Source organism: Catharus ustulatus, chromosome 3 (assembly GCF_009819885.2).
Source record: "Catharus ustulatus isolate bCatUst1 chromosome 3, bCatUst1.pri.v2, whole genome shotgun sequence".
In the NCBI taxonomy this organism is placed as follows: Eukaryota; Metazoa; Chordata; class Aves; order Passeriformes; family Turdidae; genus Catharus; species Catharus ustulatus.
This window is the reverse complement of record NC_046223.1, coordinates 92567541-92699606: the sequence shown is the minus strand read 5'-3', so window position 1 is coordinate 92699606 and position 132066 is coordinate 92567541. Positions and strand designations below refer to the sequence as shown.

At 39.5% G+C, this 132066-nt stretch overlaps 1 protein-coding gene across 1 annotated transcript; it reads left to right on the top strand.

The window, feature by feature from the left end:
* Positions 1 to 27929: 27929 nt before the first annotated feature.
* On the top strand, positions 27930 to 131558 carry PRIM2 (DNA primase subunit 2). Its single transcript, XM_033056711.1, has 13 exons — positions 27930 to 28150; positions 28871 to 28974; positions 29277 to 29356; positions 36331 to 36451; positions 54875 to 54970; positions 55807 to 55944; positions 88076 to 88143; positions 95738 to 95810; positions 96765 to 96950; positions 117488 to 117614; positions 118447 to 118529; positions 125095 to 125163; positions 130054 to 131558. The coding sequence occupies exons 1-13, from the start codon at positions 27997 to 27999 to the stop codon at positions 130279 to 130281; spliced, it is 1527 nt and encodes a 508-aa protein (XP_032912602.1). The 5' UTR covers positions 27930 to 27996; the 3' UTR covers positions 130282 to 131558.
* Positions 131559 to 132066: the final 508 nt, after the last annotated feature.

Below are 132066 nucleotides of genomic sequence, written 5' to 3'. Positions count from 1 at the left end.
TGTAAAATCCCAGCAATTCAATGAGGCTAAACCATTCCAGCATGTCTTATGGATGTATTGAGAGCAATCCAGGAAACTGTTCTTTCCACGGCCCACAAAGGAAAGAGACGAATTAAAGAACTGATATATTAATGAATTTCAAGGATTTAGCTTATATGTAATTTGATTACTTGTGATGAGATCAGCTAGCAGTGTGACTTGTTGTGCAACTAAAACTTTTTACCTCTTTTAAATTTGTCTAAATTAACATTCCAGTTACTGGATCTTACTACATTTTTCAGAGACTGTCACCTCTTCTTGGATGTCTTTTCCATTTGCAGATAACAGTATGCACATAATCTATGAAATTTCTCTTCAGCAAACTAAATATGCCAAACCCCTTAAAACATCCACCACAATGTTAACTTTTCAGCATCCCTTTCTGTGGCACACCTTTGAACATTGAAGTACATTGGTGTTGTAAAGAGAGACACGAAATTAGCAAGCAAATCTTAGTGTTACAGTATTAGCTATACAGAGATGAGACGACTTCCTCCCTTCTAGTTTGTCTTCCCCTTAAGACCCCCAAAAGATCATGTTAATCCCTCTTGCCATAGCATTTTATCAAGGTTTCCTATTCAGGCAGTTTTCTGTACATTCTCCTGTGGTTGCTTCCAAGGCATTTTTTAACATGAGGATGTAGCCTGTATTTTTTTTTCCCCAGATACACCACAGTTGCTAGCTACAAATGGAATTATTTTGTTTGACAAACAAGGCAAATCAATGGATCTCTAACAGGAAAGTACTGCCAATAAAATCTCTGTTAACAGCAAGCTTTACACGACTATTATATATGTTTGATTAATCAATAGAAATGTTAAATATTCTCTCACAGAGAGTCACTGGCAGTCGCATTGCTGCTGAAGGTAGTTGATGACAACTGTCTTAATGATGATAAGAATGCTAAGACAGTCATATATTTTTATCAATAACTAATTCCTATATTAAATTTTTGTGGGATATATAGGTCCTTCTGAAGTATTTTGGAAAACACAGTGCTTGCTATGGTGAAGCAAACTATTGGATTATTTTTACTTTATTTTCAGGGAATGTTGTTGTTTGGAACATTACATCTGAATTTCCAGAGTCTGGAGCCAATAGAAGTAAGTTTCAAGTTCATGGTGATACATATAGGTGCCAGAGTTTGCCTAAAACCGTATAAGAGAGGCTATTTAAGTTTTAGATATATTGAGGACTTACAGCTTGCCTGGAAGTTAGTGGAACTGAAGAATCTAAGAAACATAGAAAACTTTACCTGGATATGTAGTGACATGCACACACACTTTTTTTATGTACACGCACACACACATGTATATATATATATATATTTATGTACCTTACAAGTGTGTGTGTTGGGGATGAGATCAAATGCAAAGAAAAATCTGTAAAAAAGTAAATATACTGGCAATGGGAAGCCCACTGATGCAGTGTTAGAGTGTTGAGCTCAGCAGTGTTACAAACAAGGGTTTGAAATCCCTTAAAAAATCTTGGGCAGGGGTATGAGCAAAAGTCAGATTTAATATTAAGGGACAAAACATGACAAATTCATGGGCAAGATTCACTCTACTACTTGCAGGACAGTTAAGGCACAACAAGGGAAAACAAGTGACAACAATACCAAACAAAATCCAGGCATTCAAAACAGAAATAAACCAAGAGCTGTCTAGGGATGTTTGTTTGTGTGTTTAGGTGCATGTGACAAAAGACAGTGAGGCCAAGGATAAAAAGGAATACAGCCTAAAACCTTAACAGCACTCAAACTTAACAGTACTTTAACTTAACTAATACCTTAAGCCTAACGATTTGACATTGGGAAAACACTTAATTATACTGAACTTATAACTTAATGTATAACTTAACTTTAACAATCTAACAGAGGAATAACACTTAACAGCATTTAACCTAACTTGTAACTTCAAAATTATACTTAGCAAGTCAGCAGTGCAACACTTAATTTAGGTTATAACTTATGTTTAACAATTTAGCAAAAGGACAACACATAGCAGTTTTTAAGTAAGTTTATAATTTAACCTAACATACAGGCCTAACTTACTTAAGTCCAAGGTACTTAAACATCTAAGAAAGCAGCATTTCTCTCGGATTTGCTATAGGATATGTGCACACAGGAAAAGTGAATGCAAGCAAGTAGCTATGAAAAATTCCCCTTGGAGGCCAGTGAAACGCTCACTTTGCATGCCTCTGAGGGTGAAGGGTTGGGCCTTGAGGAGTGAGGATATTGGCCCAGGACACATTGATTTTTGGTGATCCTCCAAGTATAGCTAACCTGAGGGCTTGAGATGCATTCCGCCAGAGGGAGATTGTGGTTGCAGCCCACAGCTCCTGGAGAGCCCTAAGGGTCTCTATGTGGGCCATAGGCTGTTCATGGGGTCACAAGAGAGTGAGCTTTAGTCATAACAGTGTTTCATTCTGGCCACAGTTTGGGTCAGCACTTTCTTTGTCAGTGTGAGAACAGGAATGTTATGCCATTTGGGCAAGAAAAATATTTTCCAAGGCTGGTCAAAAGGAAAACAGGAGCTCATTAGTCAACAGCAGTTCCTGGGAGCAAGACAGTGTCCTTGATAAGCTTGGGAAGAGGCCAAAGCCTAAAAAGCATTTCTCAGATCACACTGGAGCCTGGAAGGGAAGAGGGGGGAACACACCACCACATACAGATACTGGGTTTTTTTCTCTCCTTCTTGTGTATCCCTTTTATTGCCATTTGAGCTCCCTTTTATTTAATTTTGTTACAGTCACCTTCTGATTGGTCCCCAGGGCCTCTGCTAATTTTGTAACACACAAAACCTGTCTCAAGCATTCCATGCATGTGATTGTTTTTAATCACAGTAAGACACAATCAAACGGTGGATTTCCCACCCAGATAGTTTTTTCACAGCATCCTCAGCAAACACACAAATTAGCAGGGCCTTTAGGGTTGATATTCTCTTGTTCTGATCTTGGGTGAGATGCCAGGTGTTTGGCACCATTCCCACAGTGTACATACGTTGACTTTAAAAAATTTATGAAAGTGTGGTTTTTTTACTTCTGTGTATTTTGTGAATAAAAATTTTGACAGCATTTCTGGGAAGACTTAAGCAGATAAAATAGAAATAAGGAAGGTGACAATCCTGTGAAATGAGAAAATTCCAATTAACTGTTTCCTTGAAACTGTGAAATGCCTAATAGAGGAGGAGGGAAGAAATAGCAGCAGCAATCATTACTGGGATGAAATGAATCTGCTGTTCAACAGGAGGTCTAAGAATATCAGAGGAAAGAAGACAAGCACTTTCAGTGCTCTAGTTGTGAGAACTTGTTATGAAAACATATCTAATTAATTTAAACAAAGCTACCCAGGCCATGAAGTTTTTCTTGCTTCCAGTGTCATCTGTAAGCACTCTCCAGACTTTGTGCAGAACTGTATTTTAATCTTTATGTGAAACTTGAGAAAAATGTTTTTGTGAAGTGTGAGACCTTCCTAATGTTAAACCAGTTCCATTCAGGAAGTGGAATCACCAGAATGCAGTAGACTATAGTTAAGATTGTACTCAGAGGCAGTTACGGCTTTTTCAAAGGGAGTAATTAGATTCTTTTGTTCATAGATACACTATCATTAAACATTTTGTTTCCCCCATGTTTTTCATGTTCACTTTTGAGTCACTGAAGGCTTTATAGGAAATAAATGATTTGAGAAATATCTTGTGTGACTTTATCTATTTTGTGGTTCAATCTTTACAGACAGTAAGATGCACTTACCAATGTAATAGCAGTTGAAACTTGCAGTGTCAGGAATCAGAAAAAGAAAACATATGCATGTGGATCCCTGTAGCTAGGCAGGTAATATATTTGCCTGGTTGCCATGTTTGTATTACTTGAGAAATTTTTCAGGCACTAGAATAATGAATAATTGTCACATTAGTAAAAGTGGAAAAATCAGTTTTATGTACAATGAGTCATGTCCAAACTATTGCTGAATTAAGTTAATGTCTTATGTAAGACTGATGTAACTTTATTTTAAACATACTCTATTAGATAGAAGGTGTGATTTTACTGTATTGAGTGGTCAACATCTCTGTATCTTTATTTCTGAAGCATGAGCTCTCCACAGTACAAGTCTTGCATTCTGATGGCCATCTTTGCAGGCACTTGCTGATGGAAAGCATTTTAAATGTGGAACACCACATTATGGACATTTATCCCAGACACTTTTGTAAGTAAATAACCAAAACCTAACAGAATCTGTTCTATGAAAATAGAACCTTTCTTACTACCCTCTTCACATAAACATCAATTAAACTCTTTAAGTATAAATTAAGATGGCAGAAAAAGATGCTGTCCAAGAGTGAAGCTGGATATTTTGCATTAGAGTAATCAGAAAACTCTCAGGCCTAATTGTCAAGAAAACCATCACAAGGATAATAGATGAATTTGCTTTGAAATCTAGAGAGTTTTCCTTTCATTCTCATGGAATTAAACTGAATAAATCTGCTGCAAACAAAACCTTGTATTTTATTTAAGTACAGACAAATAAGTGCCAAGTTTTTTACCTTGCTGAGTAACAAAACAATGTTAAACTGTTGATATTTTTATATAAGGCTACAGTTCCTTCACTCTATTCTTCCTCCTTTCTTCTTTCCCTCTCTCCCTCACTTGTGGCTGCCAGTATAAAAGTCCTTTCTGGGCTCTGCCTCAGCACTTTCTAGTGAAGATCTGATTTTCTCAGAAATTTGCTTACAACTATTCTTTAGAACACTGGAATCTGGAGCTGGAGTGTCTTAATTCCTATGAGGACAGCAACTTTAAGTCACAATTAAACAGTTCTTCCCCCATGCTGTGTGGCCTGACCAAAGCACACTCCATACAATCTTACTTCTGAGCCTCTCCTGGGGGATGAGGATGAAGTGGCCTCCCTGGATTATGTTGTCTGGTTGGAACTTCTGGAGCAGGGAAAAGCAACATGGGGCGCTTCTTGATACTTTGCTTGGAAAACTGAAGCATGTATTTGTTTGGGAAGCAGAGCAGAGAGAGAGGAGCTAGAGAACATGTCTTGTCATGGAGTTCAGTCAAATGCATTGCCAGATAGTTGGGGTATGCCTTTACTAAGCCTCCAATTAATTAAGGCAAACTTGTTTGGGACTAAAAGTGCAGACTGTAACAACTGAAAAAATGCAAAAGTATGCGAAGTTGTTAATTATACTATAAAAATAACACAAAACTTGTTTTCTGAGATTTTACTTAGCATTTTAATCAAGAATGGCTAAAATTTTCATATCCTCTGTGAAGGAGTCAGATATTAATAGAAAAATAATAATTTAGTAATAGAGTAATAAATATACAATCCTGAGAGAAGTGATGAGTCTTTCCATGCCTACATAGCAATTTCTATTGTTCTCAACGTATGATGTACTATACCTTAAAATTCTATAGGCTTGATTTAAATTACTGCTGAAAAGAGTAGCAATTATGAGTTGTTTGATTAAAGAAGTTGATTTGTACATTCCAGTAGCTGCTTACTCCATAGTGCTGTGGTTTTATACATTTGCCTTCTAATAACTGCAGATTTCTTTAGAATTTTTGTGTTTGTGTTTGTACAACGCGATGAGTTTGCAGGGAAATTTATGTGTATTGAAGTTGCTGTATATGTTTAATAATAAATGATTTTTCATAAGGAAATAATTTGCTGTGGGAATTAATTAATTAAGACATAATTTGGTCAAACCTTCTCTCTGCCCAAGTAATCTGAGTTGTATTTTTACCAATATGCTGGGAGGACACACAGGAGGAATAAAAGATACAAGTTAAATCAGTCACAAGAGGAATGTGAACTAGATATCAGTTTTCCAAACTATAACTCAAAGCACTGGGCAAGTAAGCATTAGGAACTGCCAAGATGCTGCCTCATGCTTTGTGTGAGGTTGGAAGGTCACCAGATGATGACTGCTGGGGCACATGGTGCTCACTGTTCTTGTCTTACCGTCCCTGGGGACAGACAGCTCATATAACATGATGACAAGAGTGGGCTGTGGTGTGAGAACTTAACTCTTCACCCTTTTCACCCTTGCACTATGTAAGTTTCTGTAACATTTTATGTTTCTTTATCACCTGACTGTATCACCATATTCTGTATAAGGTGCCATGCCCGTTGCTGCTCCTTGGTTTCTAATTTGCCCTGGTTATGCTGCCCATGAAGTTGGCAGAGTTACAGCTATTCAGGGTGGGTTGAGGACCATCAACATCCCATAGAGTGGTGTGGATGGGTAGAGTTTGGCATCACAGACCTTAGTTTTTAAATAATTTTACAGTCCTCAAAGTAAAGAAAACATATATGCAGACAGGTAATTAGAATACAAGGTCTGTGCTATTATGTGCCATTATAATATTTGGTCTACTCCCTTCTTGGAAGTGCACATTCAAAAAAACCCTCATAAACATGTTCAGAGAGCTAGATGTAGTGAGTTCAGACCCTATCCAGCTGCCATATGACTGGAATCCAAGTTTTCCCTGGTCTAGGGTTAAATGCTCAAAAATTTGATCTTTATACAAAAGATCTCTTAAGGCAGTTGATATTTTCAATCCTGCATAAATTATGACAGGTTAAAATAGGAATTAGGTTTTGTGCCTAAAGCCATTAAAATAGACCCATACAAGAGAAAATGTTTTAGGTACACCTCTCTCCTTGTAATTTGGATTTACCTGGTTAAAAAATCACACTGTGATAGCTGCTGCCCATCTGGACTGGGGGTGTTGCTTTCAGTGTAGTTCTGGATCATCTAATATATAAGATATAGGTAATCATTTAATATATAAGATTAAGATAAAAGACTAAAGTTTGTTTGTGACCATGATCTTAGAAAAGTTTGGACAGAAAAAGATGAAAGATGAAGGCCCAAGAGAAACCTTGCAGCATATTCAGCCCCACACAGCTGCTTACTCATGCCCTACCAGTGAGATGGGGGAAAGAATCAAAAGAATAAAAGTGAAAAAACTCATGAGTTGAGATAGAGACAGTTTAACAAGGAAGGCAAAAGCCCCATACATAAGCAAAGCAAAACAAGGAATTAATTGTTTACTTCCCATGGACAGCCAGGTGTCCAGCCATCTCCAGGAAAGGAGGTGTGACTTGGGAAGACAGATGTCCAGATGACCCAGAATGTCCCCCCTTCCTCCTTCTTCCCCCAGCTTTTTATGCTGAGCATGACATCATATGGTGTGGACTATCCCTTTGGTTGGTGGGGGTCAGCTATCCCAGCTGTTCCATCCCAGGCCCTAGTACACACCCAGGCTCTTGCTGGCAGGGCAGTAGGAGAAGTAAAAAACGCCTGTTCTGCAAGTGCTGCTCAGCAACAGCAAAAAACTTCCCAGGTTATCAACCCTGTGTTCAGCAGAAATCCAAAATGCAACCCCATATTAGCTACTGTGAAAAAAATCTATCCTAGCCAAAACCAGGACAGCACATTACTGTAAATCCCAGGAGAGATCACCAGGTATTTTCCAAAATGCCTGTTGGAGTCAGCTATGTAACTTAAACTTTCAAAGGAAAATAGACATTGATAAAATTGATGTCAGCTAAAATGTCCCTGAAAATAGGAGGAAATTACTGCATAGCTGTCCCCTGCAAGGCACAGTAACCAGGCAGAGCACTGCAGCTTGCCTTGCAAAAGAAGGTTGTCTATAGCTCCTGTCAGCAGAGTGATTGACTTTCCCTGCCAGTGGTTCTGTTGAAATTGATACAGCTCACACTTCACTTCTGACCTGCACTGTGAATCTTTGAACTCCTGCTAAATAAGCAGACTATGGCTTCAGAGGTAACAGTAACTAATATGTGGAAACCCACCGCTGACTGACTTTAAAAAGTAATTTGGGCTGAAAAAAATAGTCCCACTCAGATACCAGTTAGCTTATAAATTGTATTTAACCAAGCATATAGTTATTTTGCTAGATTAGAGATAATATTTCTTTGGTTTGAAAATGTGAAGGGTTGTACATGCAGCTATTATCAGATCCAAATTCCAAGTCTATTCCTCTTAACAGTACTGTTCATTTGGCTGCAGGACCATCCATCCTGTCTCTTCCTGTGTGCTCCAGGTAAGGCGTAACAGGCGAGCAGGAACCCAACAAGGGCCATTCTCTATCAAAACACAAGCATATCATCTTCTCCAGGTTATTAACTCCACTGGACCAGTCCACATTGCAGTAAGTAAATCCTGAACCCATACTTTAGTATTTCTGAGAAAATTTGGTTGTTTAGAATTCAAAGAGAAAAATTATAAAAGATAGGAGATAACTGTGAGTCAAGTAAGGGGCATAAAATGTTTAACACATAAAGAGCTTTATTTAATCTCACTTGAGGTGGTTCCAAGCATGGAAAAACATCTGTAGCTTCTGTGAAACATATGCTGGGGCATTATCTGTTTTTATGTGTGATGGAACACCTAAAACAGAGAAGGCATGGCAAAAATGGCGAACAGCATCACGAGCTGTTTCTTCTGCAAATGCTGATGCAACCATTGCATGAGAGAAAGTATCAATCATAACATGGACATACTTAAAACTACCAAACTCAGGTATTTTTGTAACATCATTTTGCCATTCTTGTAAAGGAAGTAAACCTCTGGATTTGGTCCCATAATATTGAGAAATGTGAGTCATGTGACAATCAGAGCAAGAGAACATTGCTTCAGTATGTGACAAGTTAAATTGTTGTAGTGCCTGAGCACCTTGGATAAGGCTTGTGCCACAAACTGCTGGCAAATGGAGAATTTTTCATTCCTTGAGGTAGCACCTTCCATTGATATCTTTTGTTAAGTTCAGCATGATTTAAAGGAGGCACAGTAAAAGCAAGTTTTTCCTTATGTTGATCAGCCAGTGGACTAGTAAAAGAGCAATCTTTTAAATTAATGACAATTATTTTCCATCCCTGTGGGATCATTGTGGGTGTCAGAAGGCCTGGTTTTAAAGCTGTTGTTGTCATTACAGCATTTATTTGCTGTAAATAATGCAAAAGTCTCAATTTTCCAGATTTCTTTTTTATCACAAAACCAGAGGTATTCCATGAGCTGAAGGATTCTTCAATATATTCAGCTTGCAGCTGATCTGCTATTAGTTCTTGCAGAGCAGTAAGCTTTTCAGTAGTGAGGGGCCACTGGTCTATTCAGACAGGTTTATTGTGGACACTGTTCGTGGCCTAGGAAATTTTCAGCCAAGATTTTCTCAGGCTGTGAAAAGTACACAGTTCTAGTTTCTCTTAGATAGCTAAAACCTTCCCAGGCTGTCTTGGATACACAGCTCTGGGCTGTGGACATTTCCCAGGCAGATAAGGAAGAAACACAGATTAGACACCTGTTGTTTTTCATGCAAGTGTTCTGTGAGTATTTGACAGAGGTTGTTTTCCTATTCCGTCCAATAACTTTCTGTTCTACCTGAGCTTTGCAAATCACACTATAAAAATGTCTGGGTTTTGTTCAATAAGTGGCCTCTTCTCTGGATGTAGCCCTGTGTTGCTATTGCTTTCCCTTGCGTTTATCTGTTAACCATGTGAAGGCTACAACTGGACATTTAAGCCCCTGCATCACAGTAGCCCCTGTTAAAAATCCATAGGGATTTTGACACCCCATTGGGATAAACAATCTCGTCCCCATAAATTAGATGGGACATTGGCAACATAAGGCCTGATGTTAGCTTGTTGGCAATCAGAATTTTTTACATTAATCATAATGGCAGACAGACCACCTATTGTTGAGGCACCCAACCCAATAATTCTGAAACCTCTGTGAATGAGAGGTCATGATTGAGGCCAGTAGAGTTATGAAATTGTGGTTACATCTGCTCCAGTGTCAAGCAAACCTTTTGTTGTTACGGTTTCTGGATGATGTCCCTTGGCTGTAATGATGCATTTTTTTCCCAGACATTGATCTGGTGCTCTCCTATAGATCCAAGATGTCCTGTGTCACAACTTTGGTTCACTGCATTTGGAACATAACTTACAAAGGGCACAAGTTTAGCAATACAAGTTCCCTTTTGAATAGTAACAGGGAGTTCACTAACTGACACCATAGCATTAATTTGTCCTAAATTATCATCATCAATAATCTCAAAATGTACATGGATACCATAAATAGTACTACTGGATCTCCCTACTAGAACCGCACCAATCCCTGTCCCATGGGACCATAGGCATTGAGAGGCACCTTACATACTTGCTTTGTCAGAAGAGTTGCTGTGTCAGCGGTGGGTATATCAATGCCCTGCAGAGCTCCTGAGTATTGATAACAAATGGATAGCTTTGCAGTGCCTGCAGGGCTTGTGGCTGTTGGGGTATTTGTGTCCTCATGCCCCTTTGCGCTCCTCCTCCAGTTTCCCTGCAAACGTTGTCCACTTAGATGGTATTTAGATTTGCATTGCTTAGCATAATGTCCAGGTTTACTACAGTGATTGCCATTAAAATTACTGCCTGGATTAATTTTAATTGCTATTTTCTGCTCACCATTTTGTTTGTACTGTGCCTTTAAATGCCCTTGTTGTGCACAGTTAAAACATTTGGGTGAAGGCTTTAGGACTGCTGCAAGATCAGCCTTTTCATGCTTTTCTGTCCCAACTTTTGAGCAAGCAGTTACAGTATCAACTAATGAGGCATCCCCTGGCTAGGCTTCAATAATTTTCCAACAGTCCTCATTTACATTATCTCTAGCTAATTGTTTACACAAAATTTGCCACAAATTTTCACCATATACTTGTTTCTCAATAGCTGCAGCAACCTTTTCCACAAATTGCAAAAAAGGTTCCTTGTTACCTGGTTGTATAGTAACATATCTCTGTTTCGGGGCTGCCATTTCCATCATTTTAATTAAAGTGCTCATACCTGTTTGTTGAGCCTGTGCCAAAATTAAAGGGTCCCACCTCGCCTGTAAATCCAGGTTAGTAAAAGGTCCAATACTCAGTAAAGGATCAACTCCCACAGCATGACGAGGGTCCTGCTGGAGCAGTTGCATGTTCCCTAAAACCGTTCACTCTGCTAATTGCCTCCAGGTATTTTGACATACACCATATTGTACCAGTTGAAACAGAATTGTAGCAAGACACATAATACCATAAGGAGCAAGTACATTGGCATTAATAACATGAATTAATTGTGTTACTTCTGGAGAATTAATACCAAGTTTAGCCACCTTTGCTTGGAGGTCTTGCACCCTCCATGAAAAAGCTTGATGACTATCATTTTACCCTGAATTAGGGACCGCTTTAAAAACAGGAAAAGCCATAACATCATCACAAGTAACATTCATATCAACACTCTGCATATCAGTCATTTTTGGTGGACCTATTTTTCCTAACAAATCCCAATTCCCCACCTCAGCTGCTTTCTTTTTTACATGCTCCCAAAACTGTAGAGGTTGTCAAGTGGTTACAGTTGCTTGACAGGGAGGTAAAGTCCACGGGATAGCAGGCTTAGATGTATTGCGGGGTTTGTGACAAACAGATTAATGCTCCAGTTCAGGTTTTCTTATCACTGGCATTTCATCATTCTTGCTATTGCTATTGGGCAAGGGAGGATACAGCTTTGACAGTTTTGTTTGCTCATGCAGTTCGGAGGGGAGCAGTGGGGCAGACAGCCCTGCTTGTTTCTTTTTTTAAAGTCATTTCAGCTAACTGCGGCACAGGAGTGATATATTTCAACTTGGTACCTAATTCAGCTAACTGCTGCACAAGGGAAGGGTACACAGGCTTAACATAGTCTTTTGGAGACAAGTATTGAGAGGCATTATCAGCTTGTTGTTTGTTCCCTGCAACAGCAGATCCCTGGGGAGCCTCCGTAGAAGCAGCTCCAGCCAGCTCTACTTTAGAGAGGGGCTTATCATCGAGCAGGACCTTGGCTCTCTATTGTTCCCTGTTACGTAGCTTCAATTTTTTGCTCTGATTCTCTTTCCATCTGCTCTCTCTTGTCCTGCTCTGTTTTCTATTTTTTTTAAAGTCTCATAAAGGAACCTCCAAGTAGTAGCCAAGTCTGTGGCTGCTTTGTCCCCATTTGATACCACGTCCCACAGTCTTTCTCCAATCTTTTTCCATGCTCTAACACTAAAAGCAATACTTGCATCAGTCTCAAAATCTTGTGACTTTGCCCACAACAACATATTACAAGGGGTATAATCCCTTCAATGTCTCCAATTGCCAGCCATGTCGGGGTCACCAGATGTTGCTGTTGGGATGGACAAGACACACATAGCAACAGGTAAAATGGCTCCTTTATTATGGCCACATGTTTATGCATTCTTTATACATTCTTTATACATTCTTTATACATTCTTTAACACAGTGCATACTTCATTCATTGGTTATGATAACACCGCTCATCGTGTTCATTGGTACAAAGCAGTCAGCATCACTGTTTTTGGGCAGGCTTTTTACAAGAATTTTACAAACAGATAATAGTCCTGTTTTTCTGACTGCAGGTGTCTGTTGTTTGTCTCTGTTCTCTCGGTTCCCATGTGAATGACCTTGTCTTCTTCTTCCCTTAACAGGTAAACATGAATCTTATAAATTTCTTCTGCTGTCAGCTCACCCCTCTGGCTCAGAGACCAGCCATCAGCCCCCTCCACAAAGTACTCCACCAAACTTGAGGAGAATTTTTAGCAGGTACCTTTGTACATAATTGTTATGTGTGAATCGCTGTAAATACCTTACAGCAAGTGTAGTGTGAATGTTGCTATCTCTGATTTGTAGTCCAGCTACTGCTATTATTATTGTAATTATGGATTATTGTTAATCCTATTGTATCATTCATTGTTAAGTTAGTCAATTATTAAGGGTTGTTAAACCCTTTAGATATGACCTGCTCACCTGTTGAGGTGAAGTTTTGACTCAATCACACCTAGGCTCCATCAGGAGTTTAGAAAGTAAGGGGTCAACTCTGAGGCATGTGTCTCAGTGGGACATCTCCCTTACCCCCTTGCCCTTTTGTGACCCTGGTCTCCGTGCAAATTGATCCTAATACAATTTTCCTTTGTGTACTTCATCTGTGTAATAAGTAATAGAGTGAAACTTGCCACCAAGTTTTAAGTCATGCTTTTGCAGATTTATATGATGCATGATTTTGCTAATATATTTGATTCTTTAGGTGATCTAAACCACTCATTCACATCAGCTAACTGTGATTTCAAGCTGTGTCTATGTAATGCCATTTCTTTGCAGTCCATCTGCAGAGAACTTCATATGTACACTGAATAAAAGCAGGGGTGGGCATCCATTTTAAATCTGTCTACCTCTGTACTCAACAGAAGGAGGGAGGACTCCTAGAGAGTGATTCATCCTGGGATGGTGTAAGTATTAAAAATACACTGGAGATCTCTTGCTTTCTCAGACCATTCTCTCTCTGCAGTAAACAATGAGACAGCCAAGTAAATTAGTTTAAATTAGACTTAGCCTTTAGGTGGTTAAATTGACTGAGTGAATGTAATTAGCAACAATATTCTGCTGAGGAAATTCTCGTTACTAATGCAAAAAAAAATTAATGCAAAAAGATGACCTCTTGAAATATTATCCTGCTGACTGCTTTGTCAGTGTAACTGAACAAAAATGCTTGTAAAAACAAAACAGACATGGCTGTGGGTTATCTACTCAATAAACTGTACACACACATTGCAACTAGTGACCTATGGTGAATCTGCTAAAAATGCCAAGGGTCAAATAGCTGCAGTATAAGCAAATGGAGTAGTAGGAATTGGCTGGTTTTAAAGAGACTAAAACAGCATATTGAAAAAGATTTGCTTCAATCAGGTATCTGCAACACAGACCCATAATGTGCAATTTCTCCCAGTTTACATAGTCATCACCACTGTTTTATACAACACGTAATTCATGCATTTGATTTTTCAATAAGGACTGAGGTTAAGTGCAGTAGGTTTCAGCAATAAGAGCACATCTGTTGTTGTGGGCCCTATTTTGAGTTGGACTGCTTGGGCATGTTGTCCATGACCCCATGAAAAGCAAGACATGTCCAGTTTACAGGTATTAAGCAAATACTTACTGGCTCACAAAGTGAGCTTGGATTTAATGACCTCTGAGGTTAAGGATATAGTCATTCTGCAGATATGGTATCCAAGGCTGTTGTTGCTCAGTCAGGCATCTGTCACGATGGGGAGGGCTGGCTATCCCATGGCTCCCTGCAATGGATGACCAGGGCTGCTGAGCTGCCAGCTACCACCATCTCCACTGACATTCATGGCACTGGTGACATGACCAGAAGCTCCTGAATAATCTCTGGGCCAAGGAGCCTTCCTTTCTGTTTTAATTTACAATTATATACCTTCTTGAGCCAGTGTTTTCCCTCTTGAATCCTTGAGCTCCTAATAATCCTGGCACACCATACCTAGAATATTTATTTTCCTTGTCTCTGTATGGACTCACAGCTCATTTTCTGCAGTCTGAGCAGAGTCTGTGCAGCTGTGGTGTCAGAGGATCCTTGGTGCAGAGACTGCTAAAGCCCTGGGGATGGGGGAATATGCAGCAGAGTAGAGAAAGAAGGAGACAAGCTTCACTAAACAGGATATATGTTATTGACGTGATGGAAGAGAGTGAATTTGGAAAGGGCATAAGATGCCATTCTTCAGGGCATGAACCAGCTAAACAGTAAATTGGGGAAGAATCTGTCCTGTTATATCATTTCTTCCATGACTGCTTACCTCATGGGTTTTGTGGAAATTTCCTTTGCAGCATCTGGAACCAATCACTGTCAAAACCAGATCACATGCAGGAGGTTCTTGGGCTGCTCCTGCATTTGCAGCTTCTGCACTTTGTGCAGATGCAGGTGTCTGTATGAAAAGACAGCCCACCTGTGCTCTGCATTGCCCTGATGTTAGTGAGCAGACAGGGGTAGAAAATGATTGTAAAGGATGGATCAATCAATGTCTATTAATCTTTTTTGTCAATTCATTCAGTATTTCATTGCTCAGCATTACAGATGGAAAACAACCCCCTTTTTCTTCATTTGTAGAAGGATATCTATCTGTTTCCATATTTATGTCACATTCTTATATAACTGATGTCCTTGGTGATGATGGCAATGAAAGAATATTGGCACTTTAATCCAATGTCCTAGTTAGGGGGTATGGTGGTCCTCTTGCTTACTTGAGATTTATTTCTGTACCAAGGCTCTGTCTCAAGACTGGTTATCAGTCTCCTTAGCATTGGTAGGAGTTATTTTTTATCTTTTCTATTTATTATATTGACTTTGCCTTTAAAGCTTGTCTCTCTTGCATTTGAAAAATAGGCAAAACTGATTTCTCTCCTAAAACATCACATAACTCAAACATTATTTGATAGAAAACTGTCAAGAGGACATGTTTTTGTTACTTAGAAAAAGGACTCAGTCATTAAATAATTTCCTTCATGTGTGAATTTGTAGTAGTTAAAGCTGCTTTCAAGGTAAAATAATTACAATGATGGAAAAATGTTGCTTATGAGAATGGAGTTAACCCTGGCTCAAATCCAGAGAACTCCCTCATTTCTCATTTAGAGTTTCAAAACCATTTGATTATCTTTATTTTTATGTGACTTCTCACTTTCCTCTTTGCCTCACTACAATCACAAGATACTATTTATTATTTTTATATTAATATAATTGTAATGAAAGAAATGCCTTTGTGAAAATCAGGAAATACTTTTGCTATGAAACCTGGAAAATTCTAGGCTAACACATACAAGTGGTGCTAAGAACTAAAATTCCTTTTTCCTAAATCTCCTAAAATTTCTAAATTTTCTATTTCCTTGAGCACCACCTTCAGATCAGCAGCATATGTGCTATTCTGAGACAGCTGGGACATCTGGATATCTTGGATGAAACTGCTGAAGAGTTGTGGATAGGCAAATTAAGGAAATTAGGAGGATAAACTGTTCAGAAGTTCTATAGAACTGAATTCTGATAGTTATAACTCTTAAGGACCTTATAGTAAACTATCTTCTCTAAGAGAAAAAAGGAAACTGAGAAAGAAATATATGACAAGAAGTCTCATTTTTCATCAGAAACAGTGTGCTGTAATTTGCAAGACAGGCACCATATTAGCTTACCAGCAATGTCCTTATTCCATGTGACATTTTGTGGTGAAGACAGGGACTCACTATTTGAGTGGCAAATGCTGTTTGTGTGGCTGATCTCTGCTGGCTGCCTTTGCAGACTGTAGTGGATACAACAGCAGCAGCAGAATTTTGTTTGAGTTGGCAGCTGGTAATGGTGAATTTCAATTAATATAGATAGATAAACATCTTGGAGATGGTAAGCATTCAATATGCCTTAAAATTGATAGCTGAGATAGAAGAAAGAGACCTAGATGTATGTTCACCCAGGGGAAAGACAGCTGAAATGATCTGTCACTTTTGATAGCCACCACTTAACTAAGCAGTGTCCAGGCTATGCTGACATTTACTGTCATCTTCAGCTGGAAAAGGAGGAACTAGGAAACACAAATGGGGAAGAGGCTGTGTATGAAATGGAGCAGAGGACTGTAGGCAAGCTAGGGGAAAAAATATGGTGATCCATAAAAAGCCAAACTGTATGTGTTCTCCTAAATATAGAATAAAAGCTGTAAGTTTAATGGTATAGAGAGTTTAGGAATTATGCCAGGTCTCAGATGCATCATGGAGATCTTCTTTATCCAGTGACCTGCTCCTGCAGACTGAGTGGGTCACTCTGTATTCCCATCTGGAACAAAGCTACTTAGAAATCCAGCTCTCTACCCTCCAGCAGACACTGCTGGCTTTATAGCTACATAGAGCTGGAATGAATAGTCTTGAAACATCTGTGTAGAGTAATGTGGACAGAGAGGAAAGGGTAACATATCTTTTCTCCTCTGTTTTTAGTTTATTTAAATTCCCAAGTCAGTCTAGAACCCCAGAAACAGTGTTATAAGTACCTGTAACAAATACAAAACACTACCTTGTCAGGTTTGCTTTCCTGAAATTTTGGGCTACTTATCTACAATTTTAATTGGAAGGAATAAGCCAAAAACTGAGATGAGAAATTAGTCACCTACATCAGATTTTAATATGAGCTGAAACTCTTTTAGATATACTGCTGGCAAAATTTCAGCCTGAATGAGTGTTGCCTGAAAATGTTCTTCCAGCTGACTGTCAAAGACTTTTTCTGTTTTAAATGAGACTAAGTGTTTGATAGATTTCCCCGCCCCGCCTCCCCCAATTTCAATCCTGACTTTTTTGGTGGCACCTGTAGTACTGTTGTTTTCATCCTGGCCTCTGTATTGTTTATAGTCCAAAATTGTAATAGCTTGTCTGTACTATTTCTTTTGTTTTAAAAATTCATTTTCATGAATCATATGTAAAACATGAAAAATACTTAATTATGTTTCAAAACTTTCAGGAACTATTAAAGTGTAAAGGAATCAAAATATGTACATGATTCCCAGTTGGGTCTTTTCCTTCAATCTTGGCAACAAAATTAGGTAACAAATATCCCCTGTAACACTGAGGTTCCTTAGAAGTAACTCTTATTAGTATGGCAAAAAAAAAAAAAACCAACATTTTTTTAAAACCTAATTTAATAAAATCTACTTAAATTTAGTTTCATATTCTCTAAAGACATTTAAATGGCATTTTCCTCAGAATTATGTATTGTCCAAAGGTTAGAGCTTCAATGTTTGGGATGTTGATGAAGCAAGCCTCATAACACAGTAATCAAAATAACACCAATCAGAAACTGATTTGTGTTTCTTAAGTTCCAACCACTGTAAATGCATGCAATAAGAAACGGCAAAGCTTTGCCTCTCAGGGTCAGGATGCAGATCTTTTGCAATATTAGTCACAGACCCGATTGCATATCAAACTATTTTTGGTGCATTTTGTGCTATTGATGCCACACCATCTTTCAGACACGCTGGTTTGTGCTTAGGTAATGAATTGCTTCTCCAAGAGCACAGCTCTTGCATGCCACTGCAATACTAAAAGATCATTTGCTGCCTTTATACAAATGTTCTCAGCCAAAAAATGTATCCAGTATATATAAAATCTATTTTTTAAGCCAGTGTCAGATAGTTGAAGAAATCTGAGTGACTCAGCTCTAGTCAGGCTTAAGTAGTAAGCACAGCTGGACTCCAGACACTGACTCACTCTCCAATTACCACTACCCAGATTTTTTCCAACAGGCTCTTTTCTCCCAATAAATCTCCCAGCTTCCTATGATGTGCTGTTGGGCTGAGATCATGTCAATGTAGACAGAAAAAACTAAATCTATGTTTACATTCATAGGGAGGAAAGTAAGGCAAGAAATTTGAAACTAACTAGCACCAATAAAAGCAAAAGAAGAACTGTAAAATATACATAAAACTTTGGAATGTCCTTGTACAGATGGAAAAATTCTGCCTCTGTGTTTATGGGCCTGCCCACTACAAGCCTTCTGTTGCAAACAGGAGAGGAAAGCAATTTATGCTTAAGAAAGACTGCTCTTACTTCAAAGCAACAGGATCAGTTTTAATTGTACGTGTCCATACAGTGGATGAATTCTATGACCTGTTGTATACAGGAAATGAAAATATACTTCCTTATGGCTATAATGCCTAGTTAAAATTAAATCATAGAGCATATTCTACTTTTTCTAATTGCATGGCCTTTCTGTACACCATGAGTAAGGAACTTACAGTCAACCTCTCATCGGTAGAGCACAATTTAAAATAGACAGTTGTTACTGATGGAAAATGATCTGTCAATCACAATAACAACATAGAAATTGTACTGTTGAATTTCCAGAGCCATATACTTTTGAAGTAGTTTGTACAGATATCCAAAGATACTAAGCAACTGCCTTCTCAGTCCTATGCAGCATGGAAAAGATAATATCCCAAAGTAAAGCTGTGGCTTACAAATGGGCTAGTACAGAGCTCCAACAACCAAACCAAATTGATATATAAATTTGGTTGGTTTGGCAAAATCTCAGCATTTTTTTTTAGTTTGTTTGAAGATCAAAAATGTCAGGAAGAATGAGTTCTGGATATTTTCTTTGGCTACTAGTGAAAACTCATCAATATTCAGGCCTTGAACTTCGAAGAGTCTTTCATAGCAACCTTAAAAAAAGAAGTTAGTGAATCCAACTTTAGTTTACTGAGGGAGACGGAAAGCATATGAGGGAATGCAGATATTTTTATACCAGACTCAGGAAAATGCTCAATAAAAATCACTGAAGCAAAACATTATGAAGAAGGATAAATGCAATGGGAAATCAAGCTAGTCTTTTGCATCCAACACCAATAATTTGTAAGGGGAAATGCATTTTCAATTATCTAAAATGTTATTACCCACTCCCTCTTCTTTTTACACATGACATAACTGAATGTTCAGAAAACATTTTTTGTCTGATGTGTTCCTTTGAATTTCAGTATTGTCAGGAGACAGCATCAGGAAGGAGTTGCTGTTGCCTACTTGGCCTATGCCTACATTTGGAGGGGCAGAATGCTGGGAGATGGGAGGTCTGCTTCTCTTTTCTGGATACTGTAAACTCCTTGGATGGCAAAGCTGAGGTGGAGCTGTAATGAAGAACAAAGTCTAGATCACTTCAAATGCTGAAGGTGAGTGCCTGGAGATCCAGAATCAGCAGGATACTAAGTGTGATGCTGGTGAAAAGAAGTGTGGGAAGAAACAGGATTGGCTGTGGGGCTTTGAGGAAGGGCAAGAAGTGAACTGTGGTGGTGTGGTCCAGGACACCAAGCTGTTGGAGTTACTCTGACTTCTGTTCTACTGCTGCCTGAAAACGAGTGATGCCTACACATATTTGGAACTGGGTGATCTGGGCAGTTAGTAACCCAAGTGCTGCATATGCAGAAGACAGAGCAGGGAAAGGAAATGTGGGGTAACACACACAGACACACACAGATGAGACCAGAGTAGAAATGAGCATCATGAGTTCCTGGGGCCCAGAAACCATCAGAGTAGACTGAGTTGTGCCAAGTGAACTTGAATGGCAAATGAGGTGGCTTAGGATCTAAGGATGGCAGTGTAACCTACATATTTCTGAGGACACCTGTGTCTGTCTTTTTGAGACTGCCTGCTCTGTACTCCCCTCCTACAGCTTGGGCTTTCCCAGTGCCCTGTGTAGAGTGCGTAGGCTGCTAGGGGTATACAAAGCAAAAACCAAGATGTCCTTGGCCCTGTAGATAAATGAATGCTCTTGTCTGTTCCTTGAGAATATCATCGTTCCCTTCTGCAAGGTGATGGGATTAGCTGGTGCTGGATGAGAAGGTGCAACATCACATGTACTCAACACTCAGTATATAATTACACAGCTGCCATAATTTTTACCCATATTTAACTGTACACAGTTCATTGAGAGGGCAAAACTACAGGCACTTAAGAGTGTAATACCATCCACGTACCCATATAAGTTATGTGTCCCTAAAATTAAATATGTATAAAGAGAATGTAGCCCCTATTGAAAATATTTATAACACTATCTGCTACTATATGCATAAATACTACCTAAAAAGCATACCAGCTGGATTCATTTAGATACATTGTGATCCACCCTTGCTCTTTAACTGTTACCAGATTTGTTTAAAAAATTCTAGGTCTTCTATATATCTAATAAAATTGTATTTTTTAGAGCAACATGTTGTTAATAGCTGTGCAACTGATAAACTTGGTTTTCTAATTGGACATTTAAACATAACCCTTGTACTTAGTGTGGCTATATTGTAGGCAATTTTAATGGTTATTCAAAAGCTATTAGGATGAATTTCAGCTTTTAAAATTTGTTATGCAAATGCGCCATGTAGTTTTCAAAATAACAATGTGTGTACCAGATTTTTGCATATTCATGTAGGTGAGCTGAAGAAAGATTGACAAGATACTGATGCCGATAGTTATTCCAGCTCTGTAGTCTGAAAATAAATCAACAGTTTTATCAGCAAGCCCCGAATTTTAAGGAGCAGTAGGAACTGATTTCCCCAGTGCTGGTGGATGGGGTTGGAGTTTTATATTCTACTTCTGGTTTTATATTCTGCTTCTGGTGAAATCAGTGCAGTTTTAGAAAATACTTAATGGGGAGAGGAGCCTTAATTGGAACCTTTCCTAGTCAGTTTTGCTTTCTTAGCTCAAGTTCCACAGAGTTCCAGACAAAAGAAATTACAGTGCATAATAAAAGTAACACACAGGCAAAATATTATGAACTAAGACAAAGTAATATATTTAGTTTACAGTATGAAGGTGCTCAAGAACTGACTGGTACAGTAGTTTCACGAATACAAGCCGCACGGATTATAAGCCGCACCCCCGGTGCCTCGACAATGTTGCTGTCTTTGTCAATAGATAAGCCGCACCCCGAATATTAGCCGCACTTTCGTTCGTAGCGAGAATCCGTGCGCAGCTTTCACAAATTGGCCAATTAGTAACAGGATCGCGGCATAGCGGGCTTTACTGGCTCGGGGCGGGGCCAGGAAGGCTTGGCCCGCTCATGGTGGCTGACGGGGCCGGGTGGCCCAGCTCAGCGCCACGGCTCGGCGGGGCTGGCCGGGTGGTACTGCCGCCGTCGCCGGGCTCGCTGGCCCCCCTCTCCCGTCAGCACCGCCCCGCTGCCGCGTTCCCTAGCCCCGCCGGCGGGCTCGCCGGCCGCGGCGCGCCGCGTTCCCTAGCCCCGCCGGCGGGCTCGCCGGCCGCGGCGCGCCGCGTTCCCTAGCCCCGCCGGCGGGCTCGCCGGCCACCCCCTCCCGTCTGCACCACCGCCGCGTTTCCTCGCCCTGGCCGGCACTGCAGGCCCCCGCACCGCCAGGCTCCCCCACGCTGCTGGCCCCGATTCTGCTGGGCTTCCCCCGCTGCCAGGCAGCCCCACCCGTCGGCCTTCCTGCTTCTGCCATGCTCCCCTGCACTGCTAGCCCCAGTTCTCCCGGGCTCCCCCGCCCTGCTGGCTCAGGCTCTGCCGCCCGCCCCCCACACTGCTGGCCCCGCCTCTGCCAGGCTTTCCCACCTCAGCCGGGGCCGGCCGGGCTCCAGCTTGGCTTGGGGCTGCCGCGGGCTCTCACTTCCGTGTTGGCAGCTTTTAGAATTTTGTCAATGTATTAGCCGCCCCAGAATATTGGCCGCACTTCCGGGTTTCCACCAAACTTTTGGTCAAATTGGTGCGGCTTGTATTCGTGAAATTACTGTATTTTGTTAATGATCTTTGTCTCATATGTCTTGCTTAGGCAACTCTCAGTTAATCGGAATTTTGCTTACATAGGGAATGTAAGTCATGTCTAACTCCTTATGCTGGTATCTATTCCTAATGGGGAAGAGGACCTTGTATTACATGCAAGGAAGACTTTGTTCCCCTAACTTGCAAAAATACTTAAGTTTTCACTCCTGTGCATCACTCATATTTGAAAGAATACCACAAACCCCAAACCCAGAAAACAAGCAAGTAAAAAAGCCAAACAAATTTGAGGTAAACAAAAGGAAAACAATCAGCTATGTAAACACATGCATTTAGGCAGTCTAGATGTCCTTTTGGAGGCCTGCAGGACACCTACCTCATTTCCAAGTATTCTTGGGAAAACTATTCTTTCTAAAATAAGATCTTAAAAGCTAAGTGCAAATTAGGCAGAATAAATCCCACCCCGATGTTTATTTTGGCAGCTCTCATTTGTAATGGTAGAAGTGCTCTGAGTAAATCTAATATGAACATTTATTAGCACTTGGAACATGGCTGGCTGCTTACAATTAGGTTTGAATTTTGCAGACTGTTGTACAAAGTGGCTGAGTATGTGAACACTCAGTATGTGTCAGGACTGAAAAGGACATTTTTTTCACCACCAAGTCATAGGCTTAAAACAAGAGGTCTTCCAGGCTAAATCTGTACTATACAATACCCCTAATTAAACATCAAAAAGATTGAACAAAATCCTTCAACTGCAGTGGGTTTCTTTTAATGGAGACAGAATAATATTTAAAATTTTTCAGACAATAAGAGATTTTTCTTGTAAAAATACTTCAGACTTTTTAAAAAATATTATTCTGAATCCTGACAAATAATTCTCTATCTGATTGAAAAAAAAGTTAAAAATCCTAGGTATATAGCTATGTCTAGTTCTTATCTTGGATAGTGATACTTGTGGGGTTAATGAAGTCTTTCAATTACCTACAGATTACTTGATAAGAAAGCATCCTACTCTTCTTTGTTATACAGGTAGAAATTTGATTATTCTCAGGAGAGTATTAGAAATGTAGTAAATCTTAAATGTTACGTGTAACAAAAGCATTTTCTTACTAGAAATTAGTTTAGTGGTAATAAAAATCCAAGAAAAGAAGACATCAGTATCCCTTCAAACAGACAGACTTTCTAAAACTTCTTTGTGTTTTTCAGAAGCTCACAATTTCAATATGATAAAGACAAACATTCTAGGAAGAAGATCCTTATGCAGCAAATAAAATTAAGTCTAGAAATGAATTCTACTTTTTTTTTGGTCCTGATTCTGGACAGTTCAGACTTCCCTTGTCTGTCTGGAGATGATGGAGCAGTGGCTGAGCTCAAGCTGTATTCATGCTGATCAGCCTGCATGTTTGTGTTAATTGTCTTGTTGCTGCTGCTCCACACAGAAACAAGACAGAGTTGTGCTTTTCATTTCCATGGTAGAAATTTGAATCTTTCTCTCTTTTCTTTACTCAGGCTCTAATTTCTCAAATATGTGAGTGCATCTTATCTTCAACCCCTCTCTTTAACATTGATTCAATGCTCAAAAGTTACCAGAGGAAAACTGACTAGAGAAAAAACAAGTCAACTCCACCTCTCCCCCAAGCCCCAGCATGGCAAGCAAAATTATTTCAAGTACATGGAGCATCTTGTAAGGAAATACAAGGATAACATCATTTTGGAAAAAGCCTAGTGCAGAGACAGGGCAGATTTTGCCTCTATATGTACCCTGAAAAATTATGCAAAGGGATCAAAAATGGGATATATAACAGAAGAAAGATACAATGAATGTATTTGTTACAGCAGCCTAAACATACTGAAGAAGATGCATGCAGAGAGGCAGAAGTGAATGACAGACCTGCCTGTCAGGATAAATTTAAGAAGATTGTGAATATATATACAGATTTTCTCTACCTCTGAAATAGAGTCTTGGATAGGTATTTGGGGGATAAATCTAGGATTCATAAGCCCTATTTAAGTGGAGCCAGAGAGATTGAGTGTCACAAGGGATGTGACCATTTTTATTCTCCACTTAAATAAATTGAGAGCATATTCCAGCTAAAGCAGCCCTCTGAAAACCTCTCTTCACTGCATGATTCATGCTTTACTCACTTCAGATCCTGCAGGAATGTAAAGGCCAGCTCAGAACATTTAACCTGCTATTTATAGTAAGCACAGAGGCATCTGTGCATTGTAGTCAGAACTAAAATCCCGGTATAACCTGGATGTCAAACATCTAAAGAAGTGATAAAAAACAAGGAGAACTGCAAAACAGAATAAAATAAATAGGAATTGGGCTACAAATTACACAAATAGACTACAAGAAAATATTTCTGAAAAGGTCAGATCAGTACAAGAATAGAGTTAGACAAGGGGAGAATGTGTAAGTAAATATTTGGGGAAAAAAAAAAGTTAAAAAATATTTTAAGAAGAACATTTTAAGAGGTGAAAAGACCAAAACTCCAAGATATTAATACAATATATTTGAAGACAGAATTACATGAGAAGTCAATCAGGCTGATGATACATACGCTAAAATTATCAATTAACAATAAGAGCTGAAAGGCAGCTGGAAGATGGGAAGGGACATTTTGTGCTAATCACTGCCTTCCATAGAGATCCAAACATCCCAGACATGAGGGATGAATGGGGTTTGAAAGACAGACTACATATCAGCATCATCATATTTACCCTTCTATTAGCAGATGTAGTTAAGCAAATAGAGAACAACTGGGCTCTGGTAGATTAGCATTATGCACTCTGCTAGTTAATATAACAAAAGTGGGAATAGCAACTGTGCAACAATACATATTTAATGCAAATAAGTATTTTGTGTGTGTGTGTGTGTGTGTCTGACAGGCAGCTGTAACGAGCACAAAAATGCAGTTAAAATGCAAAAAGTAAATTTATTGCATTACCTTGCTAATGGGAAGGTCCCAAGGCAACAGCCTGGCAGAGACACGAGCAGGAAGGCAGGCACTCTTAGGCAGGCCTGCTGTTTGCACCAATTTATCAAGGGTCTGTGCACTTGTAGTTTACCAACATGCTGTAATCTCCTCTGGGCTTTTTTTATGATATCTGGGCTTTGACCCTCTCTTTTCCAAAACCAGGAAGCTTAAGCATGTCTTTGAGAGTGCCTCCAAGTCTCTCAAAACGCTTACATTACCTCTACACAGAAATGCTTCTCAAAACAGGGTATAAACAGCACTAGACATAATACAGGCCTCTCCTCAGTGTTATTCTCCAGGCCTTGACATTCCCAGCTTCAAGGTCACTTGAATGAATCTACCATCCTCATCCTCCTCCTCATTGCCATACTTCTGCTTTTAACCCTTTCCTCCCAACAGTACATTAATTTAGTAGCAGAACGGTTTGGGGTATGCTGAATTGGACTGTGTTTGCATGGGATAATGGGGACAGCTGGACATCCGAGCATATGGATGTTGCTGTAAAACATTTGTGAGGTGGGTTATTACAACATCAATAGTTCTCTTAAAAATACTTTAAAAATCAGACACCAGTGGCAATGTTACTATAGGAGTACTGAAAATATATTTAGAAAAAAGCAACCAAAATATAGTGAGAAATATTACCATCTGTAGGTTTCAATAGGTGCATCAATAAGAAAGTCTGAATTTTGAAATCTGGGAGGGGTTTACCCCAAGGTGAAAAATTTTCACTTGTCTATTTTATTTTCCCAATAAAATTATTTTTGTCTGAAAGAGTAAGGTCTTGCCTTGTAAGTTTTATTTAAGTGTAGTAGTGTAGTAATTAAGTCCAGTAATATAGATGTCAGTATTGATTCTTAATTTCTGCTGAAGTAATTTTATTTATGACTTATTGCAATGCTGTTAGTATCAGCAGTTAACTGAAATAAAAAAACCCCAAACAAACAGGGTAGATCACCTAATTACAGACAATTTGGGGATAAATATTCAGCAAGAAAGGGAAAAAAACACCTGGAAGTTAAGCAAATGAAAGAAAATAACAGATGTAGACATAGCTGCTGAACTGTCAAAAACTAGCAGGATGTGGCTCAGCAGAATTAGTAATGGACAGCAAACTGCGAAATACGGTTTCCAAAGGTGTGGTGCTGCCTATGTGTCAAAACCTAAAACATCAGTAGAAATTTAATTAAATTATAATGAAAAGCATCGCTGTTTTCTGCTGTGCTCCTCAGCACTGTCACACTTCTCCCCCTCCAGTCCAGGCTGGGTACAGCACTCCAAGCAAACGTGGGAACTTCTGCCCTGGGTGGTGCTCTGTAAGATCTCCCGGGTATTAACACACGGGTCAAAGGCAAAAGCTCTGCCTTCCTGCAAATATTTGGAGCATTTTGGCAGATGTACTCCTTAGTCCTAAGGAACTCGGGCTGCAGCCAGGTGGTGAAGGGAAGGGAAGAAACTGCCTGGGATGAGCAGTGCCTATTTGAAAAAAACGCCGTTGCTTCAGGTTAAAGTTTTTAAATATACCAACAGCATTCAATGCCGGCTCCCAGGGCAGCGTTTGCTGAAGCTGCGCTCAGGTCACTCGGGACTGTCCCAGGGGCTGCCCACGAACACAGGACTAGTGTGATCCATGATCCTTTCCTTGCTCTTGAGAACTTGCCAGCCTAAACTACTGATTTTCCTCACCTGGTTCTGATTTCCCACCCTTTTACACTCCGAACTTCTTGCAAGATCGTTATTCAACCTTTCGGGGAGGGGGAAATCAGCAAGTAAGCGGCATTTTGGGGCAGGGCTATAAAACGTAACTCAGCTGCAGAAAAATGGGCAGCACAGCGGCAAAAATAGCAAATTCTGCAGTTCTCTTGGAAAAGTGACAAAATTATAAAATTGTAGAACAAGGGAGAAGGTGGCAGTACCGGAAGCGGCCGTGCCAGGGGTGAACACCTCTCCACATCTCCTGGCTCGAGCCGGGACCGCCATGCCGGGTGTGGGCACTGCCAGCACCGCCCCGCCCGTGCCGGGACCGCCATGCCGGGTGTGGGCACTGCCAGCACAGCCCCGCCCGTGCCGGGTCCGCCATGCCGGGTGTGGGCACTGCCAGCACAGCCCCGCCCGTGCCGGGACCGCCATGCCGGGTGTGGGCACTGCCAGCACAGCCCCGCCCGTGCCGGGCCCGCCATGGCGGGTATGGGCACTGCCAGCACAGCCCCGCCTGTGCCGGGTTCGCCATGCTGGGTGTGGGCATTGCCAGCACAGCCCCGCCCGTGCCGGGTTCGCCATGCTGGGTGTGGGCATTGCCAGCACAGCCCCGCCCGTGCCGGGTCCGCCATGCTGGGTGTGGGCATTGCCAGCACAGCCCCGCCCGTGCCGGGTCCGCCATGCTGGGTGTGGGCACTGCCAGCACAGCCCCGCCTGTGCCGGGCCCACCACGGCGGGTGTGGGCATTGCCTGTGCCGGGAATGCCATGCTGGTTGTGGGCACCTGCGTGTGTCGGGAATGCCATGGCGACTGTGGGCATTGCCTGTGCCGGGACCGGCATGGCGGGTGTGAGCATTGACAGCACCGCCCCGCCCGTGCCGGGCCCGCCATGCTGGGTGTGGGCACCTGCCTGTGCCTGGAGCCGCCATGCCGGCTGTGGGCCCGGCCAACATGTCCCCGCCCACATGGCTGCAGCAGCCAATAGCCGCAGGAGGCGCGGCCCTGTGCGGAAGTAGGCGGGGCCGGCAGAGCGCGGGAAGCCGGGGCGCGGGGCCGGGCGGGCTCAGGCCGGGGTCCTGTCGGGTCGCGTCGGGCGGAGCGGCGGGAGCGGGGCTCGGGCGGTCGGGACGGGTCAGGGCCAGAGGCAGCCCCGGGGTAAGGCAGATGGAGTTCTCCAGCCGAGCGAGGCTGAAACATGCGCGGCTAGCTGGAGACCGGCGGGAGCAGTACCCTCACAGCTTGCAGTTTTACCTGGAGCCCCCTATGGAGAGCATCTCCCTGGTGGAGTTTGAGAGCTTTGCCGTGGACCGCCTGAAGCGTGAGTAGCGTCTCTCTCTCTCCCGCCTTCCACGTTCCTCCTCCTTCCTCCCCTCTTTCCCTTCTTCCTGCCGTCCCTTCTGTCTCTCGATGCTGTGAATCCTCCCTGTCACGGCTGTGTGTGTTTCTGGCAGGCCTAGATGCTCTGCTGCTCTGACATAACCGGGAGCCGAGCTGGCTGCTCCTGCTGCTGCCAGCTCCCGGCAAAGGAAACTCTTTGCTGAGGGCTTTTCGGAGAGCTGAGACGGATTTCACAAGGAGCATTTATCGTAGTTGTCGGGATTGTGTAGTTTTGATTTACACGGGGCGTTTTTATGAGCGCGTTTCACATTCTATAGCTGTTGTGCCGTATTTGATGTCCCAGTACTGCATTTCAGGTCGTTGTGGCTGGCAGCCAGGGCTTCTCCTGAAGTCCTGGAAACTGCAGGACCCAGGTTTCCATTAGAGTTGAAACCGATGTTCTGAGACTGATCCATCAGAGTTAGCTGTCTCTTTTCCTTGTTGGCACTGTGGATCCCAGAATGGGGCCAGCTGTTCAGGACTCACGGGCCACACTTTATCCTCCGTATTTCTCACCCTTTTGCTCCTCATACCGCTAAAAGCAATTCCTGTGGCCTTACTCCAGTTTGTGCTTTTCCCAAGCTGTCATACACTTCTGTACATACATACACTTCATTTCAGCGTGTTGTCTCTAACGTGGGCCTTTTCTTTTTTTGCCCAGTGCTTAAAGTAATTGAAAATCTCGGTGTGAGCCATGTAAGAGGTACTGATGTATACAAATCTAAGCTGGAGTCTGAGCTCCGGAAACTGAAATTTCCCTACAGAGTAAGTAAAGATCAAGACATGGAACCCTCTTGCATTTTATTTTCTTTATACCATTCAAGAATAATGAATAAAAGTAGAGGTGATGAAATGCTATTTCTAAAACTACAGTTCTGTCCTTTTGTCAGAGGTGTAGTTTTTCTTTGAAGGTATATAATTATTTCTTTAGAGTAACCCCCTTCTTCAATAAGTTGGCATTTATTGTCTAAAAGATGACTGTTAATATACTGTTGAACAGCGTTGGTAAATTGACTGAATTTTTAATCTGGGAGAGACTTTCTCTGAAATAATAATTTGTTCTATAGGCTTTGGCTGAGGATGATTATGAGGCAAGAAGAAAAGATCATATCTCTCATTTCATACTACGCCTTGCCTACTGCCAGTCGTAAGTACTTTTTGGATTATGCTGTACTCTTACTAATTTTAAATGTTTGCAGATACTGCAGTGCTTTGTTATAGACATTACAGATGCTTTAGAGTTGCACAGTACTAAAGAGGAAGGTAGGCTCAAAAAGGATTTTTTGCTAGGAATCTGATTTCATCTATGATGAAAAGAGATATGTGGAATGAATGAATGTCTGGATTTTGTAATAATTAAAAAATTTACAAACTTGGTTTTTAAACACATACACTTGATTTGAGGCTCTTGGTAGCTTTTTTTTTTAGAATGAAAGCACATCAGTATTAACTGTTTGTTAGGCATTTGCAGTGATTGATAACAAAGTTTAACTTCTGTATATGCTAACTGTTGATAACTGACCAAAGACCTGACTATAAATAGGTTTTATATTACTGTATAGAAAGCACTGTTTACGACTGACTAAAAATACCATCTGAATCTGAGGTTTCATCTACTGCTTCTGTTTCTTTGTCCATATTCATTGCTGTGGCTGGTTGCAATGCAATTTTTTTCTCATATGAAATTTCAGGCAAAAAGCTGATCCCATCAGATGCATTCTTTTTGTTTCCCTGTAGATTTTGAATGAAATTAGAGGTTGTCAGTGCTTCATGTCTGTAAGAAGTTTTGTTATACATTTGTCTGACCTCTTTATTCCTTATCACTGCAGTCTTTTTAGAATTAAAACTGGCAGATATGAAGTGTATTGGTGCTTAAGGCTGCAATACAGTTCATTTTAACTTACTGTGATAGAATGCATGTTATGGTACTGTATAGCTGACATGACTAAAGTGCTGCTGTGGATACGGATTTGTAAGCAAAAACAGGGAGGGTGAGTAGGAGGGACTGTGGTCTAAGCCAGGATGTGTAGCTGGAATGGATGGGGCTTTTCTTTGAAATAGCTGTGGATTCCTGCTGCAGGACATCTGATCAGAGTCGGAAGTAGCAAAGGCCTCAAAAACCTGCTTCCAGATGGATGAAACCTCACTGTGACAGTCTCTGGGTGACTTGTAAACACCGTGAAATCTTGCAGATCATTCACATCCCATCCTGTTGTCCTTTCAAAAGACATCTGGGCTGTGGTGAAGACAGTTCGTCAATGTGTGTGATCAATGAGCCTGCTAGATCCATGGTGCATGTGCAATGGAACAGGTTGTGGATGTGGATATCAATACCAGCCTTCACTGCAATGGCTCTGATACTGTAGCTCAAAATCCTGAAGGAAGGGAGCAGATTGAATAACAGAATTGCAACTGAGATCCCTTCTGTGTTCTACAAGTATAATTTGTGATTGTGAATAGCAAGTAATATTGCCTTCCTTCTATTGCCCATGTTTGTTGTGTTTTATAAACTCCCTAATCATACTTGTCCTGCTGATTTTCACAAGACAATATCTTGACGTACATGTATTGTAAGTTTACCAAAACCCCCTAAAAGGTAGTATCCTCAAGTAGTCTGGGGTACAAAAGGCCCCTGAAAATATAGTGGTTTGTATTAGAGGCATTTTGAATAATCAACTTGGCTTGATTCCAAATAAACATTTAGTTATTATTTAGACAATTACTTTATTTAGTATAAGGTGAGATGCTTTGAGGGTGTTGGTAGTTGATGAAAATTCTTCTCTCGTGGAAGGTGGGAATTTGACTGAAGTTCTTGCTTAGTAAATAAATTGGAGATGCTGTTCAAACTCTGTGTTTCAGGGAAGTATCTTAAAAATTAGACTATAGGCAGGGCAGAAGTGGGCAGCTTGTTGAAGGTGAACTGCTGTGCAGAAATGAAAACAAGCTATTTTGGGCCACAGAATCAGGAGGAAAGAGCCTGGCTTTATAATCTAGGGGAAAAGACAGAGGGAGGAGGGGTTTTGGACAGAGCTCTGGGACACCCTTTAGACAATTTGCAGGTGCCATTTTGGGTTCATGTTTGTACATTTATATGTACTTGCTGCATTTTGATAAAGCAACTTTTAGTTAGTTTCTACCTGTACTTTGAAAAGGTGGATTTAGTGCTTACTAATCACATGGAAAATAGCATTCCAAGAACTATGAGGTGAGCCTGTACCCAGTGTTCTCTATTCTCTCTTGGAATGCAACTGCTTTGGGAATATTTCTATTATCTGCAACTGGCAAGTTCCCAAGATGAAACTGGGAGGCAAATAGAATATACTGTACTTCAAGTTTTTGTCATACTAGGTCAGAAAAATAACCTTGGCACAAATCATTAGGTTAATTGTAGAAAGTTGTTAAAGTAGGAATGATTGAAAAAAATACACTTAAATAGACATAACTGCAAAATGGGTTGAATTCAGTTCCTGAGGCAGCTGTGTTTATATTTTCCTGTGATAGTGCTTTTTCAGTTTTTAGTTGGCCAACAGTGCCATCCAGGGGATAAAAGTTTATATTGATTTTTCTTTTCTAGTCTATCAGTCCTCACTTGTAAATTGGATTGTTTGGATTTGGTTTTTATGTGGTCTGAAGTGACCAGCTCCACCATTCTGGTCAGTTAAATTTGTAAAGTACTCGTCATCCCTTGACTTTACTTCTTCTTCTGAAATCCAAGATTTTAAAGCTTATTCCTGTATGATAGGCTATTTGCAGTCTCAAGAGAACAGTCGCATCCGTACCCTTCTTTGACATCTCTTCTAATGTCACTTAGATCTGTCAAGACCAGGAAATAACATAAACTTGTTTCATCTGCTTTCATGGCAGGTGCAGATGTAAAGGTAATTTTATTTGCATGTGTGCATTTTTGCTTTTGTCTACTGCATCTCTCATCACTTCAGCAAATCAGCTAAGAAGAACCTTGAAAGTCACAGGAGCATAATTTTCATTTTACTTTCTTAAGATGGAAGAAATAAATTTTACCTCTGCTCTGACAACAAAACTCTTTCATCTAGGAAACTTTCAAACATACTTTTGTGCCTTTTAAAAGTTTTTTTGTGTTTAATTTCTGTCTGTGTCACATAACAGGGACATAAATTCTATTTCAAACTTTGCAAGGCCTGTGCACTACTCCCTGACATTTTATCTATATATACAGTAATTTCACGACCATAAGGTGCACCCGACTGTAAGGCGCACCCCTGGGAGTCAGCAACTTTCACAACTTTGTAGATCATATAAGGCGCACCGGACTATAAGGCGCACTTTTTTTTTGCAGCGAGGAGCTGCGCGGTGTGCAACAAAGTAACGAATTACTGGCAGGTGCTCAATTTGCAAACATTTTTCAAAGATCGGTGTAGCCTTTAAACGCAGCCCCAGGTGCCCTCCCTGTGCAGCGGGCCCTGGCACTCCCGCCCGGCGCCGGCTGGCACGGCTCACGGCTCCTGCCGCGTGGCCGCGTAGCGTCCCGGCTTTCCCCTGGCTGGTGGCAGTGCCGCTTTTTCGGCGCTTTCCTGGGGCGCTGTCTTGTCGCTCCTCGGCGCTTTCCCGCGGCGCTTCTTGGCGCTTCCCCGTGGCCGCGCTGCTTCCCCCTGCTTCTCCCCGACCGGTGGCCACGCCGGTTCCCGGTTTCCCCCGCCCGGTGACCACGGCTCCCGTGGTTCCCGACTCCCCCCAGCACGGCCGCAGCTCCCGTGGGTCCCGGCTCAGCTCACAGATTGCACTTCCGAGTTTGCAAATTTCCGAACTTTGTCCATCAGATAAGGCACACTGGACTATAAGGCGCACTTCCGGGTTCGGGGGAAAATTTTAGTCAAAAGGATGCACCTTGCAGTCGTGAAATTACTGTAAATTAGACTTCTCTGCTGAAGTTGCTGCCTCTTTATGTTGAGTAGAATTTCCTTTTCTGTGTTATCTGTACCCATGCTCCCCTTGCTGTCTAGTCTTTAAAATTTAAACTCTGAGTAATCCATTGGTGTTGGTTGCCTAGTAAAGCAGTGATCTGGCCCACGCGCAGTTTTCATAAATCAGTGTTAAGTTGTTGGAACTCTTGTATTAATTGTGGAATGTGAGTCTTAAATTCCAGACAAGCATTTGCATGCCTTTCCTAAAGTACTTCAACCTTCGTGCTTCCTAACAAGTACAGTAGTTTCACGAATACAAGCCGCACGGATTATAAGCCGCACCCCCGGTGCCTCGACAATGTTGCTGTCTTTGTCAATAGATAAGCCGCACCCCGAATATTAGCCGCACTTTCGTTCGTCGCGAGAATCCGTGCGCAGCTTTCACAAATTGGCCAATTAGTAACAGGATCGCGGCATAGCGGGCTTTACTGGCTCGGGGCGGGGCCAGGAAGGCTCGGCCCGCTCATGGTTGCTGACGGGGCCGGGTGGCCCAGCTCAGCGCCACGGCTCGGCGGGGCTGGCCGGGTGGTGCTGCCGCCGCCGCCGGGCTCGCTGGCCCCCCTCTCCCGTCAGCACCGCCCCGCTGCCGCGTTCGCTCGCCCGGCTGGCAGGGCTGCCGCCGCCGGGCTCGCCGCTCGCCCCGCTGCCGCTTTCGCTCGCCCCGCTGCCGCTTTCGCTCGCCCCGCTGCCGCTTTCCCTTGCCCTGCGCCGCGCCTCGCGAGCGCCGCGCCCGCCCCGTGCCGCGCCCGCCCCGCGCCGCTTTCGCGAGCGGCGCTTTCGCTCGCCGAGCGGCGCTTTCGCGAGCGCCGCTTTCGCTCGCCCCGCCGGCAGGGCTGCCGCCGCCGCCACCAGGCTCGCCGGCCGCCCCCTCCCGTCTGCACCGCCGCCGCGTTTCCTCGCCCTGGCCGGCACTGCAGGCCCCCGCACCGCCGGGCTCCCCCACGCTGCTGGCCCCGATTCTGCTGGGCTTCCCCCGCTGCCAGGCAGCCCCACCCGCCGGCCTTCCTGCTTCTGCCATGCTCCCCTGCACTGCTAGCCCCAGTTCTCCCGGGCTCCCCCGCCCTGCTGGCTCAGGCTCTGCCGCCCGCCCCCCGCACCGCTGGCCCCGCCTCTGCCAGGCTTTCCCACCTCTGCCGGGGCCGGCCGGGCTCCAGCTTGGCTTGGGGCTGCCGCGGGCTCTCACTTCCGTGTTGGCAGCTTTTAGAATTTTGTTAATAGATTAGCCGCCCCGGAATATTAGCCGCACTTCCGGGTTTCCACCAAAATTTTGGTCAAATTGGTGCGGCTTGTATTCGTGAAATTACTGTATGCTGATTTTCCTACCCCTCTGTGGGGTGAAGAGTATTTCTGTTCCAACCACAGCCCTTCGAGTGCTGTTCCCTATATGAGACTGTTTTTTATATTATTTTTATAGTTGGGAATCTATGAACTGGTTTAAACTATTGAGTAATCTGCACTCCAGGAAGTTAAGTGGCAAAAAATGGGGAGATATTCTTAACATCTGCACTTAATGACCTGCAACTCTCTCAGCTTCAGCTGCAGATTGGTTAGTTATCTAATTAAAGGGATGTTGCTTTTAGTTAAGCTTGGGGTTTTGATAATAAGTGTTATTAGTTGTATGAGTTTGAGAAAAAATGTTACAATTCTTTTTCATGTGAATAATGTGTATAAAATATGGTTTGACTTTAGAAGTGATGTAAACAATGCCCTGATGATGATCCTAGAAAAGCCAGTTTAAAAGTTTTCACTGGGCATATGCAGTGGTGTGAGGTAAGCTTGGCAGGTATTTCGTCAGCTGTAGGAAGAATCCACATAGGTGTGTGTATAAGAGATAAAGTAGTATTTTCTTGTTATGGTAACTTAAGTGGGTAGGTGGGATTGCAGCCTCTGATCTGCTTTGCTGAAGGAAAGGAACAACAGGCTGGCTGGTCTCCAAAGCAATTATATATAATTGTGCTTGTGGTTTGTTTGGTTTTTTTTATGTGTGTGTCTGTGGTGGTGTTGTTTTGTTTGGTTCCCCCCAGAGAAAAGCAAATGCACTGTAATTAAGGGAAATGGAAAAAAAAAAGTTACATCCTAGGATTTAACTGCAGTCCAGGATGGCCACAGAAGAACTGCAACAGATCAGTCATTAAAGCATTCACTTCCATTTAAGTTGCACTGATTATTATTACATACCAAGCACTCAGACTGCCCACAGGACTTTATTTTACAGAGCACCTTAACAGCCTTTCAGTTTGGCTGTTTCATGTAATTATTACTTTTCCTCAAACCATATTTCAAGCAGAGGTTTTGTCCACAAAACCATAAAACAGCTCTGTTGTGATTCACATGTCCCCTATGGGAAAAGATGCATAAATAGTGTAAAGAGAACATATAAGACTGCAGTATTTCTGTGCTCTGTGAATTCCAATGGCAGTGGCCCACAGGGTAGCTCTCAGGGGACGGTTTAGGAGAGTGCCCTGTGATAGTGAGATACAGCATCATCTGTGTTCTGTGTTTGCACATGCAGGGTGGCTTTTGTTACTGGCACTCTGGTACCTACTTGCTGTAGCTTTGAGTAATGTGCTGATGCCTGGGAATCTGAGCACTAGGATGTGAAGAGTTCCATGAGTGCTTAGAGTACTTCTATTGGCTTCAACTTGTATTGTTGTATTTTGTGTTCTGACTCCTGTCCCCATTTTCCTGTTTGTTCTTCTACTTGTTCCTGTGCAGTTGCTAAACACCTTTTTCTCTTTTGTCAAGAGTTAGGTGTTCTATTTTTGTTCCTCACCCAACTTCATTGCCATCTATTTTCCCTTTGCCTGTTTCCAGGCTATTTGTTCCCTAGGAATAGAGTGTACTGTTCTCACGTTTCTGAGATGCATGCATATTTCTTCAGCTAGAGATACACCAATATTGTGCCATGTTGTAGAAAAAACTGTCCTTTAAATACCAAGGGAGAATGTTACCTACAATTGAGTGTTTTTGTCCAAACAAGTAAAAAATATTGTCTCTCCACAAATCTTTTCTGATTGATTGTGCATAACTGAGGGTTTCCTGCCTTCTCTTCCAGGCTTCTCATTGTGTGGGTCACATGCCAAAGTCAGCATTACTGTTGTGTTCATTAGATTTGCAGTCAAGTTTTCAAGCAAAAAAATAATGTATATTCAGAAATTATTTTTAAATATTTTTTTTGCAGTGAGGATCTCCGGCGTTGGTTTCTTCAACAAGAAATGGATCTCTTCCGATATCGCTTCAATGAACTAACTGAAAGTTTAATGCAGAAATTCCTGGAACATGCTAATTTGTCATTTGAAGCTGTAAGTATGTTACTTTCTGGATTTGTTGCACATGTCTGTTTTTTAAAATTCTCATTAAGATAGTTTTTGCAATTGTGTTTAGAAAATAGAAAGTGCAGTAATGATTTTAAAAAACCCTAACCACACAGAACTTCTAAAGTTGGGGAATAGTGTGTGTGAGGATTAAGTGATGTAATTTTGTGCTACAACAAGAGAAGCTCAGTCTGCTTCAGTCTACAAACACAGCTGAAAAAATGTATAATTACACAGGTAAGTTAACAATGTTTACTAAAGCTGGTAAGTGTTTTTGAATCAAAATTTCAGGGGGATCAGATCATAGGCCACAGAATGGTTTGAGTTGGAAGGGACCTTAAATATCATCTAGTTCCAACTCCCTGCTGTGACCAGGGACACTTGCAAGTAGACCAGGTTGCTCAGAGTCCCATCCAGCCTTGCCTTGAACACTTCCAGCAGTGGGACATCCATGACTCGTCTGGACAGCTTATTCTAGGACATCACTACCCTCACAGTAAAGAATTTTTTCCTTGTCTAAACTTACTTCTACCCTGAATCTACTCTTCTTCAGTTTGAAGCCATTCCCTGTTGTCCTGTCACCACATGGCCCTTGTGAAGTCCCTCTCCATCTTGTAGGCTCCCTTCAAGTATTCGAAGCCACAGTTAGGTCACCCCAAAGCCTTCTCTTTTCCAGGCTGAACAATTGCAGTTCTCCCAACCTTTCCTAATACAAGAGATGTTCTGTCCCTCTGATCATCTTGGTGTCCCTCCTCTGGACTCACACCAAAAGTCCATGTCCTTCCTTTGCTGAGGACCCCAGAGCTTGATGCAGCACTGCAGGTGGGGTCTCACCAGAGTGAAGCAGAGGGGCAGGATCACAGAACGGTTAGGGTTGGAAGGCACCTCTGGAAATCATCCAGTCCAGTCACCCTGCCAAGGCAGGGTCACCTAGAGCAGGTTGCACAGGACTGCATCCAGGTGAGTTTTGAATGTCTCCAGAGAGGGAGACTTCACAACCTCTCTGGGCAGCCTGTTCCAGTGGTCTGCAGCCCTCAGCATTAACAAGTTCTTCCTCATGTTGAGTTGAAACTTCCTGTGTTTTAGTTTATGGCCATCAATCCCATCTCTCCTCTTGTTGGCCACTCTGCTTTGGATGCAGCCCAGGATACAGTTGGATTTCTGGGCTATGAGTGTACAAGGCTGGTTCATTTCCAGCCTCTCATCCACCAGCACCCCAAGCCCTTCTGGGCGGGGCTGCTCTCCATCTGTTCCTCTCCCAGCCTGGACTGATACCAGGGATTGCCCTGACCCAGATGCAGAACCTTGCACTTGTTAAACTGCATGAGATTCCCCTGGACCACTTCTTGAGCTTGTCCAGGTCCCTCTGGATGCCATCATGTCCTTCAGGTGTGTCAGCAGCACCACTCAGCTCAGTGTCATCTGCAGACTTGTTGAGGGGACACTTGATCCGTTCACCTCTGTCAGTAATGAAGATATTAAATAACTGGTCCCAATACAGGGACACCACTTGTCACTCATGTGCATCAGGACTTTGAACCATTGATCACTACCTTTTGGATGTAGATGTCCAGCCAATTCCTAATCCATCTAATGGCTTTCCCATTGCATCCATGTTTCTCCCGTTTGGAGATAAGGATGTTGTGGGGACTGTGTCAAAGCTTTACAGGAATGCAGATAAATGGCATCTCTAGTCCCTCCCTTGTCTGCTGTTGTAGTCACTCCATCATAGAAGGTCACTAGTTTGGTCAGGCAGGACTTGCTCTTGGTGAAACCATGCTGGCTGTCCCAAATCACCTTCCTGTTATCCATGTGCCTTAGCACCCATTCTAGGAGGATCTGTTCCATGATTTTCAGGCACAGAGGTGGGGCTAACTGATTGGCAGTTCACAGGGTTTTTGCTAAGCTTTTTAAAGATGGGTACAATGCTTACCTTTTTCTGTTCGCCTGGGACTTCTGACTGACATGACTTTTCAAATATCATGGGGAGTAGCTTGGCAACTACACGAACCAAGTCTCTCAGGACTCTGGGATGCATCTTATCAGGTCTCTGGTTTGTGTTTTTCAGATAAGAGCATAGTTTGTGTTCTTCAGATAAGGTCTTACCTGGCCATCTGGGCAAAATAACAGTGATGTTAAAATTACCTTGCTTTTATGGTGAATTATGTGATGGTTCACCCGAAATGTTTCAGTAATAACAAGAGCAATCGCTGAGTTTGATTCTTATGTGAATTGTATGTACAGTCTGTTCTCATCACATTATTGACTCCAGTTGAAAAATAATTGTGGTTAAAATGTTTTTAGTCATAAACTTTGCTCTAGAACCTTTGAAATCTACTAACCACTTTTAAGATGTGGTTTCTTGCTATAGAAACTGGAGCAAACTACAGTGACCTGGGGACTTTGTGCATTGTTCCATTGTGAACACTGACATCTGGAAAACTATGTGGAAATGAAAAATAAGTGCTTATGGTAGCTGTTGAGGATGTACTTAAAATTTAATAATCTAAGTATGAAAATCCTGTACTGATTGCTCAAAAATGTAACTTTCTGTGTTATTGTCTCCATGGGGACATATGGTTACATGTTTGTGTATGCTAAAAACATTTTGACTCTTCTTGTTTGTGCTTATTATAGAGCTACTGGAGCTATGGGTGTATAACCAAGACTGTGTTTTAGCTTAAATAAGACAAAAGTAACAGCTGGTGTTAAATACAGCAGTTACAAATTGTGGCTAAGGATTTATTTATAGTTTTAAGAGAAATGATGTACAGCTAAATAGGTTACATTGTAATTTAGATTTTATACGTGCACATACATGTAAATGATCCTATTTTCTTTTAACAGACCATTTGATTTTTGTCTGTTAAGTATGTGCTATGGAGAATGCAGAATATAAGTTGTCCTAAATTCTGTAAATGCTCTTATTCCACAGTTGCTATTTTCTCATTATAACTTAGGTTCAAAACTTTCCCTTTTGACTTAAACACATTCTGTTTCTTTTGATCAAAAATCTTGAAGTGCAAAGTTGTTTAGAAAAACAACTGTTGTTGTTGTTTTAGGGCTACTGGCAAGAGTGCCTGCTGTTATATACGTGTGATATATATGTTTTGTTTGTCTCAGTGGATTAAAAGAAAATGTCTATTGCAGTGTCTGTATTAATGATTTTAACTGCAACTATGAACTGTTTTGTTGGGAAACTCCAGCTTTGTCTGTAGCTGTCATTGTGAACTTGAGTGGATAAAAATTAACATGCAATCATCACTCCACTGAGAAAGCCTTTCACTTAAAATACTGCCTATTAGAATAGCTTAAATATTCTAAGATATGTAGCTGAGGTATGTTATATGTTGCTGGACTGAAATATTTGGCATCAGTGCATGTAGGTAAAACAGGATTTGTGAAGTGTTAAGAGTAACAGAGGCTTTCCTGTGTCTTTGAGAGAGTATTAGAAATGGCATTCCCTGGTTCAACAGACCTTTTAGTGAAAAGTGTGTTTGTGGAGCTGTATTTTTGTTGCTTATTCCCCAGCTTCATATTCTCCTGTCACAGTTTCAGCATTCGAGCTTGTAAGAATAAATTAATGTTTGCAGGTTGCTGGAAATAGCTAGGAGTATGGCTTGGTTCTGTGCTACTGAATGTGCCTTCAATATGTCAAAATGATTAAGAAGGTATTACTTTCTTATTCCTGTTGAGGCAAAAAAGCATACAGTAATTTCACGAATACAAGCCGCACCAATTTGACCAAAATTTTGGTGGAAACCCGGAAGTGCGGCCAATATTCCGGGGCGGCAAATACATTAACAAAATTCTAAAAGCTGCCAACAACACGGAAGTGAGAGCCCGCGGCAGCCCCAAGCCAAGCTGGAGCCCGGCCGGCCCCGGCAGAGGTGGGAAAGCCTGGCAGAGGCGGGGCCAGCAGTGTGGGGGGCGGGCGGCAGAGCCTGAGCCAGCAGGGCGGGGCAGGGGGGCGGCAGAACCGGGTCAGTAGGGCGGGGGAGCCTGGGAGAACTGGGGCTAGCAGTGCAGGGGAGCATGGCAGAAGCAGGAAGGCTGGCGGGTGGGGCTGCCTGGCAGCGGGGGAAGCCCAGCAGAATCGGGGCCAGCAGCGTGGGGGAGCCCGGTGGTGCGGGGGCCTGCAGTGCCGGCCAGGGCGAGGAAACGCGGCGGCGGTGCAGACGGGAGGGGGCGGCCGGCGAGCCCGGTGGCGGCGACGGCAGCCCGCCGGCAGGGCTAGGGAACGCGGCGCGGCCGGCGAGCCGGGCGGCGGCAGGCCGCCGGCAGGGCTAGGGAACATGGCGCGGCGCGGCCGGCGAGCCGGGCGGCGGCAGGCCGCCGGCAGGGCTAGGGAACACGGTGCGACCGGCGAGCCGGGCGGCGGCAGCCCGCCGGCAGGGCTAGGGAACGCGACGCGGCCGGCGAGCCGGGCGGCGGCGGCGGCAGCCCGCCGGCAGGGCTAGGGAACGCGGCGCGGCCGGCGAGCCGGGCGGCGGCAGCCCGCCGGCAGGGCTAGCGAACGCAGCAGCGGGGCGGTGCTGACGGGAGAGGGGGGCCAGCGAACCCGGCGGCGGCGGCAGCACCACCCGGCCAGCCCCGCCGAGCCGTGGCGCTGAGCTGGGCCACCCGGCCCCATCGGCAACCATGAGCGGGCCGAGCCTTCCTGGCCCCGCCCCGAGCCAGTAAAGCCCGCTATGCCGCGATCCTGTTACTAATTGGCCAATTTGTGAAAGCTGCGCACGGATTCTCGCGACGAACGAAAGTGCGGCTAATATTCGGGGTGCGGCTTATCTATTGACAAAGACAGCAACATTGTCGAGGCACCGGAAGTGCGGCTTATAATCCGTGCGGCTTGTATTCGTGAAACTACTGTAATTTCATTGAAAATCTACTTTCCTGCTTCTACTTTCACCCATGCTTCCAATTCTTGTGGGAATTTAGGCAAAACTAATCCTTCCTTGCACTACCATGTATAAAACATTTTAATATTAGTAATGAATTCTGTATGTATTTGAAACAGGTCTAAGTGCTTTGGAGCTATGTAGAGGCCACTACAAGAGTAAGACTGCTCTAAATGCAGTATTGTTTTTCTCAGTGTTCTATTGGTAAAAGGAAACACTTCCTTTGGAAAGGAAATTGGGTTGAACTATTCTACTCATGCTTCCCTGTTAGAAGTTACAATGTTTTCATGCTTTATTGTGCATAACACAAGACAGAAATCAGACTTTGTGCTCTACCTGTTAGAATAAGAGATGGTCTTCAGAAAAAGGAAGTAAGTTCTGATGTTACAATCCTTTTTCCTATATGACTAAGTGGATAGAAATTCAGTTAGGGAACTTTCAATTGCTTATGATGCACTAAGAAACTCTTGGTTAAATGTCTTTAATGAGAAAAGAGGTGCCTTGCATTTTCTAGATAATGGTTCTGGTTTCAGAACTGTAATCTGAGAAGGGCCAGAACTGCTAAAGCTTGACCTTGGAGTAGTCTGGCATAGCAATGTTAACAATTTTAAGAACCACTGTCAGAAGTGATTCTCAGTATTTATTAAAAAAAAACCAAACCAACTCTTTTGTGGGGAGGAAGAATAAATGGATTGTCTTGTTCAGCTTTGTCACAGTTGTCATCATTTAGAGCACCAACAAAGTGAACCTAAAATTGAGAATTCAGTAACTGTCACCTCTCACCTTGTTCTTACTCGCTTACATGCAAGAGAAAGTGATATTTACATATATATTTTGCAGGGGTTTTGCAGACTGATTTCTGTGATTTTGTGAATTGTGTGTGATTAAGAATTATTGCTTTATAGAATCCAGAAATCATGAATCCCACTAATGGATAATACTTGAGAAGTTAAAATCTTTGAATACTTAATAAAAAGATCTTAATTAGGAAATTTTGGAAAGAGCGAAGTTGTTAACAACTGGAAGAAAAAAATTCCAGGTTTCCAAAGCTTTTTTTATGATGGTCAGCTGTGGAGGGTTTGATATAATAGTAGTTCTCATCTCCTGGTTAAAGAAATTTTTAATCAAAGAACAAGAGCTTTCTGTAATTAAAAATAAAAATGGAATTTAAGGAAAACTAATGTATTAAATTTTTAATAGGATTTCTTATGTCTAGTGGCTGACATTTGTATTGTTGATGGAGCAAAATTCGTGGCACAGTGTTTATTACAGCTAGTAAATGCATGCTCTGAGGAGTTTTCCCTGCTTATAAAGATGCCCTTCGCTTGAAAAAGCAAGGCTGTAAACTTGGTGATACTCAAGGTGAACGTGATGGCTTCAGTATGATCAATGTCTGCACATGCATAGGATTATTACAATTCAAAGTTTTTATGATGTTTTTGAAACTATGCATCTCTACATTTAATATAAATTGTCACAGTCATGGAAATTTGAAGGTTATGTAAGTTGTTCCTTATCCAGTGCCAGCTTTGTAAAAACTATCTTAACTTAGTCCATCTTTAGTATTCTGTAAGAAGCCTCTGGGACCTGGATTTCTTGGCAGGGAGTGGGGGAAAGCTTGATTTGAGTTTGTATTTGAGATACTTTTTAAAGTACAGTAGTTTCACGAATACAAGCCGCACGGATTATAAGCCGCACTTCCGGTGCCTCAACAATGTTGCTGTCTTTGTCAATAGATAAGCCGCACCCCGAATATTAGCCGCACTTTCGTTCGTCGCGAGAATCCGTGCGCAGCTTTCACAAATTGGCCAATTAGTAACGGGATCGCGGCATAGCGGGCTTTACTGGCTCGGGGCGGGGCCAGGAAGGCTCGGCCCGCTCATGGTTGCCGACGGGGCCGGGTAGCCCAGCTCAGCGCCACGGCTCGGCTGGGCTGGCCGGGTGGTGCTGCCGATGCCGCCGGGCTCGCTGGCCCCCCTCTCCCGTCAGCACCGCCCTGCTGCCGCGTTCGCTAGCCCTGCCGGCGGGCTGCCGCCGCCCGGCTCGCCGGCCGCGCCGCGTTCCCTAGCCCTGCCGGTGGCCTGCCGCCGCCCGGCTCGCTGGCCGTGCCGCGTTCCCTAGCCCTGCTGGCGGCCTGCCGCCGCCCGGCTCGGCGGCCGCGCCACGTTCCCTAGCCCTGCCGGCGGGCTGCTGCCGCCCGGCTCGGCGGCCGCGCCGCGTTCCCTAGCCCTGCTGGCGGCCTGCCGCCGCCGCCGCCCGGCTCGCTGGCCGCGCCGTGTTCCCTAGCCCTGCCGGCGGCCTGCCGCCGCCCGGCTCGGCGGCCGCGCCGCGTTCCCTAGCCCTGCCGGCGGGCTGCCGCCGCCCAGCTCGGCGGCCGCGCCGCGTTCCCTAGCCCTGCCGGCGGCCTGCCGCCGCCTGGCTCGCTGGCCGCGCCGCGTTCCCTAGCCCTGCCGGCGGGCCAGCCACTGCCGCCGCTGGCAGGCATGCCGGCCGCCTCGCCGCTGCGTTCACGTACTCGCCCTGCTGGCGGGCCAGCCGCCGCCGCCGCTGCCAGGCTTGCCGGCCGCCCCCTCCCGTCTGCACCGCCGCCGCGTTTCCTCGCCCTGGCCGGCACTGCAGGCCCCCGCACCGCTGGGCTCCCCCACGCTGCTGGCCCCGATTCTGCTGGGCTTCCCCCGCTGCCAGGCAGCCCCACCCGCCGGCCTTCCTGCTTCTGCCATGCTCCCCTGCACTGCTAGCCCCAGTTCTCCCGGGCTCCCCCGCCCTGCTGGCCCGGGCTCTGCCGCCCCCCCTGCCCCGCCCTGCTGGCTCAGGCTCTGCCGCCCGCCCCCACACTGCTGGCACCGCCTCTGCCAGGCTTTCCCACCTCAGCCGGGGCCGGCCGGGCTCCAGCTTGGCTTGGGGCTGCCGCGGGCTCTCACTTCCGTGTTGGCAGCTTTTAGAATTTTGTTAATGTATTAGCTGCCCTGGAATATTAGCCGCACTGCCGGGTTTCCACCAAAATTTTGGTCAAATTGGTGCGGCTTGTATTCGTGAAATTACTGTACTAACATTTAGATTGCATTTTAATCGCTTGTAGGAATAGCTTTGGCCAGTCGCTTCTCTGACAAGTGTGGGAGATGCCTGCACTGGTGCTGCCCAGCTAGAGGAAGATTGCTTTGGTGCTCAAAATTTGACAGTACTTTGAAATATTGTTGTTTATACCTACCAATTTATGCTAGTATGAGCAAGATGTAGAGTGCATGATATTGAATAAAATGTCAAGAAAGGCTGAAGGTAAAAGGAAAGCAAGAACAAATCTGTGCTTTAAGAGTATTTTTCTCTGATACATCAATTAGTTTTGTATCCCAGCAAAAGGTGACTAATGGAATGGTTCTGAAGGTATTTCAGAATGTTTTTAGTCTGTTCTATACTTTAAATATTAAAAAAAGGAAAGATAAAGGTGTTTAAGGGGCAGTACTCCCATCATCCAGACAAATAGGGAAGCTTTTTATGTATGGCATGTAATTTTCAGCACTCAAGGCATATTAAATAATCCCTATGCGAAGTCAGTCACGTAGGGAGCATCGGAAATCTTTAAGCAGCACTCAAGAGGAGTAAATGCTGACATTTAAGGTGACAGAGCCCATCAAAGAGAATATGCAAACACAGGTGTGCTGTTGAGATTTGCATCAATTTAGGAGATTAAAGTATTAAAATATTACTGTAAATGAGTAATTGCATCAATGATGCCTGACAGTTTCTGACAGTAAAAGGCACTAACAGATTTAAAGATATTTAAAGGGAAATTTGTGAATATTTAAAATATTATAGTCATTGGAGAAAATATTTTAATCTCAAAGTAAGTTGTTCAGGATATGAAGGAATTATGTAAAATAAATGGTTTTACAGGTAAGTGATACTTGGGCTTTAACTACAAAGCTCTTCTTGGCATGGTCAGAAGTATCTGCTTTGAAGCCCTCCGTCTGAGTTTCAACCTTTTGTCTGCTTTGTCATGCATAGTTTTAAGTCTGCAAGACCTGCCACTTGTTTTAAGACATCAAATGGAAGATTTGTCCTTTTAGCACCTGCAGCTGTAGGTCTGTGATAGATCTTGTGCTAATTTGGAATGTCTAAGGAACTTCTGGGTCCATTCCACTTGGTTCTTTTGAAAACTTGCCACAAAACCTGTTCACCTTAGCCAGTCACACTTTCTCTCCCTGGGGATGGTTTTAGGGTCTCTTCTGTTCAGGTGGACAAAATGTTCTATGGTTACTTTCAAAGTGCTCTGTGTGTGGGGGGGTTTGTTTTGTTCTGTTTTGGATTTTTTCCCTTCCACACTTTAAACAGTATTTTGAAGATGACAGCAGTTCCATTTGCCTTGTCTGTGAAAAAGTCACAGCTTTGCTTGCAAAGTTCCCTGCTTCTGTGTATTGAAGTCTCACAGTGGTACTCATCATTCTGCTGCTTTAATTTCCTTTTATTTTTTTCTTTTTCCTTTCACTTTTTAGTTTTTGAAAATAATGTCAAACCTAACATATTTCTTCTTGTTCTGTCCACTAGTTAAAAAAGGTAGGGCTTTTTTTCCTGTTTGTTTGTTTTTTCCCTCTCTTTGTATTTGCCTTCTATCTGTCATTATACTTTCTTGTTTCTTCTTTAAGGTTTTCTTTGTGTGGTGTTTTGTCATTTCTGTGAGTGTCCTTTGCCATTTTTTACAGGTTTCAATTTTAGGTCAGATTTTCTTCTCTGATCCCATTCTCTAGAACTGTTGCAGTGACCCCAGCCTCATGGCATTTTAGTGTGTGAATTCCTGTTTTAATATAAAGAGTAGGAACTGAAGTATTAAATTTTACTTTGATTGTGGAACTTGGGTTAAGACATCTTTCTATTTTGAGTTCAGTTCTTCCATGCATGGGTTTTCCAATGGGTTTTGAACCCAGGTTATAGAAGATTCAGTGCAACTGTTTGGTCATTTGCATGTGAAAGTGTCATTTGGTGACTTCAAAGGTATTTGACACAACATGACATCTGCTTTTTTTAATGCCTCTGAGGTCTGTACACTGGGATAAAGACTGTGAAATTAGCTTAACACAGTTGGGTTTTTTTGACGTGGGTGGATTGCTGCTTGTCTCATGTTTGTTCTTAAGTACTATTGGATGCTTTGATTTGTTGCTGTACCTTTCCAGGAATTTAACTTACATATCGGGATTAGGACTGGAGTAGAATGTAAAATTTAATTCCGAATGTATTGTTTGGTGTTATTCTGGTCATCATTTTGACTGTCCCGGTTTCCTTATCTTCACACTGTTAGTACCTCTGTGCTTCCAGAAGAAATGCAATTAATAGTCATTATGATATTGTAATCTGTGTTGTAAGGATGTTATATAATTGGATTTATATTTCCTGCAATGCTTCTGTTCACTATTCTCTTTCTGCATTGTGCAAAAGAAATACACTTCTAAGCATAGTATATTTCATCTTGAATACATCTTTATTGCTGTTTTCATTCCACAGAGCAGAAAAAAAAATCATGCTTAAATTGAACTTCTTACCTCTGAATAGCCTCTTGAAATCTAAAAAATATTATGACCTTTTAAATGACTTCTAGTTTCGAAGCCTTATTTTCTGAGTAACAGACAGTTATTGCAGAATCAGATGTCCTAATTTTTAGATGCTGTTATAAAGCACATTATTTTAATGAATGCCTTGGGTCATGGTAATGGGGAAGGAATGGCAGATGGGAATAGTCAGCTGGGGGAGCTAAAGATCTTCAGTGCATCTGCAGGCATTTGAGAGGCAGGAATAAGAACTGCAAAATAAAATGGAAAGACCAGAATGCATTAGTGATGGAATTTTTTTCACAGTAGCTCTTTGATGCAGTTGAAGTGCTCTTTTAGCTGCTTTAAGCAGTAGAAATTAAACTTCTTTAATTTCCATTTTTATGATCAGAGTGGTCCTATGAGAGACTTTCTGATATCACTATTATGCTTTCTTCAAAAACATTTATCTTGGTAGTGGGGCAGTTGTATAAATATGTATATATGTAGTTCAGCTTCTTGAAAAAATGCTTTATGGCTGCCTTTATTTGGTACAGGAGATCCTAAAGTCAGATGTGGATTAATGACAATTTGACACTGATTTGTGTCCCTATTAAGGACAGATACGTTTGAAAGAATACTCTATATTATGTCTGGCCACTAAATGGCTGTGGCTATAATTACCCATTTTGGAACAGGGGTCTAATCCAGAATGTTCCTCTGATAGGGTTTATGGCTTTTCATTTCAGAGGCATCAAATGATATTTCTTCCTTTCCCAGTCAGATTGGGGAAAACTAGAAACTGCCTGGAGTTTATATTACTTTGTGGAAACTTATGCCAAGCTAAGACAGTAACTATGCAAGTAGGCTATGGTTTGCATTTGCTAAGGAAATGGTTCTGAATGATATCTTACTTTTCCGCTACTTAAATTTTGTATCTGTCGTTTTGCTCAAAAACCAGTGATGTTTATCTCTAAGTGGACAGCAAAGGTCATAAGTGATGCATACCTAGGTGGGAAATGTGCCTTACTGCCAAGAATATGTTTTCTGTCATTTAACTCCATGCTCAGAGTCATAACAGAAACAAAATAGTATGTGGAAAAGTGTAGGAGTAGGGTGGTTTTTAAAGTGCTAGAATTTGTTAAATAAGACAGTGAAAACATGTAGTTAGTGCTTTGAAAAATGTAGTGAGTTATTCTCATTGAAAAGTAATTGGGTTGATTGCCAAGCAGCCTGGGTATTCTAGTGAGCTAACATTTTGAGGGATGGGCAGCTAGGATGAGGTTTGATTTAAAATATTTAAGCTTAAAATGAGTGGTAATGTTCTCTCAAAGACTTTTAAAATGAAGCTTGATTTTTAAATTTTTCTTTTTTCTTTGTGCACTAGCAGGATTTATGAGAGGCTTTTTATTTACTCTTCTCTAATGGATCCTTGAGCTGTAAGCATTACTTTGTTATTAGTTATAGAGAAAACTGCTGCATTTTGCTGCAGCAATTCTAGTTGCATTATTTATTTGCATATAAGGTGTCGAGGATATTCTATGAAATTGTAGAATTGAGTTATAGATGTGATTAAAGAATATATAACTACTGGGGATGTCCTTGTTCACCTTCATAAACATAATGAACAACAGTTTGTAAATGATGCAAAATGCTAATTAAAAGTTTTAATTTGGCAATCATCTCGGTTTGATTAGAAGCAGATGCTAATTATCTGCAGAACTCTAAATGGACCCTTAGAAGGTCTTTCTTATTGCTTAAAATTGATTTGTGGAAGGAAAGTCAAGCTACACCACAAAACGTACGGTTACTTAGGTCCCTTTAGAGCACCGGGGCACTATGATTCTTACTAAATGGCTTTGTGTATTACTTTGTTTGAGTTAAATGGGAACTTTACAGTCCACTGTAAGGCTGAATCATTCTGTACTACGTACTATACATGTTCTTTCTGGATGAAGGATATTCTCTAACTGCTTTGAAAAAGTTACGTGCTTTGAAATAAAAATTGCAGAAAAGGCTGCAGTAAGGATATGATGAATAAAAACATTCTTCCTCGTCATGTTTGGAATACAGTCTGAATCCTGAGACAGATGTTCTGCTGAAACTCTGGATTTCTAAAGTAAAATTGAAATGGCAGCTGTGCCAAAAATGTAGTGGAAAACAGGATCTTGTACACCAGGCTCTTCAGCTCAAGGTAGAAGAAGTGGAAAGGGGACCAACACTACTTGTGTGATAATGTGCTCTAGCAGGTCATACTTGACTGCTATTTATCTAAAGGCTTGGGAAAGGTGAAAAAATAGCAAATCCTAACCTCATCCTTGTAGATTTTCAGTTCTTAGCAGTTGGTAATTTTGGATTCTTGGGAGAAACTTAGTAAAGACAAGCAGAAAGGTGTCATGAAGTGTCTCCTCTTTTTTTTCTATAAATACTTTAGACATTCTTTTGGGGAATGAGAAAAAGAGAAAATTGGGAAATCAATAGTGTATTTTAAAAAATGATACCCATATTTTGTACAAGAAGGAGTTTTTTTTTTCAATAATCAAGGTGTTAAGTTCTTTTGTAGTGGTTAAAGTTAATAATGTTTGAAAAATTAATTTTTTTTTTACATAGCAGTAGCTTTGGAGATGTTTATATTGTTCCTTAATACAGCAGCATAAAGGCTGATAGAATGGTTTCTGCTAGATGTAATTAATCTGCAAGTAGAATTTACTAGCTGCTGTTTTGGACATAAGCTTCAGAAAATGGTCTGCCAACTTTGAAGCACTCTTCCTGGCTAATCCTGTGATTGAATCTAGACAAACATTTGTGAACAAGTTTCTTTAAAATTGCATCTGATGTTACTGTCCTGATTTATAAATGAAATAAAACTGTTTGATATATTTATTAGAAGTGTCTTCTGTTAGCTCTTTAGTAATGTGTAACTCTTAACATATATGTGGTAGTCTTTTTAGGTAATTCTGTAATAATTGTTTTGTTCAGCTTTCCTTTAGATGGGTATAGGGATATGTTTGTCAGGAGACTGAACCTGTACACTGAGTTTATCTGTGATTATGGTAACTGTGAATTAGCTGCGTAGTGATGCTGATCATAAAATATTCTTCCTGTGCCCATTCTTGACTCTCAAAAATGCCCAAACAATATTTCAATTGATGGATAAGAGTAGATAATAATTTCAAGTGCTACCTTTTATATTTTTAGGTATGCCAGTGGTCTGAACTTGAGATAAAATATGAAGCTGTAGTACTTCAGAAGATAAAATTTTCTTCCTAATTACTTTGTGCTTGGCCAAAATGAAATTGATAATCATGAGGTTTGTGAATGACGGATTTACGAGCCTCTGAAATGTTTTCTTTAAGACTCTTCATCCTTTTAATTGGTAGGGGAGCTGGGAATGGTGTCCTTTGCTAATCAGTTTGCTAGTATTCATTAACTGGCTGATTACACTTTAAATTTATATTCTCAAATTTAGTGGTATCTAGGTTAATACTTTGGTATTCTAGTGCTAGCTTAGTTTGTAGTGTGATGTGTGGCAATGGAGAAGATTGTTTAGGAAATTATTGTTTTTTCTGTTTCATGCCTAGAGTTGCAGTTTAGCAAAGTATAGATTGATACCACTTGTTTTTGGGAAGGGTGTTGTGCCACTTGAGTACCAGGTGCTCTGTGACTAAAAGCAAATTTTAGGAAGTTCACTTTCTAAGGACACCAGTGGCATGTTCACATGAATACCTGAAGCTGAGTCTTGGAAAAGGAAAGGATTTGTGCATGGAGTTCTTGTTCCTTACTGGGAGACTTAGAAACAGTAAAACTAAGTAGTTGGAGATACATAGAAGTATAATGTGTGCATGCATCTTTATCTCTTCATTAAAACAGAGTAGGGATATCAGATTTGTTTTGAAGTTTTTGGACTACCTCAGTGTCTGTGTTTGTTTAACCAAACCCTGCATATTAAATTATTCATATTTTAATCTAAATTTATGTGTCTTTGTGTTTCCAGGACAGTTTTATGTTTAAAAGTCAATGAACAAACTGCACTTAGAAAGCAAGAAAACTAGAAATAATGCAACTTGTCCTGAGTAGTTGTTTCTTTCCCTTCCTCTTTTTCTATCTTTATTTTTCCTAAATCTCAGAAATTTACAATGAATTGTTGAATTGTTTCAAGCTATGCTACCTGACCCATGCTACTGAAAAGAGAAGATCCTTTTCCTGGTGTTCTTTGCTTGTGCAAAGCCAAGTCTGACATAGTGATAAGCAGCTTACTAAACTGGCTACAAATGAACAAGGCAAAACTAATGAATTGTTTTCTGTGAGATGAGTTTGATCAGTTCTGTATGGAAGGTCAGATGATCACCAGGTGAGACCTTCAGAAGAATTCTATATATATATTTTTTTTTTTAATATTTTGGGCAACAGAGTGGTTTATCTGGTGAAGATCACTGAGTTCTGTCAGAATTTAAGCAGCGTATTTATCTTTCCAATCTTGGTTAGAATCCTAAAAGCTGTATTTAATTGTATCTAATTTTTTAATGATTACTGGAATGTGTTTTTGCAGGTGCTATTTTAGGATGAAATTATTAAATATACAAACTGTAGTGCTCTTATTTAAATAATTAAAAGTCAGTAAAGTCAGTAAATAATTAAAAACAACAGTAAAAAAGAAGCTTTTCTAGGTTCTGTGAACCAAGAAGAACTGAGATACATGTTTCATGGTGCTCTGGATGCAGTTAGGCATGGCCTAACTGAAAGCTTGATTTAGACTACAAGTAGTGTATTTCTTTGCATTGCACCTTCAGTCAACGTGACATGAAAATGATGAAATCATTAATGCTAGTGGAAGGTTATTTTTTTCGTTCCAGTCTTTAGGGAAGCCAATTTTATTTTCAAATGCATTCTGGAGTCATTTCCCAGCTTTAGTTAGGGACTAGGATTATCCTTGTTTCTTCTTTCTCTTACTCTCTATTAACTGAAAACATGAAGTCAAGGCGAATTGGGTGAAAAGGCAAGGAGCAAAGTGTTTGTGGGACTGCTGGATGTTTGCCTAACCTATAAGATACTTGAGCCTATAAGAAGTAAATTATTTTACAGCTTTATGAATATTATTTATATAATGAATAGTGCTTTGCAATAATATTTGTGTTTAAAAATTATAATTTCTGATAAAACTATTTTTGGTTACACTGTCCACAGTCTTATCTAAATCTTCAGTCATGGCCCATTAACCAGTTTTTTGTGAGGGTCCACCAGGATCACTTTTACCTCAACAATGTTATTGTTTGCTAGTGACATGCAAGAATGACTGTCACTACAGACGTACAAAATTGATATGGTCAAAATACTAATGAAGAGGGATGTAGAAAACTTGTGAAGTTTGGAATAAATCCCCCTTGAAATAAAGTGTAATATTGAAAAAAAAAAAAAAGGTTTTGCTGATGAAATTGAACCTAATTTGTTTTGGAAGAACAAATAAAGAAGGAATCCTTGCCTTTCTCTCTTCTTGTTCTTTTCCCAGTATTGCAGGTCTGTCTGTAAAACAGTTTCTGAACTCCTTTAATAGCTCTCCGGAAAAAAACTCCACTCTCTCCTTGGCTTGTTTTGATGGAGTTATTTTTAGCAAGATATCCTAGAAGAAATAATGGAATTGTAACTACCATTGCTCTACAATGTGTGGTACTGTTTTTATTTGGTCAGGGTTTGGAATTGAACCATAGTATGACATGGTGGACACGCTCTCTGAAGGAAATTCTGCTAAGAATGCATAAAACTGTAACATTTGAAAATGAAAGCCACTATTTTGGAGTTAAAATGAAAACTTAAAACTCTGTAGGTGAAAGGCAGGCTTGCAGGCTGATGCAATGACTTAGATTTATACTTGGACAAGAAATAGATCATCTGTAAGAATAATGGAGTTTTGGTACCACTGTGGGAAATTTGTATATAGTTTCAGTGTCATGTTTGAAAACTAGGAATTTTTCAAAGCATAACAAGAACAAGGTTGTTAATGAGAATATTTTATAGAAAATATTTTCTTGTTTAATTTACAGAAACACATTTAATTGTTTTGATGCAGCTACTTTGTTAAAGAAGAATGCTTTCTTTACAGGCTGCTGAGCTTTACATTTTTACATGTAAAAATATAATGCTGTTGTGTATTTCCTCTCTCTTCAAAGCTACATTCTTCTGCCTTGCTGGCATATTTATTATTATTTTTTAAAGCTGGTTTTCCTGAGAGAGTACTACAGATTACATCAAGTTGCAGACAGGGTAACCATAAGCCTTCTCAATATTACTGCCTTGGCTATTTCATATGCATATATCAAATCACTGTTTTTCACTAAGCTACTCCTCCAGGTAAAATGAATGGTCCTTCCAAGAGAAGTGCTTTATTTTGTTTTGTTTTCTTGGGTTTTTCAATTGTGAAGGAAAAAAGTTTTGTTCAAATGCCTATTTAACTGCATATCAGTGTTGGTCAACAAATGAGATATTCTGCCCCATTCAGAGAATAAAACTGCTTAGTTTTATTCCCCTTCCCTGGAGAGGAAAGACATTGAGTGACTTTCTCTTGCATTTGAAGTCTGCACATCTATTGCATGTGATGGCCTGGGCTTGGTTCCTTGGACCAGTCTCTAAAAACTGCCTTGGCTGCAGCCTTGTATCAGCTCACTGCAGGTATTGGAGCACACATCTGGTTTATGGGGAGCACTGTCACACAGTGTGTTATGCTTTGGGGGAACTTCTATCCATCTATGTTTTGAGAAGGTATTCTGCCTGCCTTAACATTTTAATTCCTTTCCGTCAGGGACTATTCCCATTATATTTCATCAAAAGTATGTTATGCAAGTGTGCAGTTTTGGGTACCACAATATAAGAAATATATAAAGTTATTAGAGTGTCCAAAGGAGGACCATGAGGATGATGAAGGGCATGGAGGGGAAGCTGTGTGAAGAGCAACTGAGGTCACTTGGTCTGTTCAGCCTGGAGGAGACCTCACTGCAGTTACAGCTTCTTGTGAGGGGAAGAGAAGGGACAGGCTCTGATCTCTGCTCTGTGCTGACAGTGACAGGACCTGAGGGAATGGCATAGAGTTGTGCTGGGAGGTGTAGGTTGGATATTAGAAAAAGGTTCTTCCCCCAGAAGGTGTTGGGGCACTGGAGCAGCTCCCCAGGGCAGTGGTCACGGCACCAAGCCTGACAGAGCTCAAGAAGTGTTTGGACAATGCTCTTGGGAACATGGGGTGACTCTTGGGGTGTCCTGTGTGCTGCCAGGAGTTGGACTTCATGATGCTCATGGATTCCTTCAACTCAGCATATTCTGTGATTCTATGATATGCGTTTATGTATATGCATTGTATAAGTTTTTTTAATTAGGAAATGTAACATTGTGATTTTAAAGTACTTCAAGTTGTTAAATTAGAGCGCTGCTGCTTTACTTACTTGTTTCAAGAGCTGCAAAAACACTAACACTTGGAGGACAATAAAGATACCATTGTTCTCACTCCTTAGAAAAAGGAAAGTTAAATTCCTGAATATAAGATTAGATATAGTTTTGTTAATTCTGTATTTAAAAATGAACTGAAAACGTTCTTTTTGTTAAAATCTGATGAAATTAAGTCCTTACTAACTGCCATTTGTTCATCTTGCTTGGTTTTAATGTGTATCTAGAGACAAGCAAAGATTGTCATAAGTTGTATTTTTGAGAAGTTGACTTTTTAAAAGTGTGTTTTACAGTTCTTGTTAATGCTTAAAATTGTTGTAGATAAAAATCTGGCCTCTACTTGAGAGGGAAGGTTGCTTAACACTGTTGACCACTAGTGTTTTGCTGCTTTCTGCTTAATTATTTGTGATCAATTGCTGAACATATAGCTCTTTCTCTCTTTTCAACTAAACTGATAATATTATAGATTAAGTAATATTTTAGCTCAAACTAATAAAATAAAAAAGCTAATAAAATAAAAATATCCTAAAGTATTTTAAACCAGTTTTACAACAATTTCTTGATTTTAGATTGGTGAAGACCTGAAAAATGAATTGGCTAATGAGCTGAGTACATCAACCCCTGGCTTCAATCTGACTAAAGTAAAAGAACAAATGTTCTTTAAGGTGAGTAAAAATTGCTGAGTCCCACAGATCTTCATGGTCTCAGTTAAAATGCAAAGTTACTAATTCTAAGTTTATCTAATAGTTACAGTAAATCTAATTATCGAAAAGACTAATGAGAGTTCCTCTGCTTCATGTGAGTATTAGGGTGGAGGGAGGGACTGGGAAAATGAAGGAAGCTTTGAACTACTTACAAGGTCTGTCGTCTTCTGCCATCCTTTACTTTTGCCACAAAAAATGATCTTAAGTTTCAGTGTTTCCCAGACAAATTACTTAATTTACCTGTCTGTCAGATTGTTCATGATAGAGACATTCTCAAACATCTATTGCTGAAATTAGATTTGGTCTGATTGTATTAGTCAGAAATTTGTTTTGCAAGAGAGCAAGGGGAGAGGGAAAAAATTGTAATGACTCACTGATTATTTGGAGTAAAGTTGGTTGGGTTCCAGATCTGTTTGTAAAACCTTTTGTATTGTAGCTTACGTGAATCAAATATTTTCAGATATTTGAAACAGAAATCCATTTTCAAATATCAAATCAGTAAGTGATGCAAAGCTACATAATTGGATCAATACTTGTAGACACAAACTTTGAATCTTTGAACTTATTTTGCCTAGTTGCCTGATTTTCTGTAAGCAAGCATATTTTCTCACCAAAATAATGATTAGCTATTCCTAAGTCAGCATTTAATTTCACAGTCTTTGAGTTTTGCCCGGAGACAGTGTTTAGAGACAGAAAAAGACTTAAAGCTTTACTGGTTCATCTTGAATCTTAGGGCTGTAAACATTGTTGCTGTGTTATTTTGCTATTCCACAATGTGGGTTTTTCTTCTTTCTCAGGTTGGACTTGCGGATGCAGTGGATTTATTTAGAGCCAGAAAAGTATTTATTAAAGATGGCTTTGCCTATGTGCCATTTAAGGAGATTGATGTGATTGTTTTGAATAACTATAGAACAAAATTGTCTAAAGCACTGGCGGTAAGTCAGATAAAGTCTGATTTTTATAACTCTTGTATTGTTTGGTGACACTCTTGGACAATAGCCTTTTTGGGTTTTAAATTTATATCTGGATAATACCAGAAACCTCACTAGAAGTACTGGCAGTATTAAAAAATGTTCATTGTGAGCTCAGTTAATTCCAAATGATATTTAGCATATAATGTGCATTCTAAAGAAATTTGTGCTAGAGGATTTTAGAAATTGTTTCTCACAGAGGTAGTAACATGGCCTTTCAATTCAACATGTTACCCCTATGCACACAACTGTTTTTTCTACTCATATCTATCTTTTCTCCCACAACATTTTGCAACAGTTTTTTCTTGGAACAAGTAAAATAGTTGTGGGTTTTTACTGTGTTTTGTTGATAGGAACTGAGATTAGCTCACTTGGTTAGAGCATGGTGCTAATAATGCCGAGGTCATGATTTCTGTCTCTATACAGGTCACCCACTTAAGAATTTGGCTTGGTAGTCCTTGTGGATCCTTTTTAACGCTGAATATTCTATGAACTCAAATAAGGATAAGCTAGAATATGTCAGGCAAAGATAAAGTTTCTGTTGTATGAACATTTGAGTTATCTAGTTAGGACATCTGTGGTAAACACTGTGTATCAATGTCATTCTGTTAGTAATTTGGTGATCAGCTCAGGAATTGCTTGTTTTACAATATGAGACTCTTCACAGGGTTTGAAAGTGAGTGATCATGTCTAATGCACAAAATTTTAGTCTTAGAAAAATGCAGCATTGAATAACATGAAAGCAGTTATGATTGCTTTTTAAAAATGTTTTCAAAGCCTTGTATTGCTGTTACATTAATGCCAAGGTTGACCACAAACATTTAGTAAACAGTGGGAAGCAAAAATGCATTTCTTTAGCAAATTAGAAAATTAGCATACTGCAGTCTTATAAATTTTGAATATAACTGGAGTCTGTGGAATTATTTAATATACAGTGAAAACTGTGATTGTCTTATGTGAGCATTGTCTTAGGTGAGCATTTGTGTTAGAACTCTTGAACAGAACTGCAGCTAGAGATGTCTGTATTTGAGTTGATGCATAATGTTTTTGCTGATAACTCTTGTGTGGGATTTAAAAAGAAAGAACGTATTCTACAGAATTGCAGCTAAATATGCAGGTTATCTGCATCTATTCAAAATACTTTCAAGAAGCTTTGGGAACTTCTGAAATTTACATCTTGTGTCAATAGCTGAGAAGTCTGAAAAACAGTAAGGACTGCAATGAGGAGGCCCTGACTTAGTTTAAGAAATCTGAGAACCCACACACTATTTTACGTATTACAGTAATTTCATGACTATAAGGCGCAACCTTTTGACTAAAATTTTGGCCCAAACCCGGAAGTGTGCCTTATAGTCCGGTGTGCCTTATGGTCATGAAATTACTGTATTCATTTCACCCGGATTGCTTTCTTAAAGCCAATAGCTGCTTTATAGGAAAGAAGTACTTCTTTATGTTGTGCTTTGTAGTCATGGTTTAGAAATTTGAACACTCATGACCTAAGAGAACTATCTTCTACAGAGTTGCTGCATTTGAAGTTTTTGAGGTGCTTCAACTTAGCATTAGTCTTGTAATATATAAACTTTGTTTATTCAAGTTCACCATCTTGGTAAGGGATATAAGATTTGTGATTTCTGTCCTATTTTCCAAAGCTTTTAATTGATCTTGGGGGGGGTTGATTACTAATTTAGTTTGAGGAACTGTATTTAGTAAACTGTTTCAGCTAATTTTAGCCAGCACAGTGTACTGCTTAGAGATGCTAGGGATGTTATTGAGTCTTTGGAAATGAAGGCCAAAGTTCCAGCATGTTTTATAGAAGTCAGTCTAATGTTAACTCTGTTATACTAGAGGTTTAATTGAAGTCTGATACTTGGTAGCTGGATACTTATTGTAGTTTTCACTGGAACAGAACTATAAACATCAATTACATTTCAGTGAAATTGTAAGAATACACTTTTAAAGAAAGGATTGTGTATATGTAAGTCCAGAGGATAATCTTAACAATTTTCCTCAGCCATATCTGGACTGAAGAGGCAGAAGTTATGACACAATAGCACAATTCAAGTATTGTTTGGGAAAAGCAGTTATTGAAACACTATTTGATCAAGGCCCAAGTTCTGCAAGCACAGCTGGTTTAGCTGCGTTTTTGTACAACATGTACACAATAAAAGTTGTACACAACTTTTTTGTGTCTGCTGCAAGGGAGAAATCAGCCAGAAGAAGTGTGTTTCATTTCAGGCACTCTTATGATATAGAGGTCTTCATGACTTTGCACAGAAGTTGTGCATCATGGCCAGACTTAATTAAGAGCTAATAAAGCCTTGAACAACATAATCTGTTTTGTTATTTAATTTGTCTCTTAATGAACATATATGATAACATTACCACTTTGGTAAGAGTTACTTGTATGTTCTTTTGGGAGTATGTTTTAGTGGTTTTGCAGCATTTGGGTGTTGACACTTTGTTCTCAGCACTTTCTAGTGGACAATCCTTGTATTAGAATTTGAGAATTAAAGACTGTAATGGTGTGATAATCTGAATTAGGCTTGAATGCAATTTCTAAAGAAGAGGTTTGTAAAATTAGGTTAAAAATTGTACCTTCTGTTAGATATTGACTTCAGTGGGTCAAAAATTATCTGGATGGCCAGATCCCAACTGTGGTGGTGAATGGGGCCACACCCAGTTAGTGTCTGGTCATTAGTAGTGTTCCCCAGGGCTCAGTATTGGGCCCAGTCCTGTTTACTGATGATTTAGATGAGGGAATCGAGTGTACTCTCACAAAATTCATGAATGGCATCCAGTTGAGTTGAAGTGTGATCTGCTGGAATGGGGGAGGGCTCTGCAGATCTGGATCTGGACAGACTGGATAGATGGGTGGAGATGAGTGGTATGAGGTTCAACAAAGCCAGGTGCTGGATCCTACACTTAGATCACAACACCCCCAGGCAGTGCCACAGGCTGTGGTAACAGAGGCTGGAAAGCTGCCCAGCAGAAAATCCCTGGGGGTGCTGGTTGACAGCTGGCTGAACATGAGCCAGTGTGTGCCCAGGTGGCCAGGAAGGCCAGTGACATCCTGGCCTGTGTCAGCAATAGTGTGGCCAGCAGGAGCAGGGCAGGGATTGTCCCCCTGTGCTCAGCACTGCAGAGGCCACACCTCGAGTGCAGTGTCCAGTTCTGGCCCCTCACTGTGAGAAAGACACTGAGGGGCTGGAGGGAGTCCAGGGAAGGGCAGAGGAGCTGGGGAAGGGTCTGGAGCACAAGTCCTGTGCTGCAAGTCAGTGGCTGAAGGAGCTGGGGTTGTTTAACCCGAAGAAACGGAAGCTCAGGGGAACCCTTACCGTTCTCTACAACTGCCTGAAAGGAGGTTGTAGCAAGGTTGGTCTCTGCTTCCAGACAATTTGTGACAGGAGAAGACATAGCCTCAAGCTGCACCAGGGGAGGTTCAGGTTGGATAGCAGGAGGAATTTCTTCACTGAAGGGGTGATTAGATATTGGAGGGGGCTACCCAGAGAGGTTGTGGAGTCACTGTCCCTGGAGGTATTTAAGGAAAGACTGAACATGGCATTTGGTGCCATGGTGTGTTTGATGAGGTGGTCTTTGGTCATAGGTTAGACTTGATCATCTCGCAGGTCTTTTGTAATGTAATTGATTCTGTGACTTCAGGCAATACTTCTTTTGACAGTCTGCTGTATACTTGAAACAGACAAAATACCCTGGTTATAGATATTGGAGAGATGGTTTTTCAAGCATGTAGTTTCTTACAGCTCTCATTAGTGGCACAATTTTTCAATGTTAAAGCACTGTAGTTTTCCAGTATGGGTTGTTTGTGCAGTATTATTGATTATTTGTACTTGATCCATGTTTTGCTTCATGGAGCTTATTTGGTGCTACTCAAAGTAGTCACATGCACACATTTTTGGAAGGAGTTATGCCTACACAGGAGGGATATTATGGCGAAGGCCTGCCCTGTCTTTTCCAAGGTGCTCTGAAATTGTACATCTTATGGGAATGTGCTTGTGGTAAAGATGCTCCTCCTAGGTCTCCAAAGCATTGAATAATTTGGGTGGTTGCCTAGCCTTTTTACATTGCTCACTACACTGCAGATGTTTGTCACCATCCTGCATGTTAGAGTGATTCTAGTTGGGGTTGTAAGGGAGGAATAGAATGAGAGTGAATTGATGTGTTGACACTGAGCTTTGAAAGAACAGTAAATAATTCATAGCACTGACTTTTTTAAAGTTTTGTGTTGACACTGGCAGAAATTCAGTCAGTTATTCTTTAATCACTTACTAGTCAAGCCCATGAAGCATTCAGATGTTCTCTTTTATCATTTAAAAACAAGTTTGCCATTCCAACTGTGGCTGTTTCTTGAGGCTTTATAATAAGAGGAGTTGATATTAGTCAAGCCTTCTTGGCGGTTCCAAGTACAACTGACGATGTTAATTTTATGTGCAAAATCAATACTGCAAAGGCCTTCTTTATTCTTTGACCCGTTTGATAGTAAATAATTTCCTTCTGCCATTAATGATGATGAAACTGTAGAAAGCTTAAACATTTTCTGTAACACGTGAACTGTAGTGTCAGCTCAACAATTGTCATATAATGTAACACAATTTAAATTCATAGAAGTTTCCTTAATGTTTTATTCATGAGGGTTTTACTGTGTTTACACTAACATACAAAATTATGCATCTCATATTTAAGAAAAGTAGTTTTAAATTTTGATTTAAAAAAAAAATCAGAAGATCAGCTTAGTATCACGTCTCAGATCCATAGACCCATATCAGAGTTGTATTGGACTCAATACTGCACAAAAGAGGATTGCTCCAGAGAAATCTGAAGTGGGACAAAAGGGGGAGAGGATAGAAGAAGCAGCTGACACAGGATGGAAGGAGAAACCCATGCTGAAGCAGGTGGAGAGTTCCTGGAGGAACCACAGTCTGTGGAGAAGCCATGCTTAAGCATTTTTGTTTTCCTGAAGGACTGCATCCCATGGGAGAAAGCCTATGCCAGAGCAGGGGGAATTGTGAGCAGGCAGGAGTTGTGGAGAGGAGCTGTCCTGGACTGATGACGGCTGCCCCTGGTGTCCACCCCTGCTGCCCTGGCTGGAGGTGTGGGAATCTCAGGTGAAGGAGCACAGTGCAGCTGACGAGAGAGGGAAGCAAAGGCATTGTCTTGTTTGTCTTTGCTCACCATAACCTGAGTCTAATTGACAGTAAATTGCATTTATTTCCCTATGTTGAGTCTGTTTTGCTTGCAGTGGCAATTCATCAATCTCCCTGTCTTTATCAGCATCTCTGTTGGAATTTGACCCTTAGGTTGGGGTGAATTAGTTCTGCTGAGGTTGGATGCTGGAGGAAAGGAGGCACAGCACTCTGGTTCCAGCTCACACAGCCATGTTAGCTTCTGGGTTTCCTGGGCTGTTTCTCTCAAACAGCACCCTGATAAATTCAAGATGTGTGGATCCTAGATACTGAAAAACCTGACTCTGACTGGGATGCATCCCAGTAGTGTTTGAATCAAATAGATTGAATCTTTCTCATTTTACCTTAATGAACACAACATTCAGAAAATACTTTGTCCTAAAGTTTTACTGTTTTTTTGAACAATATATTTTAAAACCATAAGCTGATGCTTGAGAATGTGTAAATACTCCTGCTGTGTGAGTGCTTTTGTGATGTGTTGAAGAGTTTATTTTATAAAGACTTGTAATTATCTGTGCTTGCATAACTGAGCCATAGATTTATCATACTTGTTTTTAAATACTGCCCCTGTTTTTGCCTAGCAATTGGAGTAATAACTTGGCTGCTCTTTGAATTACTGCAAAAAAGTTGCTTTTGTGAAACCTCTTTTTCAGAACATAATATAAGATCTTACTGTTTGCAAATGAAAATATAACTTAGAAATAGCAGTAATTGGTGCCATAAGAAGTTGATTCCAGTATTAATACATACAGACTTTTGATAGTGTTTTTCTTCCTAATTTAATACCAGTATTTTTTTACTTTGAATTATTATCTTGTGTAATTTGAAAAAAAGTCTACAAATAATATTGTTGGGTTTTGAGGACTTGCTGCAAAAGGAAGACCTCGCTGGTGTTTTCTAGTTTTGTGTACAGTCATTTCACAATTACAAGCCACACTGACTATAAACCGCATCGCTGGGTGTTGGCAAACATTTCGTTCTTTGTCCATACACAAGCTGCACCCAATTATAAGCCGCTCTGTCGTTCGCAGCGAGGACCCGCGTGCAACAAAGTTACCAAATAGTAACAGAATTGCGGCATGGCGGGGTTTACTGGCTTGGCTCGGGCTGTGAGGGCTCAGGGCTGCCGACAGGGCTGGGTGGCCCAGCTCGGTGCTGCTGCTCGGCGGGGCCGCTCGGGGCCGGCTGCTGCCGCCGCTGGGCTCGGTCACCCCAGCCCGGCACTGCGCCGTGGTGGCAGGGGGACACGGAGCCCGCTGGCACCCGCGGCAGTGGTGGGAGGTGGGGATGGAGCCCACTGGCACCCACGGTGGCGGCATGCGGGGACGGGAGCCCCCTGCCTCCCCCTGGGCCGTGGGGCCAGCAGGAGAGAGCTCCCCCCCCTTCCCCACCCCCTGGTGCTGCCTACATGGAGCCAGGCTCCACCTGCTGCGCAACACAGTAACTAATTTTTAACAATTGTGTAAATGCCGGGTTTTACTGGCAGGTACTTGACTTGGCAGTTTGCACTGACTCGGTTTGCACTTCTGGGATTGGAAATGTCAGAAAATTATTCACATATTAGCCACTCCTGAGTGTAAGGCGCATTTCCAGTGTGGGAGCAAAATTTTAGTCAAAACGGTGTGGCTTGTAATCGTGAAATTACTGTATTTTTTCTTGGTTCCTTTCCTGAGATGGCATGTAACATTTTAAACAGTTAAAAATGGGAATCACTTAAGTAAGTTGCATTACTAATATTTGTAATGATTTATCTTTTAAAATGAAACTTTAGTCAAATAAATATACTGTTGTGGTTGACTTGGGCTATAGGTACAAATAATCTCCTAATTCAGAAAAGTATGAGAGTATACATAGCACCATCTGTGAAACATTTTCTTCATAAAACACCTACATTTTTAAGCAATGGAGCAGAAGGCTTTATGTGGTGGCATTAATGTTGAGAAAGTATGATTGATGATGGTCTTGTCACTTGAAATTCATTTCAGGTGTTGTGTTCCCAGTGTTAACTTGAAGTAATTCACTGTAACATAAATGGATGATTTTTATAATGTGCATATACAAGGTTAGTAAGGTAATAACTTAGGCAGTGTAAGGTAAAACGTGATTACTGTGGCTTTGTCCTCTGAATCTCTCAGGTAAAGTTTGCACTGAGAATTTTGCAGAGAAGCAGCTCATCTTCATTTCTGAGTGTTGCAAGGTCATTGTCTAAGGCACAGGTCAACTGAATAAAATGGTGATATTTTGAGTGGGAGAAGTGATATTCAGGGAAATTATTTTGAGAGTGTGTGTGTGTGTCAAGAGAATACTGAAGCTTGTATGTGGACTTGTTACTGGACTTTCCTTTGTGGCTTTTTTTGGCTGCTGTCCCATTGCTGTCTGTTTTCTAAAATAGATCCTTCAGTGTTTTATCTCCTCTACCAATAAAGTATGTGTGTTCCTTCCAGAGACCACCTAGATTGCTAGCATAAAGTAATTATGTATAATGTTAGGGGGCTAAATGAAATTTGACTGTATGCAGTATTTTTTTGTTCAATTTCTTCTCTTGCCTTCTTGCATCTTTCATACAGAGTATAAGAGTTTAAGTACAAAACTTGCTGCATAAACTATTGCTGTGGTTTCTACATAGTCCTGTCTGCTTCAATTTGTATAAAAATCCTTCAATCTTCAAATCCACATTGATATTTCATGATAGTCAAGCTAACAAAACAAGATTTGCGGTATTTGAAGCATGTGGAACTTACTTGCCTAAGTTGTTCCCAAATTTCTGAAAAAAATTGCAATTGAATATATTAGTTGCAAGTACAGTTTTATTTCTATGTTGTGTGGTAGATGTGATAACCTGAAAAATTGTAGTTAGTATGACACCTATTAAATGTCATTTTTTAATATTCTGGTAACAGTAATTTGTGAATGATGCACTTTAGTCAGTGAGAAAGACCTGTACTGGCATATGCAGTTGGTGAGTAAACAAAAGTCTGTATCTCGGGATGACACTGTTATGAATTTGCATGTTTCTTGATTATTTCTTATGATGGCCTGTGACCCACAGCCATTTGCTATGTGATGGCTGTAGCAATATCTATCTGGAGTTAATTTCATCCACTGTACCCTGGCTTAGCAAGTTTTTGGAGCAGGCAAAAAAAAATGGGTTGAATGACTAAAAATTTTGATGACTGCCTCTCCTGTTACATGATTTTTTTTTTTCACCCATTTTGCAATAAAATATGGGGAATGGTTGTTCTCCTTAGTAAAGTGTTACGTTGTCCTAAGCCAAGGAATGTACATTCCACATGTGACATTAACATGTTCATTGCCATTCCTGCTAATGATAAAGATCGGCTGACCTTTGGAGAAGGGCTAAATCTTAAAGCCTTTTTTCAGTCAGAAGGAAAAATGGAAAATGACTGTCAGTAGATCAAAATCAAACATGAAATAAATTGAACAGCTGGTAGTCATATCAGGTCTTGGCAGATTAACATACAGAATCTTTTTAGAGGTTGGAGCACTCCTTTAAGCTGTGTGTGTCAGAGTGAAGTATGCACAAGTTTTATCTCAGCAATGCCTTTTCCAAGATGTGTTTAAAAGAAATACTACTGTAAAACTAATTTTAAAAAACCCTGCAGATTTTACTGATTGCACAACTCAAGTGTTTTGAACCCTTAAGAAAAACGTAGCAATATGCTTTTTGAACTTACTGAATATTTATTTTCAGACTTTTAAATATAGATGAAGTGAATGTTTTTAGAAATGCTTGTCATTTTCAGTGCTGCTGCAGCTAATTTCTGGGTGGCCTCATTGTATGACTTTCTATTTTACTGCAGTTTCCCAAAGGATATTTCATCTGTTAATGTATTACTTCAATTAATTGCTAATTTATACACCTGTGTTACAGAGGAAGTGGAATTCTTTTGTAGTTCTTGTAAATGAAGATTATTTGTCAAGTAATTTCACGATTATAAGACACACTGAGTATAAGCCTCACTTCTGAGTGCCAGCAACTTTTCATTCTTTGTCCATACATAAGCCGCACCTGATTATAAGCCGCACGTTACAATACAGAGTGTGATAAAAGGTATCTATTCTGTCACTATCTGTTGAGGGTGGGGGAAGCGATCCTTATCTCTGTGGGAGATATTCTGCTAATGGGCCATCCACTGAAACCAGGCAGGGCATTGTTCTTTATCTTTTCACAACCCATCCTTCCTCCAACAAGTCATTTTCTGCTAATGGCCATTGAGTCCCACTGTGTGACTGATAAAATTACTGCATCCCATTGGAAGTTGCTCCAACCAGGGGGAAGAGCCCAACATTTCTTACCAAGATAAAAACAGAGGTTTTGGGACACTAAGGTAGCCCCTTTCTCCACTGGACTCCAGAGGGAAGCTGGATTTTCTCCACATCACCACTGGACCTCCGGAGGGAAACTGCAGGAACAGGGAAACCTTGTACAGGAGCACTGCTTCAACTGAATCACATCTGTCACTGCAGGAGGATGCAGTCACCATGTAATGGGACTGCTCCCAACACCCTGTCTGACAGGGTGACTTTGTCAAGGTTTGGAGTTTGTTTCTTTGTAGTACTGTATTTCTATTTTAATTTCCCTAGAAAAGAACTGTTATTCCTAATTTCCATATTTTTGCCTGAGAGCCCCTTGATTTCAAAATTATAATAATTTGGAGGGAGGGGGTTTACATTCTCCATTTTAAAGAAAACTCCTGCCTTTCTCAGCAGACACCTGTCCTCCAAACTAAAACAGCAACTTTTCATTCTTTGTCCGTATATAAACCGCACCTGATTATAAGCCACACTTTGGGTTCGGACCAAAATGGTGCGGCTTATAATCGTGAAATTACTGTAACTTTTTCCTCATAATAGGAAAGCAGGATATGTTTCAGAGGCAATATGTTTGGACAGAATTTTTACAATAAAATCACACCATGATGTCTTATGGACGGTCTGTACAGGCCATCATTAGAATTGTTGGAGTGCTGTCTTCCTGAAATGTTAGAAATATGATTTAATTAGGCTGAAGATATGAGCTGGAGTAGTTGAACTTGGCTATAGTCACAGTGGATCTGTTGATGAACCCTGCCCCCTTCGCTTCCCAGCTGTGGCTGCATTTTGCACCTCTGGCTTGAAAAGAAGCAGGTCCCTGCTTGGATAATGACTTGTCTCCAGGAAAGCATCAGGTGCCTCTGCATTGCCTGTGCTCTGCTGCCAGTCTCCCACTGGATCATCACTTTCCTTTTAGTGGCCATCCACTTACCTGCCTCAGGAGTGTGCTGCTGTGTTGACTGCAGCACACTGTTTTGACTGCAGGGATGTGTTAAAACAGGATAATCAGTGTCTTAGGCTGAACTGTTTCAGGATGATTGGTTGATTTGGGGTTTCTTTGGATTGGATTTCCTGTTGGATTATTCCATAGATCCTACATATGAGTTGTGTATGTTTGGTAGCGTCAACATACATAAGTGTTTTATATCATCGCATTGGTCTGATGATATCTGTGTGAGGGAGGAGGCAGAAGAGTACTGTAATATGGATATTTTGTTGTAAAAATGGATTTCGGAAGGTGGTGATGTATTTGGAAATCTCTATGTGAAATTTTGTAAAATCTTGCATGTGCTCTGTAGATTTTTGCAGGGACACTGAATTATCTGTCCAGTGTCTGAGTTGTAGAAAGGCAGAAAATAAGGTGAAGTATCAGGGAAAAACAGACCAATGAAGATACTCAGTTTCAATTTACATGTGGCTCATAAAAGGTCCTTTTAGCTATAATGTTTATCTGTATTTATGTAAACAAATTTCTTTTCATGTAAATACTAGTATTTCTCTGTAAGGATTGATGTTTTGTTTAAATAATCTGTATTCTTGAACAAATATCAGAAAGCAAAGGTCTTTTTATTACCATCTGTCACAAGTTAAGCAAAATGATATGGTTTATTAATGACTGCAGCTTTTGTTGTATTTGTACACATGAAAAAAATGGATTAAATTTGGATGTACTGCTTAGAGCTTTTTAAGTCACACAAAAACCCATGAGCTTTCCCTGTTATTTTGGTAGTTACAATGGCAAAGTGAGGTGAGGGTTGTTCTGTTATTGGATTTCTTAATCCCAAACATTATTTATGCTTCGTTTTACTCTTTTTGATTTATAGACAGTAAAAATAAAGTTAAAAAGTGTGGAAATCCCAACACACTGTCCCTCCACCCTCTTTCTTTAAAACTGAAGTGTGAATCAGGAGAGTCTTCTTTGGGGATGGTGGAAATGTAGAATTACTTTTTTTTCAATGTGAGTAGAATGCCACCAAGTTGTCAAAGTGAATGAATAAAACTATTAATCACTTCTTAGTCAAGATGACAGGCTTTTAAAGTAATTTTTGGAAGAGTTGAGTCTTCCAGGTGCTATGGTAGTATGCTAGGCATGTGACACCCTTCGTTGACAGAAAGCAAATATCTGTTTTTCAATAAAAGTTGATGATAGCTCATATTGCATGAGCAAGTAAATAAATATAATAGGAGGATGTAAATGAAAAAAAAAGCTATGAATTAATTTAGGATATATTTAAATTTAAAATGAGTCTTCTATCTGTCACACACAATACATTTTGCTGTGTTAGATATTTTAGTAAGTGCAATTTCAAAGGCAAATTACACTATTTCTTTTGAAATACGATTCTAAACTTTACTGAAATTCTTTATCTATACTGTTGCTACTGAAAAAATGACAATCTTGGGGTAAATCTGCTTTTAAATTTGGTATGTTCTCTGATGTCTAAGAAACAAAAGACTTTGGAGAGCAGGCATCTTGATGCCTGTAATTACCTTTTCTTCCTTCCTTCTCAGTCCTTTTACTGCTCATAGTACAAATAGTCAATTTTAGACCAACCAGTTTTAAATAGCAAATCAGTTGGACTTTGGATCTTAAGTTATTTCAGGAGGACTGAAGAGGGGAGTGTAGTGGATCATCTGATGATGCTTTGTAAAAATTTTGGCTGAGGAATAATCCCTGGTTTTCATTATTAATGCCTTTTCTAGTGGAAAACTATTAGACACTTGTATTCATCTATGTATTTTTCTTATGTCACAGGATAATGCTGTTAGAGCCTGCAATAAGAACAGAAATTATTGAAATGATAGTAATTAGAGAGGTAATAATAAAAAATTTTTCCAAACTGCGTGTTTTTCAAACCATCACTGTGTTTAGATCTGTGACTTTGGGAATTTATAATGGTTCCAAGACAATGGGTAATCCTTATGAAATGAAGTCCTCAGCCTAGTACTCAGCTCTTAAGAGACTTGGATTTTTTCAGGCATGGATGTGGGATACTTGAATGCAGTTGGTGCAAGGGCATGTGTGTAAACCTGTGCTCTGCTGCAGAGGGATTAAGTAGTAGACGTGGAGTAGTGGAGAATGAAAGCTCCCGTCCTGCTCGGCGCAGGGTGCTCTGCCAGCACTGCTGGCAGATCTGTGCAGAAGCTGTGTGAGGGTCATTGTGAGCACTTCTTTCAGGTGGGCAACTTTTCCCCTGGCATGAATGCTATTATGAGCAGGAGAAGAATATGAGATACTTGAAAAAAAGAAATCCATTTTATCTTCTTTCATAAAGTCCTTTGCCTTTGTGACTGTGTACAGAAGCCATGGAGGACCTCTCAGGAAAAGAAGCAGTTTTCGGGTGTGTTGTTGGTTTTTTAAAAGATTTTTAAGACATGGTTCACCACAGAAAGGTAACACTTTGTATAGCAAATAGTAACATAATCTCATCTGACAAGTGATTACTCTAAGCTCAGGATTAGTTCTTCAACTTTTTTCCTTATATTTTTTTTTCTGAATGTTGGGGATCACTGTTGAAATCTTAAGTCACAGTCACCAAGACTTTCCCTGGACACTAATGTGTTTTCCTTCAGCCACTTAAATAGCATGGCAGAAGCAGCGACAATGGGATTATGTGATACAGTTGCTCAAACTTTTAGTAAAAATGTTGCAGTTTAGATTGAGTATAGTTCACATCTCAGCAAACAGTAGGCTCAGTGTATGCCAGCAAAGCGCCATGGCAGCAGAGAAGGTCAGCGGTACCTTGGCTGTATCGGCAGAAGTGGAGTACGTAGGTACAGATAACTAATTCCCCCTTTACTTTACACTTAATAAATCACACATAGAATATTATGTCCAGGGGGGCTCTCAGCACAAGAAAAATGTTGATGAACTGGAGCAAGTTTTGTGAAATTCTACCCTCTGTGTTCTCTGCCTGTCTTTACTGCTGACGTTGAACCTACTGCTTACCAGATTTTCAGCTCTTTTTCCATAAGAGCAGTTCTCCAGTGAGTTTGCCATCATCCTGTACCATTCTGTCATAGGTGCAGGACTTCTCGGTTGTGCTTGGTGAATTTCAATTACAGTTAGTCACCTAAATCTCTCCTGCAGCCAAGGAATATGGGTGGCACAACACAAGCTCAGGCAGCATACGCCTTGTAGCACAGTCCAGCCTTGGCTGACTCAAGTTTACTGTAAATGAAATCCTTAGCTGCTTGCATTTTACAGCGAGCAATGAGCTGGTTAGCATCACTCCAGCCTTCCAACAGCTTTTCAGCCATGTCATTTAACCTGGACTATAAAGCTGCAGCTTCGATACAGGGATCCAGTATCAAAAGTCTTGTCAAAACCAGGGCAAGTGACATCTGCTATTCCTTACTCACAGGTGTACGTATTTTTGTAACAGAAGGCAGCTGTGTTGGTTAAAAAGAAGTAAATTATTAAGTGTGTTTCAAGAATACTAAGCTCTGTGATTTTCACAGTCTAAAGTGAGACTGCTTGGCCTGTTGTTCCCTGGTAATCCTTATTGCTCCATCAGAAGATGGATGGAGGACTTGCCTTTAAGTCATCAGGAGCCTCTCCTGATTAGTGTAGCCTCCAGCAATAACTTCATTCATAACTTCAGCTCTCAGTCCCCTCAGGTACATCCTGTCAGGTTTCACAGACTTGCATCAGAGGACATTTCTTGGTAGATCTCTTACTGAATCCTTTTTGACTACTTGGTAGTTTTTTGCTTCCTTAAATAATCTTTATAAGGTGTAAATGTCTGGAAATTTATCAGTAAAGATGAGCGAAAAATGTGAAGGTTAGAATTGCTCTCAAACTTGCACTGGTCCCTAATTTGTGGCATTACTCTTAGAAGCTAAAATACTTAAGATCTAATTTCTGTTTACTTTTGGAAATTTGGAAAGTCAATATGTAATACTCCTTTTTGTTTACTATGTCCTGTCACTTAGCAAACATAATTAAACTGTGCACTTTTAATATTACATGGAAATGCTATAGCAATTATATTTCAGTGACTGCATAATTGGACTAAAAAGTTTCCTGTATTTGCAGGATTCAAAAGGCAAAGCTTGGGAATTTCAAAATACTTTTGGGTAATTCTGTCAGTTTTCAAGTTAGTTTTTTTTCATCTCCTGAAGTCTTTATTCAGCTCTTTAAAGTGAGCTCTGTGAATGCACTGTTTTCTTTGTTGGGCTCAAATTTAAGGAAACTTTTGGAAAAGGAAGCTCAGGCAAAATACTAAAAATGAAGTTCTTTGTAGAATTTTCTCTCCAGGTTGCTGCAGTTCCACAGTTTACATCTTGCGGTCTGGTTGGACCTTTTACCGAGCATGGAGTTAGGAGTAGCTTTCCCAGTTCCGTGTTTTTGTGAGCCGACTCTATAAACTACGGTGGCAGGTTGGGCTGTGGCAGCACAGGGTGATGGGGTGAGGCCTGGGAGCCTGCCCCGGGCCGCGTCTGGGCAAGGCTGAGCCTTCCCTGAGCCGGGTCTGGGTAGCTGAGCCCGCCCCCGGGCCGGGTCTGGGCAAGGCTGAGCCTTCCCTGAGCCGGGTCTGGGCAGCTGAGCCCGCCCGGCGCTTTCCCTGCGGGCCGAGGCCGTGGCTGCACTGCCGGGCACGGCCGGCGGAGGGCGCTGCGGCAGCGCCGGACGGGCGCGCTGGGACGGCACTCCTGGATGAAGTGTTTGGGATCTGCGGATCGCTCTTTTACGTCTGGTGCAGTCAAAGTTTGCAGTGCCTTAGGTAATATTTTGTTTTGTCCATAATGTTATAGAGGTTAATCTCTCAGTCATTCGATTTAATTCCATAAAATTTAGCATCAACTAAACCAAGTATCTGACTATGAATGAGCAATTATATTTTTCTTATTAATTATTGTTGATTGCACACACATTGATTTCTGTGGTCAATTCCTTGCTCTTATGTTTTTTCCCTAGTGTTTTTGTTAATTTTCTTCCTGATGTTTTTGTATTCTTACTAAATGGACATATATTACTTTTTAAAATAATCTACATTAAAAACTTTTTGTTGTCTTTAAAAGATGAATGGTTCTTTCTCTCTGAATATTTTTTACCAACTAGTGTTGATCCTGAAAAATAATGCTATCTGGATTTACCAAAAAAAGCAGAAAACTGTTACTTATTAACTGGCTACTCATTTGTTTTGAAAACTGCTTATGTTTGCCTGACTCTTCAACTTTCTGAAGTCATTGCTTGAGCATTTTCCCTCAAGTCTTCTATAACCTGAAATACTGCAGATGTATCATCATGAGTGAACAGCTGGCTGTAAAAGTCATCCTATATTTAGAGCTTTGTTTTTTGCCTCAGTGTGGTTATATACATCACACCTAACCTTAATATGACAGTATTCTCGTTTAAGATCTGTGTTTGATCTTTTCCTGCAAATATTGTGAATGTTGAATCTCTGTAGATACTGTTTTACCAGCTGGATATTTAGAGCATTGTCCTTCATTCAGTATTGTAAGAAGAGCACAGCCTGTTCCTGGTGTTCTGAACCCACAGTGGCACAGGGGTTCAGTCACAGATTTTTATTCTTGTCAGCACTCCTATGGAATTGCATGTCAGGTTCCTTGTAGGACATATTCCAGGTTTTAGCTAATATCTCAAGGTCATGTCTTAAACTTCTCAAGGAGAGGATGTAGCACCTTACAATTTCTCCCAGATTTGTGTTCTATCTGGACTCTCTTCATTTTCAAATCTAGCGTACGTTGAGTTGTGTGTTTTCTGTCTGGCAACAAATCCAACTCTTCAACAAACTTAAAAAAACCAAACCAGAATTCTGCTACAATAAACAGGCTACAATAAAAGTAATTAAACAAACCGTGTTACTCTTTGTTGAGCCTTAAAAAACAGTTATGCTAGGTGGTAACTGTGCAGCTTACTGCATAGATAACAGAATTAGTGACATGTGGTCTATTACTTTCCACAGCTTCTCTGTGTTACAACACACTATGACTGGGAAGTAGATAAAAGCAGCAACAGAATACCATGTTGACATGATGATTTTATCCTTAGGACTTGTGGTGGTATCTCTAGTGAAAGCTGTGCATGCTTAGCAGGCAAGTACCTTCTGAAAGTCATTCTACATATTATGGCTTTTCTGCATGTGAACTTAAATATAGTACAAACATAGTTCAGATTTGCTTCTGCTTAAGCTCACATCTACCTGCTTTAAATTACAATATAAATTTAGGTTGTCTCACACATCAGGAACAAGCTGAAACCCTGTTACTGTCTATGTTCTAGCTGGTAAACCAATGAAGAAATAGAGGCTTGAGTGAAAAACTGTATCAGTTTGGAATGCTTCTGCAGTTGTCTGCTCTTGCAGCAAGATATAGCAATAAAATAGCTTTGAAAAATATTTGACACATTTTCTGACATAATTTGTCTGTAAGCACTGATTCTTATATAGCTCAGTTTTACTGTTTTCCTCCTGTAACAACATTTCCTCCTGCAGTTTGCCATGGTCCTTCTCAAAAGAATAAAAGTAATAAGAAGCATAGTACTTCCTGAGTAGCAGAGATGTGATTTTATAAATCCTAATGCTGTTAGTGGTATCTTTGTGTTAAAAATTCTTTTCTATGTTTTCTTGGACTTGCAATTTTAAGCCTTGTTTGTGAAGTTTCAGTCAGAATAGCAATGCCGTATACACTTGTGCACTGTGTTAAATTAAAAATACAGTTTAATCAACTCTTATGGTCTGGTTATGCAGATCATACGACCAGTAGACCCCCAAGTGTTTAGTAACAGGCATCTGTGTAAAAAACCACAGATAGCTGAAGATTCTTTGAGCACTTGTAAAGATTTTTTCATGCCTCTTGCTGACCATGGACCCATGAAACTGCAGGTCTCTAATGAAGAAGGGCAGTGCCAGGTATACTTACTTGTCTTTTTAGAAAGATTTTATTTATCTGCAAGATGAAGTAAAAGATCTTTGGTATACAAAGTGATTCTAAACCAACCTTAGAACTGCAGTGCATGAATTGAAACAGGTGTTCTAAGTTTCTGAAGCTAGTCCTAATAAATTACATTTTTCCTACAAAAAAAGTTAATTGCTATTTGTTGGTGTATCTTACAGTGCATTTAAATGATTGAGTAATTAATGGTGTTTTTAATGTATATGTATATATACACAAATATAATATTTTAATTATAGGTTTTATTATTTAAAACTTGAATAAAACAAATACGTAAATTTAGGGAAATAAAGTAGGTCAAGCAGTGTAATCAGCGAATTTAATACAATGTTAAAGTAGAAGATCAGTGTCACTGCTGTGGTCAGTCATTATGGAGAAAACATATTCACTTAGTGTTCGACTAGTGAAGTTCTGGATGTGTCTTTCCTAAAGCAAAGTTTACCTCATTAATGAACAATGGTGTTGGCTTATTTTACCTTTTCAAGTTACCCATCAATCCTGAATACTTTTCTCAAAGAAGGGTGAGGATTTACTCAGTCGTTGTTATATCAACTAAGTCATTAGAAATTCTCAGGAACATTTAAGGAAGATTAAATCCAACCAGACTATTTCAAATGATTTTCCAATCTAGTTATTTCTGTGATTCTGTGAACTTAAAGTTTATGAAGTTTTGATAGAGATTTCTGGGGGGGATTTTTGGTGCATAATAGACTGTTACTTAGTAACAGTACTTTTGTTTTAAGTGGAGGGGTTTTGGTTTGGTTGGTTTTTTGGTGAGTGTGTTTAAGTGTGCTTAATTAAGCATCCTATTTTAAACATCTTTGCTATGTTTTTGGTTCAAAAAGAATTTGAGATGATTTTAGGATTTGAAATGAAATATTTGAGTTAAGCAATGATATTTTATGGAGACTGTCTTTGTTTTTATTTTAATTTTTTTTTAATCCAAACTTGGCTGTTCAGCTTATATAACTTGTGTTGTATCACCTCTTTCTACCCAGAAGCCTTGATTGAATTCTATGACTTTTCTTGCATGTTGCTTTTGATCTTTCTGATCTCTTTTGGTCTCTTTGATGCTTGTTTGCATGGTGCAAGGTTGGCATGTCTTACTATCCAGTTGTATTTCCATAGTCGTGATATTCTTGAAAAATACTGATTTGGCCCAGGGTAGCTTGACAAAGTTGAAAAGTGCTTTAGCAATTGTGAACTCAAGAGCAAGGCAGACTGGTTTGGTGAAAATTGTGATCCTTGTCTTTATTCAAGCTTCAGACTGTCTCAGGCAAACAAAATTATATAGTCCATGCACACATTGCCTTCTTCATCTGGAGTACTTTATAGATGTGACATTCACTGAAGAACAACTGAAGTGGCAGTGGATGTCAGAGACAGAGCTGAAGTGTCTCTTTCTGAAAATAAGTGTTATTTGGCCTTACCTGGCAGAAAACCACCTCTTGCTGGATCTTACAAAAGAGTTGGTCATCTTTAATACTGCTTCACAGGGAGTAAGTTTTCTGTATGTTTTGTTTATATAGAGATTATTTAGTTGAAAAAGATAGTAAAAGATAAATTAATTGGCTAGTTAAAAACAAAAAATACAATTGAAAAACCTGCATGACAGTTTAGTATGTCTTTGAGAGCATACAGTTAAGAATATTGCAATCTCTTAAAATACTGCCTGCTGGTTTTGATTTACTCTCTTCATTTTCCTTTCACCCTATACCACTTGGTAGGACTGGGTAATGAATTGGGGAATACAGGACTGAAATTGAACCTGGGAAGAAGAGGATGGTCACAGCAAGGTTGTGTTTTGGTGTTCTGTCTTTGTTTCTCACCACCCAAATCTGTTTTTGTCAATACACGAGCTTTTCCCCCTGCTGAGTCTGTTTTGCCCATAATGGTAATTGATAAGTAATCCATGGACTTGTAGATCTATTTTTCCCCACTTCCAGTTGAGGAGGGGAAGTATGTGAATGGCTGGGTGGGAGTTTGGCCCTCAACCAAGCTTTTCTTTGAAGAAAAGAGAGTTATGTCAAACAAATCTCTTGTCAAGCTGTGACTGGTACTGTAGACTGAACAGGGCACTCCCAGCAAGGGTCAGGTCTTGACTGGTGGCTTGGCCTCCATTCATAGTGGTTCCCTCTCGGGCTCAGCCTTTTGCAGTGTTGAATGTTCATGGGTGAGTCACCTCCTTATATTCAGAGCTATTATTTTTTATTTATTTGTTGCATTCTAATTTAGACCCTTGTATAAGCTCTCAGTGGCCTCCTTGGTGTTCCCTTTGACCTTCTTTATATCTAAAGCCCTCCTGGCTGTTGTTACCTGAGGTGCTGTCATTGCATTTTGGCCCAAATGCAAGAATTTGGTCCAAAGCTCTTATGAGTTCATCCATTCTTCTTGTTTTTGTCCTACCCATACCTAAACCATTAGAACAAGGCAGATGTTGTTTTTCGGGCGAACTTGCACCGGTCATCTGTGCTTTCATCATTTTACCAGTGTAAACTGGTATCATATAAAGAGCTAGAATTGGACAAATGTAGTCAAATTCTGATTTTCTGAGTGACACTTCCCAGCACACTTGGACAATACAGAGTTGTTTCTACCACTTCTTGAAGGCATTAGGGACGGAAAGTTTGAATAAAGGAAAATAAGGATGTTTTGTTGCATGTGTTCTTCTGTTTTGGCTTAGCGAATTGACCTTAAAGAAAAGAGATAATATTTTAGACAAATAATTTCTCATTTAATTTTGCTTTCTAAAGCAATGTTGTATATAGGCTAAGGAGTGACTGTGATTGCTCTCGTATTTTGTGGAAATTGTTTTCTGCTTGTCCTTTTTCCTAACCTCTACCATTATCCCTTGTATGAGAGATAATGGAAGAATTATCTTTTTATGTTTATTAGATGAAAACAATATGACTTTCCCAACCTTGGTAATCTTACTGTCCCAGATGGCTTTTCTCCTGCTTGAGTATTCTGTACCAGCTTAGTCATGGTACAGTCTCAAGTTGTGTGAAAAGAAGCTAATTTTGTTATGCAAAATGGACAATGGCTTTCGCATGATTTTCAGTAACCATTAGAGAAAATGTTATAAAAAGCAAAATTAAAGAACGTGCAGGTTTGGAATATATGTTTTATGGTCATAAGGATGATGCAATATGCTGAGTGCTGTAGGAAGTGTGGTTAGTAGGACTTGCCAACACTGTTTCAAGAAATGAGAAAATAGCTAATGGATTAATGTAAAATAGTTGTCACTTTAATGAGGGCTTTGGAGCCATTTTTATGCCCAACGGTTATGCCAAGCCCAATCTGCAAAAGAATTAGTAAACTGACTCTCATTGGTAAGTGATTTTAAATTTTTTATTTACTGTTGCTGTGTTGATGAACTACCCAGAACATGACTGATATGGTATGTATTTGGATCTAGTAACTTTTAATTTTGTAGACCTTGTTCTTTTTATAGTATATTTAACAATGGCTTTGCTGAACTATGAAGAAAGTAGCTTTTACTGTACTTTATGTACACTTTCTCTACATGGGTTATTTTTTGTTATGAGAGTGTGCAGCAGGTAATTGTGAGCAGCTTAGAGATCCTTTAGGGCTTTATAATTACTCAGCAGCCATGGCGAAACAGATTTGATGCTAACAGCAAGAGTTCCTTGGCTAATATAAATACTTGAACTACTGATTATAGCCTCTGATCCTCTGCCAGTAGTAATTACATCCTCTGTTTCTCTGCCCTGAGGGTGCTGAACTGCTGGAACTTAGGAGAAACCAAACTTCTGCAGTCTGGTGCCAGACACTTGACCAGCACCATTGTATATTTTCATGACTCCCAATGGATCATAAACTGTGGTTTGAAGAATGTTAGAATGATACAAGAATACAGAGGATATTTGGTAACAGGTTTTAGTTAACAATATGTTCTTGCTTCTGAAAGTTCAAAGACTAATGTTTGGAGAGTACATTCTTCATAAAAACTCTTTTTTAGTACTTCCTGTATTTGAAGGTATTACTGTAAAGTAGCTTACCTTATCTTCTGAAATGCACTTGCAATACCTGATTTAGTGTTTATTTGGGTTGATTTTCCTTTGCACATTCATCTGGATTCAAACAACTTATATCTTTCAATCCTGCACTTTTGATTGCTGTACTCCATAGTCTTTTGGTGCCTGTTTTTGTGTGTGTGGAGTTTGTGGGGTGGCCAACCGTGTCTGTACAGTCTCTGTGTGTGTGTGTGTGTGTATGAGTAGTACGTAGTCAGCCTGACTGGGTCAGGGGCTGGGAAGGAGAACTTCCCTGGGGCTTGAAGCCACCAGCTTCAGCTTCACTTTGACAGCTTGCTGTGTGCATTTCTGCTGTGAAAGGCACTGAGCCATAGATCTTCATAAGGGCCAAATGGAGGTCCTACTTCCATAGTTAAGTTGAGGCAGCAATATTTATGTTGTATAAATAAGTTGCTTTTTTGAAGGCTTGGTTTTCTGCTTCATGAAATTTACTCCTGGGGGAAGTGTTCTTATGTCAGAGAGTATTTGTTTATTCAGAAGTATTTGTAGTAATTAAAAATACAAATAACAACAACAAAAAAGATAGAAACATTGCATGTTGTTGGAGTTGATAGTAGTTTTCCTTGATACAAATGTCCTTTTCTGTTTTGGAAGGAAAATACTTAACCATCAACTCTTATTCATGTCTGAGAAGTGTCATTGCTGTTACTGGCAGTTGAGTGTTGAGATGAAGTAAAATGTTGGAAAATGATGATAAGTAGGCTCAGATTAATGTTAGGTTTTAGCCATATGAAATTTGAGTATCTGTCATGTTTTTAGCTCTTACACACTAAAGATAAGAATGTAATCACTGGTACTTGAATATGTGGGAAATGGGGGCTTAAAACTCTATCAAAGGCTGGCAAGATTTGATTTTACTTCTTAATAAAAGAGAATCAAGTTGTAAAATATGCAAAAATGAGCAGAAGTGTTCCATATACCTTTTTACTTTTAAAATATGCATATTTTTCTAAGTTTTAGCAACAAAACAATTATTTTCAAGCAGTACCACATACTGAGAGAATAAAACAATTGAAATTCAAATGCTACCCTCTGAGTTTTGAAATTAAGAGATTGGTGTCATGCAGGCTGTTGGAATTCCTAAGGATTATTTAAACTTATTTGAAATTGTATAGTAAATTTGTCAAGGGAAAAAAGCAAATATATGGAGATTTTAGAAGCTCATTAAACTCACAGAAATGTTTTGCAATAGCTTTTTTTCCCCCCTAGGTGTTAGTGTCTCTATCTTACTGTTTAAGGGCTGAATAAGAGCACAGCCTTGATAAGTGTCAACTTCAGTAAGTAATCCTGGTCTCTAAGAAAAAGTGATTTTAAGATCTTTTGTTAATAATTTTTCCTTGAAGAAAATGTTTCCAAAACATCCCTTCATTTCATCCTCTTGAAAAAGGACTTGCCAGTCTTGTTAGAATTTGTTACGAAAATCATGAGTAATTTTAAAAATTTCTCTACAATGAAGATGAAAATGTGGACTTTGAAGGCTGCTTAGAGAATGGAAGCTCTTATATGCAGAACAGGAAGGCTTAGTAGCTCAGAAATATTTGGTACTGTATTATGAGCTATATTATGCATTTAGTTTTCTGCAGTTATCCAGGGAGATTGCAGAGTCTCCATTCTCAGAGATATTGTCTTGGGTTACAGTACAGGGTGTGATAAAAGGTATCTATTCTGTCACCATCTGTTGAGGGTGGGGGCAGTGATCCTTATCTCCTTGGGAGATATTCTGCTAATGGGCCATCCATTAAAACCAGGCAGGGCATTGTTCTTTATCTTTTCACAACCCATCCTTCCTCCAGCGAGTCATTTTCTGCTAATGGCCCATTGAGTCCCACTGTGGGACTGATAAAATTACTTCATCCCATTGGAAGTTGCTCCAGCCAGGGGGAAGAGCCCAATATTTCTTACCAAGATAAAACAGAGATTTTGGGACACTAAGGCAGCCCCTTCTCCACTGGACTCCAGAGGGAAGCTGGATTTTCTCCACATCACCACTGGACCTTTAGAGGGAAACTGCACCTTCTACAGGAGCACTGCTCCAACTGAATCACATCTGTCACTGCAGGAGGATGCAGCCACCATTTAATGGGACTGCTACCAACACCCTGCCTGACAGGGTGTCAGGTTGTACTCTGACTTTGTCAGGGTTTGGAGTTTGTTTCTTTGTAGTATTGTATTTCTATTTTAATTTCCCTAGAAAAGAACTGTTATTCCTAATTCCCATATCTTTGCCTGAGAGCTGTTTGATTTCAAAATCATAATAATTTGGAGGGAGGGGGTTTACATTCTCCATTTCAAAGAGAAGTTCCCGCCTTTCTTAGCAGACACCTGTCCTCCAAACTAGGACAGATATTCAAGCCCTGCTTGGACTGTTCCGGTCAAACACCTGTAGCTGACCCTGCTTGATCTGAGGGAGTGGACCAGATGATCTTCAGAGCTGCACTCAAACCTCAGCCACTTTGTGAATCACAATTGTTGAAAACCAAATACGCAATACAGAATACAGACAGTGTTTCTTGATCTTCAAATCTCCTGTGTTTCAGTTTGTTGTCCACATTTCCTCTGGTCCTGGCACTGGTCACCCATGGAAAGGGCCTGGCTCTGTCATTTTTGCACCCTCCCTTCAGGTATTTTTATGCATTGATGGAATCCTCCTTGCTGAACAATTCCAGCTCTCCCAGTCTTTCCTCATAACAGATGCTCCAGTCCTTTAATCTTTGTGACCTTTGTGGTCTTTCTCTGGTATGTCCATCTCTCTTGTAGAGGGGAGCCTAAAACCTGGACAGATAATCGATTCCCAGTAGTGAAATCCTGTTACTAATAAAATCTAAATATCTCTTCTGATGTTCTGTAATAAAAATGATTTATAGTAACTGATTTTTATATAGTAGCGGACATTTATTTTCTGTAGTGCATAGGGCTTTAGTAATAGGGTTTCTAAAGATAAAATACGTAATAATTTTTACTTGAAGATTTTTATGAAGGCCTACATTGATGAAGCCCTGTAGTAGTAATGATAACTATGGAAAATGAACTTTTAATCAAGTGTATTGAACGGGTCCATAGAGAGTTGTTTCTTCTCTTTTTGTCTATGTAGTCTTCAGCATCAGGGAACTTTTGCTAGTATAGTTGTTCTTAAAGCAGTTTTGGAGCACAGTGCTGATGAAGTTTGTGATGGGAAACACCATGGTTTGTGACAGTGACTTTGAAGGTCTTTAAATAATAATCTTTCATACATTCTAACCAATTGCTTCTTGTGTGATATTGGCTAGTAACTCCTACTAATAAGAGATTTTATGAAGAGTTTTTTGTGTTCTTAATTTTCCTTTCATGAATCATGTGCATGGGGCAGGATGTGTGTGTGTGAAACTTTAAAATCATAACATTAAGACTTTGGAGGAATCAGTGCTGAGTTACCTTCTCCCACTTCAGTAATGCTCCATGCATGCAAGTTAATTAAAACATCATTGTGTAGTTGAACTGAGGAATGCATTCCAGGTTACTTTGGAGTACTGGAATCACCATTTAGTCTGTGAATCTGGGAGAAGGACTGGAAAAACAACAAACTGTTCATAAATAATACCAGAAGAAGAAACAAAAGATCTTCATGCAGCCAAAGAATAGTAAGCAGTAATGAAGAGATGAAGAACTGTTTGCATGAATCAGAAGTTCGTAGTGAAATAAAGTGAAATAAAAGATGTTATCTCACTTTCCTTGCTTGCTGTGAAGGCAAGTGTTCCAGTACACTGTTTATTTAGTTTAAAAATAACTAGGTATCTGGAACTTGATACAAAAAAAAGAACCGAGGACTGAATTAGCAGTTGAAAAAGCTCTCTGTAAAGGCCCAGCCACTGGTGAAGTAGTTGATAAAATCACTGAAGAACCTTCACAACTATGGGAAGCAGTATTATTTAACAGAAGATTTGGATTTTGCTGACAAAGGTAGCTTCTTAAATGTCTTCTTCAATCTACATATACAACCTGAAACACACTATGCACTATTGTAAGAAAGATGGAATCAATAACTTATTCTGGGGGGAAGATAAATAATGAACGTCTTCATAACTGTCAACTTCAACTTTATTTTAGTATGCAAAAAAGTATAAGAGATGAGTTCATTTAGATGTTGTCGCCCTCAAAGGCAAGTGAAATGATTATGTGCACAAGAAATCCAGCAACAGTTCGCTTAACAATTAAACAAGGTTTAATTATTGAAAAATGTTGCTTTAAAGACTAAGTATGAAACTCCAATCCAGGTGTTATTTACACATCAGTGTGAATATGAAAGCCTAGACATTTCCAGACGGAAAAAAGAAATCAGTTACTTTCAGAAGCAAGTGCCTTAGGAAAACATTAATTATTATTCTGAGTGCATTTGACAAATGCTGAGTTGAAATTAGTGGAGTTTGGTTTCTTCAGAGTTCTTAGAGTATTAGGTAAATATATAGGACATGCTAGCAAGGACACTTTTCACAACTCCTAATTTGTTTCTTCTCTTATGGAATATTTGTCCTTTGGCAGCTTGAATTAACTGGCAAAATGAAAAGAAGACATTACATACGTTACATTTATAATTTGAATATATACTTTACAACCTAATTTATATTTTATTGTACTTGTATATAGGTTTTAAATTTTTAGATATAGCATCTAAGCAACATTGTTAACTATTGTACTCTGCTTTTTAGAGTTGCAAATAGAAATGACTGTTAATAATATAACTTTAATTCTTTGTTTGATTTTAAAATAAGTTAGTTGCTTCCTTTGATTTGCTTTCCTTAAACATAAAAGGCCACTTTGTGTTTTGTATGATTTTCTTTTGGCTGGCTTGTGTTACTGTGAAGGGGGTTGTGTGTGAGAGAGGAGTTGGTGGGGAGTTTTATGTAATTAAAAAATAAAAGTAAACCCACAAAGCCAAGTTCAACCTTATATTAACGCCTATATCAACCACTTGAGAGTGAAGAGGGAAATTTTTTCTTGTGCTTTAGAAATGTCAGCATTGTTACATTTGTACTGAAGCCTTGTAATGCTAGTCTATATTATTTATTTTCTTTCTTCTGTAAATTTGGTGGTACTAGATGGAAACAATCTAAATGCTGTATGTATTAAATTATACTGACCCATTAAGAAAAGTTTCATAATGTTGAAAGCATTTTTGCATAGTTTTGTTAGTTTTGAAGAATGTTATTTGCTGTTATATAGGTTGTGTGTTGTGGAATAGATGTAACATTAATTGTTTGGTGTAGTTTTTATTGAGCATATTTCAGTGTAAGTGCTGCTGAAATAACTTCTAATAGCTGAAGAAGCCTTGGCAAAAATTACTTATTAATTTTGTACAGTGCTTGAGATTTGTAAGATGCTATGAAAGGTTAAACCCCAACTTTTTTTAAAAGAAAATTGATCAGTGTTAAAATGTCAACTGTCTAGGTACAGCAGCATACTGGCATGCAAACACTGCTCTCTTATTACAGGTTCCCCAACTGCATAGCATTTGCATTGTGACATTTTGTAACAACATTAGCACCATAGCTGATGTTTCAAAATCAATCAGTTTTTGTTGGTATGAGACAGCCTGGAGCATAATTAACTTGAATTCTTGGGTTCTGGCAATATCTGCATCTCATGACTTCTTACTTCAAAATCATACAAACCAGGTAATATCATTCTGAAATGCCTTTTTAAAAAATGAATAAAGGCAACCCAAAGTAATACTAAGGCTTTCTCAGAAGTACAAAACCTTTTTAGACATTGTGTCTGAAGTTTAATCTAAAGTAAGTATTTTGGTGCCTGGTGCATTAAAATGCCTTGCTGGAGAATTCATGTTCTTTAATACTACACTTTAGAGAGTAGCCAGCTAAAATTCAGATTTTGTTGAAAATGAAGTTGTTTTGAAGTTTTAGAGCTTCAATTCATCAACAATGCTTCTAATCAGAGAGAAATGCATTAAGAAGCCTTTTGCAACTACTATTGCTCTATTTAGGCAGAGCTCTGGAATAAAATGTACATGAGATCTAGTTTTTGTGGCTGAAGGCAGATTGCAGGGGGAAAGAGATTTTATGTGAATGATTTATCTTTGAAATGTCGTTGTATGGTAGAGTTTCCCTTTTTCTATAAAAGCGTGCCCTTGCAGTTGGAATCTGTGTAAGTGGAACTGGGACTTAAAGATCTGTTATTTGTCATCTTACTGGATATATATGACAGTGGTTTGGAACTGGATGAGCTTTAAGGCCCCTTCCAACCCAAACCATCCTCTGATTCTGTGTTGATCCTATAAATATGTAAAGAGTACTCTGAGATTTGTGCAGTGTATCTGTAACAGTATAGTGAACATTGTCTTCAAGTGAGTAGAATTAAAATGTTTCTACAGCATTATTTTTAACCTGTTCTGTATCTTAAAATGGCAGTGAGGAGAAGAAAGCTTCCCTAAGGCTTTGTAGCATCTCCTGAAGATTGCTTTTTCTTTTGCTCAAATGTATACTCCAGGATAGCTAATCTAGATAAATTAGAGTTAAGGAAAAAAATCTGAAATTAAGGTAAAAACTTCCCCAGAAAACATCTTACTGTCTTTTCTTGTTTCTCAGTTATTCCCAGTGAAGGGGGAAAACTGGGATCTGTTATGCTGACTCTCATATACCCATGGCTACAGTACGGTCAATAAAATAACCATGGATGGTTTGGTTACATAAAATTTGATATTCTGTTAGATTGGTAACATTTAGAAAACATCTTAAAATACTGACCAAACAGGTCTTTGAATAACAATTGTCTAGTATTGAGTTAGTTGGAACAAGTGTAGTGCCTGTTAATGTTAAATAGCTATGGCTAAAGGCAGTCTCTGTTTCAAAAAGTTCAAGAGAAAGACCTGAATAGGTAGTGTTGGATTAGGAGAGCAAAAAGTAATTTTATTTAATTCCACAAAAGTTAATTTCTAATTGTATACTCTTCCTTTAGATGAGTTACTGCTGCAGCTACTACTATGATGTCATATTTTACTCATCTTTGTTTCAGTTTTTTATGGAAAGAAGCTTTTACCTTCTTTCCCTCTTACATTTTGCTACTGTGCTCGTACTCAACTGGGTGATGCATTTAATGGGAACGAATAGACTGTTGTGCATTTGTTGGGCACAGATAGGCAGTAAATTGGGCACAGGCCCTGCAGAGAGACCTTGACAAATTAGAGAGCTGGGCAGTCACCAACCATATGAAGTGTAACAAGGGAAAATGCCAGATTCTGCTCCTGGGATGAGGCAACCCTGGTTGTGTGCACAGACTGGGGAATGAGAGGCTGGAGAGCAGTGCTGCGTGATGGGACTTGGGAGTTCTGGATGATGGCAAGTCAAATCTGAGTGGGCAGTGCCCTGGCTGCCAGGAGAGCCAACCCTGTCCTGGGGACATCAGGCACAGCATGGCCAGCCAGGCAAGGGAGGGATTGTCCTGCTCTGCTCTGAGCTGGGGCAACCTCACCTCCAGTGCTGGGGGCAGCTCTGGGTGCCACACCATAAGAAAGACGTTAAGTTGTTTGAGTCCAAGGATGGTGAAGGGCCTTGAGGGGAAGCCATATGAGGAACAGCTGAGGTGAGTTTATTAAAAGAAAACCAGAAGAAAAACCCCCACAAACAATGCTGCCAGCAACAGATTGATGTCCAGCCAGGTCTTGAGTGATGGCAGCTTTGGAAAGATTACCCCTCGGTCTTATTGCTGAACTTGAGGTTTTAAGGTCACCATCTCAGTTTAGCTCTGAGGTGTCTGCATGTGCCTGTCTGTGGCTCATTCTGCCCCCTCCTCTGACCATCCAGGCATTGGGACTTGAATTATGTTATGTCACCAGTATTTTATGTTCTCTGTAATGGAGCTAATGTCATGCTTTTACTTTTTTCCTCTGGTATGACAATCTTTATGTTTAGTATCATATAGAGCTCAAAGCAAGGCTGTGCTTGCAGGAATTTGTCTAAATTTCATTTCAGAGTGGTTGGAAAAAGTCTTCAGAATCTCAATTTGGAATGTGTAATAGGGCTCATCTTTTAGAAAAAATGCTGATGAAAAAGCTAATAAAATTCTTAGCTGCCTTAAAACACTAGCAATTATTTACCATGACCTTTCTAAAAGCTGCTTTTATTTTGACTCTGTTAATAAAAACATTAGGTTATAAGAAGAAATTTTATACTTGAATTTATTTTTTTTTTAGAATCCAGACAAGTGGAAGGGAAATGTTCTTTTTCAGTTAAAGTTTTTCAAATATTTTGATGAGTTCTCCTCTACTATGTTTAAGGAAAACTATCCTTAGTCTTAGAAAAGAACAGTGTCATGAAGATCCCACATCTTCCTGAAAATAAACATTTGAAATAACTGGACAAAGTGTTTTTTCTAAGATTTGGAAATGTTCGATCTTATTTTCACAGCACTATGTGGAGATCATTACCTTGTCCAGGCAACATAATAGAGGAAAATGGGGAATCGTTTTGCTCCTAAAATTTGCAGATTCAGAAAAGTATTTGCCATGTGGATTCTCCTTTGACTTCAAGGGATTGTTTTTTTGTCCTTTCGTGGTGAATCCTGAAACTCCCAAGTGTGGGCCATTGCAGCATCAAGAAAAATCTTGGTTAAAGATCATTAGGTCTTGGTTCTGCCTCAATTGCTACAAGTCTCCTAAATTAGTTTTAAACCAGTGTTTTTGTTAATTGGTAGTGGTTAGACAGAAATGCAGCTTATTGTATATACAACTTGATAATAATGTTGATACTTTTTCAGGTTTTGAATATTACTTTTACTTTTTGCTTCTTACATCGTTGTCCAGTCAGACTATCATAAACATCCTGTCATAAATGCATGGGATTTTTTTCTGATTAAATGCAATATTTCAAGCACTGCATAGCAGAAAATACAGTATACTTGCTGTATTATTATACCTTGGTATTTGAGTGTGCACACAAATGCTGTTTTCTCTATTTCTTAAGTTAATAATGGAGAAAAAAATCATATGGTATTTCAGGTGGTTCAGTCTTTGTTCTGATAACTTTGGTGTTTAGAAGGCTTCTAGAAATACCTTTCGATTTTTCTGGTTTTGTTTAAAACAAACTTAGAGGGTTACTTTATAGGAGATTTGAATATAGAACAATACATATGTTGACCTTTAAAACTCAGTGGTAGGATAATGAGTTGGGTTTTTTTAATTAAAAGAAACTTCTGAAGAGATGCAGAGTTTACTGAAGTTTTAGTGTATATTTTGCATCTCCATGTAGTTCCATAAAACAAGGGAACGTAGATCATGCTGTAATTGCTGATATAGCTGCCTTCTTTAAAAGGGGGATGAACGGGTTGCTGAGAGTGCCAGGTTAACATTTTCTGTAGCAGTCAGATCGGATGGGCACATTTGGGTTACCTGGGACTGAGAAGGGCCATGTTGTGAGACAGTGGTTGCTGCAGTCCAGGCTCCCTGAGCAGCAGAAATGGCCCCTTCCTCCTTCCCTACTGTGCCTGTGTTCAGTAGCTTCAACCTGCCCTTGGCAGACAGCTGCTTTGAACCTCCTCTCATTTACTTGGTGGGTGGTGGTGTGAGCTTCAGGTGCAAGTTTCAGATTTGATCCCAGCCTGACTTCTGCCTAGCAGCAAAGGTTGTAAAATGGATGTAATGATGGGTGGTCTGTCAGGAATTACGTATTTTTAATTAGTATATATACTAATTAAATTAATAATGCATGCTATTTTTGAGTTACCAGTAAGATACTTAAGAATTTGACCCTTAGTTATACAGCGTGAAATATCTTGAAATTTCTAATTTGTTCAAAGGTAGTTTTCAAAATGCAGCCTAACTTGGCAGCTGCAGAATCATTAAATGTATGTTTATGTTCAATATTTTATGTTAGATGTATGCCAGAATAATGCAAAATGCTATGCTTGTAGCTTTTATAAGGTGAAGGTAGCCACCTTATATACAGGTACTAAGTAAATTTAATAAATATATTTTTCCAGTTATTTTAGTTAATGCACCAATTAACTAATATTCCACAACAGTGTGACAAGTATTTGTTGATCTATAGATTGCTAGGTTTATTTTTGCAGAAAAAGTTGAATGTTTTAACTAGTCATATGACTTAGAAGAAAAAAAAACAATCAAGTTGCAAAACAGATTAGGCTGATTTAAAAAAAATGTACACAAAGACATGTTTATATAAAAGTCACATAGAGTTAAATACTATGTAAATTGCTTTTACACAAATATAAATTATATACAGTGTGGCTTCATGGATTATATTTACATTGCTAGAAGGCTGTCTAGGCACAATATGACTTCTAGTTCAAATACATTTGGAAAAATGTACACCACTTTCAGTTATGTCTTGCTGTTTAATTCTGATAACATTGCAATTTTAGAAAAATGATTTTTCATGTTTGTTAACTTGTAAATATTTCTGCTAGTATCAGATTCTGGAAGGCTGTACTTAGTTATTTTTAATAGAAGAAATTATGTCTTACCCAATGTTGTATGAAGTTATAACAATGCAGTGTGACTTGTAACATAATTACTGCCTTGTGCTATCAATTTTTTTAAGCTAATATTTTATTAAATGTACTCCTTTTTTCTTCCAGCTGACAGCACGATCACTACCTTCCATACAGTCTGATGAGAGACTTCAACCTCTGCTTAATCATCTCAGGTAGTATAAAATTAAAGTGTGAGTATATTCCTTCATACAGATTAAAGTGATTGTTTTGGTAGAATACCTTAAGTACAGGTTTTTTACAGACCTTATCTGTGTGATTTGCTTTGGAAAAAAACTCAGAAGTAATTCTTCAACTTAACAAAAGCTTTATAAATTATATGGAATGTAATTTATAGAACTGATTTTGCTTCTAAGAAACAAAAAATAGTTGTAGCTTTTATAAATTTTTTCTTGTACAGCAAATACAAAGTTGTTAAGCTCCTTTATGAACAAAACAGATTCCAAATTATTGTACTCAGAGCATGGGCCTTCCTTGCTGCAAATATTCTATGCTCTCTGTTCTTTTTGGAAGATTTTGCTGTCATTGATGAATGGAGTACTGCTTTGTTCTTTTAATGGACCTATGTAGATTGCTGAAAGTATGAACTGTTAGAGTAAATAGTTTGCCTCCCTCTTAGTTGTGTGTGTATAAATATATATATATATACGTGTGTGTATATATATGTATATATGCTTTCTGCTGTATTTGTAGAAGAGGGTAAGCAGAGAACTCCGGTCTCTTTCTTATATATGATTGCTTTTTACCACTTTATATGGGAGACTTTTCTTACTATGGTTATATATGCAGGAGGACAAGGTGCATACAATTAGAGTGAGCTAATCATGGAATAATTTAGCTTGAAGTGAATCTCTGGAGATGATTTAACCTAGCCTGTGCTCAATGCAGATCTGGTTAGATCAGGTCACTCAGGTGTTTGTTTTTGTAGAATTTTTAATGTCTCTAAGGATAGAAATGTACTTAAATACTGGATGTCAGCAATGAAACCTGTTTTTGAACACGTACACCTTAGCATTAAGATCATTGAAATTATGTTGGATAAATAGAAGTGGAAGTGTTGAGGCTCCATCATGGCAGCACTGCATGGGGAATAGGGATGCAGATCTAGTTTGCTGGATCATCCTCCCTATTTTCTACGGTGCTCTGCTGCTGGAGCTATCTTTTCCCAAACCCTGACATCTTATTTTGATTTTTTTAAGTCTCATATTTTTTATTATATAGGAAGAGTTTTATGTTTTGTTGTTTTTAGCGTAAATTAGAATAGGGGAAATAGCTTTTGTTATATCACTGCTTAGTTAACATATGATTGAACTTTGTTCAAGAGCAATACATGAAAACAAGAATTGCAGTGTTACTGTTACATAGCTGGGGATACTTCTGAATGCCAATAACCTTCCACGATTTTATTACCCTACATCTTACTGGGATTGTAAAAATATGCCTCAGTGGTATTCCTTTCTCAATTTGAAGATCAAGAGCAATTAAGTTAGCTTTCTATAAACTGTGCTCTCTAGGAGTAATTACTGAGCAACTGAAAATTTCTTGATGTGTGCTCTGTTCTGTGTAAGCGGAACAGTCCTTCCAGTATCACAATCAGTCCTGTCTGTGCTTTTTTTTTTTTTAATACTGAAAAAGGAAAAGTTCCAAAAGAAGGTACTTTAACAAGGATATTATGCCCCACATTTATGCCAACTGGCATTTTTGTACATTCTAATGTTACCTTGGGTGTGTATGTTATACAACTGGTAAATTGCTTGCATTTTGCTTTTGTGAAAATGGAGGGACTGTTTCCAGTTTATTTTGTTACCAACTGAAAAAATGATACAAATCCTTCCAAATTGCCTTTTTGGAAGTTCCTTTAAAATGAACAAAATATATCAGACCTTGCAACTTGAAAAGCAACCTCTGTCAGTGAACAGGCAGGTGACCAAATAGGTCATCTTTGTTATTTATTTCTGTGAATCTGTGATACATTTTACTTCACCTTGCTCATGAGAAAGTTGTAGACTTTCTTTTCTTTCTTTTCTTCATTATCTGAATTCGTAGAGCAGTACTTATTTTTGGCATACGTCAATAGACCTCTGTCAGGGAAGCAAAAGCTTAGAAAAGAACGAAAAGAGCATGCAATTGAAGATTACAGGGCATCGTTTAGTTGTTAATGCCCCACACATGCTTTGGCACCTATTCATTCATATCTGCTTGTGACTTACAAATTGACTAGTCCTCAGAAAAGGTGATTTTACAGTGGATTATGTTTTCATAGATATTTTAACCTGTGGTCATTAATTTTTTAGAAGGAAGTAAATGTATTTTGAAATCGGATGGTACTGGACTAAATATATATTTTGTCTGTTATTTATTACTCTTTTTATCCTATTCTCCTTCATTTGTGCTTTCTAGTAGTCTTTGTACTAGACCAAAAAAAACCCAAAAAAACCCCCCAACTTTTTAGTTGAAGTGTTAAAGTATTCTGTGCAATATTGTGTTTAGGGATTTTGCATGCTCACAGTAGGTGACAAAGAAATTTAACTTGCTGAAACATTAACAATTTAATGGAGATGGAACCTTAATATATAAATGTGTGAGAAAAACATTTTTGCAACTCCTGCTTTGTGTGGGGTTTACAGGCTTGTAACACTCTACTGTTTAAAATATTAATCAGGAGTAATTTCAGGTGGACAAAACCCCTTGTATGTCATCCCATCATGCTATTAAGGGCCTATAAATGAGTTGTAGGGAAAAGCTGAGTTGTCTTCTTTTAGTCCAGTGAAAAAGAAGCTTCGTGGAGATCAAATAGCAGCCTACAACTGTTTGGAGGACAAATACGGTGGTATTGGAATTTTCAGTGGCAGCAGAGGATTTAACTAATGACAGTGGTCACATTTAGCAGCTTGGGAGGTTTACCTCAAACATTAGGGAAAATGTCTATGTTAGAATGATAATGCAGCAGATTTCCCCAAGGTAGGTGATCTTAGTTCATGGAAATTTTTAGGATTTAGTTAGAGAAACCCATGGCTCACCTGACTAGTGTTGGCAGTAATCCCATTTAAAGTGGGGTGTGGGACTAAATGGTCTTCTGACATTCTTCACAAACAACATTTAAATGATTTTGTTAATTCTGTCTTCAAATGATAGTTCTTAAGGGTGATAAAGAAACCAAATGTTTTTCAAGACTGGATTTTTAAAATACGCAGACGTTCACCTTCCTTCTTACTTACGTTCATCTCACAAGCAAGTAAAGAAGAATTCACACCTTGAAAGACTGGTATTATTCCCTATCCTCAGCATCTACAAAGTTCCCTTGATATCCTTAGTAAATCTTGTGATGCACAAACACTTAATAGTGAATAATAGGATATTTATCAGAACTGTCCTACAGCTGTTTGTTTGAAACACATAGGTCTCATTCTTGGAAACATTGATGTAGTACCAATTTTCTCTTGATCAACAGATGTGTGAATGTATGTACTGATCTTTGGTTGCAAGATATTTAGAAAACATCTGGTGACTCAGATTTTGGATTTTAGGAAAAACAGGTTCTAAGTGATTGAGTCAGGGTGAATGGAGGGAGGATTTATATATGGAGGTAAAATAAAAATAAAACTTTTTAAAGTGTAAAGTTAACACATTGCTACTTCCATTCCTGTAGACCACAAAAATACATTATGAGGAACTATAGATATTTCTAGGTGAGAACCAAGCTTGCTCAGGAAGTAATTTCAATAGCTATGTCATATAGAAGAAAGAATGAGTCCAAATAAGAACTAAAACTGAAAGCAAAAAATATGAGAAGACGAGAAGGATCACAAACCTGATTACAGTAAATTCACGAATACAAGCCACACTGAATATAAGCCGCATCACTGGGTGTTGGCAAACATTTTGGTTTTTGTCCATAGATAAGCCGCACCCGAATATAAGCCGCTCTGTTGTTCGCAGCGAGGACCCGCGTGCAATTAGTAACAGAACCGCGGGAGGGCGGGGTTTACTGGCTGAGCTAAGGCTGTGCAGGCTCGGCCCGCTAGGGGCCGCTGACGGGGCCAGGTGGCCCAGCCCGGTGCTGCCGCTCGGGGCCGGCCGCCGCTGCCACTGGGCTCGGTCACCCCGGGTCGGCGCTGCCCCGCGGTGGCAGGCAGGGACGGAGCTTCCCCCGCTCCTACGGCAGCGGCGGCGGGCGGGGACGGAGCTTTCCCGCGCCCGTGGCGCCGGTGGCAGGCAGGGACGGAGTTTCCCCGCTCCTGCCGCGGCGGCGGCGGGCGGGGACAAAGCACCCCGTCGGCTCCCCGAGCCGCGGCAATGGCTGCGCGGGGCTCCCGTCGGCTCCCCGGGCCACAGCAATGGCTTGCGCGGGGCTCCCGTCGGCTCCCTGAGCCGCAGCAATGGTGGCGCGGGCTTCCCCCCCCCCTCCCCGGGCCGCGGCAATGGGCTGTGGCAGAGGAGGGAAGAGAGCTCTCCCGCCTCTCTCCCCGCCCCCCGTGCTGCCTACAGGGAGCCAGGCTCCACCCGCGGTGCAACAGAGTAGCGATTTGTAACAATCGCAAAATGCCGACTTTGCAGCTGCTCGGGTCGGCACTCTGGCAGGCACTTCTGAGGTTGTATTAGCCGCTCCTGATTATTAGCCGCATTTCCGGTTTAGGAGCAAAATCTTAGTCAAATTGGTGCGGCTTGTATTCGTGAAATTACTGTAGTTTGTGTTGTAATGTGTTTTCAGACTGGCATAATTTTTGAAGGTAGTTTGTAGGGTTCAGCACTCTGGTTGGTGTCAGGTATCAAGAAAATTTGACCTTGCAAAGGACATACACTATTTTTTAATGTAACAAATTAATAACTTTCCTATTTCCTTACCACTATAAAAATATTTGACCTTTTCAGAATCTGAAAAGTAGAATTTCTTCTTTTCCCTCTTGGCTCCTCTTAACTTTGCATTTTCTTGCACGACCAGATAAAATGGTCAGCAAGATTCAAAGAGCTTGTCCTATTTTTAACAGTAACTTCTGAAGGCTTTCCTCATTCACTTGTAGGAATTCACTTGTGTCTTTTCTTTGGACCTTCTCTCCCAGGTCAGTCCTCTCTGCAGATCCTAGGAAAAAGTAGTTTTCTTTACCTTCCAATTTGTTTTCAGTATTGTTATGATTCTATTAAATACTGTAGAGTACAAGCAGATGACCTAAATTGATTATGGTAGAGCAACTTAAAAAGTTACCAACACTCATTCTGGGATGTGATTGCTTCCTGCATGGTTTCCCTAACTGGGTGTTATACAAACAAACCAAATCAAACAGAACCCATCAAAACAGGAAGTTGCCTAAGAAACAGCTGTTATCTGTTGTTTTGTGCTTCAGTTGCAATATTTTTGTGAGTGTAATTTTTTTGTTCATAGTTTACTTAAATAAAGTGATCTGTGTCTATAAGGGAATTTGGATGCTTCTGTAGTAAAATTAGTAATAAGAGACACACATGGTTTAAATACTTGAAACAATTTATCCCTTTTGTGTAAAAGAAAAAAATCTATTAAGTATAGTAAGCTTGTCTAGTGTTCCAGTGCATCCCAAAAATAAGACTAAGGAACAAAGAAATGTACGTATAATTAAATACTGTTTGTACTGTAGTAAAATCAACTGTTCGTTACATGCATTTTATATTTCACATTATTGAAATGACACAGAATAATGTGTAGCACTTGGTATTGTCATTTAGCAAAGTGCCTTTTTTTCTGGAGTTAAATCTGTATGCCTTCAAAGACTTAAGGTATGGTCCCTGTAAGTTACTGACAAAATCCTTCTTGCACAAAGAAATTTATTCTTGCCCAGACTTTGCAACCTGCTTTTTGGACCAATAATCTATCCAAAACCCCTGTTTACTTAATTGCCTCTAATACTGTCAACTTTTGAGTTCTGTGGGATTCTGGGTTCTGCTGTAGGAATTTCCCTGGGTCTGTCCTGCAGCCCTGCATATATCTTCATTCAAAAAGTCTCTACAGTTTTAAAGTAAAAGTTGGTCATCAGATGCTTGTGTTTGATTTGAAATTACTTGGGTGACATGTCTGTATGACTGTCTCTGCTGTACTGTAGGGTTACCTTGAACTTACCTCAGCATTCAAAAGTAGCTTCTTTGTAGTATGAATGAAAGATGAGACAGCACATGTAAATAAATTTCTGTACTATTTTGGTTAGGACTTAACTGTATTGATGTGTCAGTAATGCAGGAAAAGCCATCCCAGATTACCTGTTACTCTTTAGTTCTTGAGTTTTTACTTTTCCCCCCCAGTAGATATCCATAGTGATATATTGGGGGGGGTTAAATTTGTTTTTGTGGTTCAAAAATGGCAAAGTAAAAAGATTCTTTTTTACTGGAAGACAGCAAAAGGTAACCCTGGCTTCACAAAGAGTAAGGAGAAGAATCCTCATCTCAGATGCAGATATAGAAAGAAGGTGACCATGAGTGGTCAGTGTAGAGGTGTGAATAGGAAATTTTTCTTGACTAAACTCAGAACTGGTCATTTTGTCATAGGAGACTCAGTAGATAGGGTGGGGAAATCTCTCAGTGTTGTTTGTCTTGACTTTAGCAAGCTTTTTGACACTTACAACATCCTCATTGACAACTGATGAAGTATGGGCTAAGTAAATGGGCAGTGAGGTGGACTAAAAACTCTTAAGTGCACTGTTCAAAGGTTTGTGATCAGAAATGTTAAGACCAGCTAGAGGCCAATCCCTAGTGGACTACCTAGGGTCCTGTCTTCTTTAGCTTCTACTTTATTGCCTTATTACTTTATTGTCTTATTACTTTATTGGGACTTGGGCGGGAGGGAGAAATGGGCTGCCAGGAACCATGTGAAGTTCAGCAAAGGGAAATGGCAAAGCTTGCAATTGGGGAGGATTACCCCGTGTGCCAGTGTAAGTTGAGAGTGGAATGGCTGTGAAGGCAGAAGAGGACCTTGGGATCCTGCTGGACAGCAAGCTGGGAACCACCAGGGTACCTGTGAAGCAAAGAAAACTAACAGTCCTCTTGCATGGCATTGGGAAGGGCATTTGCAGCAGGTTAAGGGAGATGATCCTTCCACTCCACTCAGCACTGGTGAGACCACATCTGCTGGGCTGTGTTCAATCCTGGGCTCCCCAGTATGTACGAGAAGAGACTAAGAGAACTGAGGTTGTTCAGCCTGGAGGAGATAAATTTCAGCAAGTGTGTGTGTGTGCATTTTATCACTGCCTGCAAAGAGGTGTCTGATAAGGACAAGTAAAGGGGGAGTGAGAGTCTTCTCAGTGGTATCCAGTGGTAGGTCAGGATACAATGGGCAGAGACTGATATACAGGAAGTTCTACCTAAACATAAGAAAACACTTTTTTATTGGCAGGGTGGTTGAACATTGGAACAGGTTGCTCAGAAGGTTATGAGTCTCTATCCTTGGATATGCTCAAAACCCACCTTTATGAGACCCTAAGCAACCTGCTGCAGCAAACACCATTTTGAGCATGGGTTGGACTAGGATGATCTGCAGTGATCTTTCTTTCTGATCTAAATCGTGTATGATCCCTCACCTTTCCTTTCAGATAAAGGGAAAGAGGGTTTCTTTGCCATGTTTGCTCTGATGTTGACTTTATGAGTCCTAATTACTTGGTTTCTTGGTTTTGCCTGATGTGAAGTATTTTCTGCCTAAAATTCAAAAATTATTTTGTTTCTAAATTTGTAAATTTTAAAAAAATTTGGAACTGCTTTAACTGATGCCATACTGTTTGCTTTCTTTTTCAGCCATTCTTATGTTGGCCCAGATTACAGCATCCAAAAGAACACTGGAAAAATTTCTCTAGAGCAAATTGATGCTGTAAGTTGTGTTTCTGGAGTTATATAGGATGTTGAAGTATAATTTCTTAAATTCAAGTATTCTATATACAAACTAAATATAAAGCCTTTGTCTTCTTTTTATTCATATTTGCTCTGTAACTGTTGAATGAAATTGTGTTGAAGTTCAAAACAGAGCAGGATTAGCTGAAAATGCATCTCATCAGGATTCAGAAGAGTGAAGTTGCAGTGAAATGCTTAATTTGCTTTTCAATTTTATGCACTTTCACAAATATCTAACATAATTATAAGCAGAATTTAACAAAATTTTATTTAACAATCTTGCAAACCATGATATTAAGTTTATGTTTAGTGTTGCAGTATTAGTCTCTTTGATGCTGTTTTTTGATTTTTTGACTTACAGGAGAGGTTTTTAAAACAAGGAAGTAAATGAAATGGAAGTAAAACATGGGATGTAAAGCACCATGCATAAATTGTACAGAGTTTATTAAAAACCTATTATAACTCCTTTATCTGAATTTTAGGACTCATGTGTTTTCAGCATCCATCTTAACCATGGTGGTATTTTTCTGGCAGTGAATTAAAATCCCCTTCTCTTCCCCAAACCCCCAAAGCTCTATCAAAGGTCATTTTGCCATTCTAGATGCTAAAATAAAGCAGAGTCAAGAAATACTGTAATGCAAGCGTGGGTATATTTTTCCTGACTGCAGTTAAACCTGTGTTACTTTGTAGCTGGAGACAGTCTGATACTACCACCTGTATTACTCTGTACTCTGGATTTTGTTCTTGAGATGGTTATTGAATTGGATAGTTTATGGACTGACTTGTGTTATGAATTCAGTCCCAGGGCTCTCTGTACATGCATATCTTCCAGCCATTGGCATTTTCAAATGGAGCTAATTAATAATCACAGTAAACACATATCGTACAAATGGAATGATCAGTGTGCCTTGAACAGAAATTCTTCTCTTGTCAGCTCTCTGTGAAGTCATTCCCTCTGTGCATGCGGCAGCTGCACAGGGCGCTCCGTGACAGCCACCACCTCCGTCACGGAGGGCGGATGCAGTATGGGCTCTTCCTAAAAGGCATCGGCCTGACTCTGGAGCAGGCACTGGAGTTCTGGAAGAAAGAATTTATCAGAGGAAAAGTGGATGCAGACAAGGTAATTCAACAAATGAAAAGCGTCTCAATATATAAATGTGGAGATGTAGTTACTGTGTACATTGTGCTCCAGATTTGAATAGATGCTTTCTGAAGTAGAAAATTGGGCAAATAGTACAGTTATGTGTTTTAAAGATGGAAGGTTTTGGTTTTTTGCTCTCTTTCCTTATCATTTTAGTCATTTTGTTGGGTGTTGAGCTGAATTATGGGTGAAAAAGGCAAACCATAAAGAGGCTTTTATAAATGTGGACTAGAAGAACCTTACCAGTAAATTACTAGGAAACCAGTTTCCTTTACGAAATACAGGTACTATGTACAGTAATTTCACAATTATAAGCTGCACCATTTTGACTAAAATTTGGTCCCGACCTGGAAGTGTGGCTTACACTCAGGAGCGGCCAATATATGAATGAATTTCGGAAATTTGCTGACCCAGAAGTGCAAGCCCACAGCAGCCCCGAGCTGAGCCAGAGCCCGTATGGCCCCGGCGGCAGGGCTGATCGGTGCCCGTGATATTTCTGTGTTTTTTTTCCGGTGTTTTCAGTCTTGTGTGGCTGCATGACTGAGTGGCTGTTTAAAGGCAACATGAATCTGTTGGAAATGCTTGTAAAATGACCACACTATTGTTCGTATCTTTTTCCGCTTGCAAATAAAACTTGGAGGGTACACTGCTGCAGCTATTCTCTATCTTTTTTCGCTTGGAAATAATGTTTCCAAGGTCGACACCTGCCAATAAACCGCGTGATCCCTCGATTTTGTTACTAATTGGCAACTTTGTGAAAGTTTGCTGGGAATGAAAGTGCGGCTTATAATCAGATGCGGTTTATATACGGACGAAGAGCGAAACGTTGCCGTCACCTGGAAGTGCGGCTTACACTCAGGTGTGGCTTATAATTCTGAAATTACTGTAACTAAATTAATTCACCAAGCAGGTAAGTGACCAAACCTAGTACTGCCTGAAAGACAAGATTTGCCTTTTTAGTTGTTTAATAAAAAAAATATTAATTGGACAGCGCTGTGTGAAGTAGCAAATTTGCCGTAGCAAATTTACAGTTGAAGAATGAAAGAAGAAACTGGGGACAGAAGACAGAAGAATATGTTCAAGGAAATAGTGAGAAAATACTGTTCAGTGCTATGGGAGGTGTTACTGACCCATTAGTCACTGACCCCACTCTTGCCAATATTTTTGAGAATATTGTGGGTGAGGAAAATGTAGTGTCTAATTTTTGGAGGATCGTGAACTGCTCCTTATCTTGAACAGCTCAGGTACAATGAGGCAGATACATGAACTTGCTCATCCTTTTCTGCCTGGCCTGTGGTATATGTTGGAGCTGAGTTTCAGAGCTTATCTCAGTTTTGTGTGGAGTGTGATGCTTTGTATTTAATATTGTGAGATCTCAGCCTTCCAGAGTACCATGAAGTATTTTCAAGTGCTGGGTAGACAATCTTTCCTTACGTTAGGTTCTCTGGGCCACTGCTATTTATACAAGATACAGAGCAAAAAACAAAGTCAGCTGAAATGAATTATGGTGCGTACGCCTCTTTCAAGACCCAGTAGATAGATAAACTTGTCTGCTCAGCCCTGACCTGCAGGGGATCCCTCTTGGAGCCAGTTGGGCATTAGCTCTGTCAGAAAATGGGGCTTCTGGCAGCTTCTCACAGAACATAACCCTGTAACTCCATTCACTACCAAAACCTGGCACATAAACCCAATACAACTGGTAATTAATTGGCATTTCACTGCAAAATTTCCTGCCACTCTAAAGAGATGCTCTTGAGACTTTTGTAAAAAAAATGCACTTTGAAGGTTTTTTAACAAGCTATCTATCTCCTGTTAAATCTTATCACATATAAGGAACTAGATAAGAGATTGAGATAGTCATTGAAATCATACCTTTAAATCCCTTTCTACATCTCAAAAACTGCAGACAAGTTGATCTATCTTCTGGGTCTCGAAAGAGATGTACGTACTAAAATTAATTTTAACTGACTTTATTTTTTGCCCTGTATGTTGTATAAATAGCAAAGTCAAACCTGGAAGACAGGAGGTATTTAAGGTTTGTTTCTATTTCTCGTTTTCCTCCTCTGATTTGATTGGTAATAAATTACGAGTCTGTTTAGCCTGTGACAGTAACTGATGAGTGATCTCTCCCTGCTTATCTGGTTCCATGGGTCCTTCGTTATATTTTCTCTCCCCTGTCCACCTGAGGAGGGGAATGATAGACATGGGTAGGTACCAGACATCCAACCAAGCTCAACCCACAACTCTAGTTGAATTCTGGAAAATCCAGAATTTTCAGTGGCCGTATCCTGTGCTTAAAGGAACTGAAAGATTAAAAGCAAACTATTAGAAATTTTAACAGTATAAAGGCACATATTTGTTATTTCTGTTTCAAAACATGGTGGGAGAGCAGATGTGATTCCACCTACTTGTGCTTTGACCAAATATGTACATGCACATGTATGAAGACGTGTATACACCATGGATCCTGTTTTCAATCACAGGGTTATGACTTTCTATTATAGCATCTCTGTTGATAGGCCCTAGAAATAAATTAAGTTTTATAATCCTGTGTTTAACTTCAAGAGTTAGAAAGCACACTGTAAATCAAACAAGGAGTTTGGTTGCTGCATTTTTCACAAGCAAGCTGCTGCTTCCATGTAATTTTGGTCCTTTTCAAGTTCTAGATAACCAGTTTCAGTCTTGAATAAAAAAGAAAACTGATTTTTCATGCCTCTAACTGAGGTTGGTGGCCTGTGATTTTTCACAGTAGCGTCATACAGTGTTTAATGTCCTGAAAAAAGGAAGATTAATATAATTCTTACTGTTATTTTCTTCTTTTGACATTTTATTTTCTGGCATTTTTGCCATTGTTCCTTTCCTGTAGAGTGGAGGTAATTACAGTAATTTCACGACTATAAGGCGCACCCTTTTGACTAAAATTTTCCCTGGAACCCGGAAGTGCGCCTTATAGTCCAGTGCGCCTTATCTGATGGACAAAGTTCAAAAAAATTGCCTACCCGGAAGTGCGAGCTGCAAGCCACGGGGGGAGACAGCAGGGCCATGGCTGCAAGGTGGAGGTGGGGTGGAGCAGGGGCGGGCACACCCCGGCCCTGTGGAGGCGGAGCCGCCCCTCCAGAGGCACGCCCCGGCCCCGTGCAGGCGGAGCCGCCCCTACACAGGCACCCACCGGCCCCGTGGAGGCGGAGCCATCCCTCCAGAGGCACACCCCGGCCCCGTGCAGGCGGGATGGCCCCTCTAGAAGCACCCCCCGGCCCCGTGCAGGCGAAGCCGCCCGTCCAGAGGCACCCCCTGACCCCGTGCAAGCGGAGCCGCCCCTCCAAAGGCACCCCCCGGCCCCGTGGAGATGGAGCCGCCCCTCCACAGGCACCCCCCGGCCCCGTGGAGGCGGAGCCGCCTCTCCACAGGCACCCACCGGCCCCGTGGAGGCGGAGCCGTCCCTCCAGAGGCACACCCCGGCCCCGTGCAAGCGGGACGGCCCCTCTAGAGGCACCCCCCGGCCCCGTGCAAGCGGGACGGCCCCTCTAGAGGCACCCCCCCGGCCCCGTGCAAGCGGGACGGCCCCTCCACAAGCACCCCCCGGCCCCGTGGAGGTGGAGCCGCCCCTCCACAGGCACCCTCTGGCCCCGTGGAGGCGGCACGGCCCCTACAGAGGCACGCCCGGGCCCCGTGGAGGCGGAGCCGCCCCTCCACAGGCACCCACCGGCCCCGTGGAGGCGGAGCCGCCCCTCCACAGGCACCCCCCGGCCCCGTGCAGGCAGCACGGAGGGGCGGCGGCCATAGCCCGGCCCCGGAGAGGCAGCACGGAGGGGTGGCGGCCATAGCCCGGCCCCGGAGAGGCAGCACGGAGGGGTGGCGGCCATGCCCTGGCCCCGCCGGATGCAGGCGGGCTTGGGGCCCCGCGGCACCGCCCCTGCCAGGTACAGGCGGGCCCGGGGGCCAATGACTGCCGGGTTGAGGCGGGGCCTCGGCCAGCAACCGCGCGGAGGGAGCTGGGGGCGGAGCCTCGCTGCAAAAAAAAAGTGCGCCCTATAGTCCGGTGCGCCTTATCTGATCTACAAAGTTGCGAATTTTGCCAACTCCCGGCAGGTGCGCCTTATAGTCAGGTGCGCCTTATGGTCGTGAAATTACTGTAATTACAGTTTCATTTTACTGGAGCATTGTGAAGATATATGCATGATACTTCATAAAGATTAAGGTTAATGATGTATTACCTACTGACTCTTACATTGCAAAGAGGGAGTGTTCAATTTGCTGGAAATGGTTATGATTTTGAAATTGTTAATTTTTGTCTTTAATAGCTGCAACATCTATGCCAGTTTTCAATCTCAAGAACTCTTGGCACACAACTTTAGTCTTCAGCAGGAAGGAAGTTACCATGAACACATCAGCAGCAAGCTGGCTAAGTATGGCCTCCAGGCTGAGTGTAGGCATATGGACAATTTGCACCAAAAAGAACTCCTCCTGTGCTCTGAATAACTGATTCAGGCATATCTCAGGGCTCATTCATAAAAACACTGCAGAAAAGCTTTTAAGAAATTATATTTTACCTTTAGAGAGGAATCCATGAAGTATGAATGAAGTGAAACCATTTAGTCAGTGGAGAAAAAAAAATCAAATAATACCTAAAAAGAAAGTGCTGAAATTGGTAGGGATGCTCTGTTGGTGGGGTGGGGGAGGGAATGGTCATATGTTGGTGTGTTCACAACAGGGACAAATGCAGAATGCAAAATAAGACATTTTCTAATTTAGGCACTGCAGTTAAAATTACTCTGCAAATTGCTAGGTTAAGAGTACCTAAATGGTAAATTGTTGTTTTTCACATTAAAAGATCAACTGCCAAATAGGAGTAGATGCATTACTTCTGAATTAATGGCTGTGCCAGTTGGCTTCATAACTTCAGTGTTATTTTAAGACAGGTTTTTTTTCTATAAACTTACTCTTTCTATAATCGTGCTCTAAACAGATATTGATTCTCATAGATTCTTTCACTGTTCTTGATTAAAAAGTAACTCCCAACCCTGTCCAAAAAAAAAAAAAAAAAAAAAAAAAAAGGTAATGAGATGACAAGACAAATAATTAATTCCTTTGGTACTGCACTTTGATATTGCACTAGTTATAATTTACTGAAGCACATCTTAAAATTGAGCAAGAGTGTGGGGGTTTATTTATTCAATAAATCTCCACAACTGAAGTATTACTATATTTGCAAAATTATCTTTGTGACAGAACAGCTTTCTTGTCTTTGTTGCTTCTCATGGAAAATGAGACATGGCTCTTTAGCCCCTGTGTTCTAGGGCCCTTTTTCTTCATAGATGTGGTGACACTTAGGCTAGCAAAGCCTCTTATTCATCCTGACTGAGTCTTCCAGATTAATTAACTGTAGTTTCATGAGCATATTGTTTTCTATCTCAGTGATTGCAAATGGCAAGGAGCAGGTTTTTTTCTAGTTGTCTGAGGTACACCTCTTCATCCCTTCTTGCTAGAGGAGGTCCTCATGACAGATGTTTTGCTGGAAGAAGGAAAAGGAAAGTTCACTCAAGTTCAGCCTTGCTCAGAGTCTGTTATTGGTAAAGAAACAAACCCTTCACAAGGGAGCTTTTGAACTTCAGTTGATCATTGAAATATTCTACATGTTTCTTCCACACGTGGTGATCATGTATGAAGCTGAGTACAGATAATGTGACAGCCATATACTGCATCAACATGCAGAGGAATGTGTCTCCTACTCAGTTAAAAAACTGTGAAACTTTGGGATGACAATACATCCCAAATGATAGTTCCAGTGTCTTTATTTTCCTGGCTCTCTGATTTCTTTTCAAAATGATCTTAGGAGGTTCTCGAGTCTGAATTCAAGAGTGAGCCTTTACCTTGATTGCAAAAAGCTGGTGATGAATGTTTCTACCGAGGCCAACCAGAAATTCCTTGAGGGTGAGCTTTTACTAGGGACCTCCTGAGGACCTTTTCCTTTCTAGCCTGAATTACCCTGTAATTCTGCAGGCAGCGGTGAATCCAGGTAGAAACCCATGTTAGTGAGAACCAGCCACTAGAGGGAGACAAGATAGCATGGAATAAACAAATGTAATGCATAGATGTAAATTAGAAGTGTTTATGCTGTAATGCTTTGTAAGTCTATACAATTATGTTATTTTAAAAAAATTGTGTATTTAAACAAAAGTAGAAATGGGCATTTGGCAATCTTCACATCCGTGCTTTTAAGCACATGCAACTATCCCCAGTGCATGGATGATATGATGTTTCCTTAAAACAACCTCCACTTGCTCAAATCCTCAGGAATATTTTCTCTATCAGTCAGTTGGTTACATTTGGGTTTGGTATTTTACTTTCTCATTTCTTAGAGAAATCTGTGGATTGTTTTGCTCTTTTATTTTTTTTTTCTTACTTGCCCCCTTTGTATTGGGTTTTGCTGGCTACTATTTTAGGAACGTTCTGATTCATAAAGCAGAAAAGGATCTTTATTCTGTCACATTTTTAATTAGAATTCTCTAATTGGATGTTATCTGCTATTTTTATTCTTGGATTATTTAAACTTTACAAATCTGCAGTCTAGAGTGACATTTTGGACAGCAAACCACAATATTTAATATCTAAGAGCTAAAGATAAAATTTAAATCCCTGTATATGGATAAAAATAAAATTAAAAAAAAATTGTACATCAGTAGTACTATAATGTAAATGGGTGGCCAGTCTTCAATTCTCCTGAGATATCTAAAGACTAAAATAGAACTCCAAGAAGATGTTGTTTTCTAGGATATATAAAACAAAATTGTAATAAAAGCGCAACATATATTGGCAGTAAGAGCTTATTTTCTGAATTCTGCAGTGGAGGACTATGTCATGGTAACAAAGTTGCCATGTGTTAACAAAATATTAGTATAGTAAAGAATATTGTTGTTGTTTCTTTCAGTGGTTGTCAGGGGTCTAGATATTCACATTATTGATTAAATTGTATTTTTGCATTAAACGTACCATAAAATCAGGAAGTTTTGTTCCTTCCCCTAATGACTGTAAAAATTTGCTTCAGTAGAACCACTTCTTATTGGTCTTCAGTTATTTGGAATTTTTGATTTCATACTTTAGTTGTACTGAAATAGAACAAGTGAATTTTAAGGATTTTGAATTAATAATTTTTATTATGTTTTGGCAAAATTACATTCCATTCATAACATTATTATACATGGAATGGCAATACTTACGTGGTATAACTGTGTTTCAAACAGTATGTTTTAGAATGTGTTTTGTATTCTACAAAACTGGCTCTTGAAATTTCTTTATTAGCAGACTAAGAGTGATTTAATTGTCAGAAGAAACATGAAAAGGAATTTTTCATTTGCATTACTCATTTTTATTCCCAAATGTACTGTTTAATTTACATTGATTTTTTTCTTTCAATGCAAGTTCAAAGAAATTACAGTAATGTGCAGCTGTTAGGGGTCTCAAGACAGTAAGTAGGTGGTCCAAGTCCTACATCCTGGGCATGCAGGCTTGAAGGAAAAATTAAAATTTGAGTTTTAACCCCAAAGGCTAAAGAAAAGAGCCAGGTAAAGAAAAGAAAGCCAAATCTATGAAATCAGAGCATTTGTGCATAACTGTGAAGTGACTAAACCAAGATGTTGAGTTATATGTTGAGATGGTTGTTAGGAACTGAACAGCCTCTGAGATAGTGTTACACTGAACACCAAGTTAAAAAGTTATTTATGTTAGTTTCCAGAAATCAGCTTAATGTCAGTGACTCAAACATCAGGAGATCACCTTTCATATAACAACTTCCGTAGTGTTTTTTTGCATACAAGGTGAAGCCTGGAGGAGAACAGGTGTGTTGTGCAAATGGGACAATGGTTTTGAAGGTGATATTCACATGAAGACAGATGGCTACTGAGATCCATTAGCTGCCTTGATCTTGGCTGAAGAGAATAGTCTGGAGTCCCTTTTGTATTTTTAATAAGCAATATTCTGAAGAGGCATTTTGATTTAATTTGTTTTATAGTACAAATTTATACAACCAGGCATGAGAATTAAAAGGATGACTTCAAGCTAATACATTGATTACTGATGTTACATTTGAGTCAAGCTGAATTAATAGTATTCTTTTTGGTTGTATCTGGAAAAACATTTTTTCTTTTCCTTTGGCTGTGGTAGTTTGCTAATAGGCAGTGAGGAGTAAGACTGAAATAACTGAAAATCTGAGGACTTATGTTGAGGGCATTATTATTCTTCACCATTTGGTTCCGTATGAATGGTTGGAGCTGAGCCTGAGTAGGATTTTCTTGAAAAACCTCTGTCATTTGACCACAGAGTTTAGAATCATAAAATCATAATATCCTTCTTTAGCTGAATGAAAATAAGCTTCAATTGCCATTAAAATTGAATTGATTTTGGCTTTATGGCTATCACAGTATGTATGTTAAGTCTGTGCGAGATTCTTGCTACCTTACTTTAAATAAAGTTGTGTTTTATAGATGGGAATTTGTCCTTTGTTTCCTTCATGTCCTGTGTGTCCTGTGCACATTTGCTTATGCTTGCTAGCATTCTATTCCCTTCTCTTGTGGAGTGCTTCAGAATTTTGAAAGCTCATCAGAGTCCTGCTGATGGATTACTGGCACACTGGTCTGCGTGGTTTGGTTTTGTCAATTTGTTTTGTGTGCCTACTGACTACAGCAGTAGGAAGGAGATCTGAAGTCTGAAAGTGAGAGGACTGAGAAAGCACGGTCACAGGGGTTGCATTTGATTGTATTCCAAGAAGGAGGGTACTTAGGGACATGGCTTAGTGGTGGGTTTGGCAGTGTTAAATTTGTGGTTGGACCTTTTCTAACATGAATGATTCTATGTTTTTGTGATCACATTGGAATAACTTCTTGCATAGTCCTGTTAAATTCTGCCAGGTCATAGGAAGGAACTGGGACAAGATTCCTAACTTGCTGTATCAGAAGTAGAGATGATTAGCAATGCCTGTAAAGATAAAACCATGGCTAGAGGAAGTCCCTATTAGCATTGTCAGTGTTACTTGTGTTTAGTCTTGTGTACACAATGATTCTGGAAAGACTGCAGACTAATCAGAGCTAGAGATAGCTGGTTTTTTTTCCCTGTTTAATTAAGCATCGTGAGATCGAATCAAAATTGTTTAACATTGTTTGCATCAGATAATGATTTTATTAGGACTTAGATATAAATAATAGTATGGAATTGCTGTCATTAAAATAACATGCCATGTTGCATTTGTGGGTGTTGCTGCCTGATGTGATTAATAGTACAAGTTTTACAAAACATTTTATACCATTTCTGCTTTGCTGATGGATTAAAAATTCTGACTTCACTGCGAAGAGGTTTACCAGTAACATCTACACTTTTCACAGTTGTGACACAAATATATTTGTAGGTACAGTAATTTCACGAATACAAGCCGCACCAATTTGACCAAAAGTTTGGTGGAAACCCGGAAGTGCGGCTAATATTCGAGGGCGGCTAATACATGGACAAAATTCTAAAAGCTGCCAACACGGAAGTGAGAGCCCGCGGCAGCCCCAAGCCACGCTGAAGCCCGGCCGCCCCCGCCTGAGGTGGGAAAGCCTGGCAGAGGCGGGGCCAGCGGTGTGGGGGCGGGCGGCAGAGCCTGAGCCGGCAGGGTGGGGCAGGGGGGCAGCAGAGCCCGGGCCAGCAGGGCGGGGGAGCCCGGGAGAACTGGGGCTAGCAATGCAGGGGAGCATGGCAGAAGCAGGAAGGCCGGCGGGTGGGGCTGCCTGGCAGCGGGGGAAGCCCAGCAGAATCGGGGCCAGCAGCGTGGGGGAGCCCGGCGGTGCGGGGGCCTACAGTGCCGGCCAGGGTGAGCAAACGCGGCGGTGGTGCAGACGGGAGGGGGCGGCCGGCGAGCCTGGCGGCGGCGGCGGCGGCTGGCCCGCCGGCAGGGCGACTAAACGCAGCAGCAGGGCGGCCGGTGTGCCTGTCAGCGGCGGCGGCGGCTGGCCCGCCGGCAGGACGAGCAAACACGGCAGCGAGGCGGTGCTGACGGGAGAGGGGGGCCAGTGAGCCCGGCGGCGGCTGCAGCACCACCCGGCCGGCCCCGTCGGCAACCATGAGCGGGCCGAGCCTTCCTGGCCCCGCCCCGAGCCAGTAAATCCCGCTATGCCGCGATCCTGTTACTAATTGGCCAATTTGTGAAAGCTGCGCACGGATTCTCGCTACGAACGAAAGTGCGGCTAATATTCGGGGTGCGGCTTATCTATTGACAAAGACAGCAACATTGTCGAGGCACCGGGGGTGCGGCTTATAGTCTGTGCGGCTTGTATTCGTGAAACTACTGTAATCTCTTTACTAAACAAAAAAATACAGACATGTTCTGTGGCTGTTTTTCTTGTAGTTTGTTTTACATTTGGCTCCAAATGGGACAAGTAAACAAAGCACATCAAGATTCTGGTTGACACATAAGAAGTCAGATAATGAAAAATCAGATGTGAATATAAGATTACATGTTCCACTTATTTCAGGAAAGTAAGATGAAAGTAAATTTCACCATTTCTTCCAATATACTATATATATAATCAACACTGAAAAGGTACTGTTTACTTACAACTTTATGTAAACATAAATACATAAATACACATACAGACCCCTTCCAAGGGTAGATGCTGCACCACATCCTTTTGACAGAGGAATCATCTGTAACTTCACTTGAAACTGTTTTATTTCAGTTTGCATATAATTTGCCTTTTGACTGACACACTGGAAGTTCCAGGCACTAGAAAGGATAAAAACAAAGCAAACTCTTTTTTACCTTTTACTTGTAAGAATTTACTTTAAACAGTATTGTCTGACCTTTTAAATCCAAGGTGCTTCCAGGTTTATCAGTGAAAGCTACTTAGGAGAAAATGTCTTTGGAACATAATTATGTTTTAATTATGCCCTGTAGCTAATGTAGATGCATATTAAACTCAGCCATATTTATGTGTATTTCCCTCTGAAACTTTCCTTTCTCATGCCTTGAATTAAAAATCAGCATATTAGTGTCTCTTAGAGTTATCTAAACTTAAGAATAGTGACAAAAAACTGTTTCACTTTCATTTTATAACTGTTTTTCATAAGAGAGTATATTTGTTGTGGAAACTCCTAATTAAAAAAAACCACTAGTTTTTGCATAATAGATTGAAAGTCTTAAACCAGTATTTCTTAAATGAAATGTATCTGGCATAGACCCATTATTTTTCACCATATTTTTGTTTCGTGGGTGTTACTCCAATGGATCCCAACTGAAGACGAGGTACTAGAAAACATTGAAGAGTATTAGACTGTCATATACATTAAAGCTGTAGTGTGCACATAAATATTTGAGGAATCACAGTAATAAGTGATGATAAAAATGTGTGCTCTTTCACGCCAATCTCAATCCCTTTTTCAGTTTTCCCAATTGTTCCAGTTGAAACTGAAACTCTGTAGTCTTTGTTGTAACGCTGAAGTTATAGAGGCATTTGTCTATGATTATGCACTTTAAAGTGATTTAATTTGTTCAGCCTTTTTTTAACCTGTTAAAAATGTATGATTTTCAGTTTTCATTTTCTGAATTATGTTAAAAGGGAAGATTTTGGACAGTCTTTTAGCCTGTGGCATTTCTTAGGGATAGAGAAGAGCTCTAGCTATAATCTCTCTTCCAGGACATTAACAGTGCTAGCATAGTTTTAGTGATGTTTAACTGTGCTAGCTCCCATAAAAAGAAATAGGATCACTTTTTGTAGTCGTTATATAGAACAGAACAGCAGTTACATAGACACAGAAATCTGTATTTAATAATCTAATGTATGAGCTAGTTGATGATGTGGTTCTTGCAGTGAAGAGAGTGAAAGCAATAATTATCTTTCCTGTACTAAACCTAATTTAGATCAGAATCTACTCTCTTATGACTTGTTTTATTGTCAGCAACACACATTGCTGTAGATATTCCATGATGTAGTGTCTTGTTAGAGCTACATGTATAAAAATGAATGTTGAAACCAGACCTTTAATTTTCTAAGATTCCTTTTGTAGTTTTGAACCACTTGTCAGTCCTTACATTTCATTATCAGTGTAGACAAACTGTACTTGTCAGAAGAGGTTTCTGTCTTATTGGCCCTTGCAGCAGCAGCAAGAAAGTCATTCCATGACATTTTAAGAAAAGTAATAGATGAATTTTCCTATGCGGCTGATAAATTTCTAAGTTTAGGGATGGTGAATTATCTGAGTGTCACTAAGTATGGAGCTAAATATAGAGCTTTTAGCAGACTCTTTTGAATACCTTCTTAACCATACAGCTCTCTGTAACCATCTGCTGAAAAATTCCTGCTGCACATTGCTGCACACACCACTGGTAATGTATTTAATTAAGCTATTTGGCTATTTCCCCCAAAGTCTGAGACAGGAGTTAGCAGTTTTTGAGATGCAATTATTTTCATCTCTATATTTTTATTACCTTCCGGGATGAGCTGAATGACACAGCAGGTCTCTTCCAGTTTTGTTCCTGTGCTTTTTGAACAGAAATGTTTTGATATAAATTTTTTAATCTTTGTATTCTTACTTGAAATAATGCTTTAAAATAATTTTATCAAATATTCAGATATCCTGTAATTCTGAAACTGTTTTCAAAAACAAAATGCAGAATTCTGAATGCTTTTGTTTGATAATCTCCATGTAATTGCTGTAACATCATAGAGCTGTCATGTTCAGGCTATATTCAGCCAGTAAATCATGGCTGTGTTTCATATTCAGTCATCCAGAAAAGCAGCATACTGTATCAAGTGTGCACTCTGCTGATATATCATAATAGACACAATGTAAATAAAAATGTACTTTTGCTTTCAGAATTGATTTAACATTCTGCCTCGTGTCTTTGAAATCTGTTGAATCTCGTGAATAAAGACAGAACAACTCTTCATACATTATTTGTTCTATGTGCAATTTAAATTTTTGGAAATTCAATATGTTGATTTAGGAATGGGAAATTATTATGATAGGTCTTAAGTATTTCAACATTGTAAGTGTTGCTACTTCTTGAAAGAAGGTTGGATTATAATTTTGTATGAAATGTACAATGCTATTTAGTTGTGAAAATGAATTCCATAAAATGTGGTATGTGCTGGGCTTTTACTTCTTGCATCCCTTCTTAAGTCCACTTGCAAAGAAGAAAAAAATGTCCTCAAATATGGTTTCTTTGTGGGTTTATTGGGTTTTTTTTTTGTTTTTGTTTGTTTGTTTTCTGTTTCCCTGCTTATGTTTTGGTTACTGGCTGTACATGTAGGAGTGAAAATGTGGTCTTTGACAAGTTTGGCTGTTTAAATTCCAATTTATTTTGTTTTTTTATTTCATTTACTTAATGGAGTTGGATTTGGCACATGAAAACTGGGGCGATACAAGTGAATTCTAACACTTAAAAGAAAAAATTACAATTGTTGGATTCCTTCTTGTACTTTGTTACCACAGTTAATTCCCTGATTTTAGAAGTTTACAGCAGACACTGAAAATGAGATGTGTGTTACTTCTTCTGAGATAATTTAGAGCAGTCTGGTAGTAGAGCTTCTTTATTCTTCTGGTCCCATTTTCCCTGCAGTCTAGTCATCTTTTAGTCAGAAAAAAAAGAAAAATAGTCTTGTGTATTTTTGAAACAAGCTTTCTTTTGTCAAATGCAGAAAGGCTCTTGCCATAATTGCAGTCTAGAGTTGAAATATGTCTTGATTATAGTGCACTTTGCATGAGATTGCATATAAAATGTTCTTTGTATGCAAGCAATTCTCTTTATTATGACAGCTGATATGTGGTTTTCTGCACTTCTGTTTGATCATTATCTTAAAATGTGATTTTGTCTTTTATTGTCCTCTTAATAAATAAAAAAATCTGGCTTAACAGCAGTGTTTTTAGAGAGAGAATGCCAGTGATCTTGAGCCAAACTATGCTGTTAGGAGAGCTCCAATATCTAGTTTACTCTATGTTCAAAAGAGTTAACAAACATCAACTATCTGTGTACTGTTTTGTGTTTCATTGCCTTGCTTTTGTCATTCTTTCATGAGTACCTCAAAAAGTTGAGTGTATATGTTCCTAGAGTAAACATAAGGAATTCTTATCAGCCCGAGGAAATTTATTCATTACTCCATCTCCTTGTAATTCTAAGAATTATTTGATTTTTTTCCCCAATGATCAATTTATCTAGAAAATAAATCATTTTTTAAAAATCTGCACTTACACTGAGGATTTGCTGACATCTTGAAACATGTGATTGGAACTTAATATCCCTCTGTTTGGTCACTGATCCTTGTCCAAGAGGTTTAACCATATCTCAGTAAAGGCAGGGTTTTTTGTCACAGTTGTATCAAATTCTGATAACTTTGTCACTTTGTTTGAAGGGATGTTTTTCAGTCACTGAATCTCTTTGAGTGATGCTGCCGCGTTTTAAAATTTGAGGCTTGGGGTAAAATTCAAATAAAATTATAGGATATCATATGAGAGCATTTGTGTTTAGGGAATTGATAGAACTTGAACTAGCAGTAGGAAATTAGTTTTTGGACTTTGGGTTCCTGGCCAGTCTTTATCCATCTTCTCTGTGAATCTGTAATACGCAATGCTGTGGTATATGTATGTGTAAGTATATATTTCTCTCAGTTTTGATGCAGACATACTGAATTTCTTTTCTCCTAGATCTACATTCTCTTTACATTTGGATTATAAACTGCCATTATGACCAAAAGAAATCTAGCCTATATAGTCAATAATGTCTAGAGAATGATTTATTTGATGAGTTTCCAGGGCAAATGGAATTGTTCCCCAGACTCCTCTGATTGCATTGACCACCATTGATGATAGTGGAGGATGTCTGGATTTAGATGTTTGGAGTGGAATCTTATTTCTGCAGATGCAGTTAGTTACTATTCTACTTCTGTTGAAGTTTCTTAGTTAGCAAAATAAAGTACAGAGAGGACCCCCTCCCCTCCCCCCTCAAAAAATCACAACACCCCCCCAAAAAAAGCCACAAGTGATAAAAATTGGGTTTTCCTCATCCTGTGCTGACCAATGCCCCCCAGTCCCTAAGCAGTGACCAGCAGCTTATGTAGTCCCTTCAGTCCTTCCTCCTAGCCTCTGCAGAGTGCACCTCCTCACTGGCAGAGCTTGGGAAACTGAGAGGTTCTTGAGTCACAGTAAGCACTAATTACAAACAACCAAAACATCACTGTGTTAACATCATTCTCACACTAAATCCAAAACATAGCACCATACTAGCTACTGAAAGAAAATTAACTTAATCCCAACTGAAACAATCAGAATAATTTAGATACAGAAAGAAACACTGCAATGTTTTGGAGTAGCTCATAAAATCTTTTGTAGGTGACCAAGTGTGTGCCTAAGAAAAATTAAGTTCTTATAGAGACAACCTCACGATGTATTGTGCTGATAATTTGATGCAGTGTCTTGAGGCAGAAGACAACCTGCTGTGGTTTATGTTGTAGTTTTCCTGATTCAAAGTCTTGGTGCGTGTAAATGTGTGAAGAAACCGTATACATAAATTGTGTATTTAGCTAAATTATATGAAGGCAAGCTTAGACTGCTGTAAATAAAAGCCTATGGTGTCAGATTTTTGCTAGTTCATCAGCCACATAATATATGCTCACATGGGTAGTATACAAGGTGTTTGACTGATATAAAAAAAATTCTGATTTTCTTACAGTAGATGAAACCATCTCCAGGGTTAAGTGATTCTTGCCTCATGTAGTTTGATAATCTTGGAACTGGAGGGGAAAAGGTTTTTTATATCACTGTGAATTGGTCTGGGCTGACTGCTAAACAGTGTAGTAATTTTCCAGCTTGGTTTTAAGGGATGTCACTGATCTGTATCTTTGAGGTAGAAATGGGGCTACAGGATGGTAATATAGGACAAATTTTTGTTGTTGGCAGATAAACAGGCATTTATTTGTGCTCGTACGTACAAGTGTGCTTGCAAAAAGATAGTCTCAAGTTGAGGCTATTTTAAGAATGAGCTTAAAAAAAGAAAAGTTCCTTGGATAAAGATATGCCAACTAAGCAGTGTCAACAGTAATGATTTGAATAATGGCCTAGGAGATAGATGAAAAAGAGAACCAATTATTTCAGCAGATACACGACTGTGTACGATAAATTTATGAATTTATGAAGCTGTTATCTATACAGGCTCAACAATTTTTGACAGGAAATTACTCAATGACTGTTAAAAAAAGGTGTTAAGCCATTACTTCTTTGAATTTTGCAGACTTGGAACTAATCAGGTGGTCAGTCAAGAAGCTAGACAAAGTTAGTGCACAATTTTGCTTAGTTGATAGACTTTAAATAAATAAGTACTAAAAGGAATAAATGCATAAAATCCTATAAGAATATATAAAAGTAGTTTTAACTGAAACATGAAAGTTTTGTGGAAGTGTGAACCTGAGCATATAGTGCTTGTAAGACCTTTCAGCAAATTATTTTCTGTCCCAATATGCATGCTCAGTATCAGATTCAATAACAAATTTTATGGGGCACCTAGTTCTATTTACTAATAGATACTAGTCTCTGAATGTGGCAAGTGATATAAGGAAGGTAACTGTCAGTGATGGCATGATGCCAGTGATTGGAATGGCTAGGGAATGTAATTTCTTGTAGCTCTCTTTCGAAAGTGTGTTCTGTTATGGGGCAGACATGACCCATGTTTTTCTGCTTTGTCTGTTGAAAACTTTCCTTCAAAGGAGAAAATAGACCTGCCAAATAGTGTTTTTGAGGTACATCCTCATTGCATAGCTAAAGATCTTGTATGTGTTTATGTGATCAGAACTTTGAAAAAAGCTTTTCCTGAACTTCCTCTCTGGAATATGGTAATCTGGTATTAAGCTATACCAGTTGCAGATTTATAGCTATAGATACATGTCTGTATCTATCCCTTTTTCTTTATATTATATACTGTAATTTATAACTGATCAATATATAAAAGCCATGCCCGTTCACCTCACACATAAATTATCTGTTGCAGATTTTAGAAAGCTCAGAGACCTAAATAGAGGCAAAGTAAGTGAGATAGTCCTGATGTAGGCCATACAGTTAAAAAGTTGGAGAGAATGCTTGCTGTCAAGTGTGACCAGCAGTAGATCATCTCAATAGTGTAATGATATTGCTACAGTATTACCTTTTCATAGTAACTTTGGCAGTTTCTGTTGTTTTTTAGCACAACTGTGGTGGGATGTGTAGAACATACCCAGCTTTTTTATGAATAATTTTTTGGTTTTGTATTTGTTTCATCTCAATGGAAACTGTCACACAGAGTAGGAGGGAAATGTACTTGCTCCTGCAGCATCATTCCTGTTGAGCAAGTTCATCAGGGTTCAATAAGATGCTCAAAATTTCTTACAAAAATCACTAAAAATTTTTTGGTGATTTTTCAGATCACTTAGAGTCTGACCTTTTACAGGTTGTTGCCATGATGCCCTTTTAATAGATTGCAGTTAGAATAAATGGTAATTGTAGTTTTGTGGGTTTTTAAGCTGTTCTCTAAAATAGTTTAAAACCAAGCAATTCATAAGTAATTAGAATGACCCTGCAAACACCTGCATGCATAATACATGCTGTCTATAATTTATTTTGTTCATAGAACTCTAATTGAAGCACTTCAATTTGGAGTGCTAGAAGAAATAGGAAGGAACAGATCCCTCTGCCTTCTTGTTTCTGCAGATTTCAAACATGTTCAATTTTACCTTGGTGCTTTTTCTAGGGAAACAGGTTACTCCTTGTGGGCTTTTTTTTTTTCCTTTATGCACATCCTAGAGTAATGGTATTAGGAAAGAATGAGGCTGACCATGAAGTTCATTCCCCAGTGTACAAAGAAGGCTGTTCTGCAGGATGTGTTTTCTGTAATGAAATGCCCCAATTCATGGTTTCTTCCTGCTGAGGATGACCACACAACTTGTCAGATATTGGCCCTGCTAAAATTTTGTTTTCTTGATCAATGATAAGAAAAGCTGAATCACAAGGATGATAGAGCTCTCAGTGATGCATGTAACTGCAGATGTGCCAACTTTCACCACATAGCTGTGTTATTCTCTGCCATCTGCTACTGCAAAAAGAGAGAGCCAAGCAGGATTACAAGAAAGCAAGGAGGAATAGCCAACCTGTCCCAAGGCTGTGTGGTGTCATTATGTAGCTGTTGTTTCTATTTCCCCGCAAGAGCTGCTTCTCAGCATAAAGTAATGAGTTAGGTACTAAAAGTAATTTCTGTGACTGTTAAGGCAAGTGATGTGAAAAGTACAGCTCAAGATTTTAGTGTATAGAACTGTTAAAGAGGGGTGTTAATTTTCTAGGAAACTAAGCAGTACATCCTGAAGCATTCACGATTTGCCTTACCCTTGAAAAAAAAATTAGTCTGACTTAATTGCTTGCTCAAATATCCTTTGTTCAGAAGATGAAATGTGCTTTCATTCATCCTTTGAAAAGGAGGAAAGATTCCAGAGCTTCTGGGTAGAAGAATATGTGGCTACAGGATCACAGATTCCATCTTCAGTTTAACAGGTTCATGCAGAGATTGGAAATTAAAATGCAGACATGTCTGTATTTGATCTTTGCTCTTTCTCAGGAGTAACCAGACCATTTGCAACTCCAACAGGAGCAGCAGCAGGACTTGGCCAGCAGCTGCTGGTGCCCTGTGAAGGGGTGGGGAGCTGTTCCCTGGCCCTTCTGAGGGTGAGCACACACCTAGAGAATTCTTTGTAGTGAGAGTTGGTAAGCCTGACTCTGTTGCTAGAAAAATTAGTGTTCATTTGCTATTCAACCAAGCAGTTCTTTTATCTCCTGAGCAAAAAGGTTGACTAGATAGGAAGGAGTATTCCCATCTGCTTGATCCTGCCTGTGGCTATGCTGGGAAACAAAATGCTGTTTTCTCTCTTTTCTTCCCCTTTTTGCTTTTTAAAAAGTCTTTTAAAGTAGAGTAAAGTCACTTTGTCAAATGCACAGTATGGATTAATTAGTCAATGTTTGTTCAGAGCTTTGGATGTCTTAAGCCTTATTAGGGATGAGTGCTGAATGTTAGTCTTCTTGTATTGATTGTGAGCAGCATCTTAATGGAGAAGTTTCTTTTTTACGGTTTAAATCAGGTGCAATTTAGGATTTTATTCTCAAAGTTTTTATATATTTTTATACACATTTATCATGTATATTTGCATATTACATTATAGAGTTTCAAGTAACTATATTTTCAAAATCATTGAAGTTTTTAAATTAATGTGAAAAAACCCCAGGCATTTATGTTTCTATTTTGTTTTTGTCATCTTTAGGCCAGTCGAGAGATTTCATAGGTATATGAATATTCTGAAGTACTATTTGAACATCCACAGGCCAAACAGGGAACTACTTTTATCAGTAGAAATGAGAATATCCTTGCAGTAGTAGTGTTAGCAGTGGTATGTTTGAATGCTTTTTCTCAGTATATGACATTGTTTTCTATTTGTAAAATACTATAGAGTAAAAATTTAATTTAAAATGTTTTTTTGAGAAGAAAACTTAAGTTCTTATGGGAATTGTCTGTATTTAGATGCAGAATTTGAGATTAATGCTATGATTTTGAATTGAGCAAGAGCAGAGTTGTTCCTTTTATGTATTGTCATAGTTCTTTTTTGATGCAAAGAGAGACTGAAGAGGTGTAATTCTAAACATGACGCTTTGTTATTTTATCATATTTGTGGTTTTTAGAGTTTTTAGAACTTGAAGTATGTTATTTGAAAAATGTTCCTTGATGTCTTATATGGCTAATGCAATTTAACGGAATCTGTATATTAAGTAATTTGATTCCTCTACAGATTTTGTCACCTATTACCATGTAAATCATGACATGAACTCATGTAATTGAATGGTTTCCACAGGACTTACCTAAATTGATATATTGATAGCTTTGTGCTCAGCTGTAAAGATAAATGATTACATCTATGTACTTTAGAAGATTTCATTTTATTGGAGGAGTTGATAGTCTATTGGTGGACAAAATAGAAATTTTTTTATACAAGGAAAGTATATTTTAGAGCCTGAAGAATTGAACTTCATGCTGAAGCTAAGTATGGGTGTAGCATTATACTTTGGGAGAACAAGAATGTGAACCTGAGTAAAGAAATCTGTATTTCTATTTTTTTCTCCTCATCAGGCAATCAATTTATGGACATTTGTTAAAGATTGTAGATTACCATGTTTTCTCCATTTACTAATATTGTGAAGTCTAAAATTTTGATCTTTATGTAATCTTTTCTTTAAAGCCATTACAGAATCAGTTGAAAAGACCATAAATCAATGCAGATACACACTTCTCTTGTTGTATCTGTAAAGCACATATGTGGACAAATGCAAGTTCATGTAATAATGGAACCCAAAGCTAGCAGCAAGCAACAAGGTTTTTATTTTCATTGGTAGAGTATGTTTAAAAATTTTTTTACTCAATATTTCTATTTGCAGAGAAGACAGAATTACTGACCCAATATGTAAGAATTTATTCTTCTGTTTTAATTCAGTTTGACAAAGGATATGCTTACAGCATTCGTCACAGCTATGGCAAAGAAGGAAGGAGGACTGATTATACCCCATACAGCTGCATGAAGATTATCATGTCCAATCCACCAAGTCAAGGGGATTATCATGGTGAGTTCCTTAAGAGGACAAACCCCAAGCATTTACAAACAGCAGAAGCCCTTGGCTGGAGAAGTTATTTCCTCCTGCAGTCTCTTATGTATTTAATTTCCATACCCTAGTGGTCTTGAACTGTTCTCTTTAGATCAGACTTGATAACTGCTGTTTTTATATACGTTGTGTCATGCAGTTCAAGGAGACTTTGAATGTGCACATGCTTTGAGAAATGACCAATTAGAAGTGTTCTGAGGTATAAATTCAATTGTGCAGCAAGTCTGAAGTTTGCTAGGGTATTTTAAAAACTCCTACAGCTGTATGACTTAACATGGAAAACCTGCACTCGCTTCACTGTCAATGTGCTCATACTAAGTCATTCATTCAGTTGTGTCTCAAAACTCACTCTAGGACAAAAAAAAAAATCACTTAGGTGGTGGAACTTTCTAAGGTACTTATAAGGTGATATTTTAACAATGGACTATACTTTTAAAGACCAGTTGTCTCTAATTATTGTATTTTCTTGGGTTTGTTCCACGGCTATTAAACAGTGTCGTTCTTAGTAAGGAACTAACTTTAACTCTTTTCCTGTCAGTGAGTAAGAATTGTGGCCTATTTATGGTGGGATATTTTATGTGACTCCTGAGCCTGTGCTACCCTGATAACTCTGCAGTAGAGTAATTATTTAAAGAATTAAGAAAAAAAGCAATTGTACACATGGGTAATTAACTTTCCTATTAATAAGCTGTTAGACAATTAGGAACAGCTTAGCTGGTCTCTTGAGTGTCTTACTGCACTAACTCCTGAGTAAACAGCCTTGTTTGTGGGTTTGCTTATTTTTTATTGTCAGGGTGCCCATTCCGCCACAGTGATCCTGAGCTGCTGAAGCAAAAGCTGCAGTCATACAAGATTCCTCCCAGTGGAATAACTCAGGTAAGGCACATTTTGCTTGACACTTTCCTTAATAAGGCACTGCTTTTCAATTTTGCTTTTTATTTATGTAGGAATGCCATATGCAATTTATCAGTATGTATTGTGAATTATTTCTTCTTATGAAAGGTTTATACCAGAATTTTGGTTTTCTGCAGTGCTCCCACTGATGTGATGATTATCATCACTGCCTTTTCTCGCTTAATATTATGAGTAGGTTTATTTCTGTGTGGCTAAAATCCAGATTTTTTTAATACTTTGTTTTACTGCATTGTGATTAGAAAAGAAGTTTAAATTAATCTGGCAGTATTTTAGAGAGTTTATTTTTATTCTTGCAGTTACTTGTGGATGACTACTGTGTAGTCAGTACACAAATATAATTCTTTTCTGCAATAAACTTCTAAAACCCATACAGTCCTTATTATCTGTTGTGCTAACTTCCTCTGAACAACAAAAGCACATAAAGTGTCTAATGAAATTAGGCAGAATTTTTTATCAGCTTTTAAAAATTCTAAACTTCAATTGAAAATCTATCTTGCATAGCAAAAACAGTGTAGAAATTGGAACTTTGAGATGTGTCCTGAAGAACTGTGACTCTTGCTGCTAGCTCTAGTAAGAGCTTAAGGCAGTAAGAGGTTGTAATCATTTTCATTGAAAGAAGATGTACTGGTGAGATTTAAGCTGAGACCAAACAGATCTGTGTATAAACTGTTTGGAACCTGCTTTAGGTACACAGAAAAAACCGCTTTAAATTGGTGTCTTTAGTTCGTATGGAATGTCACCACTGCTTGTCAGGCATCAACAAACTGTTGTACTAGATAGAAAAGAATGTGAAAGTTCCACTTAAAGCAGTCTCCCTTGGAAGGATTGATTAAGATACAAATTAAAAGAGAATAGTTTTAGAGTTTATTGTTCATTATAGTAAGGAAATACTCATACTTTTTCCCATGAGTGTTTTTTCTTTTTTTTTTTCCTATTTTCTTCTGATTCATATCAATAAGCATCTATATATCTGAGAGGCCCTAGAGATCTTTCCTTTTTTTTTTCTTATATATTCATCAAGAATCAATGCTGGTCTGGGATTTTTATCCGCTAATCATTGCATAGATTGGTGAGGATTTACTGGCTTAGATGCCTTGCTGTATGTGTGGGTAGGATTTATTAGAGGTTATTTCTTCAGTGAATTTGTACAGTAAAGACAGTATCTTTAATGTATTTCCTTATTTAATGTGAATTGTGATTTTATTTTTGCATATGTGTTCAGGGTTTTTTTTGTTTGTTTTTTGTAAAGTAGAATTTGGATTCAATAGCAGTCTTGTATTTTCTTATTAAAAGTGACTAAGAAAAACTGTCTCCATCAAAATCTTCTTTGCCCAGAAATAGATATCCTGTCCATGATTTTTGTGATGTTTAAGTACAATTAGGGTAAAGGGCTCTTCAGTGTCCATTCCTAGTCTTAAACCAAAAAAGCCACAAAATTATCCACCCTCCACTCAAAATGTAATCAAAATAACATAAAATGTTGGCTGTACCTGGGTTCTCAGAAATTAGTCTTTTACATTAGACAGTCTTTGAAATATCCAGTAGGAGAAGAGGAAGAAAAATAGTTTCCATCTGTCTCCAGGTTCTATTATTGCTACCCCTCCATTTTGTGCCATTTTCATGGTCCAGTAATATTTGTGTGACCAGTAATAGTTCAGGATCCTTCAGTCCATACAATGGTTTTTAGGAGTCTCCTCTGATGTTGATGCCAGTTGCTGACTATCACAAATGGGTTTTTTCCTTTAGCTCTGTGAATAGATATCAGGGGTGGATGGTTTACCAGTCTTTCAATGGTGTCATGTAACTGCATTTCCAGTAGCTTGGTCTCAAGACTGGCATTCACTCAAACCATACTCTTTGACTCTTAGACTTCCTATTAACTCCAGGTTCAATGAGAGCTCCCCTACAGACTAGTAGATACCTATTTTTAATGAATGGTTCAGAGCTTAACCTTTCAGCTGTGTATTTCAATAAATGGTATGTCTTTTCTGGGGCTCAGGACCTCTTATGCTTGTTCTTTGCTCTGTTCCAAAATTCTGGGAATTATGCATAATTTTTCAAACATCTGTTTTGAATTTAACTGTTTAATGATGAATTGGTCCCCTACTGTAATTTTCATCTTTTGGTTAAGAGTACTTACATCTTCCCTCCAAATTCACAAACAAGGCCCTTCCTTGTCTTTGAAACTTGTTCCACATGGCTATTACGTGTGCCACAATGAGGGACTAGTGTCTAGCCCTAATGACTGTGGTTTTACCCAAGATACTCAGTTTTCTTGTGCTGTTCTTAGCCTCCTGTTTCTGGGGTTGTCCATACTCTTGAACCTTTCATTTAAGGTTCGTAAAAGTTTCTGGTAAAGATAAAGCATTTGACTGCTATGTGGTAGGAACAAACCCCATCCTAAAGGGCTGTGTCACAGGACTGGGTGTGAAAAGGGAAAGTTGGACTTTGTGATGATGGAACAGAGAAAATAATGCCAGACCTCATGTGACTTCAGTAGTCAGTCTGAGCATTAGACTGTTTTCATTGCATTCATTTTATAGTACTGTCAGTAATGAAAAAAGTGATCAAAGCATTTGAATATGTGAATCTCCTTTCTGTGAAGTATTTGGATCCAACCTGTTGTTCCAGTTCAGATTTTCTGAGGCTGTATCTTGACTAGGATTGTATCTGCTGAAGTAATCGCCTCAAAGTATTGCAGCAGATGACTTGTAGGTCTTGACTAGTTATCATAGTGCTCAAAGCAGAGAACTAATCCTGATGTTTATTCCAAGAATTGAATTATTAAACTTGTATTAATTTCAAATTTCACTTTTTCCTTAGGTTAGTCTATATTTGTGATAGTAGCCCCTTTTTTTTTTTTTTCCTTTTGATGCTTCTTGGAGAAAGAAGCATTAGCTGAGCATCTAATATGTGAATGTGTAAGTGCATTGCATTTGTATTTATAGTATATAATTTTTCATTTCTCTCTCTGGTATACTGCTAATTAGGTAAAATCTTAATGAAATCAGTTTGATAACAGCTAATCAATTTGAACAATATAAAGATTAAAGTACATGTTAAGGTATGTTTTTACAAATGAGATATTGAACAAGTGCATGTAGTGATAGGACAAGGGGGAATGACTTCAAACTGAAAGAGATGGAGGTTTAGATTAGCTATAAGGAAGAAATTCTTTACTCTGAGGGTAGTGAATCACTGCAACAGATTGTCCAGAGAAGTTGTAGATGTCCTATTCCTGGAAGTATTCAGGGCCAAGTTGGATGGGACATTGACAATCTGGCCTAGTGGAAGGTGGGTCTGAACTAGATGATCTTTAAAGTCCCTTCCAACTCAAACCATTTTATGATTCTGTGATTAATACATCTGTTGTGATACTGTACTAAATGCACTGTAATGTGTTGCCTGCACATCTAACATATAGGGAGATAGAAATGCTAGGCTTTGAATTAGTTGTTTCAAAATATCTATTATTTGTTTCAGAAAGTTTTCTTGGAGAAATTACCTTTTTCCTAAATCATGTCAATTACAATAGCAAAAGCAAAAAGTAGTAAAAATTTCTGGTTCTACAAACAGAAGAAATAGAGAGTCTAGACTAGTTCTTTCTGCTTTTTATTAGGAGTAAAAGCATTTCTTTAGGGAAAGATGATGAACAGCAGATAACTTCAGTAGAAGGCTTGTTCTTTCTAGTAGGATATTTTTCTTAATTTAACTTCTTTTGTTTCCCTATAACTGGGTTAAATTAATCACTGGACTTTGTGTAATATTCTTCAACAGACTTAGTGTTTTGGTGGTCTTCACAGAGATGAAAATAAATAAGCCAGACTGTGCCTAGGCCTCTGATACGGCTGTATGTTTTTATGAATGAAAAAAGCCCCATCAAAACACCAAACAAAAAACTGCCAAACCTTCAAAAAAACCCTCCATAAGACCAGCACAGTGGAAAAAACCCTAACATTCTTCCTGTTGATCTAATATTTAAAAAGTCCTTGGTTATTGCTGTCCATAAAAATATTTTCCCTTGCAGCTAAAGAAGCTTTCCAGGGAAAGTTAGAAATTAATCATACATCACTGAGCCTACAGTAGAAAGATTTTCTTGGTAAGTTAATTCCACAATGTAAAACAAGCCAAACCCAAACTCACTTTGAGTATGTTGAAAATAACAGTGAATAATTATAGAGCCCCAACTATCCTGCTATGCAACAACTTTACTTTGAGTGCTGAGGATCTATAAAAGCAGGTGGCTGCATACATCTGCCAAACATCATCTCAGCCTCATTAGCAGTCAGTAGAGCAACATCAGAAAAGCAAGCTGCAGATGGCAGTGAAGAAAAAAGGCACATAAGGAGTAACAGGAAAAGTCCTTGAGTATGTACCTTTACTTAAAAAATAAAACAGTGCAGTGTAAATGGCTTAATGTGTGTAGAGGCAAAAGATTGCTGCTGTGAATTAAACTTTGAGTGGAGGTCTGATTCTGAGAAATACTAGGGAAAAACAGCTGCAAGCTTGCTTTCATTGTGGACACAAATGTGTTAGAAAAGGTAATATTTATTAGGGATGTTAAATCTCTTTTCTTTCAATAGAGAATTGTTAGTTTCTCTCACACAGGACTCCTTTCTAGCTGGGCTCCATTCTGTTGCAGTGTTTAATCTTTTTTTTTCCTCTTAGCAACTTCCTCCCTGATAAAGCAAGTTAATCTACTAAAGCTATTCTTCTTTAAATATGTTAAATGTGCCCCTTATTTTCCCTCCCTTTCATATATGCAGAAGGTGAACCTGGTACCCCATGATGTGACCAGTTGAACCTTACATATATACTAACTTTTTTAATCTCTTAGGGTTTATACTAAGAATTTGTCCATACTTGAATTTGTTTGCTCGCTTAAGGTTCTGAGATTTAAAATGTATTTACACATAATTTTAGAAATTTTTAAAATTGTGTTGTTTTGTTACATGTAATCTTGATTAAATAAAGAAGAGTTTTGAGAAAACCGTATTTATGAACTAGATTGTATTAACTGACTTATTTCAACTGAAAAATTCAGGTCAGATAGGTCTGAATGCTACAGAATGTTGTGAATGTTTCTTTTAACTAACCAACAGACAAACAGGTCTTCTGATAGTTACTCCATATTAGGTGAAAAATACTTTTAAAGAAAGTATATATATAACATGGTTAGCATTTTCATTAAAATAGAGATGGTTCTTTTGTATGGCATAGATTATATTTTAAGGAACAAACTAGCAGATGTAAGGCAATATGAAATTGAAGTGTTTAGAATAGTGAGTTTTTCAATCTTTAACCACTAATTTTTTCAGACAATTTCAAGAAGAGAGGAGAAATAAAATGGAAATATATATATGTACACAGATAGTGGCAGATTTCAGACTTCGTTGCCTAGCTGGCCTTGGCCTTTCTGTTTTGCAGAAGGTTTAACAGGAGGTGGCAAGAGGGATGGAAATGTAATCAGTTGGGCTATTACAGAGAAATAATGGGGCTAAGTACTTTCCTGGCAGTGTGTTGCTGTTTTTATCCATTCAGCAAATGTAATTTGTTTATATACCTGTCAATAAATACAAGGCAGCATCCGATAATAAGTACAGCAGGGATTTAAGCTGTATATTGCTGTGTTTGACACAAAGGTCAACCTTGGGAAATGACTTGAAATTAACATTTCTGGAAAACTATTTTTCCTTCCACCAAGGCTATCTCTTAATTCCAGCAATTTTCTCTGTTTGATAAGCAGAGCAAGCATACATGTTGATTATATAAAGAAGGAAGGAGGTAATGAAACTTTAAAATATTTCAACCAGCATTGCATTCTGGTGATAAGAATGGGACTTCATGCAGCACAGAAGAGATTACCTGAAGTAGAATTGGAAAGCAAATTGTATTTACAAAAGATGGCATGATTTTCCTAATACGTGTTCAAAACAGCCTATTCACTCACATATTCTGCTGAGCTTGACTAAAAATAGCTTCATTTCAAAAAGGACAAATCTGATTGAAGGTAAAAGCATTCCCCTTCTCAGAGATACTTGTCTAAAGGATTTGCATTAAATTTTCTTGATGGGAGCACAGTAGTATTTTACTGTGCATCTGCATGAACTGGTAATGTGGAAAATAAAAATACAAATCATGTCCTTGATTGCTTCATGCTTCAAGCACTTGAATTGCTAGATTTATGTCTGCAATTATGGAAGAGATGTTGTAATATGATAGTTTGACAATAACTGTCACAATTATATTACCAAAATATAGATTCAACTTCTTGAAGTTAAGAGTATTGAAATTACATTTTAAGGGCTGGGCGTACCTTCCTGTGGTTTTATCTTGTTTTTAACACAGCCAGGGCGTTCTAAAATGTTGTCAGTTATTAGTAGGATTCACAGGCGTCTGCAAGATGTGCTGCAAATGTCCATGAGCTGTTTTACAAGGCTATGGTGGAATACCTTGTTGTTGAAAGTATCAGTAAGTTGTGTGTGTGCTACTTGTGACGCTGTGGCGTTCCTCTCCCTCTGTGTAGGTGCTGGAGCTGGTGAAGGGTGTGCATTACCAACTGGCCTGCCAGAAGTTCTTCGAGTTGACACATGATGTGAGTAGCTGCTGTTCTTTGTTGTGCTGTTATCACCCACTTTGCCTTGAGCAAGGCCTTGGAAATCATGAATGAAGCCCAGAGACTATTTTCAGTTTGCCCACCCATCATTAGCTGTTTTGCCTTACCTAGTTTTCTTTTCAGTAATTTCAAATATTCTTTCGTAATTTTCTGCATTTATATATTGATGATATTAGAACCCTCAACATTACAAGATGTAGTAAAGTATTATCCTGTCTTCTTGAAAAGGTCAATATGGTCGAATCTTATCTATTTCAAGTCATTTAGCTTTTTCAATATCCTGCTTGTAGTCAAATTTGTAGGCTTTAATTAACTGAGCAAGTTTGATATGTTTAGATAAAACCTCTTAATTTAATCTCCTGGCATTTGCATGGGGTTTTTTTGGTTAATTTTTATTTGGTATTTTTTCACATTTTAATCATGTGTGATTATTTTTTAAAATCAAGATGAGCGTTCTCAGAGCTTTCCTATTTGCTTAATTGTAAGCAAAGTTATCTTAAAATTTTCTCCAAAAATCTTCAAGATAACAAATGACCACACTCCATCTCCTGTGTGATTTCTTGATTCAAAGAACCAGCTTTTTCTGGTTGATGACAAGATTCCTTGTCATCAAAATAGCCCCAGTGAAGCACAGCTGTTCTTATAGCTCTGTTTTCTTCACAAACCAAATAATGGAAACAACTCTTTCAAACAGCAGACTGTGGAACAGCCTTACTAAGGGTATGGATGAGGATTAGATGACCCACCCAGAGGCATTTATGACTGACTTTCATTTTTCTTACCAGTTTTCACAATTGATTTAAGTGGAACTCTTTGTCTTCACAGATTTTCAGCAGTCATATGTATGAATGTATAGCAAAGGTGTACCCTGAACCTGTGACCACTGTTGTTTTGACAGCTCTGTTTTGAGAGGAACACTTTGTCTTATGGTCTTAGAAAATGTGAGAACAAGTATAATAATCTGGAAGGAAATTCAAAATAATGTACAATTTTAAATTTAGGTAACACTTGCTCTGTGTAAGCTCATGTCAGTAGAAAAAATATTTTCTCAAAATTACTACAGACCCCAAGGTCAACATTCATCAAAAGATAAATCAGTGCTGTGCATTTTAGGAAAGCTGTCTTTCCATCCTTCTACAGGAAATTCCAGAAAAGCATTATTTTTTATCAATTTTGTGGTAATATAAATATCTGTCTTTGCTGCTTGCACTCACAATCATTTTTCTGCTTTGTTCTTGATATTATTTCGGGGAGAGAGAGCTGAATACACAGACACTGTAGTTTGAATGACTCATGCTTATGATAGCAATTTTTTTACAGAATTTATCTGCTTAATTTTTTACCAGCCTGCTCAGACTGATTTTTCTATTCTACAACTATATGCTTTATTAATGAAAATTTTTTTTTTCTACGAGGAGGTAAAAGATGTGTCGCTGAAGCTGGTGACCTTTACTTGCAATTAAACCTTTGCTTCCCTGTATCTCACTAGCAGAGTTTTTCAGTGAAGGAAATTTCAGAAGAATCAGTTAGCATAACTTGGATTGTTTCTTTGAGCAGGGGAACAATCTTAAGTAAAATTTTCATGGAAGTAATGGACTTGCTCACATGGAAAATTTTAACTTAAATTATGTAAAAATTTTACCATGGATGTGTTTGATATGTGTTGGGAGGAGCTGTTGGTGCTGCTTGCAATTCTTAGAAGTTACGGTGTGTATGTGGGTAAGATTGACTATGAATGACTTTGTAGCAGAGACTTGTTAAAAATTTTATTTCTCTAAGTTCACAGGGTCAGCTTCAGTAGTCTAGTGCTTGGCACCAAGACTGTGCTAGCACATACAGCTGGACAAGAGTGAGAACGTTTGGATACATTTTTTGGGGGATGGGTGATGGGGGTTGTGTCCTTGCGCTGTCAGTGCTACCAGCCCAAATAGCATGGGCTAACAAAAAGCTGATGCTCTGTGTATTCTGTGTAACCTGGGCATATTCACTTCAATGCTACACCTCTCCTGAACTTTGGTTTCACTTTTTCACAACCACAGAACAAAAGCAGACATCATTTGTGTAGTCCAGTGCATGGACTAAGATACATGTCAGCAGTTTGTTAACTCTTAATAAGTCTGCCAAAGGAAATCTGTGGCACCAGAATTGCTCCACCTGTTTTTTCTCTAATATCAGCTGTAGCATTATCAGCTGTCATTTTAAAAGCTCTTGGCTAAAACCCAAAGATGTTGCAGCTTCAAAATTATTATTTCAGGATTTTCCAAACAATATTTGCTGTAGCAGGAATACTAAACTGGAGCTTGTATGAGAGCCAGTGTGTGCAAAATGTGCTGAATCAAAAAAAAAAGGTCTTGTGTTAGTATCACCTACTTAGATGGATTATATAGCTGTGTCTGAAGTGGCAGGTCTTTTGGCTTGGTTAAAAGCTTAAAGTTTTAAAGCTTTTGCATGTTAAAAGCTTAAAGTATTGACTACCCAGAAGAGATATTTTTCTTTGGGTGTGGTGGTTTCCAGATAGATTTACCAGTGTGAATTGACAAAGCTGTTAGAGAAATCTACTTTCTCTATTTCTTGTAGTAAGTCTCAGCTAACTTACAACTAAGTTAATGATGAAGCTTTTAAAATTAATGTACTTTGATCTGTGTTACTTAAAAATATTGTAAAACTTGCATAAAGTTGTATGAGCAGTCTAATGTAAAAAAAGATTTCCATTTTTGTATTCAAATTTCTTGTGAATTTCCAGCCAGAACAGAATATTTTTATTCAGGGAAGTGCTTACTGAACCCTGTTGAAAATTACAGAGAACAGAATTCTTTCTATATCACTATATCACAAATGAAGATAATGAAAAAATCTTCCTGTTTCTCTGTTAAGACTTTCTCATCACAAGAAGTTGAATGGGTGGAATTCTTTTAATTAAGAGTTGTCTAAGCTTCATCTGATAGAGTTTTATTTAAGTAGCATTCAAGTTTGAAAAGGAAAAAATGGTGCATGGACTCATACAACAATTTTAACTAACAACCTGTAAATAGCTTTTTAAAACCCACAAATTAAAACTCACAAATATCATTAATCACCTCTGAAAACATGGTTGTAGGCTCCAATCTTATAATGAGCTGCTTTTGCAGCTTTCTCCAAACTCTTTGGGAGAGGAGGGGGTAGAATAAAATTAAGAGTTACAAAGTGACTCCTAAAGTGGTCTGAGAGAACTGAGATTTTAAGGTTAAAAGAACCAGAGCTCATTAAGAGCTTCTAAAAGGAAAGCCAGTTTTTCACTATATCACTTCTTTTTAAGCCTTTTTAGAGTAAAGTAATTTAGTTCCCACATAATGAAAATTGGAGCGTGGATGAAAGCTGACTGGATGAGAATCATCCACATAAGACTAAAATCAAATTCAGTGATGACTTTGGGTTAGGTTTTTGGGGGGTTTCTTTCATTATGCCTTTGAGTACCAAATTAGAGTGCTAGGACTGTTACTTACTTTCAAGATTTTTCAAGCAAGGTCACTGACTACAGTTGCTAATTTGTGTCTGAATTTGATTTTTTTTATCCATGTCACCATTTTCTAATGGAGCTAAGCTAGGCAGTGGTAATGCATTTAATCAGGGTTCCATTTAGAGCACACACTGATCCTCTGCTTTATGATTATTCACAAACAGCTGAAATTTAAATTGATGGAGTTTGGCATATTAAATTAGCCACAGTATGTCCTCAGGAGACTCTGTGTGTGTGCAGAGTTGCTTATTATGCCTGAATTGGCTGCTCTCTTCTGGGGAATAAAGGAATACAGTGGGAACAGAAATTTATAGGTATATGGCTCTTAGTCTTCCCTGGTGTGTTGCATCCCATATTTGGTAAGTCTTCCAATGTATTTTAAAACCAGTATTTAAAAAAAATTTTCCTGGAATTCACATGGACTGACAGGCAGATGAAAGGTGCAGGTTTCCTTGAATAGGAGGTTAAAGTGCCTTTTAAAGTAAGCATTTCCAACTTCTGAGCCTCCCAAAAGAAATACAGAAGTTATAACTCTGGTTTGTGGTGAATATGTGAGAATAGCTTCCTTTCAAAGCTAAAAGTTTTGTTGATTTGAAATATTTGATGAGCATTAATTGGATGTTCATTTATCAAATAATTCCAGAGCTGAAAGAATCTACCTGCAAAGAAGAAAGTAGTCATACAGATCTGCTGCACCTTATGTTAGTTTTCTGTGTTCTTTTCCACTGAAGACTCAATGTTCTGTGGCACCAGTTGTGTAGAGTCAGGATGCTGATGGTGGCACTGATGGAGCAAAGATAAACTTGATCTGTGGGGATTCTGTCTTAGCCCACTCCCTTGTAAACATTGCATTTGTGCCTTCTGGGAAGTCAGGGAAGGACATGAAGCTACCCTTTTCCATTTGCAGTTTCACACTGATACTTTAGATCTAGATTTATGCTGTGCAGTTTCTACAACTTCTAGCAATATTTTCCACTTTCATTTGCACTCTAGACTTCTCTCACTCCTTCTTTTGGGTGGGGAAAGTCTGTTTTAAGGTGTAGGTTCAGTAGTCCTACATCTCTAAAGAGATGCCATTTTACTTACGTGTTTTTAGATATTTTGGGGTGTTATTTTTCTATACTGTAGTAAAGACAGTGTGAAATAATGTTTGAATGTGCCAAAGTTACTTCTACAATGAAGGAAGAAAATTTCTGATGAAACTAGATTTGTGTCATGCAAACACTTACTGAGGCATTATTTACAAAGTGATGTCTTTTTCTTCAACAAAATTAGAACTTACTAAATTGTTAATTAATCTGTTATTAAATATGAAAAAGGTTATTTTTAGAAATACATGTAATAACTTGGTGCTCCTTTCCTTTTATGTGCAGGTTGATGACATTGGGTTTTCTTTGAATCATCCTAATCAGTACTTTACAGAGAGTCAGAAGCTGTTAAATGGTGGCAGAGAACTGAAGAAGGAATTCAATAACTCGGGAAACTTCCAACAAAAAAATAATAGTCAGGAAAGCACGAATTCAAGTTCTACTCCCACCTCTTCAAATGCAAAAGCTGATACAGAACTGGAAGGACTGGAAGCATACTTCACTGAAGACTAAGCAGCTGTGTTATTTGTGTGTTGTGTTATTTTTTCTTTCTTTCATTCTTTCCCTTCTCTAGCTGGATTTGCCCCAGTACTGAGGAATATGCAGTTCACCACCTGGAAGACAGAAGCATTTTGTGCTTTGAGTAGGCTGAAAAAATGAAAGATAAATATTGAAGCTGTAATTGCATCCAGTATTTATTCTTACTGCTTTAGGAAGCTGTTTTATAGGGTATGTTTAAGGATGGGAAAGGAAACTTTCTTCACAATTGTTAGGTAATTTTTGTCTGACTTATCTTTTCTGGTTTTCTTTAACAAGTTCTAATATTTTTATCCCCTTTTGTGATCACTTTTCTATGTACCATCTTAATAAAAAATTGCAAAGCAAAAGTCTTTTATATTTTCTTTGTAGCTGTATTGGGATGGTAATTAAGTAGGAGTTTTTGTGATCAAAATTACGCTTTGGAGGAGTCTGTCTTTCTCTTCTATATGAGGAGCTGAGGGAAATCAGCTTCCTAATTTGTACCTTGACACTAAATTTAGAAAGCTGGTTTTGATAGTAGGAAGAGAATGTAATCAGAGTTTAGACACCTGTATGTAAGAAAATAATAAAAAAAATATATTCTACCAACTGACTTATCATGAAGAATCTAAAAGCTTATTGGCATATATTTCTTTTAAAGTTTCCTCAGTGTCTGAGTGTGGTTGGAGCGTCCTGTGTCCTGCTAAGCTAAACAGCTATCTGAATGTAGCTTTGGCTCATCTAAATTCCACCCATTCTCCCAAAGCCCAGGTTGCCCTACACACAAGCTGCTTTCAGTGCAGCAGCAACCATCATGCAGTGCATGGGAGCTCCCAGCAGAGCTGGTATTTTCTGGCATGCTGTTTGGGTACTCTGCCAGGGAGAGTAAAAGACCTCAGTTTTATTTTACCTGATACTTAAGGAGTTTCAAGACAACACTATGCCCTGCCTGGAGACTGACCTTGCTACCAGTGCAGCCTTTAGCCACATGAACACAGTGCTGTCATTGCTTGGGACTGGTGCCAGCCCTATGAGGCCTTGGCATGGAGACTCACTGACCTCAGTTTTTCTGAGCTTGCACTGCCCCACCTGAAGCTTTGTTTTAGCTGTAACTTAGTCTCTCAAATGACAGCCTAATACATTTGTGTGCTGTGCTGCCTATATTTATAATGATTCCGATATAATTCTGTGGCTAATGGCTAGGAAGTAATAGTTATTTTGTATAGAATTAATTCATCTGTGTTTTTAGGTGCCAGAGGCTCCATGGATATGGAGCCTTACACAAGGATGGTTTCTCCTGTTGGTTTAGCTCCTGGCATCACCCCAGCTGATGTGTGGAAGTCCATGGGTTGTAGTAGATGGTTAAAAAACTTTGGGTTTTGAAGCTTCTTTGCAAGTGGTAACTCCTCTGATTTAGCATTACTGAATACCTGAGTTGGAGGTGCCTAAGTGGACATCATGGATTCTTTCAATAGAAGTGAAGCTCTTTCAGGAAATCTATGTTGGTAACAGGCTGTTTGTACATGTATTCTGTAGTGGATTGCTACATTAGAATAAACTTATTTTTAGAAATTCAAGCATAAGATTTTTTGAAAAATAAATCTTACAGTGAAGAGAATATAACAACACAAATCCTCTGAATGAAAAATCAAACTGAAGTGCAAGAAACAAGGGTATGGGGCAAAGCTTTTGTGCTTTATTGGCATACTTCATTATTTTGAGTTTACATCACTTGATTAACAGTACTGCAGATTGCCTTAAATTATACTTTCTTTCCTT

Bases quoted from the DNA above. Each gene is read 5' to 3' on its own strand.
- PRIM2 (XM_033056711.1), top strand. From the start codon at position 27,997: ATGGAGTTCTCCAGCCGAGCGAGGCTGAAACATGCGCGGCTAGCTGGA. The intron at 96,951-117,487 runs GTAATTCAACAA...GTTTTAATTCAG, and splicing joins GAAAAGTGGATGCAGACAAG to TTTGACAAAGGATATGCTTA. The intron at 125,164-130,053 runs GTGAGTAGCTGC...TTTTATGTGCAG, and splicing joins TCTTCGAGTTGACACATGAT to GTTGATGACATTGGGTTTTC.